We start from the raw sequence: 144,179 nt of genomic DNA, 5'->3' as shown, positions 1-144,179 counted from the left end.
GTGGTTGAAGTCCCCCGTGGGGACCAGGGCTTGTGAACGAGAGGCTTCTATCTGTCTATAGAGGGCCTCATCTGCTTGGTCTTCTTGATCAGGTGGCCTGTAACAGAGCCCCAGTCTAACGTCCCCTGTCCCTGCCCTCTCTTTAATTCTGACCCATAAACTCTCTGTCAGCTCCTCACCCATCCCCAGGCAGGGCTCCATGCATGCACTCCAGCTGCTCATTGACATAGAGGGTGATGCCCCTTCCTCATCTCCCCTGCCTGTCCTTCCTAAAGAGCCTGTATCCTTCCATTCCAATCTCTAGTCATGAGAGCCATCCCACCACATCTCTGTAATGCCAAAACATTTTTGCTTTATATGACAAAACATAAATTATTCACATTCAGAGTCTTTCAAAGCAGGCACTGAAACACCTGACTTTGAAAGCATTCTGGATTTCAATTAATTCATGTTTCATCATCAAATTTATATATATTTTTCCAATTTAGGCAGTCATTCATTTTACTGAATTACAAGTTGATCTTTCAAATTCAGTGAAATGTATGTGTTTTATTGTACACTGAATTCAGGGAAACAACTCTATGGTGAAATATTTAATCAATGATTAAATATTGCTTTTTATACCTCCCACCCACTTGGGACTTACATATATAAACTGTAACTTACATCCCCATTCGCTTCTGTAGCACTGGAAATCAGATATTTCTCAGGAGACATAACAGGAACAGTTCCTCTCTCATCGTGCAGTAACCCAGACAGGTGCTTATCATTTCATGGGGTGTTACTACCCAGCAAAGTCCCTCTCTCCTCCTTCCCCTTCGTGTTTCAGCCTTACCTTACCCTTCTCCTCCCACTACATTTGTTCCAGCAATAATAATTAACCCCAACTGTAGGATTAAGTCCTGTCTCTGAAACCGTGACACCAAAGCAGGACCTGTTTGGAAAGTTCATTCCACTCCCTAGCTCTAAAATGTTGATAGTCATTGTTCACTCGCAAAGTGTTACGTGGAAAGCCTTGCCTAAAGTATACCATGTTAAATTAAAATTTGATGTTTATCTTTCCTGAAAATACAACATTACTGAAATAATATTCAGCATGATTCTCCTTGGAGATTGGAAAGAGGTACAAGTACCAAAGGAAAGATTCATTCTTCAGCCTGAAAGCTTTTCAATATGTCATGTTATTTCTACAGTAATAGCTTTTCATCATACAACTGCCAAACTTCTTCCTTCCACCATAACTGAATCCAAATATCTCACTCACCTTAAGTGAAGTTAGCAAGTTTTCTGGTTTGGACTGCTCTGACCCTATAGGCAGCAGCAAAGCTAATTTCTTCTTATTCTTATCCTGCTTCTTATTTTCTTCACTCCTATTCAAAAAGCAAACTAAATATTTTTGAATTTCAATGGCAAAGAAGAGACAAATCGTGAAGAAGCTAAGCTGGTTTTGCTGCTCCAGACCCTGCTTTCTTATCCAGAGGCAACTGTATTGTGACCACTGCACTGAGGAGCCTCTTCCAGTACCTGACCACCCCCTTGGTGAAAAACCTTTTCCTGGTTCTCTGATCAGCTGCTCGTTGTCTCTCGTCATACAAGAACCAGGGCCCATCTCAGAAGAAGCAGGCAGGAGCCAGGGGCAACCCAAACAAAAGGAAAGGGTTCCTCCTGCAATGGACAGAAATACTTCCCAAAGGATAACGGGAATATGAGAAGGCGTTTTACCAAACTGGCAGAAAACAGCAGAATCAAAATGCTTCCTAAATTGAAAATAGTTGGAACAAAAAAGACTACTAAGGGGAGGTATCATATTAACATATATCCCTGTTCTTCCTTGTCCTAAGACCACTCCTGGAGACTGGATTCTGGGGTAGACGGACCTTTGGTCTGAACCGGTACAAAAATTTTTATATTCTGCATGCGTCCTTATTCACTTAGTAAACTGAGTATTATACAGGTATACTGCTAGCCCACTGGACAACACTGCTCAGTATTGGACTCAGCAAGTCCACCAGACCCAAAATGCTGTCTCCAACCTGCATTGGCCAACAGTGACTGTTATGACTGTTTCCCTCCAAAGGAATGCATGAGCATAATAACAGGGAGAGCCCAACATCATTCCTCCCTAAAATACTCTCCAGAAATTTGTAATTCACTGTCTTCCCATTCCCTGTTAGTATTTAGCCATATTAAGTAGTAGTAGTAGTAGTAGTAATAATAATAATAATAATAATAATTAATAATAAAAACTACACTTAGGAGCTATTATTTCATTCTATTTTAAATATTTAATTCTTCTCAGGAAGTAATGCACTCATCACTCAGTCAGTTCAATACCAGTGCCTGAATGACTAGGCTGTCTTTTAAAATAATACTCTTTCATAAAATGGCTGTCTTCTATTCTTATGACCTTGTAGCAACTATAAGAATTCTAATACCTACAGTAACTATTTAGAAAAATATTGATTTGCATGTGATATTAAATGCCAAGCACTCTTTAAAGTAAAAGCCACAGTAAAAGTGATAAGCTTACTTAATGTCATCCAGTATTTAAAAAAATTCAAGCTGTTTAAAATCAAATTAATTTTGTCAAAAGTTAGATTATCTAACCTGTAAGGAAAAAAAAAAAAAAAAAAGATAGAAAAAGAAGTTGTCCAAATTGTTACGCTTAATGATTAGGCACAGAAGAAATGATCAACTTCTCTAATTTAAAAATATTTGAAAGTGGCTGATTTATTAGTTGGGTGCTTCATATGGTAGAGGAATACCATGTGGAGGTGACAAAGCATATATGTTGAAGTTATCAATGGTCACACCCGCAGAGATAACATACAAATCAGTAAGAACATTTTATTTCACATGGGGGGGGGGGGGGGGGGGAGAATTTCTATGTTCCTGTGACATTTGTTTCAACTAAATGCTGGAACAATCACATTTTATTTGCACAGGTGTGGGCAGAAAGCACATTTTACACTTGTTTTTGCAGGCCTTCACAGTGGCATATCACAGGCTTCACAGTTCTTGCTCTGTCAGGTGATTCTCTGCGCCTGGCTAAGCAGGAAACAGAAATATTTCCTCTCAGCTTGTGACCAGCCACAAACACACCAGACTATTTAGTGGACTCAGTTTTGAATGGTCACTGCAAGATGTTTTCCACCCTAACGTAACAGAAACTAATGCTCACAAAGGCACATGCAGTGGCTTTGCCTGGCAGAAGCCGGCAGCTGCCTGACATCCCGTGCTCAGCGGCGGCGGCTGACTTTGTCATGTGCATTACTCACTGTGAGCTGCTACCAGCTTATTTGGTTATGTCTTCAGGGATTAGGTTCTGCCACCAGACACACTTTAAACAAGGTTTTCTTTGAAACAGTTCCCCTTGCAATTGGATTGGGAGGAACACCTGATAGATAGGAGTAGAGCAGCTGCCAGAAGCAGTTAAGGCAGCGGCCCGCCTAGGTCAGTGTCCTGACAGCAGCTGTTGCCCAGGGCAGAGATGTCTCTCCATCATCATGAATTACTTTGGTTTCAGTTACAGAGTTTACATGTCTGAGGCAGTGAGACTTCTGGTCACCCTAAGAGCGTGAATCAGCTCTGTGCAGAGGTAACCTGGTGAGGCTGCACACCTGGCATCTCTAATGTGATATCCCCAAGGGCTGTAAGCTGTAACAGTGCTTTTTCATAGCATTATTATTAGTAATGCAGTAACTCCAGCAGACCTCATGTAGGACAGGAATCTTATTGTCCTAATGGTGTTTAACATTTTTTGAAAGGTACTGTACACCCAGAAGCACTTATGCCATAAATCAGGTAGAAACACAAGACAGAGGAAGGTGGCATAACTCCAGCTCCTTGTCTGGAAGCTCTGAAGATTGCACTAAAAACAATCACGGTAAAATAAAAATCATAACCGCTGCTGCTCAGCACAGTGTCTGAGAATGACTTCCCAACAATGTTTTTCTGTATCCCAGCATACACACTAATATTTTATACTACATGTGATTTATTTTCTTAGATAATTTGTTCCTTAAGATTCTATCATTGAAATAAAAAAATTCCCCCTGTATCTTTAATATGCATAGACCAGATACCGTCTAATAATATCACTGCTTTAACAGGATGAACTGGATTAGTAAACACAGATCACCTTTAAATTTACTAAGTAAAATGAAAGGAAGACCTTTTTCCAATATATATTACCAGAATAATTTTTCATTTCTAACAATTTTCCCAACCATAAATGGTTCAAAACTGAATAAACACTTTTGCCTTCACACAAGACTATTGAATGATGGTAAATTATGGCAACAGAAAAGGAGCAATTCATCCTAACACCCTCCTTGATGCAAAGAGAATGTGTGGAAGAAAAAATTTTAAATGTCTACCATGGTGACCAACACCAACTTACGAAGATTCTGGAGATATAAATGTACATCAGGGTGAGTATCAAAGAACATTTATAGCATTTATAGAGAAGACTTGAGCTTCAGAGAAGTGGTGATAAAAGCCAGCAAATTGCAATGCGAAGAGTTTCAATTAAAAAAAAAAAAAAAAAGTTGGACATAGACTGCCCCCCTTCACCTTTTGAATGGTAATCAGCACAGAATATTTGTCTCAATTTCATAGTAATGGTCAACAGTTAAAAAATGGAGACAGAACAACAAACTTTTTTTACCAAGATTTCCAAGTTATCATGTTTACCATACATGTAGAAGGTTTTTATGAGGGGTAATATTCCTCCAGGATTAAAAAACTGTGATTTTTTTCAGAGTATTTCATGCTAAATTCACAAATCTGTCTTCCTCCTGTGAACACTCCCATGCTTGAAAGCTCCCATAACTATCTATATACTATATCCATCTACCATAGACTATCTTGGGTTTAAAAATAAATAAATAACCTTTTGAAGGCATCTTTTTCCACTGCTATGAAAGGAGCCTGGATGACCAAGATTAAATATGTAATTTCTAGATTGCTAAAGTCAAAGTAAAAGCAATCCCATCTTAATGAGCTGCTCTGAAGTCCCTCTGTTACAAGAGAAGAGTGAGGCCTCTCAGGACCTGTGCTTCTGCTGCTGATCACCAGCGTCCCTCAGGCAAGTGCAAGGCACCAAAGTAGTAAGATGCTGCACTGTATGGGAGCATCACATGGAAATTTGTGGGCTCCAGGGAGGCAGCATCTCAGAAATAGCCTTCTCTGGGGAAGCCTGGGTAAAGCATGTGTACCTTTTCTTCACTCCCACTCATATGCACATATGTGCAGGTGCAATAAACATATCTCCCAGTACCTCCCCAAAATAATGCAACACATTTCTCATCAGAAGGAAATGGCAATTTTTTGCTACATTTGTTCAGGTTCACATCCTTTGCATCTGTATGGCTAAAAGAGGCAGAAATGCAGTATAGCTAAACGTTGTTTTATTGCCACCCTTGTAATTTTACCAGCTCAATAAAGCATCCAGAAAATGAGAGTGGCTGAATATAAAATTATTATTGATAATAAAACAGCGTCCAAAAATGCATTCTCCCCATGGTATCCCTCTATGAGAGTCCCATACACTAAAAATGCTATTAAACATAACTTAATGTTTGTTTGACTTTGACAAAGAATTATCACACTTATCCATCCATGAATTTTGTTACCATTTTTTTCCAGGGATAGGCAGCAACACAGAAATAGCTGATGTGCAAAGCAATCCAGGAAGCACCCTATGTCTCATCACAGGATACTCCATGAGGTTAAAAATTCAGTCAGTTAACTGTGAAGGAATTTCTGTCCTAATTTTTAAAATCCTGAAAACAAGAAACAGATGTTGAATATGTACGTGCCAATGCAAGAAACCTAATGAAGTACAAATAAAAGGAAGGATGTGAAAAAGAACTGTAGCAGCACAATGCTGAGGAAAATTAGAGAGGCAACACTACCTATAGAAGGGATCCTCTGACAAATCCTCTACATTTTGTGTAGTGTATAGGTACTATCTTATGTATTCTTGACCCAGGTAACAAAACGACAGAGCTGTGACATCTGCTGAATAAAGTCCATACCCTACTTACTACTTCCTCTCCCTCCACCTGACCTAGTCAGTACTTTTTAAGCATTCAGACTGACTGGCACTTGTGAGGTCCCACCTCAATTTATTCAAATATATCTAGGGGTAGGGCAGATGCTTAAACAAGTATGTTGTGCACACTTAAAGAATGCCACTGAAGATGGCACTCGGTTTTCTCAGTCTTTTTAACGTGAGTTATGCAGTGATGAAAATAACTGAACCAGCTTAAAAATGCTGGAGATAAAATGCTCAAAAATAATGATTCAGTTCACACACAAATGTTACAATAGTTCCAGATTTGCCATTTCAAGAGAAAGAGTGAAATTTCCTTTCTTGTTTTGCCACAGTAAGACATTAGTGACATTTAGAAAAAATGATCATTCCTGAACTAGGCAGTTATGTTACAATACAGTTTACAACATGGAGATTTATTTTGGCTCGAGGCGAAGTTAAGATTAAAGAGATGGTGCCGCTAAGACTACAAAGGCTCATAAAACACTAAGCCATTATCATGACCTTAATATAGAACTTAGGATTCAAGACATCAGTGGTTATAATAGTCTTATATTCATTTAAAATTCAGCTACAGTTTGTCACAGTCCCCTTTTAGTTTCCATCTAAACTACCCTGAACTTTAGCTGCACAAAGTATTTATTATTTCTTTATTAGCTGCAAAACTCACAAGGTCCAAAGGTGGGAAGCATGAAGTTCCTGAGAAATCCAAGAAGCAAATGCAATATTATCCAAACCGTCCTCTTGTGCTGCCTTTTTATTGCAGAAGGTCAATTTACAACATAATAGAAAACAGAATTACTACAATTTCAGGCTTGCCATGCAGGAATACATTTGCAGAGCATCGAAGACTGAGACAAATTTTCACACCACAACCTTGCAGTCATTAATAAAGAAGATTGTGGTCTCTGTTTGTCAATATGTGTTGTTCTTACAAAATATCAAATCAGCTTTTCCTTGAGGATGAAGGGAGAGAAATGAGTTTGCCTGCAGAGGCTCTACATTTCGAGTCTATAAAAACTATTATGCTAGAAAAGATAAACTTTTGCATCTTCTGTTTGAAGGTCACCCTCAGTGTAGCAACTATTAGACTGTGATGATTTGAATGTTCCAGTCTGACCCCTGAATTCACCTATACTCCTGCAAAAGTAAGGATTGTTTTTGTGGGGCAAAACTTCTCAAGGAAAACAAAGGCCAGTCTTCTGAAAGCAAAAATTGTGCAGTTTCAGTAATGCACATACAATCAACAACAAATGCACTGTGAGAGAGAAACTCTCACTGGCCACTGGGAAATTATTTTACTGGACGGAAGGCACCAGCCTGGAACACCTGAGGTGTCAGGACCAACAGATACTTACTCTTACCACTTTCCTTCTGGCAGGCAAACAGTGGAAGCATTAAAATATATCTGAATTGTTGACCATAGGTGGTACGCAAGAAGACTGCATGACAACCCTCATGTCATAAGTTCAGTTTCTAACCACAGTTATGAGTAACAGGAATTATGTAAGAGGGTTTTTGCTTATACAAAAGAAATAATGAAACCATGAAAGCTACTAAAAGGATCCCAAAGACTACAGAAATACATTCATATTTATACCTCTAATCTAATACATGCAAAGCAGATGTTTCCAATAGCAATATGTAGACATTATAGTAAAGGTTTCCAGAAGTGTGCTGCTAGTAAAAAAAAAAAAAAAAAAACCTCCTGAATCCACTGTCTCTCAACAGTTTGTCTCCCTGCTTGGGATTTCCTGGTAATACCACTCATTTTCTTGCCTTTCTTCCTTGTCAGACTGCTAGTATGAATTTGTTTTCATGTGGTTCAGTAACGTGTTACCCCTCAAAAATAATGTCTCTCCAGGGTAATGCAGTGGATCTTCACCATAAGGGTAATTTCTCCATCCTAAAATCTGATTAGGCAACCAAACCTTCTCAGATTATAGACAGCATATGTCTATGGGCCCCAGCAGTGAAAGACTCACCCAGAGCCACAACTTCTACCTTGGGGAGCAAAACACTAAGTTTACGCATGGTAAGGAGCTCCCATGAAAATTAGATTTGGACCATAATTTTTTTATTCAGCTTCAAAAAGAGCAAGTTCTCAAAAGTAGGAGGAGGTAGCTGAGCCAAGTGCCTGTTCCTCAACAGATGCGTTTGCCAAATATGAGGTACAGCAAAAATGTGTTTCTTCACTCATCCCCAAGCCCAGTTGTACCTCTTTCTGGTTTTCCCTTTTCGCTCATGCCAATTTTTATTCCTCTCATCTCCTCTCCCACTCTGTTGAAATCCATACTTTCGTACAGGAATTAATAATGGAGCAATCAAATGGTCATCCAAAGATCAAAAACTTAAGCTGTTGTTTTCAAGCTTTATTTATGTTTATTAAATATTTCTAGCTCATTTCATTATTTTTCTGCTTACCCACCCTGCCAAACACCTCTTTGGTGGATAATAAAATAATCCAAATAACAGAAAAACAGACATCTGATCCAATTTCTCTTGGCAGGCAAGAAGGAATGGGATATACCAGATAATTATGAAAAAAAAAAAAAAAGAGAGTATCACACATCCACAAGTATTTTGTAAATATAAAGACCTCACTATCTGATTATCTCTATTTCCTTTTAGGTGTTCCAAGTCTTCAGAAAATGACATGATATATATGTATCAGGACATAAAATCTTAGCCTCTGTGTGCCTCTGAGTACCTGTCCATGTCAGCCACTGCAGCTGATCAAAAACTTAAAAGTCTTCGTTTTAAAACAACCTTTAAAGAACAATGATGGAAAGCATCAAAACTGATATCAGTAAATATTATTCCCAAAGGAAGCGAGGGCAGTAGGAGAGAAAGTCGCTGTGCCTGGTCACGATGCTATTAATAAAAGCTGGAGAGTTTAATTTCAGTATCTTTTCACAGTTTATTAGCAGGCTGATAACTAGGACAGTGTTCATTCATAGTTGCTTCACTTCTTCATGCAAACAAAGATCAGTTTTAATAAAATGGAGTCTGCCTGATCTCCTTCAACCACTTTGTGTTATTAATACTATGTAATTTTCCACCTTAGCCTCACAGTGCTGTTGCTGTCCCTTGGCTACAAAAGGTGTTGTCTTAATAAGCAGCATAAGAGCATGTTTGAAGCACTGGGCTTGGGTCACTGAGAGAAGCCAAGCATTTTGTAAACCCACGGACAGCCCTGGGCTGAGGCTTTCACCTCCTGACCCAGGCTGTGCTCTGTAGATCACGATCCAGCTAATGAGGTTGCATGTACCATTTAATTTCCATCACTTTTCCATAATGCATGGTGGAGGACGGGGGATATCAGGCTGTGCAGCTCCAGCCTGCAAATCTGTGACTAGATAGGTTAATTTCCATTCAAAAGGCACCTGGAAAAAGGGACTCCCTATTTCCCCCCAGAACACCACAGCACTACTGGTACTCGGCAGAGCACTGCCCACAGCTCCCCAAACCAACACGTGTGCAGGTGCAGCAGCCCCCGGCCATGGTCCCTTGCAGCAGTAATACTTTGCACCCTGCAGAAGGGAGCAATGCTGCCAGCATCTCCCGAGCACATCTGCTAGCCCTCCTGGCCTCCAACTAATATCTCCATCGCTATTCACCTGAATTGCTGTTATAAGCAAATTAAGAAACATATTGGGGGAAAATGTATTCTCCTGCTTGGATAGGTCATGATCAGTCAAATACTGTAAAAAATCCTGCCACTCTTATCTGCCTCTCTCAGTAGAACAGTTACTACAGAATCTGAGAGAGAACAGCAATTTTTTCTGTCTTTCAGTGACTCTTTCAGCAACCAAGTCAGATACAATTCTGAGCTGACTGTATTATGTTTCATTTAAGAAGGGCTGTCTTTTCAGTGCATTGTATTAGGCTTGGGGGTTGGTGCAAAAAATATAAAGGCTACATAACAGGGTTGAATTTGTTATACTCTTCTAACCCCCAAAGTACACTTCTGGCATTGTCCTGCGTTTCACTGATTAAAACATTAGACTTAAGCTATATGTTTCCAGTTTATCTCCTGTGTTTCAACCACCATTAAAATTAGCTGTGCAAAAAGCATGGGCACATTAGCATTTCCAAATGTTTTACAGTCATTCTGTAGGCTGAAACTGGGGTAAACATTGTCTTTGGAGTTTTTGAGCATGCCAGCTGCCCTCCGTTCAGACTGTGAAAGAGACAAACATCACTTTAGCTTCAGCTGAAACAACAAAAAACTGCCGGTGGGTCAGATCACAAGCACACCCAGACCACACAGATTTTGTAAAAAATACAAGGGCAGGGGATTCGAGCAAGTGCAAATCTTCACTCACAGATAAAGCAGCTTGTTTTTTATCTCCACTAGGCCAAAAAGAAAGCGGCTGGCATGAGCATCAGCCTTCAAACCACTGCAAGAGGTGTCATGACTTGCCGGTGTGATGACACTGGCTGTACAACCCCGGGGATGCTGAACAGAGTGTCATGAGGCAAAGGACCAGCAGGAGGCTGGACTGCAGGTAGAGGATCTTCTGCTGTTTGTAAACAGGGAAACTGAACCTTCACCAAAAGGGGCTGTAAGGATATGGAGTTGTCCCTGACTTGTCATCACCTCTGGATCTCAACTCCTAAAGCAGTCAACCTTTAAACCTCTGGAAGAAAAAAAAAAAAAAAAAAAAAAAAAAGAAGAATAAAAGGAGTAATGATATAATACTGTTCAGCATTCAGTATCACAAGGAGATGAATGGGATTCTACTGATCTTACCAAAGCTCATATTTCCACTATCACTAAATAAATAAGAATTCTTTAAAAAAATATATGTGCTTACACCATCACATTTCTCTCTCTTCCTCCCCTCTGTCCCCCCCCTCTTCTTCCAAGCACTGACAGGTGGGAGGCAAAAGAAAGAGGTAAAAGAGAGAAATAATCTAACCTTGGTTATTTTAGAAGGAGTTCTTAACCACTGTAAATCACACAGCCAATTTTCTCCCATTTAGAAATCCCCAATCCCAAATAACATTTACTAAAATTTCAGAAATTATGGTAAAGTTGCACTGTTATTAAAGTCACTGAGTGAACGAAATAAAGCAATGTAGTTGTGTGCAGCTCTAAAATAGAAAATATCAGTGTTTTTGAGTTTGAAGTTATCCCAGAAAATGTGTCATGTGCCATTAGAATCGATTGATTAATAGAAAGTTCAAGAAATAGAGGACAGCCAAACTAATCATTGCCAAATCTTCTGGATATTCAGCCATCTAATTTAGAAGAAAAAAAAAAAAAAAGTGACAGTGGGAATACAAATTTTGGTGGATGTTTTTCTTGGAAAGGACTATGGGGTTTTTAATGGCATAATCTCGGTCTTTCATCCAGCAATTTCTGAAGTATATCCAAGAACACTGTAATTCCACTCATTGCTAACACTTGAGTTTCTAGAGAATAGATTTTGTAATTTGTAATTACAAGTAATAATTATTCTAGAAATAATCAATTACTTGTTCAAGTGTTCTATCTACACATCGGCAACTATGCTGGGGAGGTGATTCTTAAGTATCTGGTGCAACCTCAAGGAAAACACTACCTGAGAATAAAGCTGCATCACAGACCTCCAGAGCAGTTAGTATCATGACGGGAAACTCAGTAATTCAGCAGCGAACGTCCTGATTATCCACATCCATATGTCTATGGAAAGTGGTAACTTTAGCAAAGCAAATCATGAAGACACTTTTGGAAAATCTAATCACTCTCAAAATTCACCATCATTTGGACTTCGGGCTGCTGATTTTTATGTATTCATATGTTTCAAAAATATTAACAAGCTTCACAGCTTTCTGATCAAACACATTCAGTCTATAATATTAATGTTTTTAATATTAATGATAGATCCTGGGCTGCATGACTGAAAGAGCACTGATTTTCCATTTGTGACCACTGAAATTGTAAGGGCTCATCAGTGTTCCAGAGGCATTTGAATAATGCCTTTAAGAATAGGCTTTAACTTTTTATTAGCCCTGAAATGGTCAGGCAGTTGGACTTGATCTTTGTAGGTCCCTTCCAACTGAACTATTCTACAATATTTTATTCTATAAATCAGTCATAATAAAATTCCTACACAACTGCATCTCTTAGTATGCCAAATTTCTCAACAGTTATTAACAGTAAGAGTAAATAACACAATATTGAGTGTAGTTCTAAATATGCTAAAATCTTGCAATCCAGCTGTAAGACCTGCTGTCATTTCATACTAATACCCAAATTTCAGAAACAAAGTTATTCAACAGGATTTACAGATAGACAAGCATGTTTGGCGAAGTGATATATCACGCCAGTGAAACCACCTTTGAAACAGTCCATCCTCTAACACAGGAGTTTTATTCAAACCATGTATGTAAAACTAAGATTTTTAATCTGTATTAACAAGATCTCACCAATCTTTTGGCCAGATATGTGGGCACTCTTGGAAACATGAAGATAGTACAAGTAAGAAATCCATGTAGATACAGCTTCCTTACATGAAAAATGATCGCAGGGTATTTGATGATGTTACTTTTTGCAGTATCCAGGTCTCCGTATCGGGTAACACCTCCACTTACCTCAGCAGTTGCTTTTTCTACTTCAGCTGTGACATCTTTCCTTTATCTTCCCAAGGACAGTTTCATTGGCTTCCTTTATCTCCTTCTGTTCTACTTAGGGAGTTTTAAATCACACAGTGGCAGCTATTCTTCCCATTACTTTTTATGGTTCGGTCATTGGTTACTCATGCAAATGTGCTGCCAGCTACAGACTGCTTGGCCTAAAACCCTGTCTCTGATGGCCCTCTTAGGAAGAAGGTGGCGACCATCCAAATCAAGGTCTGACATGGTATGTGCCTCCACCCCTCAGCACCTCCAGGGATGTAGTCAGTACCAGAGCTAAAAGTTATTTCTGGTTTATGCCCTTGATCAGCACAAGAAGCACCTACCCAGTCTTAGCTCTGGCTCTGGGCAAGTTGTCAGTTTGGTACTTCTCATCACTCAGCCAGTAATGACGCTATAAGTCACTGACATAAAGTTTCCCACATTTGCATTAACTATCACTGGCCGTTTGCCACTACCCAGGTGGACATTTCACTAGGGATTGCTGGATGGGCAGCACAACTTGCTGGAAATCCACAATGTAAGCTGCTTTCAGAGGCTTCGGCTACCCGGATCGTCATAGAGGAAAGCCAGAAGCCTTTTGCAGCTTTAATGAATAGATGCTTTAGGATCTTTTTGTTTCAATAGGTAAAGCTTTTTGTAATAAACCCTGAGAATAATCAGTTCTGACAGTACTTGTCCCACTTCAGCCTATTTACACAGTTATCCAAATTATGAATCAATGCTTATTCTTTCTCATTCATTCTCTTGAGGAATGAAAAAGAAATATTAGTATACATCACTCATGAAAATGCCTTAAACTACTGGAAACAGTCTGAGAGCAAGTGCTGTTGTGTAAACACTACAGTCATTTTTCTGTCTCCTATACAATAGCTGGCATGAACAATAAAAATAAATGTTCCTATTGATTTCCTATCTGTTATTCCTTTTCACTCCCAAGGCATATTATTGAAAATATATCAGCACACATTCTATATGAAGAAAGAGACAAGTACATACATCTTAACATTATAGTCACTAATGGAAAGACTGCATTAAAAAAGCAGGATTTAACTTTATGAAATCATGTCATCATATTTTTCTTCATTCATTGCTTCAACATGGCTGACTTTTGGTTCTCTCCAAAAATCTGCCAGTGTATTTATTACTGGCTTATTGTGTCAGGTACTGAGCCTTTCTTAGATAGTTTAAGCATCCATAAGGCTCTGCCTAAAACAAGAGTTAAATGTCCCGTTGAGTAACATAGCCCTCTTCCTATACATCAGAGAATACATTTTCCTTAAACATTCAATGAAAAATGTTTTTCCAGTAAGCAAACTGCATGTTGCCTGATTTTGCGATGCAACTCAGTGTGTGCATGTAGTTCCTCCTGTATCTTCCCTTTCTGCTGTCTCCTGCCTCCCAGGAAGAGGTGCAGAGAAGCACCAGGGGAGCAGACTGGAGTGAGGAGCTCCCAGGGGACTGTGGTCATAGCAGAAGTGAACCAACAACAACCACGGGTCCAGTTCTGCCTTACATCTTCCTGAGTGACAAGCAAAAAGTGAAAGGGGGTCAATATATGATGAAATTATAACTAATGTCTGCAGACTGAAGGAATAAAAGTTAAAAGGCAAATGTCAAAGGCAGATGTCTAAAATTTTGCATCCAGATCTATTTTTGGAGGTACTCAGATGAAGAGCTCAAGGTGCAGTACACCAAAGATTTACCATCTTCCCCTCCCTGCTGAAATATATCACTTAACTCAGGATGTTTCCATTTCCTTTGGAACCATACTGGTTGCATCCAGATCTAAAAGGCTTTATGCTCCAAAATTAGAGCAGCTTCGCATGCTGCTCAGCTCCAGTGACCCAGCACTGTGTTACTCAGTCTGCAGCTTCTTTCATTTCCTTGAGAACTACCTCAGTGCCAAACTATACAGTTTTTACTAACTGCATGGTTCCCCTGTGCCTATGGACAAGACCAGCAGAAGAGGCAAAGTAACTTAATGTTTCACATTTGGGTGCTTTGCTATAATTAAAATGAGTCTTGTACATGAAATCTAACTATTAGCCATGATTTCTGCTCTGTATCTGTAGAGCATTCTGTAAAAACCCTAAAACCTTCCTCAGTCTCTTTCTCTCTTTCTCTTTCTCTCTCTCATTACCTTATGTTAATTTTAGGCTTGTTTCCTTTACAGAAAAGGCATTATATTGCTGTCATTACAGATAAGAGTGCAAAGTACTTCCTATTGTCATCACTAGAAAATTAACCTTAGAATCGTTTAAACCTAATTGAGGAATTTTCTCTGAATAGGTGCTTTCATACTACCATCATGGCACAGCAATTCTGGCTATCATAAAAATATCTTTTGATGGCACATCTTTCCTCTTTCAAGAATAATCACAAAATTATTCTAATTGTATATACAAAATTCAGCACTGCCATGGCTCCAGGTTTCACAATGGTTTCTCTATCCACTTGCAAAAATGAGTACTAATGGTCCTGCCACCACTCCAAGTGCATGTACAAATATTAAATGCACTCATTTAAGAAGCTGACAACAGCAATCCGGGAGAGTAGCTAATTCCCTATGCAAGATGATATATACATTTAGGACCAGAATGATTATTTTAACTTTTTGCACCTAACCTAAGGTGCACCAATACTTAACTCTCTGACAAGTGAATAAAGATGTGTAATTCCAGACAATGAGGTCGGCCTTGGACAGCTGAAATTAGACACCTTTCACCCATGAGGGTGCCTGTACAGCACTGCCAGTTTTAAAGGGATTGTGGAGGACTATGATCATATAATAAGAACTTTGCCTAATCACCTTGAAAAGCTGGGCTAAGTCCAAAACTTCATGGCAAATTGTAGAATACCTGTGTCAATTGAGAAACATGTTTCTCGTTGAGACCTACTGAAATCAAATAGAGACTTCAGCTGACAATGGCCTTCTTAAAGGAAACAGTTACCCTGTGAATAATTGCACCCAATTTCATTGAACTCAACTTTACTGAAGTTTTTTTATATGCATTAGTATTGATGGCATCAAAGCCTAAATAACACTTAATAGTGGCTTGGTTACCACACTCCAGTTCTTTATGCAGCAAAAGAAATAGCCTTCTCCACTAGTTATCTAAGATTTAAAAATAGTATTTAAAAATACTTGTGTCACATTAAAAAGAATTTTAGGATAGTCTATCCACAAAGTTAATTTGACTTCTAGCTACAACCATCACTGAAAGCTAAAATTAATATACCTAATATCTGATTACAAAACTTTAAACAAACATCAAAATAATGTTTGATTCAGTTGAAATTAACGCGGTCTTTCTTGTCCATTTAATTTTTACAAGTATCTGTTAGTTAAATAAAAGATATTACCTCTCCCTAGAAACCTTGCCTTTTTTTCTACCCTTCAACCATAACAGCTACACCATATCATAACCTGTTCCCTCCCCCAGGACACTCCAGCCCCTCAGCTGTGCAGCAGGGATAACCAGAATTGAATCTGTTTCTATCCAGCATCTCAAGATCCCCGAACTGATATGATAGGTGTCATGCCAAGGAGTCCTCTCATTCCCTAATCCTCAGGTGCATTTATGTGTTCTCTTCCCCCAGTCCACATCAGGCTCCAGAATTTTATTTCTAAAGACTTGGATGCTGCTCCCACTAAAGTGGTGAACTTGCACCCCAAGCTAGCAAGGGCTTTAAAAAGTGCTTTATTACCAGTGCATGTACATAAGTGTGGGATTTCTCTGCACAGGCTAATTTTTAAAAACCCAGTTTCTGACAGATGGAAGTCTTAAGCAGCTACATTCTTCTTATTTATGTGCAAAGATCCTCAAAAAAAAAAAAAGTCTTCTAAGTAATGAGTGGGAATGTAATGCATGCATTCAACCCCTCTCAAGTTTAATTCATTTACTCATTATCTCAAAGATCTTCTCAAGCTGTCGACACAGAAAGGCAGAGCACTTTAGTTTACTACCACTTCATTTTCAAGAAGCATTATATGAATATTACCTGTGCAATAAACTGGTGAGTTAAGTATGTCAGCTACTTTTTTGAGTTTGCCCTGAATTTCCAAAAACACCCAAGTGATTTAAGGTGTCCTGATTTTATATTCCCAAAAGCAACAAACTGTAGGTTACTAGGGATCCTTAACCTTGACAGCACTCACCTGATATTGTTTTGTGTGACAGAAACCTCTCTACATCAGCTGCATGCATGGGTGTCCATCACTTTGAACCTCTCTCCCTGGTGGAGGTTGGGTACACAAACCCATAGGCTCCCAGATGTAGTGAGTTGTTCTGTAAACATGAACTCAGAGACTTGCTTAGGCACAGGCAGTGAGATTCAGAGCAGGAGGGAGATTACAACTGAAGGAGTCCGTGCTTAAATCTGTAGGCCACAAAGCCAATGATCACTTTAACCAATTCTGTAAGTCCTACTGGGGTTAAAATGCATGTGCCGAGATAAGACGTACCTAAAAATAATTACTATGAATAAACTACAGAAGTTAATGTGTGCTACAAAAACATGACCAGCTGCCTGGAAGAAAAGCTGAAATGTTAATGAGTTGTAAAAGCACCTATTTAGTGAGAGAATCTGTTAACTTCATTTATTAGAACCTTTTTTTCTTTTTTTTTTTTTTTTCGGCTTGAGCAAGTTTAGCAATAAAATTCCTTTTCATTTTTGCCATCTACCTTTCCATCAACTATATCGTCTGCTTTCAAGCTTCATTGTTAATCTTATTCTGAAGGCAATTTAAAAACCACTAGATCTCAGTTCTTTCCAGCCACAGTTGCTATGGTTACATATATGCCAATATATATCTGGATGAAAGGACGAAGAACATCTGACCGTTTGCCTTTTTAAAGGGAGAGCATTATAAGCCACAGTTAAAAGTACAGCTGAAGATCATTTCCCCAGCTCTACTTCAAGTCAGTGGAGGCAGAGCTGGACTCTATCCCACCCCATCTCCTGCAGACAAACAGTGTGCAGATTGGCCATGCTGCCCTCAAAAAGCACCTCTGCATGAGCCACCCTGCCTGGCAGGATGCCTGCATTTGCCAGGTACATAGGATGGACTTCCTGCCTCAGAGTGGTGGTCAGCACCTTTACACAAAGCACCTCAACCTTTATTCTCCTTCCTGCTCCCTATCACACTTCCACCACTTCGACTTCTAATCTATTAAGACTTACACTCTGTGTCATGTCCAGTTTTGCTTTATTTTGCTGGTTATTTCCACTCCTTTCCTCACACTACACTACCTTTGGCAACTGCTTGACCTTATGGTTATTGACTCAGACAAGATTCAGTTTTCAGAAGCAGACAAGGCACATCTAGCAAGCTATTATTTTGCCTCAGCGTCACCAGTGAATAGCACTTACTGCCAAAATTGGGCCAGTCAGGCTGGCCATACTCAGGAGCAAGCAAGAAAAAAAAAATCTAAAGGAATTTTGTGTCAGTGCTTTTCACAACACTCTGCTTCTTTCTTATACCTAAATATAACAGTTATTCAGGTCATTAGTCGCTATTTGAAGATTCATATTTTTGTTAGTGTGGAGAAAAAGTTGTTGCCTCTCAATTACATATAGCTTGGAAGATCAAATTCTGTAGCTTTAGCTCAAGACATTGATCCGTGCACAGAGAACTTAAGTCCATGTGAATTTACTTCAAGTCTTCCAAGAGAAAATGTGACTGTTTCCTTTGCTTGTCTTGCAAAATTATAAGACATCTTTTCTTAAGAGAGCATAGCTCTTACCATAGCACAGATCCATCATAAGTAGGCTCTACCTTGATTTTTTTCAGAGAAAAACTTTATTATTAACCAATACAGTACTTTGTCCATCAAAATTATTGAAGTGGCTCCCTACTCCATACACAAGATGCAGCCCTGTACGAGCTTCAGAGAAGAGAAACTCGACAAATAAACTATTTCTCCCCATGAGCCAGGACCCATGGCAAAAAATGCAACAGAGTCTTATGAGCTGATCAGAACAGACTGAGCAAGAAAAATGTCTTCTTACTATCAAATATAATGATCAGGCTAATGATGAATATGCACGTGCTATTTCTTTCTTACTATCAACTACAGTGAGGCAATAAGAGGAACCAAATATTGAAAATCCCTCTCCCTCGGGAAACCTCCACTCTACTTATGTTTATGCTCTATTCCAGTGCCATGAAAATTAACATTAAATTTACAGCGTATTAACACATTTGCACAAAGCCTAAGCAGGGATGAGATAGTCATTACTGATACTAAGCTACTGATATTTAAATAATTGCTTTCCTTTATCAACCTTATTATCAAATGATCTTGTTACAGCTAAAGAATTACCTATAATCATTTGCACAGAGAGGATGTTAAGTCTGATCAGAAAAGAATCATTAAACAGTAATTAAAATACCGCATGTGCTCTCTGTATTTGGCTCGAAAGCTTGCAAGAGCAGCCTGTTAAACAATTCCTGCTAAGTGCAGAGATAAAGCAAGGTGTGTCTGTACTGAGTGCACAACTGGGAGCTGGAAACATGACTTTAGTCCATTTATAAAGTTTTCTCATTAGGTTTCGATTCAGGAGTAATGCCAAAATGGTATTTAAAGGATATTCAATCACTCATGACAGAAAAGCTAGACTGACATCGCACAAATAGTGTTTGATTATTACCAATCTATCATGTCAGTAAGCAGGAGGAAAAGATACATTTCAATTGATTTCAAAAGATCACCATGACAAATGGGTTCCAGGAAGCTGGACAACAACAGATTTCTGATCCTGATTAATTTTGTATAAACAAAACTGCATACTCTGGCCTTTCTTAAGAATACAGCACAATCCTCAACACAAAATTCAAGAGGTTATATGACCAAACACTGGGTTATTTTCTTACCAGTCTTTTATTTGATTCTTGTGTTTGTAGGCTAAAGCCCCATAGTGCATCAGTCTGTTCAGCTCTCCAAGAGGTAGTGGTTACAACAGTCATCAAAAATCTAGACTTCTACTCGTTTGTAACATTGTCACTGTAAGTAAGAAGTGAAATAGTGTCTTTGAGAAAATGACCCCAAATATTTGGGGGACCGTAAGAGTTGGTCAAATTACATAGGAGGAAGTAATACAATCAGGAATGCTATGCTCCAAACATGATAGAAAATAAATGTTACCCATTGGCACTGCACTGCACAATCTGCTACCCACAGCCACTCTGAAGGGGTACCAGGTATCTCCACCAATAAGCAGACCTGTTGGTTGAAGCAACATTCTCCACTGAGTTATTTTTGACTTGCTATGGACACTGGTGGTGAAATTTGATGTGTACTGTTCTCCAGAAACAACACAGTGGTTTTCCCATATTTTCCATGATCCCAGATTTGTTTGCCAGGCAAGGATGGAAGAAATATTGGCCTGCCAAACATAAGGAAAAAGGGAAGTAAAAATAGTAATCACAAATTAAGAATAGTGATCACAAAAAAATCACAGTCCAACAATGCCCAGGCACCGAGTGCTTACAGAAAGGTTACCAGCATATATGATCCCCCATAAAGGGTTCCATTAAAAAAAAAAAAAAAAAAAATGGAAGTAGATGAGATATATTTGTTAGATTATCTGGTGATTAAGACAAAAAATTATCCTTGCAGAAACTCCCATTTTTTCCAGCTTTTCCATGTAAGGTATCTAGATCTTTTTCCAGGGCTTCTCCACTCAGTATACCACAGAATGGTATTAAGTTTTAAAAGTCCCTTAAAGATGCCTTTCCAGTGGTGGAGAAAAGAGAGGACAAGGGAGAATTTCTTCTGTGCAGGCTATTGCCTGTATAGCTAGAACGACATAACTAGGAGATGGCTTTGAATATTACTGCATGTCATAGAAGACTAAGTGCAAGAAGTCATAAAAAACACAAGCTCCTTCATCACGCTCCTTTCACATTAACTCTGGTGGTCAGGGCAAACAACATGAACAGAAGAAGTGTTACTCCTTTCCCTAACGTGAATAATGATTAACTAAGACTGTCTAGCAATGAGGGAAATATTCCAGCAATTAATGGGGAAAGTGTGAAATGCAATCTGCTGGTTTATTCATCAGCTGAGGAACTTAAGAAAAGAATTAAGTTGAACAATAATTGATATGGGTTGTGGTAGTGAAAAAAAAAAAAAGAAAAAAGAAAAAAGAATTAAGCCTGTGGTTCAGTCTTCTTCTCTGGTGCACTGGCAATTGCAATTGTAATAAATAAATAAATAAATAAATAAATAAATAAATAAATAAATTGCCTTTGCAGTGGTTAAATGAACCAGAATATGAATCAGTGAGAGGCAGTTTTTCATTGGAATGACTGTATGTAGAGACCATTTTTTGGCACTTCTACCATGCTTCCTTCTTCTGGCAACTGGCAAGAAGCACAGTACATTTGGGTGACACCCAACAGACAGATACATTACAAAGGCTTTGGGAAATTCCCTGAATTTCAGATAGTGATCCTGAATTCTGCATTGTAAAGCAAAGAGGAGAGCAGAAAAGCAGTTTGCTTCCATATTTGTCCATAGTTGTACCTTTTTCACTGAGGTTACAACCATGGCTGAATGCTTGAAAGTCTGATTTCAGATTTCTCTTAAGATCAGTTTCTCAGTACAAACATCTTTATTTCTAGTTGCAATGGCAACAGCTTCCAGAAAGAACATCCCTAGTTTGTCTCACAGTGATTCTGAGCTACAAGGTTTAATCACGATTAGCTAACAGCATGCTAAACATAATTTCTCCTGGTCTAGTAAGGCTATAAAACTCAGTCAGGAGCACAGCAGACATTTATTCTTCAGAACAAATTTTGCACTGTGATAAGCTTTTACTCATGTTTTCAGTGACACTGTTCATAAAGTGAGGGGCTACTCAGTGAGAGTAAGAGAAGCAGAAATGAGATTTGTGATTGGCATCAATCCTTGTAAAGTTATACGAACCACGAAAAAAGGCATCTCTCTGGTCAGCTCCTATAGGACGTTCTGAGCGCATGTAAAAACAGACCTGCTGACCTAATTATTTCACATTTCTCATAAGAACGTTAAAAAAAAAAAATCTGCTCTCAGATCTGAAGCCTTGTGTGACAAGTTCCAGTCCATTTACTAAAAGCCCTTGACATATGGAATTCATAGTCACTTTGACGGCCTTAGTTAGAAGCATGCCATTATAATCTGTCGCTCAATGTAACTATTACCCCAAAATGATGTTCCTGCATATTCAGCCTGTGAAACATGGGCAGGCAGGAAAGAGAGAGGGAGCTGGGATAGAACAGCCTAGCACCTGAATGGGCTTCACTGCCTCACACTGATGGCTGAAAAATGCACTTTGAAGTTAATCACATAGCTTTCACCTCAATAACCAGTGTAGACCTTGAATGTTTAATTATGCTACTGGTTTTATACCTAATCAATCTTTTTCATTAAAATCCAGTGAAGCAGACAACTGAGATAATTACTGAAGAATCATCTTAATTAAAAATTTTAGCTTCTAATTAAGAGTCATTGTTTACCTCATCAGAAAGCCATTAGGATTCAGGACAAGGTTGCCCTGTTCATTATGTTTCCACTCTTTTTTCTTTTCTTTTTTTTTTTTTAAGCTTTGAGCAAAGAGAATGATACAGGTTTTTATGTTAAAAAAAGAATTATTATAGTTGTCCCAAGAAAATGAAGAACATGCACTAGCCAGTGTCACCATTTGTTAGAAGCCCCATAGCATATTTACATCCAGAGTAATTACTGAATATCTTTGCATATAAATTGAGGCTGCATCAGTCCTTGAAGATAAAGCTATTTCTACACTTAGAATGGACATGACCTCCTAAAAGATTTTTTTATTCCTTTCCAGCTAAAATAAATATAATTTTAAACTTCCTCAACACTTCTATCCTTCAATCAGAAACTTCTCTCCACTTTTTACTGCTGTTTTCACAAATGCTCATCAGACTGAGGTCCGCTTCAACTTCAGGAGAGCACAATCAGTCATTTCAACTAGGGAACTAGAAATGCATAGCAGTCAAATGCTGTCACTGAAGATGTGCAGCTTCACCACACCGATACTCACTGCAAGGTATCAGCACCAGCTATACAGGTGCAACAATGCTTGAACTGGCAGAATTGATCAGGGAAAAGAATTATCCACTCCTAACCCTTGCAGTTTTCCCCTCTCTGTACATTTACAGGCAGAAAGCAAAAAACAAAGACATCTCCATATGGAAGTTTTTTCCACCTGCACCTCTAGCATGCAAATTTTTAAAAATCATGATGATGTCAGACTAAAATGCTGAGTTTAGGCATTTGAAATGCAAAGGTAAACACCTCTAGCTAAAATGGTTGCTTGTAAGCACTGACCATCTGCTATAGAAAAAGCAAACTATGTTAGGATCAGCAGTAAAAGAAAACAAAGCCTATTTTATAGAAGTATCTTGTGCCATGTATTTTTATTTTTAGTGGAATCCTGAAGGATATGGTGTAAAGAACAATTCAAATATTCAGTTACACTTCTCAGTATACCAGTATTTCTGACCCAGGGAGTTCACACTGAAAACAACAAAAATTATCATTAAACTACACATTCATCACACAATCTGCACAAACTTCACATACATCAACAACAACAACAAAAATTCCCACACCACTGACCAAAAAAAAAAGAAAATCACAACACTGACAAACATGGACAAATACAGACACCACCTCTCATCCCTTCACCACATTATAACAACACAAATTCTTCCCAAATATTATGTACTCTAACAACACCCAGTCTATGAGGAACTGAAAAGACAGTAGGTATTAAGAATACAGAGAATTTCTTTTTCATTAAAGCTCTGTAACCATTTAAGTAGGTAAAGGTCGAAAGAATGGCTGCCAGAGAATTCATATAAAACTTTCAGGTACCACCTGGATATTACTAATTTAAGTAATAATTGTCTCTATCTGTAAGAATGACAATTGTCAATAATACAAGATAGCAAACTATGGTGCGGAAGAAAGTACTGGATTATAGGTTTAGAGTGTTTTTTGTTTGTTTGTTTGCTTTTTGTTTTTAATGGGTGAGAGAGACAGAAGAAACAGAAGACAATTAAAAAGCAACTACACAAAAGAGCAAATAACAGCAGCTCCTATCTGTTTTCAGACAAAGAACTCAGTTGTGCTAGCCAGTGACAGCACTCCTTAGTCAGCCATCCTTGCTCTAACCTGTAATAAAATCTGATTGCAGGAGTCTGAAGCAGTTCTTGCTCCACTCAACAGGTAATTTGAGAATACACAATGGAGCGGTAGGCAACCAGCTACAGTATAACAATACCCTGGATGGCACACCAAGACAGATATTTTAGGGGGGTCTGAAATCCTAATAGGTGCATGTTTGCCTAGGACACTAACTCAGTGGAAAGGCAAGATGAGAGATTATGTCTACTGATGCACCTGGGTGATCTTACTGAAGTTTCAGGTGACTTACCCTAATTTAACATTTAGATCTTCAATTTATTGTCAAATACTGGCTGTACAATTTCTAAGGCACAAATGTTCCTATTACACCATCATTGAACTGACCAGAGTCTCTTCTCCAGCAAGAGCCTCAGGCCCTCATGGGAAGCCACATCCCATAAGAGCATTCAGATGTCGGAGACCAAGTTGGACTCCTCAAGCTTTCTGACTTGGATGAGTTAGTCCTGTGTACATTCCCACCACTGTACCAGAAAGACTTTTTTTAAAAGATTGAGAGACAGAAAGGCAGATATTTTATTTTGACAGAAGAGAGGCAGAGGAAGACCCACACCACAGCCTCACCATTAGAGAGTTCACACATATCATACCTTTGCACATTTCATCTCCCTAGTGAAAATGGCCTCTCATCACTGGGATCTTGGATTTAGAGGAAGGAGGACTGAGAACAAGAACAAATCGATCACTTTAAGACACAATTGAGTTCTCTAAATTCCAGGTTTATGACTGCTATCCAAAAAAAGAGTGAAACATTTATTCCAGTAAGGCGTTCAAAAGAGAGATTTTCAGTACTGTGTCTGTGGGAGTTCAGGAACCTCTGCACTCAGCTGTCTTGATTCTCAGTTGTCAGCACCTCTGCCTCCCCATGCAGTACAAGGGAGCCTATGTAGTTTGATTTAGGACAGATGCCTTCCAGTTACAAGATGCCTTCTAGGGTAACAAGAAGCCTAGTCCTTGTAAAGCTAAGCCCTAGCCACCATTACAGAGTTGGCTGTGAGTCATTTACTGGTCAAGAATGTGCCCATATAAAGACTTTATTGTAGACACTAATGGAAAACACATGCCAAACTAGTTACTTATTACAGCTGTAGGAAAGCTAATGACATGAAACAGCCACAGTGCCTCTCCACTTACCCCCCATAAAAGTTCAGGTCTGTCTCTTTAATTGGCAGAACTAAATCAATTTATCACTTAATTATGTGTCAATTTATGAAAAGTGACATCTGATTTGCTTGCAATCCTACTTATCAGACCTGGAGTGGCTAGAAAATCAGAGATTTAAACATAAAAACTCCTGCCTTAACCACATGCACTCAGCTTAGCAGCTGCTTTAACAAAATACATTATCTGCTTAGCTGAGTAACCAAATTTCAGAGGTTCTGAAATGCAACAGTAGTGAGGAGTAAGAAGTCATAAGGTAAATGTAAAGATTTTGTAGGCTATTTCTACATGTTTCCAACTTGGGTAGATGAGCAAAGCTTTGTCTTCCCATTCTTTTGCTATGCAGAAAACCCCGAGATGAACACCAGAAGAAAAGATTCAACCTTTTAAGCGCAGGATGTAAATAGCTCACAATCCTCATGTCTACCTATTTAATCTAAATTTACAGAGGGATTTTATGAAGTCTGAGTAACACTTAAAATTATATCTACCTGAGGCCCTGGGACAGAAAACGTCCATGTTTGCCCTGCTGCTAGGGCTGCTTTGCTCACATGGTTGTAGGTCCTTGTCTCTGGACAGCAATAGCAGCGGCCCCTGCACAAACAGGTATTTTAACATATTGCGATGCAAGGCTTACCAGAGTAAGAAGAACTGGGAATTGCCAGCCAGCAGCAGGTTCTTCCGCTAAGTCAATAAAAAGTTAGTAATAAAGAAACCTCTCCTCAAAGGAGACCTAGTACAAGATAAGCTGCGTTTGAGTCCTTTGCAAGAGATGTGCTCATTTGGGTCAGCTTGAGGATGGAGAAGTACAGAGAGGCCTCTGACTGCAGTTATCCTTTCTGGGGAAAGCTAATCAGCTTACCCTCACCTGCCTGCAACACTGGAGGCAGCACTGCAACTTCCACTGCAACACAGGCAGCCTGGGGATAGGGAAAGTGCATCAAAACCAGTCCATGCGTGCCCACACTCGCCTTCAAAGCAGAGTGGTTAAAAGGTATGAAACAGAGTGAGAGAAGAGATAATAAGAAGAATCTATAGATAAACAGGTGAGATCCAGGAAAGGTGCTAGCATTACTCAAAACTTACAGAAAGTTTAGTAACTGTAGCCTAGACAGAGCATAAAAGAAGAGCCGAGTCAATAACCAAACCCAAGTACTGCATGATGTGAATGACACCAGCAGGATACAGGAGACATTTGCTACATGTAGCAGTGAGGTACAATGTTAAAGGAAAACTGTCAAAAGTCTAGATTTCAGCCTGATAATCACAACAGAGTGGAAAAAAAGTAAGAAGAAAAAAAAATGCTTAGCATTGGGACCGAGAGCTGCAAAAATCATTAATCTTGGTAACACACAATGGAATCCACATAAGCTCAAGGCAGACGAGGATACTGAGAGATTTCCTGACATGTTGGAGGGCATAGGACATCTGCTAGGACATTGGAGAACTCAAGCTGTCACTGAAGGCAGTGTCAGTGGTGCATGCAGAGCAATGAGTGCTATTAGTATTAAGGCCAAAGTTGGGGAGGATCTCCAACATACGGTATAATTAAGCGTAATGGGAAAGGTGGAGGAGTCCTCAGAATGGGTTAGTCTGATTGCTGCAAGTAATAAAACACCAAGCACATGCTGAGTCAGTCTGAATGTGCACAGGCCCTTGAGTCCCACGCACAGCTAAAACAGGGAAAATTGTACCACAGCTACCCTCCCAAATGTAACTTGTAAGGATTCCACAGAGACAGGATCGGTGTGAAGGAACAGGCACAGTCTACTTTTATCTGCTGGGGAAGCAGAGAGGGTGTTACTTTCATTACTCTGCTAGGGGAAAATCTCTTCTATACATTAGAAAGACAGGCTGGAGCTGAAGTGCAATCTAGGCTGTTGCAGCACCAGAGAGGAGCAAAACAAAATGACTTTATGCTAATTGCAAAGGGTAGGACATGCAATCAAAAACCTGAGTTACAAAAAGCACTGCAAGCACTTCATACCTCAGAAAAGGTGATGAGATTAGGAGAGTGGAAGTGATATGACCTAATCTTCAAAGAACAAAACTTGCAAACCTCTAACCAAAAAAAAAAAAAAAAGGCTGTGGACTCCCTGTTAATAGTTATACAAAGATTATAAGAAATCTCAGCACCGATATGAGGCCTGAGGGCCTGAGGGATAGGAGAAAGCAACTGGTAGTGAAAGAGAGGGACAATGGCATCCAAAACGTAAATGATAATATCACAGTCTAATGGCAAAACTCAGGATACTTCACTGAAAACAGGAAGGTGCTTCCCATCCAGCAGCTGCAGCAGTAGCATGTCAGAAAGACAAATCAACAGCGTCGCTGGTGGCAGAGAAGCAGACATGCTGAGATAGACAACTACTTGTCATTGCATGTCAGAAACACTGGCACTTATCTGACTGTCACACACCTGACAGAAGCTGAAGACAAGCCTAGAGAACATCCTGGACAGGTCTGTACAATTAAGGTTTCACCATGCTATCCAAAGCCATCAAGTAAAAAACTAAAGTTAAAAAAAAATAGAAAATCCTGTAGCAGCTCTTTACTCATGCAACATGAAAATGGCATGTGAAAGAGAAGGGATAGATGTTCACTCACACCTGTGACTCTGCCAACAGAAATGGGGAAGTGCAGGAAGAAGCACAGTGTGTTGATACCACTGATTTCTTTTTAATGTAGATAATGAGGCCTGGATGCCAGACACACAGCATCAACTTCCCTTGACCACTACAGATGTTTGGATTTTTTAAAAATCAGGCTCTCTATGTGGGATATGAACTAGTCCAGAAGAAGTTTAGAGGGAAAAACAAAAAAAAAAAAACGAAAAACAAAACAAAACAAAAAAACAGGGATTCCACAGCATATTTCCTTCAAGCATTTGGAAGAAAGCCCATGAGGGATACTGACACATGGACTTGTACAAAAGGCAAGCAAGAGCACAGGAATTCTCCAGAAAAAGGCTTCGCAAGCAAAGTATATTCTCTTAGAGTGTTTTATTTATGTAAAGTATCAGAAAATAAATAAATAAATAAAAAACAGCAAGGAAGCAATGATAGTTCATGATGCACCTAATAGAGGCTTGACAGCAATTGGTACCTGATTTATATGAACATAGCCAAAACCACTACCTGCTGATACTTGATTATTACAGTCGTTTTGTCAAAGTAACTCAACTTAGAAACACATTATACAGCTCTGCAATGAGTCAGACCACAGTAATATTCACCCAGCAATGTATTTACAGCAAGCTAATTTGGAATAATGGCTTGCAATGCATACGCAAGGAATTCTGCAGATTTGCAAAGGACAGTATTTCATACACACAACAAGTAGTTTGTATTAGCTACAGTCCAACGGAAATGCTGAAAACACACATTTGAGTAACTAAGTAGATGTTACTTGAGACAAATGAAGAGGGATTGAAATCCTTACCTCAGTTTATTACATTACCCAAACCAAGTTGTGGAGCTTTATCAGCACTGAGTCTAAAAGTGCAAAAAGCAGCCTATCTCAGAACAGGTGTAACACCCAGAGGCACAAATCACTGGTCAGAATACAGCATGATGGAAAAAAAATAATGGAAATTTCTGTATAAAATGTCAGTTTGATAAAGCTTTTCATGAGAAACATCATTAACAGTAACAATAGGAGAACAATATATCACATTCTTCTGTACTATAGAATATTGTAATACAGGTATGTATAGAGTACCATAACATACTACCTCACCTACAGTAAACACAACAGATGACCCCAGAAAGAATCTGCTGAACCTACCAACATGGCTAATCTGTGAGAAGTTGTCACTCTTATTAATGCTCCTGTACCGTTTCCTCAGGTTACATGTTTCCTTCTTGTGGCTGATGGGCCTTCTGTTATCTGACCAGAAGATCTGCTCTGCAAAGCACCCAAGCAAATTCTGCAACCACACATAGGAAAATGAGATTAATAGAAAATTAAATATAAAATATCACAGGAGTGAACATTAAGAGCATTAAGCACATTAAGACTCAAGCATTCAAGTAGTTAGAGAATACCAAGATGACATTAATTCATGCATGCCTCATTCTGTCCCAGCAGGCGTAAGCACCATGAAAAATTTAAGTGTTTCTTTTCTCCCATAACCCCTCCTTCATTCCCTGATAGATGCAAAGAAAGTGGCAAAACCAGGGCTGCAGAAAGGATTGAACCCAGAGGTGCTGTAGAAACCACCCAGCTGTGAGTTATTTCCCACTTTCAATGGTTTACAATTTAATGCTACTAAACAAATAAGAACAGAAGGTAAAACACAGGGAGAAGAAACTTATCTGGGGTGGTGCACCATGACAGAATTCAAACTGTGACCAACACCAGTCTTCCTGAACTCCAGTTCAAAGTTTATTCTTTAGTTGTGGCATCACATGAAAAGTCAACCACTGGCCAATAATTTGGGTACACCACAGGATGCCATGAAGCAATCAGTGTGGTTCAGTTTGACTTTGAGAATACCAGAGTATTCACAGAGAAAGAATGCTTCCTCCCAGGCTCACAAGTCTTGCAGACTCTGCTAAAGCAAACTAGACCTGCTCTGAGTAAACAGTCCTTGGGTTCATAGATATGTAACAGAAATTCAGATTTTACTCAAATCTTTAAAATGAGGAGGACTTATTTTTAATAATCCAAAGAAGCAGACTAGAGGATGATGCCTCCCTCTGGACAATTATAAGCAATGACATATTTCCAGTAATAACAGCAGCCTGAATATGTAATGGATTAAAAGTACACTGGAATAGATGATTAACAGACAGTCCATTATGGGCTCCCTAAAGTAACATTTTCTAATATATTAATATTTAATTATGGAGGTGGCAGCAGATTGCAGGGTTTCCCTTCTTTCTTATTCTTGTCCTCCTTATCTAGCACTAAAATATTAGAGATAATGAGAAATCATGTACCTGTGTAAACTCTAATAGCAGTAATATGGCAAAGCAGAACAGTAAAAGAAAAAAGAAAGATAAAAATAAAAAAGGATAGGCCTCAAGCAGTGCATAGGGTCTCTGGTAATTGGAAGAGTCAATGGCTATATGATTCAAGAAAATACCTTCCCTAGAGAAGGAGACTGACTGTCCCGCTTTTATACAGCATCTAACCAACACTAAGCAGGCTTTCCTTTGCATATTATTGGTGCCAGCCCAATGAGGCAGAAAATTGCATCGTGTCAGTTAATTTCCCAATCTTTGTTTTCATTGTATTAATCTTTTGGCTTTGCTTCACTTTATAATTTGAAGGCTCAGCAAGAAGCAAACCAAATGGAAATTCAGCTTACTTTCATGTCTAACTGAATGTGGTCGTTGCAGTTTTGGAAAGTTTAATTCTGCGTAATCTCACCCATGAATAATAATCATCTGGTTTTGTATGCAGACATATTAGTGGTTATTAAAGACTGCCTTAAAAATTCTTGGGATTGTGCCCAAAAGCCAGTCACCAAAACATGATTAACAAATAGGTTACAGGAAGATAGTTTTTTTAAAGCAGAATTGTGTGCCCTGTTGCTATTGAAGAAAAGTAAAGAAAGCTGCCAACTTCCTGAACTTCACTAATAATTTTAAAGTTTACAGTTCCCAAACTGGAAATTCAGATGCTGAGGATGTTGAAACAGAGTGGTTACCTTGGAAAAAGCACAGGAAATAAATATGGAGTTTGCACTCCATATGAAATATGAGAAATATGAGAGAAATACGAGAAATATGGAGAAATACGAAAAGGGAACGATGATGATGACAAACGATTTTCTACTTGTGCTTAGAGTTCGTTGGCTTACCAAGGGCTCTGTTGCACTAGGTACCACTCCAACAGGAGGGCCTTGCAGATATCTTCTGTTCTGAAACAGGAACATGTTAGCAGATTAGCCCTCTACTCTCCTTCTGCAAGACCCCACATGGAGTACTGCATCCAGCTCTGGGGCCCCCAGCACAAGAGAGGCAGGGACCTGTTGGAGTAAGTGAAAAGGAAGGCCACAAAGATGATCAGAGCACTGGAGCACCTCTCCTATGGAGAGAGACCAAGAGAGCTGGGGATGTTCAGCCTGGAGAATAGAAGGTTTTTGGCAGACCTTAGGGCAGTTTTTCTATATAAAGGGAGCTTATAAGAAAGATAAAGAATTTTTGCTGGGTCCTGTAGTGACAGGACAAGGGGCAACAGTTTTAAACTGAAAGAGGGTAGATTTGGACTTAATATAAGGGAGACATTTTTCATGATGAGGTGAGACCTTGGAATATGTTGCCCAAAGAAGTTGTGGACACCCCATCCCTAGAATTGTTCATAACCAGACTGGTCAGGGCTTTGAGCAATATGCTGTAGTGAAAGGTGTTTCCGTCCTTGTCAGGGAGGGTGGACCGAATGATCCTTCCAAACCAAACCAATCTGTGATCTCATAGAAACGTGCCTTGTCCCTGCCTGGTACACCACACCAGGGCAAATTGAGGACCAACTCTCAAGCCTGGGTCTCCAATTCACCATCTTCCCTCCACAGTACACTGACTTCTTGTATGAGGTCTGAAGGCTCGCTCAGTCACTCTTTGGTGCCATATGAGCATTTTTCCTGTTTTCATTTATTGAACTATCATGAAGACACACTGCAAATTTATACAGCAAATCTGATATGTATTTCATGCTGTGGTTATATGATTCCCAGTTCATCCAAATAGGATTCATGAGCCGTATCTGATGAATAAAGCTATTTAAAAAATGAGATGTCTTTTTCATGATTCTGTCTGGTTTTTGTTTTTTGTTTTTTTTTTTGTTTATTTTGTTTTGTTTTGTTTTGTTTTCTAAATATAAAAAACAATACTTTTAACCAGTATCTCTTGTAACCACAATGAAGAGTTTAAAGCTTCCCTTTCTCAGATCTCCAAGGACATGTCTTACCCAGAAAAGTCTTGTGGGGTTGTATATTATCTTCCACTTGTGGGACGTTTCTGCACATGTGATACACCTTAGTCACATGAAAAGAGCACATATGAAATACCGCTTAAAAAAAGAGGGAGTGTCCTTATAGCTTTCATTATCTGGGAGACAAAGGAAGAGCATCATGAGAGAAACACCGCACCTCTGTGCAGTTCTACACTTCTCAGTAAGAGACAGAAAACAACCTCTGACCTACTGCTAAGTAACTGATGGCAAACAGAATGAGAAAGGTGTTATTAAGGACTGAAAAGAAACCACTACCTGACGTGAGACTCATGAAAGCCAAGTTTCATTAAAGAAGTTTAGCCAATGTATTTCATCCTTGTCAGGGTGAGCAGCACTATTGAGTCACTTTTCTCTGTTTCCCCCCAAAAGTGTCCATGAAGCACTCCAGAAAGCTGCTTGTAAACTGTGAGAAACAAAGTTGTGTTTTTGCAGTGGAAAATTCCACTAACCTTGCATATTCAGAAGTGATTGTGCAGGCATGACAGTGGCATAGCAGTGGGGAGCATGATAAGCAGATAAAAGGAAAGTCCCATTGTCCCAAAATAAGGAGAATAGTTAAGAAAAACAGGACGAGCAGTGTGAAATTGGTAAAAACAAAAAATCATGGGCCCTCTAGTCATGAGAGAAGAGGGGGGAAAAAAGAAAAAGGAGAAATTAACAGTTGGTCAAATAAAAATTTTACATATATGGTATAGTAATAAGTGTTGAGTAATTTGTGAACCTGTAGTACTCCGCCAATGAGGAAACAGGAGAGGAATCAAGTGTCAGGTAACAGGGAATATAAGGTTATGATATGATTTTGCTGGGCACTCCTGCTTGCAATCGCAAATAAAATAGCTTCACAGAAGACTCTGTCTGAGAAAATTATTGAGGTATTTCTCACAAAACTGACTCCAAACTTGCTCTGCTGCTGTCAGTTGCTTTACTGGTGTCCCCTGAATACACAGATCATATAGCGATGCCATTGCAACTGGGGCCTGTTGTTGGTTTCTACAGTTAAACATGTGGTAAAGCACCTGTTTATCATCAGGAAGTAGATAAGATGTATTTCTGCCTCTTGTAAAGTGTTCATTGCTCATGGAGATGAGTTTTACAGTCTAAAATTATAGTCTTAAACTTCAGATTTTGAAAGAGACTTTAGAAAAGTTTAGGAAAACTTTGTTAGTCCCTCACACCCTGATAACACCAGAAGTTATTGGACTTGAGCATAAAACATCAGGAAATTATGTACCTATAGTAATCCAGATGCTTATCACATAGTCATAATGTTCCCTGTAGCTCCTGAACTTCACAGGAAAAGATGAGCAGCAACTCAGAGCTGTATTAGCCTTACTAAATCCTAGAAATACAGTCCCCTTTCACTTGAGTTAATGTAGCCTCGAACATACTCAGAGCATACATGGCTGCTTCAGTTTGTACATTGAAATAATTGTTCTTCTCCCATTCTGGGCTCTACATCAGCTCATTTAAAACAAGCCAGAGATACGTAAAATGGTTTCATAGACCTCAACACTCCTGACATAAATTCAAACATTCCATGGATTCAGTTCAATGAAGTTCTCAAAGTACATTAGCACCAAGAATTGGATTTAATTCCACATATTCAAAATAAAACAAGCTCCAGTAACAAGAGGAATCGATTGTGGTTTTTTTTTTTTTTTACATTCTGACTTACAAGTGTAAAAAAAACACAACCTGCTTCACCAAACTGTAATTGAGGAAGTAGATGGACAATTGTCAAATACTATTATATGGTATAGATTTAAAGGGTCTTCTTTCATAAGAGTTGATGTGTTTCTGAAAGTTAATTACTAGTATTTTGTGCAAACTGTCAAGCAGGTTTCATAGCTAGGAGCTGATATGAATAGATTGCTGATATTTAATCACAGAACTAAGAAAAGAAGGAACGCACATCAAGACAACCAAATTATAAATGACAGTTATGAGTCCTGAAGTTAGTAATTTAAATTTTTTTCTACATTTGACATGACTTTTCAGTGGACTACATGCTTTCTGTAAGAATGCTTTTCTTTTTAACTTATCTAAAAAGTTGTTTTCCTTTGTTGCTGTGATTTGATGCAGAAAGGACAAACCTTTTCCTTTGGAAATCTTGGCTGCAGAAGCAGCATGGGTATTTTGGGGCTGCATTGCTGGGGGAGAAATAATGCACACCTGCCCCTCTTTTTTCCAGTCCACTTGAGAACACCCCAGGATGAATCCATCAATCTCTAAACACCTCTATTCCCACCCTCCTCATAAAACATGGGTAAATTACCTCTTTTCAGATCCTTTCTCCAGCTTGCCCTGTTGACAAACCTGCCAGGAAACAAGGATTTTAAATACTGGCCTTTTCCAGCACCAGGATATGCCTGGTGGGTCTCCACTTCGGGTGCTAGCAGAGGACAGGGCAGATGAGCCCGTGCCCTACCAGCAGCCAAGGAGATAGACACAGATCAAGAACAGCAGCACCATGTGTGGAGGATGCAAGAAGGATGTGGGATAACTCTGGCACAAAAGGTTTTCCGCTATGGCTCAGCATAGATATTAATGGGAAAAATGCAAGAAATGAAGAACTATCCTTTCCACAGAAGCCTTTCCCAAAGACCTCACCTGAAAGTTAATTTATATCTTCATGAAGATTTGAATGTGTGTAGACATATTCATCAATAAACCTTAAGGCAACCATGAATTCACTGCTATAACTGTTGCAATTAACTGTTCAAGGAATAATAATGAAGTAAACAGAAATAAAACATTAGGATGGTTGTGGGCATCTTCAGTAAAAGAATAAAAGGATGACGCAAAATGTTAAATAAACCGAATACACTATCAGACATTGACATGTACAGTACATTAATCCCTATGACAAATTACATGTATATCAAAATACTGTGGACTAGCTTAATAAGCAGGTTTATTATAATGAAATAATAATAATAATAATGATAAAAAATGAAAGTTGTTGGCAAAAAAAAAAGGAACATGAGAAATTTCATTAACGTTATAATTATGTAGGATTTTTTTTCTTCGTTATACAAATTATTCTTAGTATCCAGATTGCATTAACTGAAAAAATGAGAGCAGATTTTGTCAGCCAGTTTTCTAATCTAAACAAATTAGCACAGACTTGTTTGGTTCCAGAATTAAGGGGTGCCATCTTTTTTTTTCCAAACCCATTTCCCTGAAACGTTAGCAAATCATTTAACAGCCATTTAAGTCCTAATCAGTTAACAGATGGTCTTCTTAATGCACCACAAGTCGCAGAACATTGCTAACAAACTTAACAGCTCATATCACCAAAACAATAACAACAACAACAACACAAACCATAAACTACAATGTACCAAAGCAAGAGAAGAGTGCAGGCATCACCAGTTTTTCAGGTCCCCATGATACCAGGATATCCATTAAGAGGTAAATTCTTATGGAGCCTGGAAAACGAGAAAGCCCAATTGAAGTGCACTGGTAGAGAAAGTTCAAAAGATGTGGCATTGGGAAAATATTTACATATAAAATTATTGTAGTTTTTAAATTCTCTTAGTTTACGGAGTTTAAATTTGGTCTCTAACACTCACTAACGTATGCTTTAACACACATAAACACATATTTTGTTGCTTGCCAGAGATAAAGGTTCGAAATACCTGATATTAAAGACAAAATTCACAGTTTCACACAGTAGCTTTCAAAACGTTTGCAATGGAAATTGCAGCACTGTTTCCAGACTGTATCTAATTCTTCTTCTATAGCCAAAACTCTCATACTTTCCCACATCCATCTTCTGGATGGACTATAATTTTCTTTTACAATTAAAAGCAAACAGAAAAACACTATAAGTCTTTTATTTTATTTTATGTGGGGTGTTTTGGTGTTTTGTTTTTGTTTGTTTGATTGCTTGTTTGTGGGTTTTTGTGGGTTTTTTGTACCTTCTGTGTGAGCCACGAGAAGCAGATGTTATAGCTAACAGCAATGAAAACAGTATTTTATGGTTCTTGTGTTTTCACAGTTTTGTATGGGGACATCAGGGACAGTAGGCTCCTTCATTTGTTTTTAAATTTCCACAAACTGCAGAGTACTTTTACACTTTCCTACCACTGTAACACACTGCCTTAAATAGCTCACGTGGTAAAATACCTTCAAGCTTTAAAATACTGAAGAAACTTGAAGAACAGTTTTAGATTGCTCAGTGCTGTGCCCTTGAGAGCACTGTAGCCTTGTAATGCCAATAGAAACGATCTTTTGACTTTTCTGGACTTTCAATCAGGCCCTAAAACTATAGTTTCAGTCCCAATTAATTGGCTCACATGAAAGAAACCGGTGATAACCATTGCCCGAAGTGTTGCGCCCAGATGCACTTCCACAAGGCCTGGATATTAGCGCTGAAGCCCTGTACCCCCTATGGCTCTGGCCTTTGCCACCTCACTTTAGGAAGCCTGTCACGTTCAACAGCACCAGCAAGCTCAAAACAGTAAGGGATTTCTGATGAGAATGAGGACAGATACTGAAGTTGTGGCTACAGGCAAGTGCTATTTCATTACTCCATAAATACCCAGATTTTGGCACCTCCATCTGGAGCCAGTCCCCTCCCAGAGAACCCATTCCTGTCCACAGCCTGTAGGTGGATGCTGCACTGGTGTGCATGGCAGTCCCACTGCGTCCCATGACCGTCCTGGGACTTGCAGATTCTTAGTTCTGCTCTATTTGGGAACAACACATCTCCTAAAATGTGTGAAAAGGCCAACAACAGCAACAAAAGAGGAGTTCTGGTGATAAGCATTAAATTTTGCATTGCGCTCAAGGGGAACAAGGACAGATAGTTATTTGCCTGAAATCATGGGAACCTGTGCCAGAATCACAAACTGCAACCAGGTAGGTTACCCACATACTGGCTGGTGCCTTCAGTCACTAACCAAATTCCCTCTGAAAACAGAGAAAAATATGAGGAACAATGATGGCATGATGTGAAAATCCTCAACCCAGCCCACTCAGGGTGTTTTTTCCCTTCTCCAGAAGGTATATATCACCCCCTGGCAGTGCTGGAGCATGAATGCACAGACAACGCTCTCACCCTGACATGTGAGAAGGACGAGGTGGGCACTTTCAGGGACAAGAGCGAGTGCGCTGGTAGGAACAAGCAGCAGCTGTACCCTGCCAGGCACCCCGAGAGAGGTCCACATCCACCAGGCAGGAGGGAAAGGAGAAAGAGCTTGGAGCCACCTGGAGCCAAACAAAGATTAACAGAAGAAGTACAGTTGAAAAACATAACCTCTCAGCCAGAAAGTCTGGTAGCTGGGAAATAGGAAGAGATCTGCACTCAATTTTTTATGCAAAGAATTTGGACAACCATTTGGAACAACCATTTGGAGTTTGCATTTAAAGTTAAATTGGGAGAGACAGCAAATAATAAGAAACAATGCAGACAGATAAAGAAGGTCTTAGAGCAGATATTTTAAATACCAACACAGCTAATAAATGCAAATGAAGTTCAGTGCAGATAAGCACAGAATTATGAGTCTGAAAGCAAAGAATAAAAAGCAGGAACTATCTGCTTAGTGGCAATCAGCTGCACTGTAATGACCAAGAATGAGATCTGGGGAATTATTGTGAAAGAAATCCCTAAAGCTTTCAGCCCAGTGAGGAAATGATTGAAACAAACAAGATGATAGGCGTTATTAAACCGCCCGAGTATAATGCTCAGTTTCCACACCCTGTGAAGGGTACGAATGAAATGCACCAAAGCAAAAGGATTAAAACCAAAAAAGCAGCATTAACCTCATAGAGTAAGACGGATTTTTGCCCTTGGCTTTTGTCTGGAATCTGAATCTTCTTGATTGCTCTGCTCCTTTGTTACTATAATGTCCTCTTTTATTATTTCATTTCCTTTTATTATTTTTTAATCTGTCATATAAAACTTTATGAGAACTTAGCCAAGAAAGGACAACATCTCCTTCACAATCACTGTAATCTATTGTTCAGGTCAGGCAGATTTTTAAAACATAAATCCAAATTCTACCTTGGACGCCTGCCTGGATTACCAGATGACCTCAGAATTAAGTGCAGGAACAAATTTAAAAGCAGTATTACTGCAATATAGCAATGTTCAGAGGTGGTGTCAGCAGAGCCTGGGATGTGGCAAAGAGGAATCAAGCTGGACTAAGAGAGAGAAAGACTTGCACTGACAACTATCTGGTGTGGAAATAATCCAAGGGCTTTGTACAGAACAAAACTGTAGCTTCAGCAAGTCAGTTTGCCTGGCCATCTTTTCACCAGTACTGCCTGAGCAACTCCTGACAGCCGCTAGTATCTTCTGGTACAACCTTATGGATCTTCATTCTCATCCCTCATCCTCATCACTGACCCAAAGAACATGCAGAACATAAGCATGGCCACAATGTGGAAGCCTGAAAGTTGATTTATCTCAAACCTGCCAAGGGGTTAAGAACACAGCAAACACATAAAAGTATTTTCTCAGGACTTTTTCATGCCCCTAAATAAAAAATAAAATAAATAAAATAAAATAAAATAAAATAAAATAAAATAAAATAAAATAAAATAAAATAAAATAAAATAAAATAAAATAAAATAAAATAAAATAAAAAAAATAAAATAATAAAATAAAAAATAAAAAATATAAGATAAAAGGTAAAAAATAAATAATAAATAATAAATAAAAGTTCAAGAAGACCTAAAGCCAGAATATAGTTGTCTTTGTACCTTGCTTCCACTCAGTTTGTCAGGTTAGCTTTTAAACTCATGGAAACTTTTAGCATCTATGCAATCTTGTGGCAAGAAATTCCACCCAAAATAAGACCATTATTCTAGCTGAGGCCTTTCCAGTGATGAGCTGAACAGGACACAAGTTTTCCTGCTTTTTTACGGTTCCATAACCCGACTCAGGAGAGTTCAGCTTGTGGTCCCCAGCAGCACTTTGATTTTTTCAGCAGAATTGGTTCCCAGCCAATTGTTCTTAATCATGGTTTTGGCAGCAGAGAACAACTGCATTGAGCATGGACTCCTGCCTTTGCCATTATCATTTTTGCGTTCAGACTGTTTCCACAGGTTGCCAACACCATTTAACCTGTCCTTCACATAGCTGCTTTCCCCTCCTCATTTAGTTTCAACTGTAATAGGATATTTCCCATCCATCAGCTAGGACTTGTATCTGCAGTCCTACAGATACGCTTCCATTCTGTCAGCAAAATATTGTCTGAGTATTTCTCTAATGTGCTTTGCATCTACCTTGCAATAATTTCACCCAGTCCATAGCTCCCTGCATGCTTCCCAGAACGCTGCAACAATATGCTCAGAAGCCTCACAGACTTCAAGGCGGGGGGGGGGGGGGGGGGGGGGTGGTGTTGTTTTGTTTTGCTTTGCTTTGTGCTTTTTGCAGCAGGTACTAGCAGGTAGTTCATTTGCTCCACTATTTTTCTACAGCTAAATTCAAGTAGACTGGCCCTCAGCAGCTCTTCCACCCCTTTTACCTTTTATGAAAAGAGACACTACCTGGCCTTCTCCCAGAACCTCACCCACACTCCCAGAGCTTTCAGAGATAACTCCTATGGCTCCAGGTTCGTTTCAGGCTATTCTCTGAATATCCTAGTGCTATCCAACCTACCGTCCAACAAGAGCAATGAATTCAAAAGTTTGAACTTCAAATAACTATTCTCCACCTCCCAAAACTTAATTAGACTGTACCTGAAACAACAATGAAAATGAAAAAGTAAAAAAGCTTTAGACACTGTTTTAGTGACATTTGCGGTCCACAGCTTTCCCGCTCCGATGAGCAACAGATCAGCCCTTTCCTTGGGCATCATCTCCTTCAGCAAGTGTGCTTGAAGAATGATTAGTGGCTGGTCCTAATGCCTCCTGCTAGTCAAGTCAATTCTTTTCATGCAGAAGAATAATAAGCACCTAAAACGACAGTGACACGGTGCTGATGTGATCAGGGTTCAAACTGCTGGGCTACAGGTGCAGCTCTCCCATTGCCAACCGAGGTATTAAAAACGCCTCCTCTTGCCTATTCCTGCAGATAGCTGTTTTCAGATGGATTCCCGCATAATTGTACGTTCCAGGGAATATTGCTTCTCATTCCGTTCTAATCCTTCTATTTTGGTCAGTTCAGTGTACAAGAGCTTAAATCGAACATTTTCAGGCTGTCACTGAGGTTAAAAAACCTATTTACCACAAAATGAGACTCTCACTTGCCGGAGATGCCAAGCTCCTCCAGACACAGCAGGGCTCCAGTGTTTATTAGGAGCTCTGAAAACAGCCACACTCCTGAGCACGGCGCTCTCAAGGCGAGTATACTGCGCTGCTCTACTGGCACGATGGAGCCCAAAACCTGGGGGGACAGCTGCTTGGGCATTTCTACAGGGCACAGAGCCTCCATAAACAACTCTAGCACTTTGCCTGGGCTTTCCAACACAACAGTGTGGAGTTGCTTGCTTTATCCCTTCAAGTCCTTGTGTATTTAGAGGCAGCTCCCAAAGGGCAGAGAGGTGCCATAGTAATTTCACATCACCACTGAACCACCCAAAGATCTGCAAAACGTGCCTGCCTTGCAGCCAGTTGCAGCTCAGCAGCCCCAGGGTGCTGCACACCATGGCAGACCCAGAGGTGGGAGGTGAGTGCTGGGGGGGCAGGGAGGGTTTGACATCCCACCCTTAGCACCTCTCAAGCACAGGTCTGCCTTTGGGCCATTGACTTTGTGACTTTCTCCCCATGGAAAAAAAAAAAAAAAAGAGAGAAAAGGAGATGGTGAAACATAAGCAATTGAAAAATGCACCTTTAATAGCCTCTTATGGGCAGAATCAGCTGAACTGAGATGCAAAACTGCTTTTTGCCAAACTGCATGAAAGCATCATAAGATCTCATTTTATCTCTGTTCTCTAGATTTATTGTAGTGATGCCCTCTCATACTTCCACTCCAAAAAGCATTCCCATTATAAAATCCCTCCCTTTTTCAAAGATTTTAACTCATCTCCGTTTGTGCATGATGCTGTAGCTCGGCATACAAAGTCCTTAGTCCAGAAGTGATTTTTTTTTTTTTAAGAGGCAAAAATGAGTTCTGCAGTTTTTGATTTACAGACACATAAAAACTAAAAACTACACTTTAAAGAGCTAGGAAAAGTATCTGAAAAACAGAAATGATTGAAATTGGGGGGGGGTGGGGGGGTGGGGGGTGGAACTACCCTGAATTTTAATACTGGAATCATTTGTTTGCAAGGCAAAATATTTTTTCTCAGACCTCATTTTCTGGACATCTACTCTTTTTAAATATAGCAAAGGCTAAATTGATTCTACCTGCAATAAAGGTGCTGTGGAGTAATATACTAGGAACAGACAATTTTGCCTGTGATACGTGGTATGATGGAACAATTCTGGTATTTGCAGTTATGACTCAAGGAGTTACAAGGCATGGCCCAAAGAACCAATATCACATCACCAGATAGAGACGACAGCAAAATGGGATGATAACAAAGCTGGCATTTTCTGAGAAGTAAAGACTTCTGTGGGATGAAATGGTGGCTGATCCCTTAGAAATACATCTGCTAACAAGCTGTCCACATGCCCATGCAAGCAGTTTTCTGTCTGTGGGCTGAGCCCAATGCAGTGTCCCAGGTAGCCCCAGTAAAGCCAACTCAATCTATCAGTGAAAAACAAAATCTGCTACACTGCAGTGCTCAAGCCACTCCAAAGAGTGCTGTATGTGCCACCAAGCAAAGAAAGATCCACCTCCGCTGTCTGTTATTATTGCCTGAGTCCACCCCTAACTGTTTAAACCAGCAGGCATGTTAAGATTTGTAATGGATTAGATTAGAGCAAAAAAGGAATAAGGCTTTTTAAGTACACCAACACATCTGATAAAGGATACCCCTGAAAAGCAGTGCTCCTAAGTTCGCTGTTGAAAACATCTCGCATAACGTTATGCACCACTTGGTACTTTCTGTATTCGGAAAATGAAAGAACCAATGGCAGCATTTTTCTACCATGCTGCTGACAAGGAAAAGTGGGTGGGTAACACAGGAGACTGCTGATCAGATGTTCAAGACCACAACAGACCACTGGTCTCATGTGCTCTGTCACAAAGTCACAGAAGGGGTGAGGTTGGAAGTGACCTCTGGAAGTCATCTGGTCCAACCCTGCTGCTCAAGCCAGGCCACCTAGAGCCAGTTGCTCCCCCTTGCAAAGCTAAGTATAAACGCTGTACTCTGTGTTTAGTGCCCCAGCTTGGCACAAGCTAACAGAGCCTAAACACTCCCATGGGCCAAGCACATATTTTGTTTGCTGGTCCATGCCTTTTTAGGTCTGCTGCTGCAACTCAGTCTTGCTGCAGCATTGCTAGTGCATTAACCCATGTTCTCTTTGGCATGGCAGACACACTGTTAGGAGACCAAGCCAACAGTTTTAAAAGTTGCACGAGCTCCTTGGCAGATACATCGCTGGACTTTCCAACCAGAAAACCTGACTAGTTTTTCTGCTGCGTTGCAACAGTGGGAGCTCCTTTGCATGCATTTAGTTTCCACGTAATTTGAAAGACACCCTAAACACTGAGCTACAAGGTGAACCTGAGGCTTTTCTCTTTTCTGAGTCTCTCACTATAATACACAGAGAAACTTTCTTCCAGCTATCTCAAGAGCCATGCCAAAACTGGGTATCTTACTAAAGCTACGTGCTGTAAAATTGCTGCTATAGACTTTGCCTCACACTCAGAAGTTATCCAAACATGACAAAGTAGGACCTTCACTCTTAGACAAGTTCTAAAGTCAGATTACTGAAGGTATTTCAATAGCAAACCAAAATGGGTCAGGACACCATTTATGGTCTTATTAATGGTTTCTTGTAAGTTGAGTAATAGAAGAGAGAAAATAATGACTGCTTCATTGTTGGGGTTTTCTGATACATTGCCTGAAAGACCTGACATATTTTAAAAGGAGTCTGTAACTGAACAGTTTAGATTTCCCTGGCATTATTTTAGTATAGATCCTAGAAAACATTTCGTATATTGAGACATAAAAGAAGTGTACAAGGAGATGGAAAAATTGAGTGACATCACGGTTTTCTTTTTAAGGGGATTCATAAACCAACAGTTTGATAACTGTTGACTAAGATATTTTAGCATGAGCTTCAAAGTATTCAATATGAAACTTCCCCGATCTGTTTTGCAATGAGGAAGGAACATGGGAACAGGACATTAACAAAGGTGAAACTTCTTGATAATCCATGAAGACAATAACTAATACTGCATTAAAAATTACAGACTGCATTTGCTTTTATGTCTGGTTACATTTTCTCTTTAAATTTAGATGTAAATGCTTTTTAGATTAAGTATTCGCAATACGTGTCTCCTGCAGCTATGAAGGTTTTGTTTTTCTCACTTGATAGTGATTAAAATGATCCCTGAATATATGCCTGAATGGTAGAAAATGAGACTTAAGTGGGTTTTGTTTAAGACAATTCTAGAAAGGAAAGTGGAAGGCAAAACAGTAGGCTATTTTGCAACTTCACTTTTCAAAAAAAAAAAAAAAATCAAACCACTTGAAAACAGAATCATTTAAAATTAAGTTAGGGAGCACAGCATTTTCTGCTGTGCTTGTTTCACTGAGCCAGCTCAGTTGTGAGCAGGGTCTTTTCCTCCAGAGCAACAAATCCTGCAATAACATATGAGTCTAGAGCACTTACTCTCCCTCATAAACTGTCACTGTTGAAAACATCCAAAAATATTTCTATATTCTCTTTCATCAAAATCAGTTCTGTAAAAGCAGAATACAGGTTTAAAGAAGCCCTCAAATAATACATTACCATGACTCTATAAAGCACTGTCTGCATGAGGTATGCTACACTGACGTTGCCACTGAGCTGAAGAGACCTGCAATGCAGTAAATGTTTGATACGAAATGAAAGGCTAGGAAGGTTTTCATTTCCCTTGCATGTACTCAAAGCATTTCATATTTCAACATACTTATAAACATGCCCTTGTTTCAGGCTTTTAGAAAAAACAAGCAAAGTTTACTACTAAATGACTACTATCTGCAAGTGGCAATTCCAGCTAGCAGCCTGTAATTTGTCAGGGACAGATAACAGAGCACTGTTATATTGCACCTGCTTAATCCAAGCTCCGTTTATCTTGTGTGCATGTCAGCGTAGCCCAGAGATGTAAGCAGTAACAAATCTCACAGCGTATGCACACATGCTGTTGTCTTGTTCATCAGATTGTATTGTTGTGTGTTTTTTTTAAGGGCCATATACAATGTTCTTCCAAGGTTTGCTGACAACAGGATGTACCTTTGAACTCCAGGACAGCTGAAATTTAATGGAAACTTCAACTCTCATTCAGCTGTTTTGAGAGAGGTAATGAGAGAGGGAGAGACATTTTTCTAAACAAATGAGTTTTCATATTGGAAATAGTCTACTTTATGTTTTAATGCGTCATGGCAGAACATTAAAGTGTGCTGTGCAGGCTTTTAAAAGAGAGAATATTGCCATTTGTGGTTAGTCACCATCCACAGCCCATTATTTGAAGAAAAATATTATCCACTAATGGCAGCACATAGGAAATTGCTCCCTTGATAGAAATGGTTTACAGCAAGTAGGAAACAACTTTGGAATGGAGATTGGCTAATAGCTTTACCTTGTCTTTGCAACTTTTTATATTCTTTGCCTTTACTGCAAAGTTGACTCCTTAATAGGAAAGAGCCTTTATCAGAGAGTATTAGTTATTCATATAGCTTCTGTGAGCAGCGGAAATAAATCATTATGAGTTGAGAATATTTCTCAAAGCCCATAAAAAGCACCCTTTTAAAATTGCTACATTAGGTATGATTATTTTATTTTCAGCTTTAGCTTTCTCGGTTTGTATCTTGTTCACTTGTCCTAAAGACCTAACTTGTAATTTGTCTTATTGAAATCACCCAGCCTATTCTAAGGTTAAATTATGGGAAAACAACTGTTAATGATAAAATTCATTTTTAGTAAATATGAGGTAAGTGGAGAGTGCCCAGACTTTTACAGTAATAGGAAAATACTACATATAATAGCATGGATTTTACATTAAATCTGGATGGTGCATCTTCCATCAGCAGACTTTGCAAAATGTGGAGGTTTAAGTAAAGCTATTTTTCAAAGTAAGATTTAATGGTGTAACTCTTGCACACTACAGAATGTGCATTAATACCTTTTTTCCATATTGTCTTTCATCTAACCAGCTCAAGTGGCTTTTGAGGTATTAAGGTATTAAACCAAAAATGGTTAACATGCTACAAAATGAGATTTCTTTCTCTGTTCTTGATCCATTTGAGGTTCTGTTCTCTATATGGCCGGAATCCAACAGTGTGGGTTTTTTTGTTTATTATTATTATTTATGTATTTATTTATTATTATTGTTTTGTTTTTTTGTGTGTGTGTGAATGTGTGTGGCTTTTGTTTGTTTTGTTTCGTTTTGTTTTTCCCATGCCAGCCATAGGAGCCTGTCCAAAGGAGTACTGAATCTGACTTGCTTCAAATGGCTAACACACATAATGACCTTCACAATGTGTTGATATTTGCAGAAAGTGAAGCCCTTTTTGATTTCCAGCCCCAATCCTTTTCCTCAGGAGCTTGGAGGAGCTGCAGAACAACTCATAGTAAAAGTACCTGATAGCTGGTAAGATTGCAAGTCTCTGTCATCTGTCTGCAGGAGAGCAAATAGCATTGGAAGCAGAGGTCAAGGGAGACATGTCCATACCAGCAGAACTCACGGGATCTGGTGTGCAAATCTGAGCACTTAGATCAAAATATCCAATAGTTTGGGCAGAGATATATTGTCCTTGGGGGACTGAGTTGCCAGTTTATGTTCCAGCTGAGTACCCTCTAGCTTGCCTACACAGAAGAAAAGTTTGCATGTTCAAGCCTTATAAATTCCAGACCGTGATCGTCTTCATACATAAATAAATTGTCATATAAGTTGTCAATAAATTGCCAACTCTCTGCTTAGCTGCCTCATATGTTATCCAACAGCACAAACAATATCACAGCTTGTCTTTTTTAGCTTGGGATAGTGAAAAAACATGCTAACTCATTTAACTATCCCTTATGGTCAGGTGCAGGTGCAACCCTCTTCCCACATCACAAGCTCATCCTCCAAAGGGCAGTACTTGTAATCAGCTAAAGGCTGAACCCAAATGGATCAGCTCTGCAGCAGGAGGGACAAGCTGCTATCCCACCAGTGACAGGAGCAGCAAGATGCTGAGCCCTTCCAATAAATTCTCCCCACCTAGTAGGAACAGGCTGTTAGCTGTCTGCATAAGTTATCCCCACAATCTGTAAAATAAGGAGATTCTACCTGTCCAGCCTTCCTACCCTGAATATATTGTAACAGTAGGACATAACTCAGTTGCTGGAGATTAAAACCGTAATTCAGATGCCCAAGTACTTTATAGGTGAATTAAACCTGTGTTTGAATTTTGTCTGTTAAGCATTTCAGCTGAAAGGGAAGGAGAAAGTTGCATAATTTATCATGTAATGTTTTCAATAGACTTAACTATCATACACAAAAGCAAATAGTTTACATGAGATACGTATGTGGGCAGGAGTTATAAAAAAGCTGTGCCATATGGTTTTAAGGGGATGCAAATGCAACACGAAGACTGCTTTATAAATCTGCTTTCTGTGTGGTAGCTCATTTAAATACTGAAGAATTCTTTGTTAAGTCTTTGTTACCACAAACATGTACAGGACAAATTCAGGTCTCTTAATGACTGTGGAGAGCATGTCTCACTCAGGCTTCCAAATTCTGGTCCTACCTTTTCCTTACCTCTCCTCACAATATGACATTTGCCTGTTTCCTAAATAAATGTTATTTTCTTTAATATCCCTCAGAAAAGATGTAACAAAGCAGCACACTCCTTCATGCTTTTCATTGGAACTTCTTCCTTGTGAGGCACCTGTCCTGTCAGTTCCCATTTTCTATTAGCTGGTTTAATTGCTTACTAGCACCACATGGGTTTCCACCAGGGGGTTTGCAATATAATAAAATCTTCTCAATTTTTCTTTTGAGATGATGTTTAAAATTACTAAAATCACAGGACCCAGATACTGTTACCACCCAAAACACACACAGTCACTTTAGCCATTCAAAGTCAGGTATTAAACACCAGTGTGGCAACCCAGAGCATTTCCACCTACTTTTTGCAGAGTTACAGGTACCATTCCCTGCTCAGATGTGATCACTCTCTCATACTGCCAAGCCCTGTAAGGAGACAGAACCATTATAGGTGCCAGCTCAATGCACCGTGCTAATAGAAAATCAAGCACATATGTGGCTTCACAATGCCATGCAACAATAATAGTGGTTATTTTCTGTTATTTGACCTAGACATTCTTAGCTCCAAACATTCAAATTTATAACCCAAGACCATGAGAAAGTCTCTGATTCCAGGGACAAAAGGCAGAAGCTGATATCATCACAGCTGAATTATTGGGTTGCTTCAACACTTTCTCCATCATCAAGCATGTAACATTACACATCAGATGCTGCCAGCAGGCTTGTAGGAGGTTAACTTGCTCAATGTCTAGAGACAACAGCAATGACATGGCAGCTGTTGGAGAGGAAAGGAAAGCAGCAATCCTAACCTCGTGGGCCTACTTCTGTACAGGAGCATTAGATGACTGGGAAGCAGCAGGGAACCAGCTATAAAATTCTGTAGACTCAAGTTCAATCGAGGGACCCTGTGGGATACCAGTGGTTTGTGACAGAAGTGATCATCAAATGGGATGGGTAAAATGCAGAGATAATTGATTGAAGCAACATTTATGCTCAGATAACCTTCCAATTCTCAACTAATACTTAAAGGAGATGTCAAAGGAGCAATAGAGCCACCAATAATGATTATATCACTTTTCATCCCATAAGAACTTTGGATGCTTTTCAGACTGCAGGATTGCACACCCACCGCTGAATTACAGCTAGCTACAACAGCCATTTTGTAGCACTATACAATAGCTATTATGAAGGAAATGAAGAATAAACTTCTCCTATTGATCCAGCAATGGGAATCTTCAATAGACAGAATGTAATTGCCTGGGCTAATTCAAAGGAAGGTTGCAAAATGGCAGTAACTGTGAGTATTAAAACACCAACAAAGTTAGCCTTGAAACAGCCAAAAAATCTCCAGGAAAAGTTACAGAGGACACAGGGGCAATCAACAGTGAAGCTTTACCATCAGGGAGCAAGGAAAAGAGGAAACTAAGCTCTGCTTGACCATCCAACCCTCCTTTCCCCAGAGATATCGCATCCTTTGCAGCCAAAACCTTTGGTTCCTACGGTCTTGTCACAGGAGTAAGTGGTGACTGTCCATGAAAATATAATTAACTTGGCCTGAAGAAACAGAGTGAAAGAGGAAGATAAGGAAACCACCTTTCCAAAACAGAATCTCCTTCACACTGCATATGAGGAATTACACTCTTTAGGGCCTTTTTGGGTGAGAGTTCTTCCTCATTCTCTGGCTCCAAAAATAGCCCTGGCAGAACAAAAAGGCATGCTGGTAACACCCAAGTCTGGCATCTCACAGAGTGTGCTTCCAAATGACACAGAGTGTCATTCCAAAACAGAACAAAGGATCCAAAAGTAGCTTCTAGAGACTTGCACACTGCAGCTGGGGGTCAACAAAAACACCAGCACTGCCTACTCAGCTATTTCTTGCTCAGGTTCTGCTGTACACCTCTTCTGCCACTAGCTACTGGCTCCTGCAGAGGACAATTGCTTTCTTCCAGATGAAAGCTTTTATTTTTTTCCCACAAAATGTCTGCTTCAGAGCACTAAGGGAAAGGGGATCAGCAAATCTCACCACCACCACCACCCAAAAAACAAAAACAAAAAACATAATTTTCTGAATTTGCATATTACCCCTGCAAAATTCCTTTTTTTTCTGTATCAAAGGTAGCACCAGAAACTAGCAAGGGTGGATCTAAAATTTATCTGTAGAATTACTGAACTCAATAGTCTGCCTTATTTGAGAAAAACTCTCTTCTCCCTAGGTCACCTCAGAGCTTCCCGTCCTCACCTGTCTTCCTACCCCGTCAGCAACCCCCTCAAGGATTGTTTTTGCAGCAATGTGCTGAATTTTTACATTAACTATGAACATAAACACAAAGGGCATGGGACTTAAGGAGTTGTTTCCTTTTGTTTTCCTTTGCTTTTAAGATTATCCAAAATGTCTTTGGCTTCATACAAGTAAGGAATGTACCACTTCACCCCATAGTCCTGTACCTGCAGAATAAATGAAGGCACACAATATCAAGTAAGGGTACTTAGGACCTTGCTTTGATTTGGTCCTTAGTCATCTGAAAGCAGCTTATTCATTTGAACTGCAAAATTATAAGAAATGAGAAAAGAAATATAATATCATTACAAATGACTAGAACTCAGAAAAAGCATAAAAGTCACTTAGTGACAAGGTGCAACATTTTACAGACCATTCAGGGATAGGCAGTAACAAGAACGGGAATGTATAGACTTTGTAATATTCTGCAAACATCCTACTGAACATTAGTAGTTGTGCTGTGGCATGATGCATTTAAACGACCTGATGACTTCATTGATTTAAATAGCCTTTGGATAAGACCCAGGCTTGCATAGTTGCCTAGTCTCATACTTGCCAAAACCCAATTTAAAAACCATTAAATCCTGTAAGGAGGAGATTATCATTAAGAGATTATTTTAATTCAATACCATTTAAGCTTAAAGTAATAGCTAATAACAGCAGTCAATGTTTAAAAAAACGTATGTAGTGCTTTGAAGACAGGAAGTATTCTTTAATATTTATACAGAAAAGAGAGCTGACTGAATAATCAGTACCTCTTTTTTTTTTTTTTGGGGGGGGGGAGATTGAATAAAGCAAGCTACTACATGCTAGTCTGTAAATAAATAGCTTTTGTGTCACTTGAAAAGGCTCAGACAGATAACAATATTGACATCTGAACCAGAAGATTTCAAGTGTTTTGGTGTTATTAGGTAGCAATGCATTTCTCTGAATGCTTTCATAAAAATGGCTTCATCAGACAAGTAAAGTGGTAAAAATCAGGTCTCAGCAAGACAGCTTTTCAAAAGCTTGCCAAATTACAGAAAAGGATACACAATTAATTATGATTTTGATTTAATTAGCTTAGGTAAGCAATAACTAGCTGTTCCAGCTTCATTTTTTCCTCATAATTGTACTTGGAGTTCCTGGGCTTCAGTGATCAGAGGCTGACGAATCTCACAGGTGAACAGTTCTCCCATGCACCAGCTGTTGTAAATGTGTTGATTCACTTCTACCCTAAAGAGGGGATGTTGGGAGCTCAGAAGGATAGAAGCAAACCAGCCTGAGTTACATCACTAGTGTGAGGCTGTTGCACCTAAAACATATGTTATTTCAGCACATAACAACAAGGGTTTAAATTTCACTATAGCAAATGGGTTTTTCAAGACAGCCTGAGACTGCAGCCTTCATGAAGCAAACGTCCAGGACCCTTGCTTCAGCACTTTGCCTTCAACACACAGCAAGACTGAGTGGCAAGACCAGAGTATGTCCAGCTGTATCCGTAAGAGGAGAGACAACTTGGGCAAGCAATCCTCATTTGGGATGTGGGGCTTAACTTCTGTAGCATTAATGATATGGGTGCTGAAATATCCCAGGACAAAAAAGGGATAGCCCGTTAACATCGCCAAGAAAGCACTGATTAGTTTTACACTGAACTCTACCATTCTTTGTGTGGTCTCTGAGTGCCAGTTCTGTGATCAGCCTCGATTTGACTTACTGTTATCAAGCGTATGCATTCAGATAATGTTGCGTTCAGAAAACGTCTCTGAGGCCCCCCTTTTGGTTTTGCTGTTTGGCAAGGACATGAATGCAGAGCCGCTTCCCTATCCAGGTTGAAGGTGGGTGGGTGTGAGGCTGAGGCAGAGCAAAGATGCCACATGACTCAATGTGTGAAATGCTCCACTGCTGTTCATGCCTCGAGTTGTTCTCTGGCAGCACTTTAAAGTTCAAAACCACAGACTGAAGTTAATTCTGGTTAGTGTCGAATAGTTAACTTCTTCCAAACTCAGCTATGCCAGACAAAGGGTAACCTTCACAGCTGCTGAACACCCTTTCCTCTTGTTGGAGGCTACTGTCCCTGCCAATCTCTAAGTAGAACAATCTGCTCAAGCACTCTCACTTTGCTTCAATTCATGACATCCAAATTAGCTCACAAAAACACCAAAAGTGTTTTCCCCGAATCAAATAAAGGAGCTAGCTCACACAAATGTCTCCATACTTTGATCAACCTGGAAAGTAACTTCTTCCACCAGCTCAGCTAGAAGATGCCTATACACAGTCTACACTGCTAGTTTCTCATACTACTGACTTTTTGTTACAGTAGGTTGTCCAGGTCTCAAGCACATGATGCCACAGGGCATTTTGTACAAACAGGTCTCCACATAATCTGGCCAGTTGTCAAGTTTCACTGCATTTCAGGAGTGTGGTAGAAAAGTCAACCAAAGAGGAGGAAGAAGAGAAACATCAACAAGCTGATGCCTCTCCGTCGGAGTATTCCTGAAGCCAGCATAAATAGGCCAACACAGAGGGACCTCAGGACACCAGCAAACAGCCTCAGAACTTAGATGCTGTTGCATAGCTTTCAGTTCTGCTGAGAAGTGTTTGCTCCACGTTGGGAAGGAAGCCGATCCCCCGTGTCATGCACCAGCCCCTGTTTTGTGGGCTGCATTAATCTGCTTCAGATCCACTCTTCTCTCCATGAGCACCTGGCTGCCTACACCAAATGCTGTTTGAAGGCATGTTTGCTTTCAGGTGTGTGTTTGCTCAGGGTGACTTTCAGCACATAAGTGCCGTGAAAAATCCTCTTCCCTGTGCTAATAGCAAATGCCTTTCTGGATCATGAAATGAAATCAGGGTAAGTAAAATGATACAGAAATTGTACAGAAAATGATAGTAATGAATCAGCAGGAAGACAAACAGTACTTCTGCAATTACACATGCTTTACAGAAAGCTCTCTGTCAACAACAACTGACCTCTTCATGTTGTCATGCATATCCCATTGTACAATTCACCATCCATAGCAGTGAAGGGAGACAGTTGTCAAGCATCATTTCTTTATTATTATCATTTTCCATAGATTCAAATGCTTTTCAAAGTGATCAGAGATTAATAAATAGAAACAATTGCCTGTCCCATCACTCTGCAAAGATTAACACAACAGTGTCCTTGGCAAAACCTTGCCATGAGATATTAATGTGAGTGCAGCAGTACAGAAGGTGTTGACAAGACTTCCAGACCTCGGAGCAATCTACAGTTGCATCCTCTGGGTGCTAAAACAGGAGCACAAGTTGAAGTCTTGTCTCATAAAAGTTGAGTCTGTTTCAATTTATCTCAGGAATAGATATGAAACCAACAAAAATTGATGATGTATTTAACAAAAATTAGAAGCAAAAACACTAGAACAGGATCCAGTTTTTCTTTTGATACCTTTCTGCTGTTACCACTGATTATTTCAGTGACCATATCCACAACACTTCCGTGAGCTGGGAAGTAAGGTTAAATAACATGCCCAAATTTGTTTGAAGTCTGCTGCAGAGAAGAGAGAAAAAAAAAAAAAAAGGAAAAAGAAAAATTCTCAACTTGATCATCCAAATCCCAGGCTAGCCGCCCAAGCACTGGCGCATCTTTCTTTACTCTGCCAAGTATTTATCAGACCACTTCATGATTCATTGCCTTTCCAAATAGCTTTTCACTCAGGAACACTGAGTTGCAAAAGGCTTTGTAGATTGAGCTAGAAAGGTCTTCAGAAGGTGAGCCAGGAATGATTTCAGATACAGAAAGCAAAATGCTGTCTTGAAAGAGGTCAGAGAAGCAGGTCCACCTCACTTCAGTGATGCTGCAAAACTGATATGCTGAACATTTAGCCTCAAACATGAACTGAGGAGCCTACATCCCCCCTCCCTGATCCTGCAGCCTATTCCTTAAGTCCCATTTGAGATTTTTTTTAGCTTTTTCATCTCTCAACAGCTTCTCAGAGCTCTTCTACCCTACACCAGGGCAGACTCTGCTGTAAAAACAGAATCATGCCAATTACAGATGTGACTTTTGGTAAGTTATCAGCGTAACCCTTTATGTAGACACCAACTGCATCATGATAGTATCACATATCAACATTATTTCTTTTTCTGCCTGTCCAATAAGCCTTCCTTTCTGGTCCTGTGAGTGGTGTACAAAACTCCTACGACCAAAAGCCATAAAAAACAGGTATGTCAGAAAGCCAAGGAGAAAGGATAGGGCCGGAGACATGAATTACAGAATCACAGAAAGGTTGAGGTTGGAAGGGACCTCCGGAGGCCATCTGGTCATTCTTCAAGAAGAGGCAGCCTTCTTGAGCAGGGACACCCAGAGCACGTGTCCCAGTACCACATCCAGGTGACAACCTCTCTGGGCAACCTATTCCAGTGCTCCATCACCTGCACTGTAAAGTGCTTCCTGATGTTTAGATGTGTTCCAGTTTGTGCCCATTGCCTCTGGTCCTGGCACTGCGCACCACTGAAAAGAGCCTGGCTCTGTCCTCTTTGCACCCTCCCTTCAGTTATTTCTACAAGTTGATGAGATCCCCCGGAGCCTCCTCTTCTCCAGGCTGAACAGTCCCAGATCTCTCACCCTCTCCTCACAGAAGAGGTGCTCCAGGCCCTTTATCATCTCTGCTGGACTCTTTCCAGTATGTCCATGTTTCTCTTGTACTGGGGGGGTCCAGAACCGGACACAGCACTCCAGGTTCAGCCTCACTGATGATGTGCAAAGTGGAAAGGAAAGCCTAGCAGATAACAGCTGCCCAGACCCTACTGCTCCACTGCAGGCAGGCACTTGGCAAAATACCGTGCTGGACCCAACGGCACCCCAGCAGTGTTCAGCCAAACTAGTGATGTGCTCCTGCAGTGAGGACTCGCATTGCCCAGCAGCCCGCTCTAACACAGTCCTGCTGATGCTGTCTTCATAGAGGTATCTCATGTGTTGGTCCTATTGGAGGAAGGAAGTTTGTGTCTCTACCGTTATTCTGGCAGTAAGAGCAGAACAACTTTTGCTTTCTGGCTAAATTTCCTTTCACTTATCTGACAAAAAAAAAAAAAAAAAAAGAAAAAAAAAAAGAAAAAAAACTTCCAGGGCAAAACCTTCTCAAGTGGATTTGACAAAAAGCTACTTACAGCTCAGCTGCTAAGGACAACTATCCTCTCTCTGTCTGAAACTGTCGGAGGTCCCCTGGTTGGCAGAACATCAACTCCAGCACTGCAGGGTTTGGGGCTGCGGGGAGGAGGAAGGCAGATTTAACAAGTCCCATCAATAACGTCTTAGTGTGCAAAGTGCAAGAGGTTATTAGGCCCAGGACCTTCCAACTAGACTTTCAGGTTTCTTCTGAAAACCTGCAGACTGTGAGATTTCAGATTCACTGAATGTTTTCTCCAGTCTGATCATATAAAATATGACTGAGGGATAAACAGAGACCTGGACACTTCACCAGAATATCTGTTTTCAAACAGCATATCCAGTGGTGTTCAGAAGGCAATGCCACATGAAGTGCTCCTCCACATTTTGCTTCAAGCTCTCAATAGCCAACCAGCATTTTTCAAAAACAAGACAGTGTGTCTGTGAAGAGACAGAAACTAAAAAGTCCTGCCAGTTTAGGGTCTTGAAGTCTAGTCACTGTTGTGCCAGAGGAAGAAGACCACAAGCTAGGGGTCTACCAGCAAAGAATAAGTTCAAACAGCTACAGAGGTGCTTTTCTTCATCCAGTCCAGTCATTTCAGCTTGCCCTGGGGAGGGAAGGAGGATGCCTGGCACAGGGGATGAGCCATATTGTTCAGTTGTTCTGAAAAGACACTGCACAGACCAAAAGTTTAAAGTTCTCCTAGTTTGGAGAAACTATTACTGACCTCTTTCACGTAGTTGATAAGGGCTCGAGGGGGTTGTTTTTTCTCTTAAACTCTGAGATACCACTTCCCAGAATAAACTCCAGTCTCTGACAGAAAATAGCTGCTAAGATTCAAGCCACTTCTTTGACTTACCATCAGCTTTAGAAGCAGTTTAATTACAAAAAACAATTGAGAGAAAAGTACTTTTAGTTTCAATGTCAAAATATTTTAATCTAGGTTTTTCTCTAAAGTGATCAGCTTGAGTTCTTAAAACCAAGAGAATGAAACTCAACATAATTAAGCATTTGGTTTCTAACTACCTTTTGTATAACACTTACATGAATTACATTTTATCTTCAAAGCATGCCAGGGTTAGGGAAGCATCAAGACATATCTGATGACTGTCGTGGGACTGGCTGAGAGGTGAAAGCAGTAGAAACTGGGCTGCCAGCAAAGTGAGGGGTGCCACTGTCACCCCTCTGTCATGGGTCCACTGCCATGTCCCCCCAGCACACACATGTTGAGAGCCAGTTTTCTCCCAAGAGCACGAATTCATTTAGGGAACTGACAGAAAAAGATATAAGCTTCTGTGAAAATAGCAAGTGTAAGGAAGATGTTTACTGAGTGTGCCTGGATACCAAATACTGAAGGTGTTATAACCTGTTATAAAATAATTTAATAAAAAATAAAAAGCACAGAGATAAGAGACACCAGCTTCTAAATACAATGCCTCTTCACACAATCTCTTAGAAGCTGGGGAGGTATTCATAGTTCATTTCTTGATAAGAATACCCATTTGGAAACTCTCAGCCACTTTAAGGGGCATCGTAATTTGATGGTGTTTTCTTCTAATCAGGATTTTTAGAGAGAATTTTAGGGTTTGTAAATTTACTTGCACCATAATCCTGCAATCTTCCTCATATTTCTTCTCTATCTCATGATTGGTTTTAGGAATTTATTCTGACAAAAAAACAAATACATTCATGCTCAGAGGTTAAACATACACACACACACAGAATTTCAATCTTGCTTATCACAAATGCATCTTTCATTTCTGCTTTTTCTATTCCACAGTGGTTACCAGACAAGCCTTTGCTTATTCATTTGCATCCAACCTTGTCTCCCTTTCAGAAAGCTCAAAAATATACTGCCACTTACGTACACTATATTTAATTATTACCTGACAGCTCTTACAGTTCCCTTTCACTTTTGGAACTATATGGATAATGTTTTTGCTTTACACCATCAGCAAACAGCAAAGTTGGGCAGCTCTTTCTTCTGATCCCCACCCACCTATTTCACCTGGATCTCTAAGCACTTCTGCAGACCAAGGTATTGTTATTTCCAGTAATCATCTGTACCTTATTTTCATAGACAGGATGACTTGATGTGCAGCGTCAAAGCAGTTCTGCATTCAGATCAGCAATGAATTAAGTACGGCACCAAAGGACAGTGGAAGATTTCTCATATAAAGAATTAAGGTGGTGTGCAATCACTGTAGAAAGTGCATTAAACCAAAATGAATAGTGGAAAAAAAAAAAGTGTACTGGCTATTGAGTTGCACAGTCTGTTTTTTCTTACATGTGCCTTTCAGTTTGTCAAAGCAATGTGTAATTTGGAGTTAAACTCTGGAAAATGTAAAGGGGAGTCCCGTATGATGCTAAGGAGGCATTTATCTGTGCATTTACCTTGCCTAAAACCAGGGTCTAGGAAAAAGTTTTGTGCATAGGAAGGCATTTCAGTTAAAAACACAAACGCTAAGAGAGCTGCATTTCCAAATCAAACATTTAGGACTTTCTTTTGTTCAGATGGGATATATCTCATGTAACTTTCTTAACTTGTAAGAAAAGATTGCTGAAACAACCATTTCCAGTTCTTCCTCATGGGATTAATAGTTAGACCTTTCCTAGAGCATTTCCATACACTTTAAGATGTTGCTGGGTGTGTTGTTAAGCCCTCCATGGCCACTATATAATTGAAAATAATATTAGAACTACATAAGGATTTTATCCACTTCTGTAAGCCCATTCAAAAATGGCGTGGCCTACTGGTCTACAGATAACTTTCTGATAAAGCCTCGCTGTTGTAGAGCTGACAAATAGGGAGATCTTGTTCAACAGCATTTTAACGTTAAAAAACGTCTCTTCAAATGTTACAGAAATACTACAAGATCCTGCCATAACCCCAGTGAACCATAACATTGTCTGAGTTTCCTTGAGTTGCTCTGAGGAAAAAAAAAAATAATCTTTATTAAATATAAATCAGAACAGAACGAAAAACAAAATGAAGTAGCTTTTGGAAGACAGGTGATGTTCTTCATCAGAAACCACCTATGACTGGCAGTCCACCAGACAAATATAAAAATCACAGATCCCAGCAAGGACTAAAATCATGTTACCTTTATTTGCCCATCCCTTAAGTGTACTTGAACATGTATTTTCCCTTTTATTCTAGAATTTGTTTAATCACTTGCAACAGAGCATCATTTAGAAGTCAGAGTAGCATGTTTTCTAACTTGCTGAGTTGTAAGGGGTCATTGCTAGAGGTTCATTTTTGCATTCATAGCACCATAAATAAGAGCTTTCATTTACGGCCTTATTATCTTTCATGTTTTAGTATCTCTCAAAGTGACATTTTGCTGGGTGCTGAGATGCAGTAACGGTACTCACACTTACTGATTCACATTTATTAGAGAAACATTCCCTGAGTTATTGACTTATCCTCTAATGGGATTCTGCTGTACGTTTTCCTTGCAAATTTTAGAACTAATTATTTTGCAGGTGGTTTCAAAGCAGAGCAGCACAGCTTCTCATATACTTTTTTTCTTCTTTGAGGCATGCACTTGCATTAGCAAGTTATTCTCATGTTTTACTGCTCATAGATTGAATTACATTTATCACTCTGCAAACGGAAGCAGCGCAACTGCCCTTCTACATGTGAAACATGCAATTCATTGATTTCTGGAGCTGTAACCACAGCTTTACATTTATCATATGTCAGTTCTGGTTTACTTAGCAGTCCCCTGTGCAGGAGAAAGTAGTTTAAAACACTGCTATTAAAGAGAAAAAAAGAAACATTTCACATACAATGGTAACATTCATCAACTGTTCCTTGCAGAGTGATGTAGCACTATTTATCAACTACCAGTTTCCAATCTCTCTAGAAATAACTTTCTTATTCTTATAGACTGCTCAAAGATCTAAGTACAAAATGACAAAAAGAATAGTTCAAACATGACCCATATGGACCTGCTACTTGTGGTGAACTAAAACCCCTTTTTTACCGTAGGAAGAAGCAATTTTTGATCTCTGAACTTTGTGACTGAAGGTTCAGATCAGCCTCATGACCCCTGAGGAAATTACTTTGCCCCCAAAATTAAGAACTTCACTCCCAATTCTGAATATCTCCATTTGAGTGAACAACTCCTTATTGACACCTCCTATTTCAGAAGCCCCTGAATCCCTCAAGCACTTGGGTTTGTGTTGGCAGGCCCTGTTCAAGGGGACAGTCTGCTGACCTCAAGGAGGTATTATACACCCGAACAAGCCTTGGCATCTGGCATTTGGTTTACAGATTAAATACAAGTGAGGATAAGTGCCAAGAACCTCAGCCCTATCTTGACTATTTAGCTTCATATCTGACAATATGCAAGAGCCTTGCATCATTCTGAAGCTTTTCCACTTGCCCCTTTCTTAATAATGTGGCTGTAATCAGCATGATGGCTCTGACAACTGGCTAAGTATGCAGGGCCAGTGTCTCTGGCTCCTGCTGAAGTAAGCCTAGGCTATTGTCCGGGAAGTCAGGAGAAGATTTATTTTTCCTTCCTTCTCTTCTGGAGTGAGATTGATTGTGTCCTTGGGGGATTAAATTAATTAATTAATTAATTAAATTAAAAAGGTGAAAAAACAAAAATAAAAAATATAAGAATGGGTTGTATATCCCTCCCAAATCCTGGAAGGACAGTGGGAGAGAGACTGCACAAACACCCACGGTTATCCACAAAACCTTCACTGGGAACACTTCACTTCCCTTCAACATCTTGGAGCTTGTCATGTCTCTCTAGATATAAGGGAACTAAGTATATTTCAACAGGAAGAGCAACAGAAGTAATGGTTTTGCCTGCTTCCAGACCTGGAGGCAGAGTAGCTGCCTGCCTGACACCGTGACAGATGAAGCGATGCAGTCACCCACTCATTTCTGCTCTAGGACCTTCCCTTAGTCCTTTGCACTAGGAAGGACTCTCCTGCCAGAAAACAGCTTGTCTTGGGGTAGGAGGGATGTGCGGGAGAGGGTGGCAACTGTCAATGCACCTTCTTCCTCTAACTGAAAGACATTTTCAGTTGGTTGAGTGGAAAAGCAGAATTTGTTCTGTTAGATGATTGCAGGGACACGTCAACACAGCAAGAACCAGCAGACTTAAAACTCTTATTGAAAATATATTCTCCAAGGCAAATCAAAGCAAAGTTTCTTAAGCAAAATGATCTCCTTATGACACTTAACCTTGCAGATTGTTTCTTTCTACCAGAGATACTTTCATGTGGTTTGCTACATAAATAGAAAAATCACAGTCTCAATTACAAATGAAGTCAGTCTTATTTATTTGTTGCCATGTGTGTGTGAAAATTGCATTTTTGGTTAGTGTCAAAGATGCCTGAAAAAAAAGGCTGTAAAAATATTCCCAATAAGTACTGGTTTCCAGCACTGTACAAAAATGTGTTAGTAAAGAATAAATCATGTAATGATCTATTTTATCTGATCGAGAATAAACTATTTTATGTGAAACTGGGCATAGGAATAAATAACCCTTAGGAACTTCCTTTTTCACCTCCTGCAGAATGGGCTAGTATGAAAACAAAGTAAGCTCTTTCCAATATATCTCATTAAGAAAAAGTCACCATCTCCACCCAGCAATTAGGACAGTCACTTGAAAAGGGGGAGACCCACATTTGAGCTTTTACTGTCAGTTAGGCAAAGCTTCAGTTTGTCATCCCCAAATTCCAGGTCTGGAAAGGACCTCAAGAGTTCATGTGATCTGACCTTTTCAAAACAGACCTGCTAGGTTAGATTATTCATAGCCATATCGAGTAGAGCTTTGAACACCTCCAAGAATGTAGGCACCACAACGTCTCTGAGCAGCCTGTAACAGTGGTTGACCACCCTTGGGTTGGAGGCTACGGGGGGGGGGGGGGGGGGGGGGGGGGGTTAGCTGGGGAAAGATCTTACAGTTTACTTGGAATTTCTCTTGTTGCAACTAGTGTCTATTCCCTCTCATTCTTTCCCTGTGCACCTCAGGGAACAGCATTAGTGTAAACTTGACCCATTGCACTTCTTTCATACACTCTCCACAGAACGTGGTCAGGCGGATTAGGCACAATCTGACCATGGTAAATCCATGCTGGCTATTCCCAGTAATCCTCCTGCCCTTCATGTGCTCGCACACAGCTTCCAGGAAGGTAGGCTCCATAACCTTTCTGGGGACTGAGGTGAGGCTGATGGAACAGTAGTTCCCCAGATCCTCCTCCTTGCCCATCTTGAAAACAAGCATGGCATTTGCCTCTCCCCTGACTGCCATCACCTTGCAAAGACAACAGAGAAGGGTCTTGCAACTGCTTCAGCCAACCCTCAGCACCCTTGGACACAGCCCAGGTGGTTCCACAGTCTCGTGTATGCCCTGTTGGCCTTGGTGGTCCCTAACTCAGTCCACCTTTCCTGTAAGTAAAGGTTCACTCTCCCAGTCTCTGCCACTAGATTCACTGACCTGGGACACCTCAGGACAAACTTTGCAAGTAAACACTGAGGCAAAAAAAACAGTATGGAGTATCTCAGCCTTTTCCATCTGCTTTCTGCCTAGGTCCTGTGTCTCACTGAGCCACGGCCTCACAGTTTCCCTGGTCTTCCTTTTGCTGCTTGTGTGTTTGTAGTAGCCCTTCTTGTTGCCCTTTACCAGATCCAAGTCCAGCTGAGCTTTGGCTCTCCCAGTTCCATCCCTGCATGCACTCCATCTATGCACTCTACAATTATCAACACGGGCAAAACAGACTCAGCATAGGGAGATTAATTTATTGCCTATCACTAGCAGACTGGAGCAGTGAGAAACTGAAAGCAAACCAAAAACACCTTCCCTCCATTCACCCTCTTCCACGTCCTCCCCCCAAGTGGCACAGGGGAACAGGGGCTGCAGTCAGCCCTTAAAGCTTTCTCTCCGCCGCTCCTTCTCGCTCACTCTCTGCCCCTGCTCCACGCGGGGTCCCTCCCACGGGATGCCGTCCTTCCCGAACTGAGCCTGAGGGGGCTGCCCACGGGCAGCAGCTCTTCAAGAACTGCTCCCACATGGCTCCGTACCACAGTCCAGCAAACTGCTCCAGCACGGGTCCCCCACGGGCGGCAGCTCCCCCCAGACCCCCTGCTCCTGCGTGGGCTCCTCTCCACGGGCTGCAGCTCCGGCCCGGAGCCTGCTCCTGCGGGGGCTCTCCATGGGCCGCAGCCTCCTCCAGGCCACATCCACCTGCTCCACCGGGGGCTCCTCCACGGGCTGCAGCGTGGAGATCTGCTCCGTGTGGGACCCCTGGGCTGCAGGGGGACAGCCTGCTCCACCAGGGGCCTCTCCACAGGCCGCAGGGGAACTGCTGCTGCCTGCCTGGAGCACCTCCTGCCCTCCTGCTGCACTGACCTGGGGGTCTGCAGGGCTGGGTCTCACTCCTCTTTCCCTTATGCTGTTGCGCAGCAGTTTTTTTCCCCTTTCTTAAATCTGCTCTCACAGAGGCATAAACAATGTTGCTTATTGGCTCTGAGCAGTGCCGGGTTCCTTTTGGAGTTGGCTGGAGCTGGCTCTGATCTGACATGGGGCAGCTGCTGGGCTCTGCTCACAGAAGCCACCCCTGCAGCCCACCACTACCAAAACCTTGCCACATAAACCCAATACACTCCCAAGCAGCTCATCCCTGCTTTTATGACGTGTGCGCGTTTGAGTTCTGTCAGGACTTCTCTGTTCTATGCCAGCCTTCTGCCACGCCTGCTTGACTTTCTGCACATTGGAATGGACTGTCCTTGGGCTTAGAGGAAGGTGTCCTTGAAGACCAACCAGCTGTCCATGGGTCCCTTTGCTCTTGTGGGCTATGACCCCAGGGTTTCTGCGAAGTAGATCCCTGAGCAAGCCACAGTACACTGTCCTCAAGCCCAGAGTTGTAACTCTTCTATTTGTCTTGCACGCTTCTCTCAGTACTTAAATTCCATCAGTCCCTGGACACTACAGCCAAGGTTACCATCAGCCTTCGCCTCCCTGATGAGTTCTTCCTTGTTCATCAGTGATAAGTCAAGCAGAGCACCTCCCCTAGTCAGCTCGTCGACTGCTCGTGTGAAGAAATTGTCCTCTACAGTCTCCAGAAACCTCCTGGACTGCTTGCGCCCAGCCCTGTTACCACCAAGTGGTTGGAGCTCCCCAGGAGTACCCAGGCCTGCCGTCATGAGGCTTCATCCATCTGTCTAAAGAAGGCTTCCAACTACCTGCTCTTCTTGATCAGGCAGCCTGTACCAGATGCTCACCACAGCATCACTCACAGCTGGCTGTCCTCTTAATCTTACCCCAAAATTTTGACCGGCTCATCACTTCTTCCAAAGCAATTCTCTGACCCAAGACACCCCTCTGGGTAGGGCACAATCCTTTCACCTCACCTTCCAGGCCTGTCCTTACTAAAGGGCCCGTAGCAGTTCATTGCTGCATTCCAGTCATGCAGATTACCCCAGCACATTTCTGTAATCCCTATGATATCATAGGTCTACGACTGCACACAGACTTCCAAGTTCCTTCTGTTAGTTTCCTACATTGCATATGTTTCTGCACAAACACTTGACAGATTAATTAAAAGTCTGTCTTTATAGAAAATAAGTGTGCTAACTCTTGCTCTTTAGTACTACTTATAAGAAGTTCTGTTTATGTACATATACACAATGTTATCACAGTTCTTGGAGAGCTAAAAAAAATGGAATAAGATGATAGGAAAAAACTTGCTTTTTCCCTATACATGGCTTTTGCAACATCAATAGTCAAACCCTATAACTCCCATGTCCACAGTCTGAAAATAAAATGAAAAAAGCAAGTAGTTGGCTCCTGAAAGAACATATGTTGCTTTTAAGCAAAATCTCTTTAGTAAAAGATCAGATGAGAACATACCCATAATCTCAAATGTTCATAGACTAAAATCAGTATAAAGCGTATTGGTTCTGCCTAAAGAGCAAACAAAAACCTCAGCAAGCACCATAGCAAGTCAGAAGTGTCCTTAAGAATGCCAAATTCAATGTAGCTGGCATTTTCTGCCCAGAAAGATTAATTTTTTTTTTACTTGCATTAATGAACTCGAAGTGTTAGGCATACCAGTGTGAATGCACCAGTAACACAGTAGAGCATCAGCCTGTTTATATTCTTGTAGAATGACATTTATCGCAACGATGAACTTTAGAAATAGTTTTGGCCAGATGGTGATTGGTCTCCTTGATGGCACACAGGGGAAGAAGAACCCCTAAGGACCTAGTACAAAGGAAATCTTGGCAGTTCACAAAGTAACAAGGTTTCCTGCCTTTTCTACCTGAATCAGACCCTTTTAAACAGCTTGCTGTCCTGACCCCTCGGCTGCTTGATTTTCACAAATCAGCATTCAATTGCTCGCACAAAAACGTTACTCTTCTGTCCACAAATGCAAGCCTCTGTCTGCATACTGCAGATATACTCTTTTGGTTTTATGAAGTGCAACTATTCACATCAGCAAAATCTACACGCCTTACCAGGCTCTTTACTGTTAATTCTCATTTATACCAATGAAACAGGATGTTCTTTGAAATACCTAAGAAAGGTACTCTTCAAGCACTTGTCATTGCTATTAGTGCATTCAGAATGACACTATTTGTGCATCCCTCTGCAGTGCAGCATTTAAGAATGTACCTTTTCATATTACCATACTGCAGCCAACAAATACAAGTTTAGTGTAGCAAGGTAGAAGTTTTCACAGACATCCAATATATATATATATATATTAAAAGGTCAACTCTGTAGACTCATCTGCATAGACAACATGGCAAAAAATGTTTAAAAGGAAGAGATTTAGAAACAAAACTCTTACGATTCAGGGAGCAATAAAAGCTAAAAGCTACAAATTCATACAGACTTCATCTTGGACTAGTTGCAGTTACTAGTTGCTTCACACATTTTCCCAAGCAAATTGAAGGCTGATGAAGGAAAAAGCATTTGTGTACACACACACATATCTTCTGCATACACAGAGACATATGCATTATATTGACACATGCTTATGTTGTGATTTCTCTTTTACACTGCATAAAGCATACAGCATCCTAAGAACTGCCAGTTAATTTGGTGGCTGTATCTTCAGATATAAAGCACATCTGCCAAATGACAGAAATGGATTGATCACCACAGATTTTTTTCTTATTTGATGTTGATATAATTTATATCAGGAGCGGAGCTGGAATGCCAACTTGGAGCAAAGGCCGGCTGCAGCCCCAACACATTAGCTCCCAGTTCCCGCTGTTAGTTGTGTACATCTGTAGATCTATCAACCTGTCAGGCCCAACTGCTGGACTGCTTTAATGTGCTCCAGAGATAAACACTCCTATATTTGGAAAAGGAAATGAAAGCCTTCTTTTGCTGATAAAAATATGATTTACAACAGGTGTTAGAATAACACCGTTCCAATTAAAAGCAACACTTAAGCATTTTTTGTCCTCAATATCAATGAAATCAGAATGTCAGTGTAATTCTGTTTGTTCATTTTAATTTGATTTACTAGGAATAATCCCCTTGAGCCAGTAGCTGACCTCCAAAACATTCCAGCTTCCTGTGGGATAACAAGGAATAATAAGAAACACATTACTGTAAAATAAGCGTGGCTGGTGTGGTGTGGTGTGAAGTTTGTTCCTGTGTTGTCAGATATACTTGTCTATAGCAAGTACTCAGCAATAATCAAATAAATGTCCAGAGACCTTTTTCTAACAGACGACTCAGCAACTTCAAACAGATTTCTTGCACTAATTTACTCAGTGGAATGGGCCGATAAAGCAGTATTAATCTCCTGCTTTAAATCAAGTTTCTGTCATAAGGCTCCACTAATCTCTCCTACGTTATCAAGTGTCTTAGTGGTAGGAAATTATATTTCTAAATTGAATTTTGTTCTCTTTCAGTGTACCAAGACGTATTTTCCAAAATTCTAATAGGGGGCTTAAAAACTATGATGCTGACGGTATCTTTGAAAATTTAAAAGCTATAAATTAAAGCTACTTTCTATGAAGCCCCAATGTTATATCAAAATAAGAACACTGGTTACCTAGAAAGAAGCAGTCAAATACAAGATTTTAAATGAAAGTAAGGTTAACTTTCTTTATTTACCTTTTTATAGCAACTGCATTAAAAAAAAAAAAAAACTTTATAGTGAAAAAATCTCCCGGCACTTATAAAACACTTATTGATTCTTAGCGTATATACTTACTCTACAAGATGTCGTAACCCACAGCCTCTGCTATATTTAATGGAAACAGATACCCTTTACACAAGTCCGCAACGTTAGCGTCCCTTTTTTTCATTGGAGACAAATTTACAGTAAGTAAATGTCTCTGCATTAAATTTACTATGCTAAGGTTAAATGAATAGCCACAGGCGACAAAACAACTTAATTTTATGGCCAGCAATAGAGCTGCAGGGTGGATTGGGGTAGAAGGCTGTAGAATCTACTGCAGCACTGACAAATTTTTATGGCCTTCACTTTTCAAGAACAATACCGCAGTCTCAGTAACGTTTAGACAGACATGTCCCGCAGACTTCTTTGAATCTTATCTACTGCTGACCATTACCATTTCAGCAAGTGTAATAAACAGCACCTGTCAGGGGCTCAGATCAGGGATACCTCCTGCACGAATGCACAGAAGTAAATAAGAAGAACTCTTATATATCAACACATTTGGATCCCACTCCTACTGCTGCATTAGACAGAGCATTCAAAGCCGTATGCCTGGGCACCACCACTCCATCCACATCAGCTTTGCAGCCAAACCCAGAGCCAGCTGGTACAAAAGGAATTCATCAACTTAGTTTATCAGGCTTTGGATGGGTGAGACAGGTTAAATTTCACTCAGATGCAATATACATTAAAAGAAAAAACAATAAAACAAAAACCACGCACCTTGTATCCATAAGATTTAATTACTCTCTAGAGGAAGCAGTGTTTCCTCACAAAGCGAGGGTCAGAACCCCAGAAGCCTCGCCACAAAACCTTCACTTTTTGTGGGGGGTACTACCTTTTAAAGTTCAGCTGGGAAGCCTGATGTAATGACTAAACAACCAAGAACACAGCAAGAGGCATTGTAAGTGACTGCTGCCTCAGTTTGATTTTCACTGAGTGTTCAGAACCACCTTGCCTCAGGCAGTCCTGCTTTCCCTCCTGTGACAATGGTCTCAGAGAGTGCCCTCCAGCACCTCCACAATTTCCACCTCTGCGTTATCTAACATGTCACAACCTTTAAGTTATCTATCCCCATAACTAGAGCTGATTATGAAAACAGGAAATAGTTGTGAGAGCTTCATCTGTAAGGAAAAATCATTACAAACATTCCCCAGGCTAATATGGGCAGATGCATGACATGTTTGCAAGTAGAGCAGTCACGTGCACACAAAATAACCAGCTGCAGCGAGCTGAGGAGACCTGCAGCGAAAACTGTCTCTCAGGGAGAAGGGTGGCTGCAGCCGTGAGGGTGGGCAGAAAGGTGGAAGGCAGCCAAGAGCTGGCAGGCCTCGGGTCAGCGCTGCAGCAGCTGTGCTGCAGCCTCTGCAAACTGTTGGCAATCAAAGGAGCCTGTGCCTTTCTAGGCATCTGAAGAGGCCTCAACAGTTTTATAGTCTTGTTGTTTGCCCATCAGGCTACTCCCTCACTGCATTAATTTTATCCTCTTCCAAGTAAAGACGTTTTAGTGCACGCATTTCAGAGGCATTTGCAGCCCATTTCTGAAGGAAATGGGTGGCGTGTATTGCCTCCTCCAGCAAGCTGCACACATCACATCTCCAGTTTGCCCTGCTTTTCAGAAGCGATGTCCTTCCAAAACACTGACAGTCCGCCTGAAGACTGCTGATCAGAGTGCTTTCCTACCATAACAGAGCCAGCAATAAAGAGGAAATAGGGTCTTAAAACAATGCAGACAGAACCACAGGACCCTCTGAAATTCCAGATTTTAAGAACTTCTCAGTAGATGTAAAAATAGTACAGATGTTAACTCCCATATTTCAAGGTGCTCTTTGACATGGAGAAGGAGAATCTAACAAGAGTAAAAGACTCTTAAGATAAGTGTCTTTATTTGCATTACCTGAATAGAGATTTCTATAAATCTCTGCCCAGAACATAAACACAACAGTATGAGGAAAAAAAAAAAAAAAAAGACAGTAAACAGAAACAGAAAGAAGTGACAAAGCAAGTTATTCAAAGGACAGTTAGTCCCATAGCTGTTTTTTTTGGTGATGGTGGTGGTCATGGTTTGTGTTTTGTTTTGTTTTTTGTTTGTTTTGCTTTGCTTTTCGTTTTGTTTTGCTTGGGTTTTTTGTTTGGTTGGGCTTTTTCTTGTTTTTATAGACTGTTATCTAACATGCAAACATTAAGTTCATTAGGGGAAAGATGATTCTTTCACCTTTTTTGCACCAGGGAGCACACAGGTTCTGGCACACTAAGATTGGTCAGGGCCCCTTTGTTCTACTATAATAATTTATAACTTAGCAAAACTCTGTCCTGTATGTATATACACCAACATATATTATATGATCCTCTTGTTCCATTTCTCATACTAATTTACAAGCAAGAGACCATTTGCTTAAACAGGCCATTGGTACAAATGATGTCTTTTCTCAGAAGTTAAAGACAAAGCATCACTGGAAGCTCAGTGAAAATCACTGAATGGAGACCTCCCTTTATCCACCAAGTTAAAATAGCCTGTTGTACAGGATGACCAGCGTTTAGTCCTGCCTTTGACAGGTTTAAGGCCTAGCATCCTGCAAAGACAGAAATCAGAGCATTCTACCACTGGCAAGGGAGAGCTAGCAGCAAATAATTCAAGATAATTACACTTAAATGCATTCCCTTTGTTTGATGATACTGATTCATTCGTTGCATGAAGTGTGCAGCAAAACAAAAAACAGATGTTCACCTTCTGATGTAATGTTATATGACAGAAAAACAGCTTAAAGCCTTATAATATTTAATGGAATGACTGACAAGATCTTTTCACTTGTAAGGCCACACGACACCAGTCTCACCTCTCCTGCAGTCAAAAATTAAATATAAGTGTCAACAGAAGTGGATGTACTGCAAGTAGCCCTCTACACTTTGAGATTGGCCCTTTGAGATCATAATCTGAATGTCATGAGCTATAATCAGAGATAGAGGTTATGCCACTTACATATATGGCTCCTCCCTCTCATCATGAAATATTTTGTAATGTGTCATTTCCTGCTTCTCATGATGTTCATCTGTCCAGGGAAATAAAATATCATAAAAATCTCAAATAATTAAGTTCCCTTACTTAAGCAGGTTCAGACATACTGAGCTAGCATATCTGTGTGGTGCAGGATCAGAGTAGATAGTTATCCTAAGGCAGTAAATGCAATGGAAATATTTTAGATAGATTTATTCCTGACACTTTTTTTTTTTTTTTTTAAGGGCTGGTAGTAGCTGATGTTTGGTATATATCACCTCCTGGCGATTTATCACCTTTAGAATTAGAGACCTTCAGATCTTGCAGCTTCTTTGCTGGTTTACTGCTTTCCATCGCTGCCTTCATCAAGACATGCTCAGAAGCATTCATGATGCTGTGAAGTTTGATTTGTCTGAAGGGAAGTATAGCATGAAATTTAAAGATAAGATATTCCACAGTCACAGAAAAGTAAGGTATGTTTTTAAAAAGCAGAATCTCTGTAGAGCTCCAGAATGGCACCCTGGATGATAAGACTGGCATATTTTTGGTAAACCAAGACTCCCCACCCATGCTCCCCACCTTCCTTTTTTCTTGGTCTTAAAGAGCTGCCTGCTTTGAATAGCGACTTATGTTTTTTCATGTACGTAACCGTTCATCTTACAGAGATACTGAGAAGGTGCAGAGCAAAACAGAGCATTCAAAAGTGACTTATCTTTACACTGTCCAAAAATCACTTACTGCTTTGTATAAAACACTGACAAGGCAGGGTTGGGGTTTTTTGTTTATTTTACAGAAGCAGGAAGCATCTACCTACACCATTCATATTAACAGTAGGCTTTAAGGCACAATGCCAACACAATACTGGGGAAAGATACCTCAGGAGTTTGAGACAGACAAACCTGTTAAAATACAGGTAATGTGCTTTACTGAACTAAAATATATATATATTCGTTTGTAGCAAATATATATTGAACTCATTTAAGCAAAGCCATTTCAGGATGTTTGGCATAGAGATGGTTTTTGTTTGGTTGTTTTAAAGTGAGGAGGAGGAGGAGGACTACAAGGAACTTCGGCACATATTAATTTTCACAGTCTCTACCTAACAGAGAAAAAAATGCAGACCTTCATAAGAAGAGATTGTACTTATGGGAGCTTGTATATAGTAAAGAGGCAGGATCAACGTAAGATAGACTGTGAATTTAACGTTAGGTTGTTAGCCTTGGTACAGAAGTTGCCAGGTGATGCTGTATGGACACAGAGAGAAAAACACCCAAACAAAAAAAGTGACATTAGCCACTTGATGCCTAGTCCTCTGAAAATGCTTTTCATTTCTCTTGAGAGTAGAAAGTAAGATTTCCCATTAAATAATATCTACTGCTCAAAAGCAACTCCATCAGAAGATGGAGAGCAATAACTATCAACATTTATCTGAAAGTCTGGGAATCAGCATTAAACCATGGGGATTTCAAAGCTTTATCAAACACCTCTCTGACCTGGAGATAGCTTCTGGCCCAAAAGACCTCCAGTAACAAAGCAATGAAAGCTCGAGAGGATGATTTCTTTATAACAGGTTAAAGCATCCAAGTCACGTCCTTATGGAGCATCCCCACCAGTTCTTGAACATGATCATTTTTCAGACAGATGACAGGAATGAATCTGTCACCCCATACTTTATCAAGTGTACAGTCAAGATGATAGGGGAAGACCAAAGGCACTGAAGCCTTTGAGGACATTTTGTTGATCCTGAGTCTCTCTGAATAATTTCGTTACCATTTTCAACAATTTTAACCAGCAAGCACTGCACAGCACTTTCAAGACGGAGTTTCCTGATTGTTGACAGCTGGCTGCTCTGGTTTGTTCCAGCTGCCAGAGGGACTCGGCAGGATGGCAAGACAGGACAAGAGCAAGTAGACTCCCAACCCCCTAGTTGAGGGCTGTCTCCAAGGAACAGTTACCAAAATTAACCCCTGAGTAAAAATCTGGTCGTACCCAGATGTAGCATCTGTATGTCCCTACCAAACTCGCCAGTTCTGTGAGGCACCACACGGATATACAAAGGGCGTCTCCTTCCCTCAGAAGCTTATAGTCTACCTATAATAGCACAGGCCTACGTACAGATACGTGGAATGATTTACTAAGGTTACACAGGAGGTCAGCGGCGGAGGTAGACATCAAATGTGAGCCTCAGCAGCGTCTGTGTAATCTGTCTACCCACTGAACTTTGCTGGCTGTTAAGCACAAAGATACACAACAGAGCAAAGGCCCTCAGTGAACTCACATCAAACCAGTCAAGACTGAGTATCAGAAAAGCTGGGTACTGGAGACAAGACAGACACAGAAGCAGAAACAAGATCTACAGTCCAGCAGTGCAAGACATGGCCAAAGTTTTTTTTCCCCGTGAAAGACAATAAGGAAAAGTTTTTTTTCAGGCTTTTCCCCACCCAAAAGTAAAGTTCTCATAGCTATGAGCTGTAATTAACGCAACGCTTGAACTGTTGTAATCAAAGCATTAGGACAGCTTACAGAAAGCATAGCTGTATGTTAAAGGTTATCAGAGTTACTCATATGTTTCTATTATTTCAAGTCCATTTCTCTGGTAACACTATTAGCAGAAATGCAGAAAATCATCACCAAATACAGAGAAAGAAACTTTAATGAAGAGCAAAGACTAAGTATGTTTGTCTGGTCTTTCTAATACAGTTCTTAAATTACCACAAGGAGATGAAGATTCTAATTAAGATAAAAACACTTCCACAAGAACACCGAACCTAAATAAAGAAAGCAACAGCTACTTGAATTTCATCCAACTGCATTTTCAAACTCTGTATGTGAATTTCTTCAGTATAAAATCAGGAGAACCTTTGCTGGCAAGGAAGGCAATATTAGTGTTAGGATTTTTTTTTTTTTTTTTCAAAAAAGCGCGCACAGACTATTTCCAAGACACATGCAGAGAACATAAATAATGTGCATCTGAAAAATATGTCAAAAAGCTAAAGACAAAAAGCACAGATATGATAATTAACCCCGATGTGTACTACCCACAGATTTTAAATTTGGAATTTTCTTTATTTAGACACACGTTTTAGCAAAGTTAAGATGCTCCCCATTAACCACAACAGCATGCATGTCTTTACAGAAGGAAGTCCTTTCTCATGTACAATCTGAAACAGTACCCTTTCAGAAGAAACTTAACTTGCTTTAGTAAATACTGCCCAGAAAATCTACCCTAAGGCACAAGGCAAAAATTATCAAAATGAAGAGCTGGCAGAAATCTCATTCTGGACTAGCACCAAATGTGAAAGAGAAAATTCATCACATCCACCAACCCTTCCCTCTAGACCCATCAAGCCCCGTTAGTTTTCCCAGTCTTGTGGCAACAGACTACAGCCCTCAGATCAGGTGGGGAAGGAAAAAGCGTCACATCTCAAGGGGGCCCGGGCTCTTTTCCTACCTGCTTGCAAAAGGGCATGCCTGTTGTTGGAAACACCCCTGTTATTCCACATCTACACTCAGGACACTATGCACCTCTTTCCCGAAGGTAATCTTAACTTTCAGAAGTGTGCTTCTACCACTTATTTCCTCTTTTCTCTTCCTTATGTCTTACACCTGGAGTATTACCAATGGGTGCCACAAATCAGGGGTAAGTGCAGGAATCATCTCTACATCAGCCCCCCAGGCCCAATCTGTCGAGGAATTTAGATTCCCTATAGTGCAATCCCTTCCTGGTGACACACACCTAAAAACCATGGTGCAGTAACATAACACAGGAGTCTAAATCCTAACCAATAGCTGCATCACTCTATATCCACAAAGAGTGCATTAGAAGAATTAGTCTAAAATAATGGTTATACATAGACTCACCTAAATGCGTCGGAATAAACTAACTAGCACAGACAAACCATCTAGTACACACCTGTGAAATCTTCACCCATGTGCTTGTATACTAGTATCACTCTTCAAGTATTTGTTTTTCTTTCCAATCCATGTAATTTGTAGACAAAGGTGTTTTTATATACTGGACAGCACTAAGGTTCAGTTTCCTTTTACCAGAGCTCTTAAATTTGACTAGACAGCAACAATTGCTTTTTAATCTAAGCAAACTGATCTGTCAGAGGCAATCAGTACGGTGAAGCTATCCCAAAAGAATCCTAATAATCCCGATGAATCACTCGGCACTGTATGAAACTCAATAGTTGAACTCTTGGCATAGATTGTCACAAGTACTTACTGCAGCAAGTACACACAGCTGCAAACAGCAGGCCTGGTTATGCATGCCTTAACAGCATTTGCACTCCTGCTGAAATTCTACACCTTTTTGGCATTAATCAGTTTCTACTTATGTTAGCATAACTTTTTTTTTTTTTTTAAGCACAATTTCTCAGGAAAAAACCTGACGTGCATTTAGAAACATCATTTGATATTCCTATCAACAGGTACCTGTTGCATTCAGAGAAAAAGGTCCAGAAAAGTCTCAGTGAGAAAGTCAAACAGGCTGTAGGAGAAAATTTTGAAATTTAGTTGATGAAACGAGACCAGAATGGAAGAAACATTTTTCCTATGAAACCAGTTTTGATGGACCACTGCAGACCTTCTCGCCGGTAGTTTGAGCCTGCAATGCTTGCCTGTCTATATCATTTATCACAGAACCATAGAATCATCTAGGTTGGAAAAGGCCTTCAAGACCACCAAGTCCAACCATCAATGTGACCTAATGAATCCCACCACTAAACTATGTCCTTTGGTGCCACGTTCATACACCTCTTAAATACTCCATCACTTCCCTGGGCAGCCTTGTGCTTGACCCAGTGCTTGACCAACCCCCACCCCCCACCCCCCTTCCTAATATCCAATCTAATCCTCACCCAGCACACCCTGAAACAGTTTCCTCACATCCTATCACTTGTCACCAGAGGAAGGAAACCAACATCCTCTTTGCTGCAACCTCCTTCCAGGTAGTTTTAGAGAGCAATGAGGTCTCCTCTCATCCTCCTCTTCTCCAGACTAAACAACCATTCCTCATAACTCTTGTTTTCTAGTCAAAACCAAACAGAATATTGGAGGTGTAGTCTCACCAGTGCTACGTACAAGGGGACAACCATTTGCTGGCCACACTATTTCTGACACTGGCCATGATGCTGTTGGCCTTCTTGTCCACACTGCTGGCTCACATTTAGCCAACTGTCAACGAGCACCCCCCGAGGTCCGTTTTAGCTTTCAGGCCACTCTTCCCCAAGCCTGTCCTGCTGCACGGGGTTGCTGTGACCCAAGTGCAGGACCACTGAACGCCACTGACCCTTGCTGAATGCCACGTGACTGGACTCGGCCCATCGATCTAGCCTACCCAGCTCCCTCTGCAAAGCCTTCCTACCCTCGAGTGGATTCAGTCCCACATCACTTGGTGTTGTCTACAAACTTTCTGAGGGTGCACTTGATCCCCTCATTCAGATCGCTGAGAAAAGCGTTAAAAACAAAACTGGCCCCAATACTCAGTCCCGGGGAATGCCACTGGTGACTAGCCTCCAGCTGGATTAAACTCGTGTCACTTTGCACCCAGCCACTCAGTCAGTTCTTCACATAGCAAAATACACCCGTCCAAGCCATGAGCTGGCAGTTTCTCCTTCTGTGTGCCTTTTAAAATCATGTGCTTTAAATTTTATGTCATGTATAGTAAGACAGGCAATAATGCCTTTTTTTTTTTTTTAAAATACAAACTAAAGTTGCATAGGAAGCCCATTCTATTTTAATTCAAATACTGTTAGTCACAGAATCAGATAATGGTTTAGATTGGAAGGGACCTTAAAGATGACCATTAATTCATTATATTAACTCAAATTACATGCTAATTTTTATAACTGTAACTGAAACATTTCTACTTGCATTTATAAAGCAAGATTTCTAATCTACTTAATGGTATAGAGCTACTTTCAAATGAAACTGAATATGAGAATAACCCAGTAACCTTATACTAGGTTTCCTTATGTGGCTTGATTCCTACTGCCTCTAAGCTACATCTAGTCCCACAGAAGTACATTAACTCTGGTATTGTCCTTAGAATAAAAAATTTGTTGAAGTGACAAGTGTCTATAAAACATATCACAGCCTCTAGTCTATCAGCTATGCGATTACCTACAGTAAGTCTGGGTGTAACAGATGTTCTGGACGGAGAAATACTTATCTTTACAACTCAAGGATCCCTGAGGAAGTTTAATCCAGTTGATTTAAAGCTCTGCTTCTTCGCATCAGTTTAGTACTTGGCTAATTTTATTTCTTAACTGGAAAAGTACTCACATATGGACATGCTAAAGATTCTTTGAAACAACTCTTGCATGTACCAACTACTGATTTGCCAGTGATTTCAACAACCCAACTGAAAACCCATCCACTATTTGAAAATTAAGGTAAGGAAAATGCAAAGATGTATGCAAAATCCACACAGGTGAAATGGAAAGCCTCCATTAATTAATCTATTACAAAATAGCCCAGTTAGCAGCAGTAATAGAGGAAAACAAAATTTCTATAGCCTAAAAAACTCTGGGATGTAGCATTCTACTGTAGTAGTACCAATAACATATATAGTTTTATATATATAATTAAAATGCTTTATCTAAAGCACGTATTTGAAGTAAATACTGACTATTGTTATAATACACTATTTGTTATATAGTACATATAACAGGGAAACTATAGAGAAATAGAAACTAGCCTTAGAATCTGAAAAGCTCTTCTATCTTGGGAAAATGCCTTCTTGTTCTCCCACTCTTCAACATCTGCATCATGTTTCAAAAGCCTGTGGTGGAAATGAAAAGGTGCTAAACACAGCACCACTATGCCTGCCTGCTGCGAATTAAGACAGGGTCATCCACTTCCTCTTAGTTCGTGTTTATCAGTCTATTAATTAATCAGCTGGCTTTCTTCAAGCAGTCCTTCTAATTTGCAAGGAAAATTTGCATAGAGCACCACTTTTGTTTTCTTTTCTGATTTAGAATCATAAAATCATTAAGGTTGGAAGAGACCTTCAAGATCACCTGGTCCAACCATCACCCTACTACCAATGTCACCCACTAACCATGTCCCTAAGCGCCACGTCCAACCTTTCCTTGAACACCCCCAGGGACGGTGACTCCACCACCTCCCTGGGCAACCCATTCTAATGTCTGACTACTCTTTCTGAGAAGAAATGCCTCCTCATTTCCAACATAAACCTCCCCTGGCACAACCTGAGGCCATTCCCTCTAGTCCTATCACTACTTATCTGCAAGAAGAGGCCAACCCCCAGCACTCCACACCTTCCGTTCAGGTAGTTGTAGAGAGCAATAAGGTATCCCCTGCGCCTCCTCTTCTCCAGACTCAACAACCCCAGTTCCCTCAGCTGCTCCTCACAGGACATGTGTTCTAGGCCCTTCACCAGCTTCGTAGCCCTTCTCTGGACACATTTCAGGGCCTTGATGTCTTTCCTGTAGTGAGGGGCCCAAAGCTGAACACAGTACTCGAGTACACCAGAGGGGGACGATCACCTCCCGGGTCCTGCTGGCTACACTATTCCTGACACAAGCCAGGATGCCATTGGCCTTCTTGGCCACCTGGGCACACTGCTGGCTCATGTTCAGGCGAGCATCAATCAGCACCCCCAGATCCTTTTCTTCTGCACATCTTTCCAGCCCCTCTGCCCCAAGCCTGTAGCGCTGCATGAGGTTGTTGTGGTAAAAGTGCAGGACTCGGCGCTTTGCCATGTTGAACCTCATCCCATTGGCCTCTGCCCATCGATACTACCTGTCCAGGTCCCTCTGCAGGGCCTTCTTACCCTCTGGCAGATCGACACTGCCCCCAACTTGGTGTCATCTGCAAACTTTTTGCAAAGGGAATTCATTACTTCTTACCTGGAAAAGAAGATACTGCTTATTGACTGCTGTTCTAGTATGTTCAATTTAACACTGAACATATTTGGCTTCCTGAAGTACCCACTCCAGAAAGATTTTCTGTAAAAAAGCATCTCCTAAAAAATAATCTTGTATTGTAGGAGTTCATACGGATTGACTAGTGTAAAGAATCCTGGGCAAACAGCTGTTCCAGTGCATTATATACTGACACCATTTCAGACTTCTAGAAGATACAATCTCCTCTTCTCCCCTCCCCCCCCCGACATCTCTGTTGACTAATCAAGGAACTTGAGATTGACATCAATCATAAACCAACAACTTCCGTTTAATATGTATAAAAGGAGAAGTATGTAATATGGGGAAACCTTGAAGGAGTCCTTCTTTCCACCCTGGCTTTCCAAGCATTAGACAGATACCCGACGTGCCTTGTGGAAGATGCCTTCCTTCTGAAACAAGCACCATTACTGAATTTGATCATCTTTCTTATCTGCTTCCCCCACCACTAGGCCAAGAAGCACTCCTTTCCCTTTTATTAGGCATTATTGAGTTGTACCTGCAGAGCTGAAACGGCTCATTAGATTTCAAGAACAGTCCAACTACACTAAAACCACAATTTTGAATTTAGTCTTTTCAATAGAGAGTTCACAAGCTTCCAAAGCAGATGTGGTCTTAATATTGTTTTTTACTGTACGCATGGAAGTCTCCAAGTCTCTGGAAAATTTAGGCCAACAACCTTCTCTCTCTCATTCCATTTTCAATCTTATGGACTATAGTAATTCATATGGAACATACAGTAGTAGTCATTAAACTACATTTCACAGTTTACGGTTTTAATGGTTTTGTAACATTAGATGCATAACACATTTTCAAGCATCAAAAACTAGGCTTTGCTATATAACATTTTATAAAGATAATAAAAGTTAATGAGCGCTCATGATCTATGATGTGACAAGACATCTGTTCTTTTCTTTCCTAGATAAAACACTCACCCTGCCTTCTTCTGGCACTATCGGAAAAAACAAATATAAACCAATTAATCATTCTAAACTATAAGCTATATTAAGTTATATTTTCTTAACATGCTTGTCATATCCTGTTACTAATAGGGCGCAGGTGTCCTAAAAACAGTCTTTCAATGCAATAATTAAATCCTGGTAACTTCACGTGGTCAACTGCCGCAGACAGTAACGTTTAAGTGTTCCAGAAGAAAAAAAAAAACTGCTCAAAATTAGCAATAACAAAGATATGAACTCCTGGTGCAGAGGAGACCAACAAGCAGAAAATGGAAATACAGCTCTTATTTACATCATGCTTTCTCATTACATAAGTATTTAAAAAGAATTTCATCCTATCAAGAAGTATTTTGCACAAGTACTAAAAGATACTTCATAAGGAATATGAGTAGTATTAGTAGGAAGAAGTAGTCTGTTTCTGTACCATTTGTGATGCTCTAACAGGGAGATATGTCAACAGAAAACTGTTTGGAAGATTAAAACTTTGCACTACATTACATGTCAAAATCAGTTGCCGAGCATTTTCAGAGTACTACTTGAGACCAAATTCAACTTGCTGATACTTCTGCATTTGGACACTACACAAGACTATGCAAGGTTCCAGTTTCCTGTAAACTACTGGATACCACCACAAAACACAACAGGTGAAATGAAAAAGGAAAAAAATGCAGATTGCAGTTAATTGATACAGTTAATGAACAACTGTATTTACAGTAAAACACATGCATAAAGACTAAAATCCCAGTTCACATAAAGAAAACAAACACATAACCCCTGGGAAATATATTGTATTGCTCAAAACACTTTCCTGGTATCAATCTACCTTGCAAAGGCACACAAAGAAATCGGATACACAGTCAGGGAATCAAGTACTACCCAACCGTGCAGAAAAGTGAAGTACTTCTGCTAAACTGATGAATCCAAGATAACTGGGATTTAGCACTAAAACCCTACATATATCCTCCAACATCTAACCCATCTAAGTAAGCTCCTTAAGCTGTCCTATAGGATGCTACAGAGGTACAGCATGTGCTTCTGCTGACTAAACCAACAGTCTGGCCAGGATTCACTAGACTACCATGCTGGCAGAGCCTGCCTCTTTCTACTAACTAAAAGCACAATTCTCCTTAAATTGCAGTCTTTAAGATGTCAGATGCAAGTTCGCAAACACTGCAGAAGAATTTAAAGCAATACTTATGCATACCAGGGCACAAATGGACAGGGCAAGAGAGGAGGGGGCAGGGACTCTATGTTTAAAGCTTAGCCTGCAGGAAAATTACTGTAGCACCACCAAATCAGACAGTCCATGAATTTCTCTCTCTCACCCCCAAGAGAGGTTATACGTGCTTTAGATTAAAATAAATACATACTTAAAGAACAAACAAACAAACCAAGAAAGCAGCCCATACAGATAAATTAGCAAACTTAGGCTACAACTGTATTAGCACTCAGTGAGTGTACGAGAACATCAGTAGTGAATTGTTTGTGCTGAGGACATGAACCCTAAATTTATCACTTCTGAGTGTTCACTAAGCCTAGACTCATTTACTTCAGATCACCTCTTCAGATCAACACAGTACTGCAGACATAACTAGATGTTCATCTGTTAGTATCTGGTACATTTCTGGATGCTGCTTAGTTTCACCTGGAAAGAATCCAGACTGCATTCTCTGACGCGAAAGCATGACAAGCAGGGATGATCAGATTCATTAAAACAAACAAACAAGCCACAGAGCAAACAAAAATAATCTTAGCCTGATCCAAAGCAATAATGTAGACATATTCTAGGGTCCCTAAAAACGTTTTGCAAATACATCATCTACCCCCACTTATCAAAAGCGCATGCTGGTGAGACACAGTTGTGCGTTTTTACATGTTACTTGAGTAACATACCCTAATTCTATAAAAATTTTGATGTGAGATTCTAATTATTATAGTCTTGACAGTTAACCTCTCAATAAGCTCAGTTTCCTTCCTTGTGCATTTGCTTATGACCATTCATATACTTTGACAATGCCTTCGCAAATACTGCTTCAACGGCAATTTAAATTACGAGCAAGATTAACAAAGTCCTAGAAAAACAAACACGCAAAACAACACAAACTTGTCACATTCAGATTCTCATAAAAATATTAAAACTTTATAATAACTTTTGAGCATACAATTATGTCAAGGAAACAGTAAAGGCATTCAAACAAACAAATGGATATAGAACTTAAATAATATTTACAAATTCTAATCTGCAAGTTGACTATAAAGTCACAAATACTTTAAATATTTAGTAGAATATAGTGTAAATTCTAATATAAATTAGATAGTAATTTCATCTGATAGCCTTTCCAGTTGTAAGTCTAATCTTTACATATTATATACATTAAAATACTAAAAAGTTATAAAATTTTATTTGTTGCTATGCAAAGAAATGGAAAATACATCAGATCCGTCTTACTGTACAATATCCAAATTGAACTTTCTATAGTGTTCTCTGAAAAAATAAATGGCACTTTTACATGCAACAAGGCAAAAAGTACACGTCTGTCCATTACTAGTATGCCATCTGAATGTAAAATAAACTATGACACAAACGTCATTCAACCATCTAGTTGAAAATCAAAAATAAGACTGTAGAAAGAGATTCTGACAAACTTCCTGATTCAGACTGAAGTAATAATGAAAAGTATGTAAACTGATTTCCATACAGACCTGTCATTTAAATAAATGAAAATACAGAATACTGAGAAATTTAAGTTCTTTGACAGTATCAAAGTTACTTTGACAACATATAATGGAGAGAGACACCTAATGATCCTGTGTGAATTCTGAAAACCAGCCCTGCCAATGGGCTGCAGCACCTAAGCTGCTTTTCTATTGACAGTTTCCAAAATTACTTCTGCCACTCTGAATTGCACATCAGTAGACAGATGAGTTTTCTAGACTTCATTATGCCATTGTGTAACCATAACTTCCACAGTGTAATGCCACAAGAAGCCTGTCCTTTAGGATTTCTTTACTTGGGTATTCAGGTAACTTGAGCATATTGATACTGAAAAGAAAGGAAAAAAAAAATCACAGGAAGAAACAGTAAAGTTTTCTGATTGAGAATCGTGAAGATGTCACATTTATGTAACAAACAGCAAACAAATAAATCCAGTGCTCCATTACAATCCTGTTAAGTATTCACATACATTGCAGAAAAGTAAGTTTTTTCATTTTAGTAAAATTTAATGCAATAATTTAACTTGAAGATTCCCTTATTGATCCCATTTCTTTTGGTTAAGCAAATGAGCAAAACCAATGCAACTACCTCCAAGTAAAGAACCACCACTTTGTTGGCCAGGGAATACTATATGGACTGTCTATAGAGTTTTTTGAGCTTTTAATGTAAACATTCAAACAGATTGTATTTTTGACTGACAATGATTTGAAATAATAATAAAAAAATTAGAATATTTTAATAAGACCTAGTTAACATACCATGTGCTTGATGTTGGTAAAAGATTTGCAGTATATGGCACAGCAGCAATTGTAAAATTTTGCAATCCACTTCCACCCATTATATGGGCAAAGCCACCATGAGGCACCCTGGAACTGAGAATACTCACAGAAGTTAGATCATTGTAAGGACAGTTAAACCAAAAATATATCATTGACCCTGCAAATACTTTTTACTGTTACATGTGACCAGCTCATAATACTTTTATCAAGGTTCTCCCTTTCTCACCAGGATCAAAATTCTCATTGTCTAAATACTTCTAATTACAAATAAACAAATGCATTATTCAATATTATGTTAGACATCAAATTCTTTGAACATTAAGAGAATTCTGTCTGCCAAAAGAACTCATTTCTTTGACAAGTTTTTAGAATAGAACATCATCTCAGTATAATACTTTAATTATACCTTGTTACATTTATTTACATTTACAGTTTAAGAAATAACGCATTATTAAAAAGTTCATTCTCTGATTACTACCTGTGGGACAACTGACTATAGTGTTTTGATGCATCTTTTTATTTAGGTTTTCAGTTTACTAGTAAAACGAAAATATCAGTTACATCCTCAAATAGTGACATTCTATAGCAAAGCCATACACACACACACAAAATCACTAACATATTTAGGAATGCATTCTCACTTAATCATATTATTCAGAATTTTTTCCTTTTATCAATGTATAATTCAATGATTACTTTAAGTGTAAATGGATAATAGACTTGCAATCTTCTGCATCCCTCACAAACTTTAAACAGAGACAGAGTAAAATTCAGATATAACATCAATATAAGTTAGTATGCATTGCAACGTAATACCTGTTGTTACTACAGCCCTCATAAAAAGAAAAAGACAGTCAAGAAACTATTAGAAGGACTAAAGAAGTTGAATGTGAACCAGTAATGTATCCTTGCAAAGAACAGCTACCTCCTTGGTTGCATCAGGAAGAACACTGGCAGGAGGTGGAGGGAGGTGATCCTTCCCCTGTACAAGAAGAACTGGCTCCAAGCTCTCCAGTACAAGAGAGAGAAAAGGACATAATGCAGCAAGATGTGCAAAGGGCCACAAAGGGACTGGAGCACCTGACGTGTGGAGATGGGTTGTTTGGCCTGGAAAATGGAAGACTCAGGGGAATGTGATCAATGAGTTTAAATGCCTGAAGGGGGAAATGATTAAGATGGAGCCCAAGTCTTCTCAGTGGCGCCCAGTGAGAAGACAGGAGACAATGGGCTCAAAACGAAGCCCTGGAAATTCCATTTAAACTTGAGATTTTTTTATTTTTTTTTTTCCCCTGTGAGGGCAGTCAGATGCTGGGACAAGTTGCCCAGAGAAGTCATGGGGTCACCATCCTTGGAGACTGGAAAGGACCATGGTCATCCAGCTTTAGCTGATACTGCTTTGAGCATGGGGTTGGATTAGGCAGTCCCCATAGGTCCCCTCCAACCTTGTCTATTTTATGATTCTGTATCTATTTTATGTATCTGTATCTAGAAAGAAACAGATAAAACAAAATAAACCTTCCCGAAAATATGAAAAAGCTGTTAGCATTCCAGATTTCAGGTACTTACATTAAAGACAATGAAAAAACAAAATGACCGCAAAAAGCAGGAGCAAGGGAAAAGAATGAAGTAATGCTTCCACTCACAGTAAAATTACTCGATGAAAATGCAGAAGAGCAAAGGTTGCTATTGCCAGATATTAAGGAGCTATGACAGAGGTTGCAACAATACTTTTTAATAATACCTGTAAGAGCTAGCTATAGTGTCCAAGAAAAAGCTATACCACCTGTCTTAACGACAGCACTATTCAGCAGGCAGTTCTAGCACTGATGTATAAGGCAACCATCAAGAAGAGAACTACTGATTATTTGCAGCATACTATTTCTGACATACAAATGTGATTGTGTTCACAGCCACAGTTCAAAACAGTTGTAAAGATTTTACAATGGTACCCTCTTTTATATGATGTTTTTGGCTTGCATTTCTACTACAGTGCTGCCTCCCCTGCAGTGATCTTTTGTTCTGTGAGCCAGGAGAATTCCACATTCATATAAGCAATAAAATACAGACTTCACTCTGTTGAATATTTCTTATTCAGCCCACTATTAACTAACATTTTTACAATTTAACTTATTGAAATGCTTTTCATACAATAGTTTAAAATCATATGGAATGGTCGTGGATTTCAAAGCTTGAAAGTAACAGATGGCTGCAGCGTGAGTACGAGGCTCTGAGTATGAGTTTTTATTTCAAAACAAAACACTGCCAATAATGGAAAGAGGGCCTTTTAAATATGTGTAAATAAGATCACAAGATCCTACCTTCCACACTACATGTACAAATAGCCTTAAGCAAGGGCAACAATACAATTTCATAGCTTTGGAAACTTCAATGCTATTAAAATGTTTAAACTTGCATCTGAATCATGTCTACCTATTTTTCTATAGGCTATATTTAGACTTTCAGAGTGCTAAGACCTCCAAACACATAGCATCTGCTACTCAAACTTTGCGATATAGAAAGTGTGCTGTTAAAAAAAGATGTCTCAGAATTAGTATTACTGCTGAACACAATGCTGTATGCTCTGAACTACCAAAGTAAGACTTTATTACATGGAAGAAAAAAATCTTTAAGACTGGGGGAAGATGAAAGGTAACACTTGAGAAATATTTAGTGATGTCAGAGAAACACTGAAGACATCGCCATAAATGTAATTAATGTTATTCGACTCACTAAATTAATTTTATAGCCTTTAATTGGAAAGAAAGAATAGTACTACTTCATAAAAAAAAATCAATTAAGTGGATATGTAGAAGAGACTAAAGGAAAAAAATAATGAAAAATTTGAATGCAAACTCCCAAGCAGCACACACAGAACCTTAAAAGAAATTCCTCATTAAATAAACATGGAGTATTCAGTTAGAAAAAGATTCAAGTTTGAAATCAGGTATACTTTTGGTGTAAAGTTTGACTTGAAATACTGGTCTGTACTAGACATAAACTGCAATTTTAGCTCATAGACAACTCAGCATCTAAATCTTCCATGCCCAGAAACTAGGACTTTCTGGGGCATCGCTGGATTTATGTGCAAAAATGCTAGGTGCGCACCACTATTAGAGGTAACTTCTCAAATCTAAATGTTTGCAGAGAAATATCTGTTGTGTTTACATCACTGGAGAAAAAACACAACAGGTTCTTACTAGGTGATAGAAGAAAAAAATAATAGCAATTTGTTTCTAAATTCCAGCCCAGATTTCTTAAAAAAAAAAAAAAATGTATTTTCTAATTTCCTACTAACAAGAAATGGCACGTGATTTGTGAGCAAAATGAATAGTGCTCAAGCATGTATTAATCAGACCACGTAACTGTTTACTTGATAGAAAGCATCCCTGAGAATCCAGATTATCCCAAATGCCATGCACATAGTGAATGTCACATCAGCATCACTTGGAATGTTTTAAGCAGTATTTGAAAAATGACTTTATATCTTAAGTATCCTTGTTTGCCATCTAGATTTAGAAATGGATTAGTCCATTAAAAGATGGAAGACCAGCAGCTGACACACAACAGATGTGCAGTCAGAGTTACAGACTCGTTTCTGTAGAGGACAGAAAGAAAAAGATGGATGTGCACACAGAATTAGCTTCTTAAATTGTCTGCGATCCCTAAAAACAATGAAATTTGTAATAAATCAAGTGAAACTAACAGAATATGAAGACTGTGCCATTTGATGATACATCCATGACTGTGAAATTCCTTCCTATAAAAGACAAGGTTTGATGATCTAAATTTGCATTTTACCACTGCTTAATCACAAAACCTATAAACAAAGGAAAGGTCAACTGCTCTACTGATCCAGACTATGAAAGAAACACCAAATTAAGAAGATGGCGTGATCTCTATCTGCTACCAGGAAAAAAAAAAAAGACTACAAAATCCAGACAGCCCATGTGTGTCACTCTACAAAATATCTGTATACAGATATCTGGCAACTCACCCAGCTCAAAGTGGCATTTACTGCTCAACCTGTCCCGTCCCTGCCCTGCACTGCCACCAAACCATAAAGGAAATAGAAGTGGCTTTCCCTGAAGAACAGCTTGAATTTAGGGCAGAAATACTACATAAGACAAACGGTCTTGCATAAGGTTACACTTTCATTTGATCTTGACATGCTGCACTAACGTTAAATCCAAATGAGCTTTAGTAGAAGGATACTCTATTTACACTGACTAAAATGATACCTAGTTCTATCTCATGTATTAAAGCCTTTATTGATTCCACCTTACAGTGGAATGTGTCCCTGCCCACAGCAGGAGGGCTGGAACTAGATGACCTTTAAAGTTCCTTCCAAACCAAACGATGATTCCTGGAGGAGCTAAGAGCCACATAAATATGCAATAGAAAGAAGAATATAAAGTGCAGTTAAATTCACTACTTCCTTGTTTAAAAACTGCCTGAAACAGCAACTTGTTTCTAGGTAGGTGGTTTGTATGGCAGTCTGAAGTCTGTCAACTTATTTCAGAGTATCCAAACAACACATTTGTTATTACACGAGTTTTCTCACCTGCCAGTAACAAACTGTAATAGTAGTACTCTTTCTTCCTGAGTTAGTTCTTCCACAACATCCCAGAACCACTAAACGAAATAAGAAAAAAGAAATAAGTTAGTTTTCATTTTTCATTACCTACTGTACTTGAAAGGATAATGGCAAAACAGTAAATTTGTGTTTGTATCTTAAATTATGGATATTTTCACACCAAATTCATACAAAACCAAATCATTTAATATACAAAAAGTCATTTAATATAGGAATATAGTATTAAAAAGCTCCACAAATTTTAGTCAGTCAGCTTCCATGAAAAGACAGAAAAGGACAACAAAAAAAACCTTTTTGTGCAATAATCTACATTATTCAAAAAAAGAATTTTACCTGAATAACTTGGTCTCCTCTCTCATAGCCACTGGTATATTCTGTATTTTTTAACCAATCATTCACATCAATCTCTGGCATGCCAGACAACAAAAGCTCCTTCAGAAAAAGCACACAGCTTTTGATTAGTGCTGACTAACCATTAATTTCAAGTGTTTATGCTATTTTAAAAAGTTATTGCTTTAAAAAAAGGCAGTGCATTGTCTGTTTAGTTTCAACCTTACAGTCTTGCATTATTACCATGACTAACTTTTAATACAAAAACAAATCTTGAATTTGAATAATGTTACATGATCTATCCAATTTAAACACAGAGTATCAAGAAGTAGAAATTATGATGAAAGAAATTAGGGAAAAAAAAAAAAAGCAGCTGAGTTTTACCATGGCTAGAGACAAAACTTGAGATATCTTAGTTACAGAAGATCAAACTACTCCAGAAACTTTTTCCAATTTGATTCTCAAACTCAAAAGTGTGTCTCGAAGACAGTAGACAGCATCTCCTGACTTTTAAAGATTTTTTTTAAAGAAACGCCAGAAAGATGGCTATTCTAAATAAGTAGGATAAGCAGGAACTCTCGTATTGAGAACACCACTGACAGATGCACAAAGAAAAACTGAAATCAAAGATACACAATTAATATTTTGTGGGTACTGAACTTTACTTCTACATCATTACATTACTGATGAAGGGTGCTGAACAAAGTACAGGCGTCTCTGCTTACCAGCTCGTATTCATCAAACAGCTGAATCAACGACGGTGGAATGAACATATGGAAACCTTGTAAAAAGGCATTTATCTGAGGTTGAATGGCTCTTGTCATTCTAAGTTCAGTGACAAGCTGGACATATTCAGCCTGTAATCAAGAAAATGACATTAAGACATACGACAGCAAAAATACGTAGTGCTCACACATACACAAATACGCATAAATGCAGTCCTCCATATATCACAAATATTATCTACTGTAAGGTGTTAAGATTCCCCTGTGCACTTTCCACTCGCTGAAGCAACCTGAGATAATTCAGAAGACCCTTCAGAATCCAGAGCCCTTTCTGAATTTCCCTTTCCTTCCTTCCACCAAAGACAACTGCCAAATAGCAGGGTTCAAATCATAGCAGAAGCCACTCAAAAAGGACCTGGATCAAGCCCAAGGAAGTGAATAAACTTGGTTTGTCATGCCTGCATCTGATACTGCCACCACTGGCATTTGTTGTTGCACGGTTAAGCCGACTGACATAACTCAGAAAAAGGTACAATTCTGAAGCAACATTTGTGAGCCAAAAAAGCTTGCTTGCTTTCCCACTGTCTTTGGAAGCCTAACAGAATATATTGACTACCCCTGCAAAATTTGTTGACATAAACCCCTCACACCCTTTTTTCTTTTTTTTTTTTTTAATAAGGTCTTGAAAGTCTTCTCAATTTTTAAAAAAGGAGAAAAAAACAAAAGGATTTATACTGTAAACATGCAAACAGACAAAATAGTTTGCATGCTTGAGATATTTGGGTACTCTGTCCCCTTTAAAGGACTCCAGTTTGAAAAGGAATCCACTAGAACTCTGCTGTTGAAAACACAAAAGCCTAGGAGGCAGTTAAAGGAAGGCTTTTAGAAAAAGACAGACTTAAAAGCGCCTGCATTAAAGCTGTACAAACACATCTCATTTAACCTGACAGAACTTTGCAAGTCTAATAAAGTTTCTTTACTCAAGAAAAGAAAATTTGTCCTCAAATAGAAATCTATTCCTGGACTATTTAAAGTATACAGTTTCAAAGTAATGCTTTTACTTCCTAATTGTGATTTCTAATAATGAAATCATAAAATATACCTCCCAATTAAACCATCTTAACCATCATCATGCTTCAAGACAACAACCTTATAAAAACACCATGTGGATTTGTAAATTAAAAAAGCATTCATTAACATCTGGGCTTTGAACCTGCACAAAAGCAGGTAAGTATTCTTTCTCTCCTCCCTTTCTGAATAATAATAAAAAAAAAAACAGCATCAAAGGCAGTTCCTTACATTTCCAGAAGTATACAGGGGTTAGTCAACTGCCTCACAGTTGGAAGATACTTTTAAATGCATTAATACCATTTTATTAGAGTGAGAGGACAATTAATTTGTGAAGACATACCTAAGCATGTCTTCAACTGCCAAGCTGTTCCCAAATATCTAGTTTCAATCTAGTAATCTCCCTAGGTTGCTTTTAGTGTCAGTGGAACTGAAGACACCTCCCTTTTCTAATGAATTAGATGAGCAGCCAAAGGAGATTAACTGCACTAGACAAAAGTCAGCCTCTGCATCTACATTTTATGAGCTCTGGGAAGAAATAAGAAACATTAGCTAGGATTAAAAGCAGTGTTAAGAGTGGTATTCAACAATCAGATCAGAAATATTTGTTTTTACGTCTCTGTTAAGTTAGGCTATTGAGAAAACAGGGTTGTAGAGAGAAAATTTCACAATCTTATTTCGAAAAATCCATTAGAAAAAATTATTACGCACCTAAGTACCTATTTTCTGCACTACAAATATATTTACATTAAACACTTCCATTATGAAAAACGGTTGCTATGCTTTAGGTATAGCAAGAAATCTTTAAACAGCCTGGTACAGCAGAGCGTATTGACTATCAGAACTGGTGCATGCTGAGAGACCTTTCCTACAAAATTTACGTAATGTATGCCAGCAAAATACTGGTCAATTTGTTTTTCCCTCTGTTCACTTCATTTGCATTTTATTCCCTCTCAGAAGCCTTAGGAGCACATTAAAAAAAAACAAATACCTCCAGAATTTCATACACAGTCCTCCACAGTGCATAAAAGGTACGACTCATTCTGCATTCAGCGAGATGCACATCACAAATCTGACAACAACGTCTAGCTTGGGTAAGGGCTCGTTTTGTACTTTCCTTTGAGGTGAAGCAAGCAAAGATCACACCTCCCTGATTTCACAACCCCACACACTGGGGTGAGGCTACGATCAATGTCCGTTATGATGTTCAGGTTTAGGGGCCAGCCACATTCTAATGCTGTTTGAAAAAGTTGTGGTTTTTTTTTTTTTTGTTGTTGCCTAACAGCACAGCCAGGTCACAGACAGACAAGTCATGAAGCCATATGACTGTGGAGTTTTGGACTACTTTTTTAAAACAGCATATGGTCAAACTTTCTCTCTCTCATTTTTCCTAAAAAGTAAGTAGAAAGCTGCAGGAACATATACAGCAAAGAACAAAGAAAAACATATAGCAAGGAAACCAGAAAAAGCAAGACTTCTGTTTGAAGTCTCCCCATTACCATGATAAAAAGCAGTTGAACCACTACTATAATGGATACTTCAGCTGGAACTACACAGACAGTCCAATTGTAAGATTGGAACATTTACATTGCACGAACCCACAACCATTCACCTATTACACAGCTGATGTAAAAAGAGAAAATTTGTTCGCTCAAAGAAAACAGCTTTTTACAAACAGCTATTAGTACCACTTCTCAATGGGGCTGGTGGTTTTCTTTTGTTTGTTTGATTTTTGCTTTTCAGAGAGAGGGAAATGGATTGTTTGGATGGTTTCTGTTGCTTTGGGTTTGGTTTGTTTTTTTATTGGATTTTTTATTTGTTTTTCTTTTTAATTTATTTTTAAGGAATAAAGATTTGTTCAATTTCCTTTAAAAATATGCTATCTTCAAACAGGTAATCTGCTGGTGTGCATACACAGCAAATTCTTTTAGGAGCTATATTTCCTTCTCCCAGAGGTATTGCGAATACAATGAGTTTTAAACAGAAGTCTTTTATTCCTCAGGTAAAGGCAGAAAAAAGATATCTGCTGCAGAAAAAAAGAGATGCTGCATAAATTACAGGATACTCTTTTCTGTTTAACCTACTAGAGCTGCAGGTTAGAGAAATCCAAAAAATCTCCCAACAGCACTAAAACCCACTAAAACACAGATCTATGATTTTCAACAACTCAGTTCGTTGTGTCAAAATCAGCAGTAAAAAGACAGTGTCATCTTACAGACGTCTGTTGACTTTACATTTTGCAGCCTGCAAATTCAAAAATCAATGAATATTAACAGTTTAAAAGCTACCCTAACAGTCAGCTGTTTTTTACCACCCTTCAAATAAAAGCTACACAAACTCTAATCCCCTCCTGTCACCCCAGAGGAAGGCTGATGAGCTAGCATGGGTGCATCTGTTCTACACAGTGTTGCCCAGCCAGAAGTTAAGGGAACAACGTGAGCTATTAATGACTGAGGATATCCTCGCGTAGGCAAACTTCTAATTTCATGCTAACTGATAGCTGCCAACTGCTTTTTAAATGGTTGTTACGAAACCACAATTTATTTCAAGTACATCTGTTTTAGATACTGAAATTAAGACCAGAAACAAGAATCAACATCTTTGCTTTCTCTGATAGGTAATAAAGAAATTAATCATCCACTCCCTTCACAATTAGACTTGTTTTATCGTCTTTATTCTTTCATGAATGATTATATTGCAGGAGACAGTGCAGAATCAGGCTAATAATATGTATTTCAGTTATTGCAATGGCACTCTGCCTTAATGAAAATGAGGATTAAGCACACAAGAAGTCAGTGCCAATTGCACCAAAAGAAACTAAAATTTTGTTACAACAAATGCTGACACCAAGTGGTCATTTGCCATTACGACAGCTGTCTATGCTAGCGATGAAGCTGCACGAATACTGCATACACAAAGCAAGTTAGACTAGACCCACACTTACGAAAACCAACACACGAAGCAGACAAGGAACAGAAGAATTAATGATACAAAAAAAAAATACAGGTTTACGCATGACACTGCTTTGGTTACTCCAAAATGTCGGGTTACGAACTGCAGATTTCAATTAATGTCCATCTACATTTTCTGCATGAGTCAAAATCTGGCTGTGTTTTCCCATTTTTGTTTCTGAGTTAAAGCTGCAGAGAACTCAAGGACTTTCCAAGCTGTTACTATTAAAGTATATTAAAAAAGTAGATACATACTACTGATATAGATATATCCCAAGAAAATTGCAAATGGCTGAAAAGCTTCCTGCAGCTTTTTACTCTGCCAGTTATTCTGCACATAACTGCACAGCAATCTAGGGCCATAGACAGCCTTAGCAGGCACGATGCTTTGTGACATTACCTAAGATTTTATTTTTTTTATGCAATTGTTATCGTTTTACTCTGCTGGTGTTTACCCATGACTTTATTTTAAAAACTACAGATACTCATAAAGTTAACACTAAGTGTTTTTTGTTTTAAAGTTAACTCTCCTTCCGAGAGTTCTGACAGAAAGAAGAATATCAAAGCTGAACGCTTAATGGAGATTACTACTTCAATAAAACATTAAGCTAGAAAAAGGGGGGCTAAAATGTGTTGGCAACTTTTTTATGTACTTCCTTCATAAGTGGCATATCATTTATGTTTCCAGTTATTCAGAAAGTCAGTCCAATTATTTTTCTTATACTGTCAGCTTCTGACTAAACCTGCATACTCACCTTGTTTTCCTGTGTAACAAGTATACTTGCACCCCCTGGCTTTAATGGCACTTCTTCCATTGCTCCAAACACATCAGTTTCAACAGAGAAGGTCAGCTCTAAACCCAGATCACTGATATCGTTATCTAAAATCCACTGCAAGTTCTTTGCATACTCTGGATCAATAGATGCTACATCTTGATAATTTACAGGTATACCTAGAAAAAAAAATAAAGACAAAACCCCCCAAATAAATAGGATAAAGTGAAAAGTACTCTAACTTAATTTATGGTAGAAGATTGCCCTCTAGAGAGGAACCAGAATAATGCACTAATAGAAAAAGGGAAAAGGGGATTCACCATTAACTACAGCAGAACTGAACTTACTACATTTTAAAAGCATTAAAGTTTCCTCTGTATGTTTTTCTTTCCAGTGAAGCAAATGGCATACCATTCAAGCAACAACAATTTGCACTATTTTACATGACTAATGGACTTCAGTAGAAACATCTAAATATACAGAACATACAAGGTTAAATATATTACCTAAATAAACTCAAGTTTTCTACGCAACTTCTAGAAAATCAAACATAATGTTTTGCTATATAATATCTTTTCCTTCCAGAAAAGGATCTGGAAAAAAGACAATCTTTCCCTACTTTGAAAATTCTTTCACTCTTCAGCTTTCTTTTTAATCCTTTGATATGAGATCTACTATTCAGTTGAAAAAGAAAACAATAAGAGATTTACAGAAATTTCACATTTTCAAACTGAACTTGCAAGTCACTGAGAAGCACTGAGATAAATTCAGAGCTGCTAGAAGTTTGGTTTCCAACCAAATATGGAAACTGCCTATTTATATGCCCTTCACAAACACGGCACTCAAGAACGAATTTGAGCAAACACGTCCAGAACAACAAGTCGCCTAAGTTTGCACAAAAGAACTGCCTCTTCACTACACAAGAAAGCAAATCCAAATGCCTTTATGAAGGCAGATAGTTTAGATAACTCTATCAAGATAGATAAATACTTGGAAAGCGGTTAGGGGGTGCAGGTGTTAGTAGGTTTAGAGAAAAGCAAGTTACTCGGAAGTACTCCCTTTGCTTCACCACGTTCCATGCATTTGTGAAGTGTTACACAAATGTTCTATGAGTAGAGGTCTTAACATGCTATGGACTGCAGAAGCAGCACCCGTGACAGTAACACAAAAGTCAAAGGTTAACAGCTGGTGCAAACATGTAAATGCAAAAACCATGTTACAGCATTTCACTGGAAGTTGTGACTTGTGCTGTAATGTTGCACACAAGAACTGTAAGGCATTGTTTTTCTGATAAAACTTAGCAACATTCCAATTTAAGAGACAGGCAGATAATTTACTAATGGATTTTCACTGTTATCTCTCCAAAAAGTTTAATACCTGTCTAGTAGCTTCTAAATGGCTGTCTAGCAGTTTCTAGAGGACTTTCACTTTTCCCTACTATTATACATATGTGCATTTCACATATGAAATGTGGAAATAATGCCACCTCTGGGGAACATAACCAAACCATGGGTAACAAAACAGAATGAAAAGCAGGAATCACGACTCCTTTAGACAAAAAAATTAAGTACAGTGTCAAGAGGAAACTACACTCGTAGTCAGCAAGCTGTGATACCAAAGCACTAAGCTCCCTCAACTGCTTGACAGGTATTTTACCAATCAATAAAGACTCAAGCCAGACAGCTATAAAGAAACTCCATCAATTTCATCAGAACAAGATGCTAGTCCCCCTGAGATAAGTGCAGTAAGTATTCAAGGATGTATAAGGCCCCCAGCTCAAAATCCACTGACCCAGAAAATAATTTTCACTTTTGCTTGTAATATTTCACAGGGTATTTCTTAATATACTTGATTCTACCAGGAGATAGCACAGTTAGGAATTTACCAGTTAGGTTGCTAGGTGTCTTGGTAGGTCGGAGATGGAAGTTTCCCTTGCCAAACAGAAAAGTAACTAGCTCCTTAGAAAAACAAAGTAACTGGATAACAGCACTAGTGAAACTATCTTCTCTTCCCATTTAAGTAGGGTGCATATAGACACAGAAAAGGAAACCTCAGAGGCCTTGTTAATTTCTGCCTATATTTCTGCCTTAGTTCTAGACCTGTAGTAGAGCTCAATCCTTACAAGCAAAAGAAACTATAAAGCAATGTTTAAGTTCAAAAACAGAAATCACACTGACTACACATCTAACCTTATAAATCACATTAGCTGGGTTATCACTGAAGCTGGAGATCTCTCCTTGCCTACAAGCTATTGTAGAAAGATCTCATCTCATCAGGGTGAAAAAAGGTGCTAAGTCTCAAAAAGCATCCACATTTGTTCATGTTAGTTTCAGCTTCTACTTATGGCAATTCCACTTCACATCTTCTCTAGACATACAGAGAAGAGTTCCTCTGAAAGTTCGCAGGCCTCCTTGGGTAGAGGAGGTCTTACCACAAAACAAGTGGATTCAGTGTCATCATCAGGAAAGGCAAGTGAAAAATCAAGGATCTCAGTGCAAGGTGAGAAACCAAAGGAAGGAACTGGTCTCAGGCTTCAAGAGGAGATTTAATATTCCATTACTTAGGGCATCAAAGACAGTTGATGGGAACTTCTACTATGTCTGTAACCTGGTAACTTATATTTGGCATGAACAACAGTGAGTATAATCCATAGCTGAACCTGAACCAAAAAAATAAAACAGAAGATAAACCAACCCTCAGGAGTATCTGCTGGTGTGCAACTCAAATTCCTTATGCAAGAAGATAGGAGGTGCATGAAGCTGAGGGAAGAAGCCTTGGAGAAGTTTATATAAACCACTCTAGAGCAGGAAAAGAAACTACTTTGGGAAGCAGAGGTATAATTTTTCCAGTTCACTGTGTGGTAAGTAACAAGAAGTGATAAAAACCTGTGAACCTTTTGAGCTCCTAAAGGAGCTGAATGTACACAAACCTCTGGAGAATTCCAGGACGTCTGCTCAACAGAACAGCAAGACCTTATTCAGAGGGACTGGTGAGATCTTATTAATAGAGACTACTCACTGCTGTCTGGTTTGGCATAGTGATATGCTCTGTTAGAAGACACACCCTCTTTCCTCTCAGCTGCCAACTGCTGATTTACATATTGTGCTGATTTCTCACTTCAGCAAAAATATCATTCTGTGACGTGAGTAAGAAGCAAAAGAACATATCTGGTAACCAGAGGTGACAGCCTTAAATTTCAGAAGTGGCAGACATCTTTAAATGGGGACTATAAGAACAAGTTATTTTAGCAAAATGAAAAAGAAAAAAAAAAGAGAGGAAACAATGCATCATCTTTTTAATTCAGATACCAAGAAACCTAGTATGTAATGAGAGTTCAAACTACACAAGAACCAAAATTAATTAGCAGTCATCTCCAAAAGAGGTCACAAGAGCACCACTTGACTATTCTCAAAGCGTGTAAGTAAACAGCAAAAAAATACTTTCGTTTGTGAATACATCACATGGAGATTAGCCTGTGAGCATCATTCTTCTGCTCGTACAGAGAAATCTCTTGATGAGAGGCCAACTCTTAAGTCAGTGCCAAGTTGTGTCATACAAAGAAATGTCTGCTTTGGAACCCTTCTCCTACGTGAAGGATCAATGACTACGGGATCCTGAGTAGCGCTGCTTCATACTGGTGTCTTCCATCTCTTCTTGCCCAGTACAAGAGTCACTGTCCCACAGCAGAAAGCAGTACTGAGGGAGGCAAGTAAAAGGTATCCCTAGTTTCATGCAAGATCTTGACAAAGATGATTGCAGCTGCATCATGAGACTGCAACACTGTTACCTGAACTCTTTCACAGAAGAGAAACAGTAAATCTGAAACTCCTTGATCTGTTCCAGACTCAGCAAACATCAAAAAAAGATTGCAGATAAACAGACTGGTTATTTAAAAAAAAAAAAAATCAGACTGAGATCCAATCCCTTGAAAGCCTTGCTAAGGCTTAAAGAGTGGCTCTTGAGGAAAAGCAAGACTCTTTATCCATGTTCTTCAGGAAAAGTAAAACACCACGCTATCTTACACCTCCAAAGAAGATTAAGGAATAGCACTTAAAGAGAAAGGAAATTCTGCATGCTGTGGCAGTTCATGAGAGGCTCAGACTGAAATAGCAATCACTGCCATATCATGCTGTAACTCTGATGTTCATAAAAGATTAGCAGGACTTTTATTTATTTCCAAGACTTTTTCCACTTTCAAGCACGCACACACAAGTTCAAAAGGAAGTTTACTGCTCAGACGATTGTTATGACTAATAAACAGATTAAAATAAAACCATACCAAGAATGTGTTTGTAGAATGACCTTGTGAAGTAAATGTTCACCAACTGCCTGTGATTCAGAGCTAGTCCCAGGATCTGGCCTGCAAAACGGAAGTAGTTCAAATGATCTGGATTTACAGAAGAGTTGCTGTTTGGCTGGAAAGTTGTTCCTGTAAAATAAAAACATAACTGGTTTCTTCTTCATCATCATCGTTATTATTAAACTGAAGTTTATATTTGTTAAATAAGCTAACTATCTAAAAACACAAAGTTTTATCTTGGAGTTCTGGAAAATTGGTTGTTTTTTTTTTTGTCAAAAAGACATCAGAAGGAAATGTATTAGAATGCAATGCCATCATACTGTAACAGTGACACTGCTTAGCCACTCTCCAAGGCAACACTCTGATTAATTATCATCAACACAAGGGTAACAGCCACGATCTGCTAAACTTGGTCTTCCATCTTGCTGTATTTTTACATGCATTTTTTGCTTACTCTAATGGTCCACGCTTTTACCAATTTGTACACGTACTCAAATGAAGGATCAGACTATATTCACTTTCTTTCACCTGGTTGCAGCCAGATGCAGACAGGAGATCATCCTGTCCTGTTCTCCTTGGAAGAGACCATCTCCAAGAGACATCCCTGAACTTTTAACTTTCAGAAACTGATCTATGCTTCTGCTGTTGACTGAAATCCTTGCCACTTTTTAAGACTTTGTAAGGTAGAGAACAAAACATTTATCACTGCTGCTGATGTGAAATCTTTTATCGATAACGATTTGCTGTGCATGAAGCACCCAAAAGTCAAATAAAAGGCAGACGCATGGAGATCAACATCTGGTTTTACCACAAAAGTGAACTGTTTGACTTTGTGGTTTTCTAAAAAGAAATAAAGGAGTATCTCCACAGTTCCCTTACAACTGCAAGAGAAAGGAAAACATTTTCTATACTGCTGTCAAAGTGTTATGTCCTTCTAATACCAGGCAGAAATAGAATGGAATCATTAAATAGCATGGGCTCATTAAAACTCACTGTCCTCTCACAAAAGAACAAAATTATGAAAACTTCAAATTAAAAAAAAAATCATTCATATTTATAAAAACTTATGTTGAACAGATTACTTCTCTACATATGAAAACAATTCTGTCAGTCTTTCCTATTTAAAAATAGCGATCTTACATTCTACAATTAAGTGACTCTCAGATTATTAAAACGCTTTTATGAAAGATGCTCTAAAATCAGAGAAAAAAACAGAGACATACCATCAGCTGACTGGGTAAATAAGGCATAATCTGGGTTAACTATTTCACTGGATAAAATATCAAACCACTCACGCACCACACCCTGCCCCTGCATGTCAAAAAAATAAAATATATTAGTACCTAGAACTTCCACTGGGTAGTTAAGCTAGGTTACCACATTTCTTAGTAAAGCATAGAAGTTATTTTAAATTTGGATTTAATTCAAAACAATACTCATGAAAAACATAATTAGTATTTCCATATATAGTGATAAAGGAAAACCACGACATTTTACCTACCATGCCTTCTTCTCCATGAAATCGCACAGCAATCCCTTGCTTTAGTTTTGCACAATTTGCTTTAGAGACAACTTCACAGCTACTCCTAAAAATAGAATCTGAATACAAAGAACCAATTAATTTTGTCTTAATTCATTTTATTTCAGTATATTTCTGTATTTTCTAAGAGACACTATTCTGTTTCTAGCACAATACCTCTGTGAACCAGAAGGATGTCATTTTCATTGACAGGCCTGTGCACCATGTCTGAATCTGGTTGCCCCGAATGCAGATGTTCATAAAACCATTCACAGCGATCTTTAAATGGCTACAAAAGAAGAGGTAAACCACATCACACAGATGCATTCAACTACGTAATTCCTACCTCCTAAGCACAGCTAGGAAACACCGTTCCATCTACACATCAGGAAGCACTTTTTACTGTCTGAGTGACAGAGCACTGGTACAGGTTGCCCAGAGAGGCTGTGGAGATGCTCAGAAACCACCTAGACACGGTCCTGGGCAAGCAGCTCTGGGTGTCCCTGCTTGAGCAGGGGGCTGGACCAGATGGCCTCCAGAGGTCCCTTTCCACATCAGCCCTTCTGTGATTCTGTGAAAATGGTTATACACACCACTGATGCTTTTTGAGATGTGCAGAGAGTTACTCAGTACTACCTTAATAAGCCATACAGTATTTTGGGAAGTGGAAAGTACTAGACTCGCTGAAGAAAGGACAAGTGCTTGCTGAAATCTGGGATGCAGAAAGACTGGACCATCAGCTATACCGAAGTGGCTGTCAGACTACATAATCCCTAAGAAAAAGACCACAAAACTTTCCCACATTAAACCAAAAAGTGAATTTAGGTTATCAATACATCAATATTTTACTTTCAAAAAAAAACCACACCCACCCACAATTAACCAATGAAACAGTACGAAGTGCAACATTACAAAATGATGTTTCACTGAAGGAGCTTCCACTAATTAATTATGGCATAATCAACTAATAATGGTGTATTCGTCCTGTGGTTTGTCTCAAAATTTAAGTCACTTAAAGTAAAGCGGAGTGTTTTAAAGCTCAATTTATTAGATGTAATTAAGTGAAGTTAACTTTCTATTATGAAATTTATGTATAAATTGGACTTTTGAGACACATTTAACAGTGGTAATCTAAAATGAACTTACACATGAATTATACAGAATTTAAAGTAGAGACGCCTGGATGCCCCATGTCTGTTTAATCTGATCTTTCAGCATCCCAGATTCAGAAGCACTGGAGGCCACATTTTGTTCTTCCGTCCTCCCCAAATGGATGTATTTATTTGTTTTTAAACCAAACTACTTTCTTTATATTCATAGAAATTGTAACTAAACATCTCTTGACATTTACCTGAGCCTTTATGATGTGCATAAATCTGGACATTAGTTCAGGACACTCAAGAAGGAAATGAAAGTGATCAAAAATTATTTTGGGATTTCTGAAAGAAAAATACCTTAGGTTAGAAGCCTATTAGTCAGAGATCTAATAATAATGCTTCATGATACATTACGCCTACATAAAGAGATAATGCAACTAGTCCTATAGAACAGTTCCAACAGACTCTCTATCTTGTAATGTCTTCTTGTTTCCAAATGACTTGTACTACCTCCTCCTTTGCACGTGCAGGATACAAGCAGCTCTCCAAACAGAAGACACTGTTATAAACTGGGTAGTCCCTGAGAAACTGAGAATAGCCAAGTGTGCTAAGATAGCGACTCCTCTAAGAAGTCATGATGTGTAACACATGAGGAAGAATCAAAGTTATTATCTGCCTTGAAAGAGAAGACTTTATTTGGAACAAAGAGGAGGAAATAATTCGATTATGAAGTTTGAACTACTTTGGACACACAAAAAAAGAAACTCCCCATTCCTTGAAACTTACCGGTTAACAAAACACTTAAGGACATCATCGTGCTTACAAACAAATTCTATAAAGCGAGGCGATGTCATCCTGTTCAAAGAAAATCATAAGATACTTCAGTTTAGTGAAATTGAAAAGAATTTGAATTACATACACTGTTGCATTCTCTTTTCTAATAAAATGCTATGCAAATAAAAACTGATGGTTTTTAACTAGTCAATCATTAAATGAAATACTCAGCAGCATTAAGATTTCATAACAAACCAATGGAAAAGGCAAAAATGCAAATGATCAAGACAATCAAGCAACCTGCCAAATACCTTTGTTACTAAACACATGACCAAAAAAAGTTCAAAGTAATGGAGATGCACAGTTTTGCATTGAATCATTCCAGCTTTCAATATGGAAATGTTGTACTGAAATATATATACGGAAGGACTAATATTATATGCACAATACACATTATACATTGTTCTATATTCTTGTTCATTGGGTAAAACTCCCACCACACACCTTGAAATTGTAGTAAGTGAGGAAAAGAGCCAGGAAGAAATAAAATTACAGTGAACTCATTAACAATGGGGGGCAAGGTGAAGCTTGATGGTTTCTTAAAGGAATAAAACTATAAAACTGCTTGCCATGTAAGCATCTTGTACACTAGTATGGGAGTTTATTTTTTCCTCCTATTTTTGGAGAACTTGGTTGCAAACTTTACACCATTTGTTTACACCTGTGTTCTGTGCTTTTCAGAAAGAAAGAAATACTTAATTGGGTCCTTTAGTGTGTGAATGAGCTAACGAATACTTGCAAACAAGGCTAAAACCCTCTCATCCATCCAGTGCCTAGAAAGGTTGTGAAAAATGGCGCTTTAAAAAGTACAAGATAACAATGCTAGAAAACCTCTGAAAAATTATTATAGCTCCACAAGTTATTAAAAAAATTGACTACTACACCAAGAAGTCTGAAAATAACTCTGTTCCCCACATAAATTAAGATAAAACGAGCAACTCTTTTGTATTAAAAAAAAAAAAAAAGAGCTATTTTCCTTTTCTCCCTTATTCTGTTTTGAAAAACCAAAACTCAGCACATCTCTCCCCTAACTCAAAAAAAAACAAACAAGTAAAGAAAATCTTCCAGGCAGAGCCAGAGTACGAACATTTTAAAGACACCATTTCTGGTCTGAGAGATGGTCTGAAAGTATTGAACAACTAAGAGAGGGGTCTTCCCTGAAAGGAGATGAACTCTCTTTACAGCTTGTATGGAGATTTATGGTTGGGATGCAATTTACAAAGAGGAAAAACTTTGCATGCATTCTTAGGGTTTGATGCTGAAAACATTGCTTTTCAGTATACTGACAAAGAATGTCTAGATTCAATAGCACCAGCAAAGCAATCATAACAAGAAAATAACCTTAATGTTTCTAATGCTTTCAAAGCTCAAGTGCTAACCCTCTATTTACACTCACTAACTCGTCAGCCAGCTAATTTTCCATTTAAGCATGAAATGTCTTCTTTATTGTATGAATATTAAGAACAATGGAAAACTATGGGCTCTGTTTATTCTCCTCCATTAAAACAAGACTCTCAAACTTAAAAATAGAGCCATTTTCTATCTGAAAACATCGTTTGTTGGAATTTCAAGTTATTTGAAGCTGACAGCAGGAACGGCTTGCAGTGTCGTGCCATTTAGTTCTATTACTATCAAAACTTTAGTAAAGCAGAATAATTCTCACTCTTCTACACTTCTCTACAAAGTTCTGAAAAGCCCTAAAGAAACCCAGAATTTTGGTGTGCTCTACCTTACTTTTCTGCACCCCAAGGAGTCCTCCCAGTTATCAATCAGTCACTGAAGTAGTTTTTAGTCTTCTGGCTTCTATGATAACAACTCTCAATTAAGCCTACAATTAAGCCTACATAGTATTCATGTTTGGTTTTTTTCTCTAATCTGAGTGTAAAGCACACAGAGGGACAGAACCAGTGGGCAAGGCCTGTTAGCAGTCAGCAGGGTACAGGAAGAGAGCCTCAAATTTAATCTTGGTATAAACAGATAAATCAAGGGGGAAAAATGTACTTATTCACTTCTATAAACATTTCTCCTTTTCATTTGGCTGTCATAATTAAGCCTTTATTGGCATTTTATCTTAGTAAGGTTTGATAGAGATGTCAACAGAATAGCTTACAAGCAGTTTCTTATTTAAGGTGGAGTAAAATTAGAAGTCAAGGTACTGCGCTGCCCGTTGAATGTGCTGACTCCCATAGCATCTTCCAGAACGCCCACAGAAGAGCATACACCAGACAGACAGCACTGGCTGATTTGAAAACTTTTTTCACTACATGTGGCAGAGAAAGAAAAATCCTTTCAGTGGCAGGCAATAACCAGGAGTTGTCATGTAGCAGGAACCTCACTTCAAGATTCCTCAGATAGCTGATCACACCTCCATACTTTTCTAATCCTCCACTCAAGAGGGTCAAAGGATGTTTTCATTCACTTGACAAACATAATCCCTAACTAACCTGGACAGACTAAGACCTCAGCTACAGTAGACACTACTTTTTTTTTTTCCTTTTAAACCAGACGCTGATGGTATCAAACTTACATAAGCTGTAATGTTTGCTCCACACAATGTAATGTTTGCCAACGTGATGCAGAATTCCAAGCCAGTGTTACTTTGAGATGAAAGGCTGCTTATTATAAACTTCTGCAATATAGCCAAATGAGTCCTGCCTCAGCTGTCATTTTCATATACAATGATAATCTGCATTTTTTCTGAGCTCAATGATAGCTGTTGTTGGATAATCACATTAAACTTAGGGATATTTTCATGTTAAGAACCAATAGCAGAAACAGCTCAATTTCAAGTGACCAAAATTACATTTCCTGCATGTATCCCACATGATTAAAAAGAGCTATTAAACATCCAATACGTATCCTGCTCCAACGCAGTTACTTTCATAAGTAGCAGCACTATGCAAAATTTGCTGTGCTGTTTGGTACCATTAAAGCAGAAGGAAAAAAAAAGTAATAGAGCTAGTGAATGCATTAGGAAGTACATCCTTAAGTGCCATTAATATAATCTGGTCAGCACGAATGTTCTTCCAAGAAAGTATATTTGATTCTAAAATTGTAACAGTTTAGTTAACAAACAGGATCTTCCTTACCCCTGAGGCATCTGACAGGAGCAGCACATATAAAATGCTTGAATGACAGCACTTAGCCTGTTTGCTGTCATAGAGATAACATCCTGGCAATCAGCGCAAGCTTCCTGCTTCCCGGCAACTTCATATGTTTTCGAGTCCCCTGTGTCAGTGGATATCTCTTTTGTGCTCTCAGTTCCTGCAGTGGCAAAGGAAGGAGTAGGAGTAGCATCCTGGTGATCTGGTCCTTTTTGCTTCAGCAAAATAGAAGTAATGTTGGCAGAGTCCCTTTTGTTTTTCATCAGCTCTGTGGCTATAAGAACTAGCCATTCATCCAAAGAGTGCCAGAGCAGTTCCAATGGCTGCAATAAATACATGCAAAAGAAGACAAAAAGGAGCATATTCGCATTAGTTAAGACAATTATGACATCATTAATATTAAGGCAAACAAATATCATGTACATTTTAAATGATCAGCTTAAAATGATCCTTCGGAAGTCAAGTTAGAGATAAGACTCAAATATTCATTAAAAAATCTGTACATGTAGCCACAGGGCACAAAGAGAAAATTACATATATACTGAAAACAAGGTAGAGATGTACTAAAGGTAAAATAATTTAGGAAGGGTGAAACACTGAACTGGTTAACGCAGTTTGGCCTCGCTGTTGTTACACAGCACACTACTGCCTGAGAGTTGCATTCAAGCAGAGATAGTAATACACACCTTTAGTTTTAAGAATAAGAGCTTATCAATTTGTTTTTTTTTAAGGTCCTGGTCAAAGAAGCTCCCCCTACAAGGTGGATGGAGCTAACCCTATACAACGCCACTGAGATTCAGACTCACGCACACGTCTACTAAATTGTGCTTTATGCATAGTGTTAGATCATACAGCTCATTTTGATAGCATCCCAGATGTCTCAGATTGGGGGGGGTCACTAATACCTAGCTTTATGAAATAGAAAGAATTATTAGTAAAATCTCAGAGCCATTTTTAAAGTTATGCCTTTCATTTGAACAGAGTCACTCCTTACTCACTACCACCATCTTATAACCAATATAATGGAAACCTAGCACAATTGCATTGTTACACATTTGCTCTCAGGTGCAGACCTACTACAGACAAAGGGAAGGACTGCAAGACCTGTGGCTTTCTTATGAGCATTTCAAAAACCATGAGGACTGACCGCGCTGCTCCTTAACACTGCTTAAGGGGACATTTCACAAGCATACATTTTGAGTACAGGGAGACTTCTGACTAAAGTCTTCAATAGCATTTCAAAAGCAAAAGTGAACATTAACACATTCCCTTTTTCATATATTACTGCTGCTTCAACATTTTTCACCAATGAAAGAATTTAAGGACTTATCAGGTATTGAGAAACACCTTCTCATCTTCTAAACCTGCTTTTAAAAGTAAGGCCTACTGACAGCATAGAGAAATGTAAGTATACAGTATTTGGAGCATTATCAGTATACCTAGTAACCAACCATATGTTTTCAGTACACAATAAATAACTTCCCATAAAAGCTGTGTTGAAATTTACTGTTAAAAAATTCTAATGCTTCCATTTTCTCCAGTAAGAAATTTGAGGAAAGAAAGCCAGCCTGATCTCCAAGACTAGTAGGTTTTGCTCTAAATACTATAACAGACTAACTTCTCCTTGTACTCCTAGTGACCTCCTGTTAATCTAGGTGATGACTTGAACAACTCCAGCATAGTTACCACTTTCTACATAAACATCTGCCATACAAGATCAAGTTGGCTTCTATCTTAGACCTATCTGGCAGACCTTCACCGCAAGACATAACACTGAAGAATTTCCCTTATTTTCCAAGGGAAAATAAGATTCACTGAATATATGGAAGAATGAAAATACAGCTGTTCTTAATGAATGACAACCAGGTAGAGAAACTATGTAGTTTTCTACTAGAATATTCCACTTCTCAAAAATGTATTTTCTTCTTCCAACCCTGTCACTGTTTTGCTGCTGCTATCCCAGCTTTTATTGCTAACTTTCCTACAGACTCAGTATGCCTTTCAGAACTTGCAACTCATTTTTTTTCAAAGCTAGTTTTTCACTGATTCTGATCACAAACTCATTCAACGGTTTAGTCAAGCATAGCAACTTCAACATTTTTTCTCTAGTCTAACTTCAAGACATAAAGCATTCCTGTCTAAGTACTGCCCACCACCTTCATATCCCTGACTGTCACCATTTTACATTAGCATCTATGATCAAAACTTAACAAGCATAATATAGAGACATTCAAACCATTGGCAACATTTTTTTCAAAACTACGAGTCAGCATTTTTCAGCTGATTCTTACCATGAAGTGCATATTAAACACAACCTCCAGTCAACCTTTCAACCTCTTCAACCTTTCATATTTCATTCTTCAGAAAAATTTATCTGGAACTACACACCTGAGTCTGTCTAATCAAGCACCAACCTTTTGTAGCTGCACACCTCACACCTCAAATTCAAGGATTTAGCTATGCAATGCCTTCCTTCCTTGTTTCCCATCTAGAAAGCAAGCAAGACGCTAGAAATCAAGTCCATATTCCATCTGCTACCCTGGAGCAAAATCTCTGGCCAGGTGACAATTAGACTTGTAAGATACAGGAAGCAGGAGATCACTAATCCAAAAAGTGACTGTGTCACTGCAGAGACGTAAATTCAATTCTACAAATGAATAGTATCTGAAATGAGGGGAAAATGTTATAGGCTTTACAATTTTGTTCAACTAGAGAGATTTTCCAGTAATCCTCCCTAATATATCATACTGAAAAGCAATTAGAAGAGTGGCACATGAAAAAGTGACAAATGCAAGCCTTGTCAAAATTACTGTTCATAAAGTTTCTCGCTGGTAGAATTTCACCTAAGTTAGCAGTAGCTTGTTTCAAGATTGGGCATCTAACTTCAAAGACTATTTTGCTTCTTGCAAGATCAGTACGGTACTGTGTCTTAAGCATTTCCACTTTAAAGCATTTGGATAGGCCTGAATTGACCAGGTACACAGTGAGTTACACGTGGGGGACTTCAGTAAAGCAAAGAGTCCCTATGATTTTCTTGTTCTTGTCAAGTGATAACATTCCTCAGTAGCCTCAGATCAAGATATATTCACTTTTTCAATCCATCGTACTCTAGATTATAGTGACAATTCTCCCCAAAAAGGAATCATATAAAATTAGTAAGACAGGTGGCAAAATTACTAGGAATTTCTGACATGCTGCAAAGTATGGTCAAACAGTACACTAATAAAGAAAACATAGCATTAAAAAAGAGCGAGAAAAAGTTTTCTTCATTTCTAATCCCAGATAAATTATATTTTTGCTCTTTAAAAGGAGTTCAGAAGGACATCTTTAAAAGTCATCAGGTACAGATCTGTTTGGACCTAAACAGAGTATGTTCAGAAGAAAAAACGCCAGTAAGGCCTGACTGATGTTCCTCTGGTATCTCACAAGGGTACCAGAAGAGAGAACTCCCAGCACTGCTACCCCAACAACCCCTCCAAATAAAAGTTTCTCAATCACTCTTGAAAGGAGGCAGTATTGAGCAACAGATTAGCATCCTATACAATAAAGCAAACCAATATTTGCAGGTCTTTACTTGTTCAAATAAACAGCAGTCAAAGAAAGGCGGTGGTGACCTGTCTCACTTTCTTGTGCTCTGGAAAGTACTGACGGAAAACCTTACATAAGACATGAACCAGCAGTCTGAAAGACTATCAAAATTGAGATTGTCTAGGACATAGACATACATCCCACAACTGAATCCTAAGATTAACAGTAAATTCCAATTTAAAACTGCTTCCCTTTACAATTTTCAATAGAGATCTTAAGTTTAAATCTTTAAGTTCTGCACTGACTTTTGCTTAAATTTAAGTTTTAACTTCTGGTTTGGGTCAGCAACCTCTATGGTTTATTTAGGAGTCCGTACTTAGCAGTTACACAGCCTAGATTCAAGCAAAAACAACCACACGCACACAGAAAAGTATCTGTTTCACTGATCTGCTTGTCACACACACAAATACTAGCACCAATGAAGGCATACAACTGCCAGGTCTTCAAGTACCATTGTAATATTTACCAACATAATAATCCAGAGATACAGTGGGGAGTTTTCCCTTCTCCCAAAAAGGAAAAAGGAATCACCACTACCACATTTTCTTCCTTCTTTCCAAGGAAAGAAGTTTAAACAAAAATTGAGCTACTTAAACTAAACTCAGCTGGAATTAGAGCTTCATCTCTCATGAACTTATCAATACAGCTCTGTTTTAAAAGTCATTAGAAATAATCTAATAAATGCATCAGACCACCAAATAACTGCAGTATTTTCAAAATACCCTGTTTTCAGAACACCCTGAAAGAAATGTGAAGGTTAAGGAAAATTGTTATCATGTAAGCTAAGAATCACAGAATCATTAGAGAATCATTTAGGTTGGAAGAGACCTCCGAGATCACCTAGTCCAACCTATATGAACTATATAAGAACTTGCATCTAAATTTTAAAAACAACCTTCAGAAATTAAATGTCTAAATGACTAAAGCCTAAAGCACATGTTTGAAAGCAGCTACAAAACAAGAATCTTGTGAGGGTAATAGTAAGCTGGCACATTTTAAAGCATATAGTAATAAAATCAAGAATAACTTGCGGGAAAAAATCACTATCAGTGAGAAAAACAGATTAAGAATTCAATTATTTCAATCTATTTTGTGAAGCTGGATAAAACTGTATGATGAGAACTATCAATAAATAGCATTTTGAAGTTAAAATAATACAATATTTTATATTGCTTAATATTATCACATTCTGAGATTACTACATTCTTAAATAAAATACTACAACTTTTAAAAAGCTTACCAAAATCAGCTGAGCAACTAAACCTTTAACATCTAATAAAAAATACATGAAAATTAAACAAGAAATAAAAAGAAATCATAAGATGAAATGTGCATCAACAGTTAAATGAATCCAATGGAAAATATAACTAAAGAGAAGGAAAGAGGTAGGCTTAACTTAAGAAGGGGTAGGGACATCAACCAAACTTACTTCCTGTTCATGAGATGTCTGATTAATGAATGCATGCTTTGTGAAATTCATCTCTTTAACGTCTATCTTCCTAACAACATCATATACTTTTCTGACCTTGAACACCTGACTTCTTGGAGTTTTATTTCCATTGTAGCCCATGTCATTTCCATTACTGGGAGAAGATGGGCCAATGCGAAAGACATGGCAAAATATCCTCACGATCCTTAAGAGACTCTTCATTTGAGCTTCATAATTACTTGACAAGCTGGGGGAAAAAATGGAATATTTAAGTTTCTTTTCCTAGATGAAACAATGTAGTATATTAAGGAGTAAGCAATCTAATGTTAGGGTCTGATACACATGCTGAAAAAAAAAACTGTTCTTTAAACCCCGTTAAATTTGAACTTTTACCTGAACCAGCCCCCAAAATCAAATACAAGCACTACAATTTTATGAACATCTACTCAAAATTTGAACTCAAATTTAAATAAGACCACCAAATTCCAGATCTTGCAAAATATTTTATTTGTTTTTATGCATATGTACACTGCTTATGAGCCACTGTTAAGAAATTCATCTTACTACAGTAAGGATCTCAATATATGAAACAAATTGGGATATAGTTGAAATCATTCTTCAATTCAGAAAAGACCACATGCAATGATAAATTGTACTGATTAATCAGATACGCTGCCACAGCCCATCCTGATCTAACTACTATCCTAAACGCCCATTAACTACCTTAATCAGATAAGGGGTCAGGATGATAAAGATGTCGCTGCTTTACTCAAGGAAAAACAAATGACCTAGAAGATATTACTTAAGAGTATCTTATATTTCTAATTTAATAAATACATTATAAGTTTTATGCCTTATTAACTGAACTGGCCAACAATGAAATCTGTAAGAATTCCTTTACCACAAATACAACGTAGAATCAGAGATATTCATGAGTTCATGCACAAGCAAAACATTCTCAAATTCATCTCAGTTTTCTTTCTTTAAATCCCAAGAGGTAAGAATTCTTCAATCCTGAACACATAATAAAACCTGCAAGAAATTAAAACTTTTTCTACCCAACTCTACACAGTGTTGAGAGCAGCTCTGAGGCAAAGGACTTGGAGTGTTGGTTGATGAAAAACTTGACATGAGCCAGCAAGGTGCACTTGCAGCCCGGAAAGCATGCTATGTCCTGGGCTGCATCAAAAGCTTTGGGCAACCTGGTCTGGTGGGAGGTGTCCCTGCCCATGGCAGGGGGGTTGGAGGTGGATGGTCTTTAAGGTCCTTTCCAACACAAACTATTCTGTGATTCTATTATACACATACATGATATTCATAAGGGTGTATATATTCAATTCTATCCTTAAAGTACTTATGATTTAAATGCATTCTTTCTAACTATAAGATCACTACAAACCAGAAGACAGACACCTTAGAGGATGCTTTACAACTCTGATGCAATTACCAGTGTGGTAATTAACAAATGTGAAATACAGCTGGTTTCAATCTACCTAAAGTCAATCAATTAATTATACTTCTGAGTAAAGCTCTTTCCTCAGTGCTCTACAGGCACATTTGCATAAGCAACTATAACCCCCCCCCCCCCCCCCCCAAAAAAAAAAAACACAACAGAAACACCTAATGTGGTGACCTTAAATTTAGATGGCATTATAGATTTTTAACATTAGATTAGTTATGCATAGTGTTGCTAAACAGTCCCTAGGACAACTGTAACATCACAGTATCTTTATTGTGACTTCACCCTCCCTATGGCATGGGAAAAAAAAAAGACTTGTTTACAGCACCACATTTTAAATGACTGCCAGAGAGGTATTAAAATAAAAAAAATAGACCCACACAGCTACTAATATACAAACCCAACTAATATATAAAAGAATTTGTTTATTCATTACGGAACTAATAGGGAGCTATAGGAAAGTTTAATTTTTAGTTAGGTAATGTAAATTCTCTGATGAGTGGGCCTTAATTATATTACCAGAAGCTGTGCTCACAACTTCAAGTTAGTGTTTGGAAAATCTTTGCTTACAGTCCAAAAGAATCTATGAATACAGGAAGTTAACTCAAGAAACTAAGTATTGGGAAAAAAAATAATAAACATTTGAATTCAGGTTTATCATCAGCAACAGTGTTTTCTTGGTGAAAATTTCCCTATTCTCTGGGAAGAGGACTCATAAAAGAAAAAAAAAAAAGTGCTTTTAATAGTTTACTGAAGTGTTTACTAGCATATTAGCAAACATTTCACTAAGCCCAGCCTTCACCAGCAAGACCAAATCATGTCACATTACAATTATTTCTTGGAAAGAGGAAATAGGCTATGTCGGTAAAGGCTTAAGGCTCACTGCTGGTGTTCAAGGCAGAAGTCCTCAGACAGAAGCTTGTCACTCCAGGCTTCCTGCTAGAAGCATTACAAAAATTTACTTTAGACACTTCCAAACTAAACAATGAACAAATCCGACAGCAATGGGCTGCAGGTTAACAACCAGGAAATTAACACTCCAATGATACTAGCTCAGCCATACTAGAGTAACATTGTCAGAGGCTTAAATGTAGGGAGTGCATTTTACATACTATTTGCTGGACAGGAGAGAGAGGAAAGAGGTCCAGGCTCAGAGGTGTCTATGTACCACGTACTACCTTCATCCTCATTCTGATGATGATCTTTAAGGTCCCGTCCAACCCAAGCCATTCTATGATTTTATGTAAATGCTAATAACAACTGAGAAGTACTTAGCTGGAGCAGAGATTGAAGCCTCTGACACACAACAGAATTAGAACAACCAGAGGTGCAGTTTTCAAAAACACATCTTGTAACAGAAAAAGAAAGTAATTCCATATCCCTTATGACAATGTACCAAACAGAATTGGGCCAGAAAGAGCCCTCAGCACACCCTAAGTAGAGGCATCTCCAATCCAATGCCCATCCAATGCAATGCAAAGCTTCTAATTTGTCTTCTGTCTGAGCGAGACAATCCACACTCAGCGAGTACAGGTGTACGTATCAGGTCACATTGAGACAGTACAGGCTGTTCCTACAGTCTGATTCTACAGCCATACTGAGAGAGCATTGCTCAATATAAAGGAGCAGTAACAGTCATAAATTAAACAGAAACGCAAAATAATCAGTTTATTTATCTTTGAAGATACTAAAATAGAAACAAACATTGCCTCATATGACCTAATACAGCTCTTACGACTTCTGCTAACATCCACGTACAAAGCAAGTCTGAAACCCTTTCCTGCACAATGGTTTTGCACTTTATCATAGTTTATGTATTGGAGATCAGATTTCATTAGAGCCAATAGAAGACACAAGGAATGTGTTACAGTAAGTTAAGCTGATTACACCCTGAAGCCCAACAACAGCTAAAGTTCTTTAAAAGTTATCTTTGTAGCAACAAAATGGGATTCACATTTTCATGCTCTTGAGCTCTTTCAGAAAATAATTCCTTGGCTTCTTGTAAAGCATAAAGGTTAGAGTCAATTCTGCTGGCTATTGAAAATGGTAAAACGTGACTGGAGTTCCAACACATTACAGATGATGTGTTTTGAACAAACTCCCTCAAGCAGATACTATAAGAAAGGAAAGCACACTATGAAAATATTCTTTCCTATTTTATGTGCTTTTCCAAGTAACTGGTGATTGCACTGCTGAGACAGCACAGTTAGACACAGTTTTTGGTCTAGTGCAATACAGATGCTCCTACACATATATCAGTAACCACAGAAGACAATTAGAGATAGCAAACATGATATAAATGTCTGGAAAAAAAGTCTTCTCAGATGTATTAGGAAAGCATGGAGAATTTAAAGATGTGGAAGAAAAAAGGAGGGGAGCTAGGAAGTAATGACTGACAGATGGCTAAAAAGCTTCCCTTCCTAGAGCTGACATACCCATGTCAAACTAATCAAAAACACTTCTCTGCAACTCAATCTTCTAAGTGCTAGCAGCTATATAAGGAGGACACCAATTTTCTCTCCTGAAATCCTTGTGAAGGCAGTGATCTAATCGGATCCTGTCATACAGGATCAGATTTGAGATCCATTTATTCCAGCATGTGCTCATCATCAGATGGTTTAGATTATTAAAACTATTAAGTGGCACTAACTACCTGGAAGCTTATCAGTCAATTTATGATCCTCTCATACTTACCTAAGCAATTTATGACCATTTGTTGTAGCGACTTCAGCAAGACTTGTCAGGATTTTAAGATACTGGCTCTCGCTCTGCTGAGACAAATGTTCCAGAACTTGCCGCAACTGGGTCATTAAAAAAAAAAAAAAATCACACAGTCATGGAGTGTCAGACCAAACTTTAATTTAGTTTATTATCATGCGAGCTAGCTGTAATTTCTAGAAGTGATAACGTATGTGCCTCTGCACTGCCCAATGTCTAATCTAACCGCAGTTAACGTTTCTTTACAACTTACAAAGTTTACTGAAAACGTATACATTCTAGTGTCTATTTATGCACTACAGGATATATAATATTATGAGCACTATGAATGCAGATTGCTTAACCATATACTATTAATTCTTAAGAACAACTTATTTGCATCTGAAAAACAAAGAGGATGCAATTGCAACTTCTGAAAGCTAATTCATAATTTACCTCTCTCTTCAGTTCATTCCTCTTCTAGTTTATGAAAGTGTAAATGAACCCTGGATCCCAGAGTTTGCTCTCACTACTATATTTCTGCTCAAGACACCAGATATCCTCCTTCTGGGAAGAAGTCATAACCTGAGAATCAATACTTATTTACCCTCTCTTCACAAAATTGCCCTTTTTTCTTGCTAGTACCATCATCACCTGGCTCACAAAGCCCAGGTGTTGCAAATACTGTCCTGTCTTCAACTCCTTTGTAATATGCTCTTCTCTCTCCTGGATATTTTTTTGTGGAGGAATTAACTCTTCAGTGACACTGTTCATCATGCTTTCCTACTGTCTCCTCATCTGCTTCCCTTTTGTCACTCTCACTTTCAGAAAGTTCAGTAACCCCTCTCACAGAATTGTAGAAGGGTAAAATGAAAAGGAACCTCACATAGAGGTGATCTAAACCAACACTCTGCCCCAAAACAGGAGCTACTAATTACATCTGTGATCCAAAATAGTTTGTCCAATTTGCCTGGTTGGTTTTTAAACTCCTTTAAGTCTGGAGTCCCTGCAGCTTCAGCAAGTTTTCTTATACAACTTCTCTATCGTTAACTATGTGAAAGTTTTTCTCAGGGTTAAGCTGCATCGCTAGCTACAAGTGTCTAAGGCAAAAACATTTGTATTGTTTACTGTAAAACATTATTGAGCAATTATTATAATGCAAGGAATGCATGCTGTGAAAAGATCGGAGGAATTACAGTTACGTAGCTTAAAGAACTTTGGGATAGGAAGAAGCTTGCCGACCATCTAAAATATGTCAAAGGCCGCTCAACAGCATGAACTACTTATTATCCAAGTCTCTAGACAGAACAACTCAGACTTGGCCACAGAAAGCCATACTTAAAATATGCTTTCATTTTTTACAATAAAGTATAACTGTTCCATGAGTTACCGAATATATTTTGCATGCACTTTCTTTCAGAACTGACTTTTGCACACACTGACACCATTACTCAGACAAAACATCCATTTTCCTTGCTCACTGTCTTCACTTCTGCGATATATGAGCGTGCTTTGTCATTTACCTTTCTGCAGAGTCGTTTTTGTTCCATAGCTGTAATCCTTTAACCTCCTCCTTTATTTGAAATCATCTACACCATCTACCCACGCTTCTAATATATGCTTTGAGAATTTCATCTCTGAATCATTTTTCTCAATCCTCTCTAAGAAATTTAAACACAGTTTCTGTATGGGCTTACAGGTCCTCAATCTTGTATTGGAAGTAATGGGATTACTGAGAACAATAAAAACTTCAAAAATCTAGCAAACCAAGTTCAGTGAAGCAGCAGCCAATACCTTACTAAATATTTCTTATTTTTTTTTTTAAGCTTACAGTCTGTAAGATTGTTTGCAGCTATTTTCAAGCAAACAGTATATTAAAAAAGCTAGCTAGATTAGAAGTGAAAAAGTCATCTCATGCTTCCTTCCCTCTATATAATCAAGAAAAAAAGTTTGCTTGCTTTTTCCTTGCTTTAGATTGCACTACCCCACAGCAATAATAAAAGAAACAAGGTATAGAAAAAAACACTGAAAAAGGAACAGCTTAGAAATAATTTCATCTATAGCAATAGCAACCAAATGAAATTGTGGCTGCAGTCTTTTTACGCTCTAATTGTATGTGGCAACTTCATATGACTGAGCACTCACATTCTTAATGTTCAGTTAATCCTAGACTATTCAAGCCTTGAGACATATCCTAGAACAGGTATGCGCCGGTAACTACTAAAGGAAGTAAAATAGGCATCAACGCACTAAGAAATTGCATATATGCTCTACCAGCACCACTCTAACAAAGCTTGCAACAATTCTGCTTTTTTTATTTCTCACACTTTCTAGACTAATTTTCCAAATACACAAAGTTAGGAGACTAAATTAAAATGGATTCTACATTTAAACCCAAATTCTTTTGTTTAAAACTACGTGAAGACAGTAAATTCTCCACAGGGTGGAAAAAAATTACATAGCAGTCAATTACTATATCAATAGTCAACTGCTGATAAGTTTTTTCTAATCAGGATACTCCTATTAAGCAATAATACCTCCACAACACAGATAGTTTGGTAGCTATACAACACATAATACTGTATTACCATGTTTTCCCGTAGATCTTCGTTCTGCGTCATTTGAATTATTGTCTGGAAAAGTCGAGGATGGTACTGGATTAAGACTTCACAGGTCTCTCCATACCCACCCTAAAAAGCAATTGTTCAAAAAACATTTTTAATTAAAAATAAATATTAAAATTGAGGTTTATAGTATTATAGGCATTAAAACCTATTAAGGATTGCAAACATTTAAAGGAAAACTGAATGCAGAAATCCAGTCCTAAAATAAACTGAAAGTCAATACTGCATCAACATTAGACATCACAAAGAGTTTGGGAGAAGACAGAATCAAGTTCTGTCAGTACATCTACTCAAACATACCTACACCCTTTCTTATGTTTTTGTAACACTTTCCTACCTGAAAAGCCAAACTTAGCACACACTTGAGCAACACTTCCCCAGCAACTTACCAGAGTACTTAAACACATTTAGCTTCTCTTCCTACTACTGATGGATGACACCAGCCCACCTAATTACATCCAGAAACCAGTCCTTCAAAACAAATCTTTCCCCAAAGGTTTCATAAGACACAAATCTGATTTGTTAAAGGAAAAAGAGGATAAATAGATGAAAAGGTTATTTAACTTCAAAATTAATACATAAGTTTGATTCCACATGTGCCCTAAATCAACAGCTCAAATTAACTTAAACTAAAACCTTTTGAGAAAAACATTATTTGGAAAGAACAGAACTTGAATTTGTGGTTTCTTTGTATCAAATTTTACTTAACACAGCTGCATTTTTAAGCCGGCACATAGCAGCTGACTACACATCAAATTTTACAGTGGAAAGATGCAATTTATTAAATGCTGTAACTCCAGAGGATCCTTCGCTTTGCATGACAGCCTGTAACTCCCTTCAGTGATAACAGATTCATTAAATTGCTCCTGTTGCCAAGAACTTAAATATTAAAATTGAAACCATCCATAATCCTCAAGAATTAATGAATTTCAGCTCTTCAAATGAAAAGTTACATCACATCGGCAAGAAATATATGAATCTATAATCTCAATCTTCCACAAGCACACATCTACTCTGAAAAGCAAACCCATAAACAAATAATAAGATAATTGATATAAAAGAAAACATTTTCTCCTTTTTTACTCAGTATCACAAGCTTGTCTTGACGAGATGATCTCGAACGCACTATAATCATCACTACAAAACAGCAAACACCAGGTGTCACTACTCACAGCTTAAAAAAAAAAACAGAATCCTGATGTATGAAGTGGTTCCCATCTCTCTAGTTCCCTAGGGATCATAAAACTAGAGACTAAAGAAGACATTTGAAACTCTGATCACTAAAAAAAAAAAAAATAAGAATAGTACCATTATGTACATACTGTTATACTTTATTCCAGGTCTGTCGCTGCAGGAAGCCTCAAAATTGAGCAGACTTCATGTGGTTTTATGGTAATGGTAAGTCATTACAGCATAATGAAGCAAAAAACTAACTCTGAGCTTCATAGCAGAGACAGTAGTGAGAGAGTGTAGTGACCTGGTACTTCTGAACAATTTTCAGACAAAAAAATAGACCTCATTTATTTTTGATGCCTTACATTGCTTTTAAAGCTTTGGGTTACAGAAGGCAGGAGCAAGGGATCTCCTCAAATAAACCTCACAATTTTCTAGAGATCTCCTCTTTAGAAAATGATCACTTTAAGTGCAATTGGATCTACTGCCCAGTTGTTCTTACACACTACAGGATAATCAAGACTTGAAATAAATTCAAAACTGTTACTTTAACAAAGGTGCATTATCCTTATTTTTCATTAAGTGTAGTGTGTTTTTTAATTTTCCAGTTTATAGTTCTCTAGTCTTCTGATTATTAGCAAAGGGTTCAAAACTTTCCTTCCCTTCATTACATACTATTTATGCAGTAACCTCAATTTGATTCTACAGAAAACTGTAAGTATTCACACAAAAAAAAAGACAGTAGTAAGCAGTATAAACGATACTTTGTACCAAGCCAAAAGTGTACAGCAGTGGAAAATGCATCGTATTTTACAGCTTTGTTCTTTTTCATCATTTAGATATAGCATTCGGAATACCTTTGAAAATTAAGAGAAGCAGCACCATGTAAGTTTTGTTTACGTTTTATAGATAGTATCTCTTTGAGAGAAAAGAAAATACATTAGTTGAGGTAATAAAAATTACTGCTTTCTGAATGCCTTTACCTCTTGTTAAGATTTAAACATGCAAACACCTAAACAGAGTCTATTACCACTAGACCAAGGATTCCAAACTTTCTAGTCAAATGGATTTCCACAAACTCTTTGTTTCTTGTCATCTCCAATCCTGCAAAGTCTTCAAAGATGTTAATGATATCCTGCTAAAGACTTTTGCATACAGTACCAACTGGGAACCTTCAAAAACATTTGCAATTTAATTGCAAAAAAAATATTTTGCAATTCTGTTTTGCCAAAGGACTACCATCTTTCTTCAGCCTTAAACTAAAAAGATAACGTTTATCAGTTTATATTGGAGTAACTGATAGAAGTTCACAGGAAAAAAAAGTATTGGTATCAATACCTGTACACAAAGATCTAGTGGAGTAATGCCATTTTTGTCTGGTAAATATTTGGCTCCTCTCATCAGAAGAATTTGTGCAGTGTCCCTCTGACCATGGCTATCCAAAAGAAGAAAGTGAGTTAATACAGCACTTTTGTTCTATTACAAGCGATAAGTTCTGTTTTATTGCATTTAACAAATACAACCAACATAAACTAGGAGGAAACAAATAGCTACATTGCACAAAAGTAAGCAGAAACACAAGACAGAAAATAATGCTGCTCACATTCCTGCTACTACCCTTCCAGGCCAGTGCAGAAGCACAGTGCAAAATTAGATATGGTCCATTTATGCAACCAGAGTCATCCTCATCATTCAGAAGTGAATAATCTTTGCCTAGCCTCATAAATATCTATGAGCTGCACTTCCTGCACAAAAAGAATGCTTTCTCAATTCAAAACCTTGGTTTACTTCAGAGGAAGTTTTCTTTGCTAAATGAGATCTTTGCTCACCCCTACCAGATTGGAAGGAGGAGGGGAAAATGAGAAAGGCTAATTATTAATCCATTATCTGGTTGTGCTTTAATGAACAAATCTTACTAATGTTTTACTGATATTGATAAACCATGTTTTGCACAAGAGAGAGAACCAAGAGTGATCTATTGAACTTACTTCTTTTTCTAACCAATGTGAATGTTTTGCCTAGCCTTTAAAAGTGAAGAGTGATGATTTTTACTTTTCTATTCAGAGTCTATTTCATAGTGTTACTGGTCTCTGTATATGGTATATAGACCAGTTATGTCTCCTCAAGTCAAGGATTTCATAAACACCTATCATAAACATCACTGGCTACAAAAAATTAATGCCAAAGATTATTTATATCCCTCAACACTTTGTGTATTACTTCCCATAACCTTTTTTTTTTTTCCATTTTCTTCAGGGAAAGAAAGAAGTACCAGTGATTAGATTTTGACTTAAAAACATACTGAAAGTCTAGTTAACTGTTGCCTTCAACAACATTTAGCGCACTTACTAACAAAATGTAATACAGAAGTATCTAATGAGTAAAAGACCAGTACAAGAGACAGCAATTAAAGCTACAGATAGAAGTTTTTCAATGAAGTTTTATGTCATGAACTAGTTTGCTACTTGCCTCTTACAGAAATTTGTATTTATGTTTGCTGTAATGGAATACACTAAGACTTGGGTAGCAGTTGAGGAAAGGCAGAAGAAAAGCAACAATTAACAGCTGATGAGGAAGGGATAACTTTATTGGCCACTCAACAGCCCCCAGCTGAGCTCTCCTCTTCCATGTCTTTGCAGATCAGGGAGCCAACAGGTTATTCTAATGTACTGCTTTGCCACAGTGCTACTGCTCAAGAGTCAGCTACCAGATCTCACCTAGGAGCTAAGACTAATTGCCTTATGAAGCAACTCTTCACTGTAAGTCTCTTTAGACACAGCCCATCCACTTAACACCTCAAAAAAGTGTTAGAGTCAGACTCTGAGCACCGATACCCTTTCTCATGCCTTAAAGAACCACTGCTATCACTGTCTGCTCACCCTGTTACCAGGGTCCTTTCTTCCTGGGTGGCAGCACCATCAACTGGCACTTCTGACAATGAGGCATGTCTACTTCTACAATGCACCCCATTCACTCCACCCTTCCAGCTGCTCCTGTTGTTCATTTCTACAAGAATATCACCACTGGACTAGCAATGTATTTGCTTCTCATGGAAAAGCTCCAAGCAAGGTTGCTTACTTCTTTTAAAGTGGGTGCCAATACCAGTCCCTGAAGGAAATACCAAGGCATTCAATTAGCTAGCAGCTATTTATTGTCTGCTTTCCTCCTTCTCAACTGCCAGGAGTCAGCATATTCTAACTCCAGAGACCAAGGCTCCCATAACATAACTCTTGGCAGGCCACCAGGTCCATCCATTTCTCCTTTTGTTTATATTAACATTTAATCATAAGTGAACTATTTAACCTATAACCAAAGCACAGGGATTACAGAACTGCAAATATTCTAACAAACAGCAGAAATGCTCCAACTAGAACATGAAGTCATTTATCATATGCAATTAGTTTTGAAATAAAACTGAACAGTGAACAAAGCAGAATCGATCAAAGCGACAATATAATTTTAATCCAACATTATAATCTTATGGTATATACGAACATTTCATGTACACCATAATATCATAATAAACATCAAATAGTCAAACAACAACCTCCATGTCTGGAAAGTAATGAATGTAGCTATCATTAGCTTAATTACTCCTACGTCTCAACCTATGGGGTCTTCCCGTGAAAAAAAATATATATATAATTTAGATGACGTCTTTAAAATGTCACGAAAGTAATCTGCCTGGCAGACGGGTATCTGCAATGGCCTGGGAAGGTTATCGGTGCTCAGCCACCCACAAGAACTGCATGCAAATATTGACCCAGTAGAGAGAGCTACTCAAATTACTACCATAAAATACACTGATTTTAAAAAGCTACTGAAAAGAGAAAAATATTCCTCAAAATAACTTAAGCTGGTAGATCTCATTTTTTCAGAATAAAGTTCAGTAGTCATTGATTTATCACTTGGGCTATAACATGCACAGCTACGTGTTTAAAAAGTCTGTTAGAAAGAGGTATATAAGCCTGCAGTCCTAAGATAAGCATTTAGATATAGCTCCAAACTACATTCAAACACAAGGCAAGATTAAATACAAGTCAGCTTTTCTGTTTCCTAATTTCTGTGCCTCCTCATCACTGTTATTGAAGGGGAAAAAAAAACACACACTCCACAATTTCACTTCTAGCATAATATTCAAATGTTGAGAATACATACCTGCAAGCAAAATACAGTGGAGTTGCCCCTGACACGTTGGGCCTGTTTATATCTGCACCGCTGTCCAGCAAACACTGCACTGTCTGTAACAGAAGAAAATACCAGCATTAGAAAGGCAGCAGTGGAGAAGTCTAATGGCTTGCAACTAGTTAGTGTCATGCGTGCCTCATTACATTGAAGTATTTAATTTCCAGTAATGTATACCAGCACTTCAAAACAAAACAAAAATCAAAAAAATACTTTTTGAACAGAAGTAAATAAGAGTATAATGACAGACATGAACAGGCTTATCACAACCTTAAGCTTTAAACACATAGAAGTAAAAAGGAAGTATGCATAATTTAAAATATGAAAATATTGAGCAAACTATCAAACAACTTTTGCTGTATTCTGTTCACATTTCTACAGATATCAACTTTTCAGAATTTGGTCTTCCAAAGTCAAGACCTGCAACAGAAAGGAGCTGAGTAGAAAAAAAGATAATTTTGCAAACTGTAAGTAGTCCCAGAGACAATAATTCAAGATCAAGACTCTACATGGCTGTAATGCAGTTCAAGTACAGCATCCAGACCTCTAGTCTAAGACTACATACTCAGCCCTAATGCAAGGCTGAGGCTAAAACTTAGATTTCATTTATTGATCTATGTGAATATATGTGAACTTGTTTACTTCTCATTTTAAATAGTTATCAGATTCAACTCTGTGAATTTCTTATTCAGAGTATATTAAGATAATTTCAGAGTTCAAAAGCTCAGAATAGCTAGTACAATTCTGAATCATTACAAAGAACAAGAAAAATTTTGAAGTTTTTAACATTGTATCAAAAACTGCAGTCAACAAGGCAATAATACTACTACAAGAACATCTGAGCCATACATAGCAAGTCACTTAAACTCTCACAAACAGTAACAATAATCATCGCTATAAGAATAAATGGGTTATTCCTATGGATGGGTACACAGTCAATACTAAGAGAAACAATAGAATTCTTCACATTTCTGACTGAAAAAAAAAATAACACAGCAACACTGTAGCACTATCCAATTCTTTGTGCCTTTAATGAGTTAATAAAGTTCAGAAACTTACTGTCTTGTGACCATTTTGACAAGCTACGTGAAGGGCTGTCTGTCCCATTGCATCTTCAACATCTACGTTACTGACATGCTGCACAAGATCATGAAGCAATTCTGTTCGTCCATTGACAGCCAACCAATGAATCTAAGTTCAAAATGATGATATATTTGCTTAAGCACTGATGCAAGTATTTCAGAAATAAGATTTTAAATTGGACTGCATTATTGTCAAGATATTCACAAATAGAAGTTTTGTATATCATACACTTTGACCACCTTTTGATTCTCAGGAGCACTGGGCACAGCAGCTTTATTTAGTTACATGTGAGATGGCAAAAGCCTAAGAAATCACAACCTTCAAATTCTGCTTTCATTTCAAGATCACCATGAGAATTAATAGTACTTACTGCAGTCAAGCCTTCATTATTACAAATGTTGACATCTGCACTGTATTCCAGCAGCTTGCTCATACATTTCTTCTGGCTATAAACAAAATAAAACATTACAATTGAGCCATGCAAAATCATTTAAAGACCAAATTCTTCCTAAGGTCCGCTCACTCAATCTCATTCATCACTGTAAAAACCACAGCAGGTAGTTTTACTTTACGAAGACTATGGTACTGAGCATCTGAAAGAGAGAAGTGATTATCAATAGCACTAGAGATTCACACAGTAAGTGTGACATATGACAGCAAGGGACAAAAAACCTGTGCAGCTGAATGTTTTTGTGGAAAGTGTAGAAGTACTCAACTACCACTCTAACAGCTTCAGTTCAGCATGAACCACACTCTCGAGACAAGACACTGGAGTCCAGCTAATGGAAATCCATAAAGTTCATCATCATCTGTACACTTCAGTGAACACATTTACAGTATACCACTAAATCATTATTTAATGAGATGCTCATTGTAACACTATGTAAATCTTTGGCAAGTACACAAACTGCCTTAATGAAAGTAGGAGTGTTTTTCCTACTTCATGTTTTGCTGGTCTTTTACTGCTCTCTAATGTTCTAAGTGCTTAACCCTTAATAGCTTATTCTCACTCCTTTTTATTTAGTACCTCTCACAACTATGTTTCTCTTCCACATAACTGTTTCCCGTGTCTATTTCTGCATTTCATTATGTGCCCCTTGGCCATTTCTCCTTTCTCCTACAGATACTCCTCCTGTGTACTAAACACTACCTCCTCCTCATTTGCAGTACCAGTTATGCTACAATTCAGTTACTCATAACATACAGGTACTCTAAAAAGAAAAAAAAAAAACTTTTACTATATGTGTGATTCCACATACTACAGGTTGAGAATTAAGATATTAAAAGATTTAGAAAAAAAAGGCTTAGTAATTTTGACAGGTTTTACTGCAAAGGAATTTCACGTTACCAAAAATACACTTTCAGAAATTTTGGTAAAAATTGGAGGGAGAAAGCCATCACTGGCCTCAGAGATGGAACCTGGTTTACTTCCAGCACTGCAAAACTTTAATTTCAAAATAAAAATTACATAATTGTGAGACAGTTTATTCAGGGTAATGTTATTTTCTCACAAGAAATGAGAAAAGAATCTTTAACACGGCAAAACAAGAAGTTGACATTTTTCACAAAAAGCAATTAGAGATAACAGTTAAGGCACGTTCTAACATCACATTAAAAACACTCTCCCCAGTAAACAGCGGATTACCTCCCCTGAAAAACTTTTTATTAAACATTGACTGTTTTCATATGTGATCTCTTATACAACTAACCTATACCAAACAACATCAGTAGTTGCTCCAGCTGACAAGCTGCTTGAAGTCAGATACTTTGTTCTGAAACTGGTTTGCAGCAGAGGTATACTCTAAATATGAGCTAAGGGACTCAAGCTAGACTATGCCAAATTCAGTATACTTCTAGAAAGAGTTTACAGTTTCTGTGCAACAATTTGTCAACAGTAATAATCTCTCAGTGACTTTTTTTCCCTTAAATTATGTATGCAACTAACATTTTGAGAAAGGCTGAATACTTTACTTCCATCTCTGTTCTATTTCACTTACATTCACCGAGTCATCTGAAAAATTGCAATGTAATAGGACTATTTGTGGAAAGTCCTTGCAAGTGAGAAGCAGTATCCTAGATGTGAGATAAAGGTATAGGTAACACTCCAAATCACAAATAACTTACAAAGGAAGAAAATAGATGGTGGGTGGTTAAGAGTGCTGAACTGTACATGCCACTATAAATCTAAAGTCGCTAAATATTAAAATTATTTTCAAAAGGAACACAAATCAAGTCCTAGAACTATCTGCTGTACTGAAGATAATATTGAAGACCACCTTCCACCACCATCTTCTGTAATGATGTTTTCCTGCACTTCTAATTATTTTATACTGGGCTTCATGTGTAAATTGTATTCCACTCCTTTGCCAATGATCAGGTCGACTGCTTGTCATATACACTAACAACTTGCACATACTACCCTGATTCATAAGAAGTGTTGTTTTCCTATAACACTGTAGATGTCTCTCAGGAGTCTTTACAACTTGGACCAAAGGCACAACAATTAAAAAAGAGAAAGTAAATCATTTTTACTCTAAAACCCTATTTTTTTTTTAGACACAGCAGTGTAACCTAAGCTCGTAACCAAATACAAAAAGGTGTTTGCTTACTTCACCCTGCTTAATATTGTTTGTGCAAACTTTGTATTCCTTTCCTTGCAGTAAAACTTACCTTGAAGACATTAGCTGAGCAAAAACTTGAAATCTCTGAACCTTTCAAACCCCTTACAGTACCATCTTTGAAATCTCACCTTATTTAGCTAAGAGGACCATAAATGCACTCTTTATTTGATGACTGTTGTAAGGATCACAGAGATGTTAAGTAACTAAGAACCTGCTTAAAAGAAAGCAATAAAATGCCTGACACTGAAACTGGCACTTATGACATAATTTCTTGAATATTAAAGTAAGAATTTTAACCTTCGAGTGCCCTGTTTGCCATCTCTATTTTCAAGAGTGAAAGCCAAAGTATTTTATTGAACCACGCAAAAATATTACAGAACATGGCAGCTCAAGTGCATTATGTACAACACCTATTTAAGTTTTAAAGATTTTCTTACCCATTCCTTGCTGCTAAATGGAGAGGTGTGCATCCTGAAATGTCCTGATAGTTTGGATTTGCTCCTTTTTTTAAGAGTAGAACAAGGCATTCAACTGATCCACAGCTAAGAACAAGATAACAAGGATATTTACAAAGCAAATTTTTATCAATATAAAAACAGTAGTACTATGTACAGATTGTAATCAGCCAAAACTCTTAATACTAAATGTTTTTTACACCTTCATACTTCAAGTTACACAAGGCTAAAGGCAAGATGCTTAAATATAGTGAGAACTGACTGATCATAACTTGTATAAATTAATTCATGATAGCCTTTAGTGACTTTAAAATCCAACAGTCCGATCTTTAAGGCTATCAATTGTTTAAAATGTAAATCAAAATGTGCTTTATCCCTTCAATGTTTTGTTTACAATTTCCTCTCATCTCCTTCATCTTTCATCTATTCACAGCACTGAACTTGCCATTAAATAATAATTCCAATATTATTTTTTTCTGACACTTCAGCATCTGGAAGTTGCAATTAGAAGTTTAAATATCAGAAAACGTTTAAATATTAGAAAAATTCTAAAACTCATACAAATGCTTCTTTGCTATTTGATTTGAATCTGTAACTCTTTTTTATTTTTCATAATAGGACAGCTCCTCTGGATAATCAGTGTCACCAAGAACACAGAAAATTTGGAATATATGTTTATTTCACTTCTGAACAAGAAGGGCGGAGAAGGAGGATAAACGTATAATATTTTTGTATTTGTCCTGACCAGTTTATCTACTGTTACTGGTCTCCTCAATGACAGCACCACTGAACACCAACACAAAGAAACTGTAGCCTAACTGTACAATAAGTTGCAAAAATGGCACCTTGATGACCTCTCAGTGATCCAATAAACAGGCAAGATAAAGGAGAATCCACAAACAGCATAACATGATTTGTTGCGTTTTGTGATCAACAGATCTAGCATTTCAAAGAAACTTTTAAGTTAAGTCATTTTGCAAAAATTTGCCTGCATTTTTAAGCTCTTCTTTAAGTAAATTTTATAAAAGAAGCACGTCATTCAGAAATGTAAAGCTTGGAGAAAATAGTTCTTAAACAGTCTGCTTAGAAAGCCAGAACTTCTAACTTTATTGTGCCCAAATACCTGCTATTTATATGCAATACCACTATTTCTTTTTTTTTTTTTTTTTTTGAACATTTAAAGCAGGATCTAATGCAATGCATATTTTTCATTACAGTTTAGTTTTTGCAATGGCCTTTCAGGAAACTATCTGGTTCATTTCTGTTAAGGATGTTAATCTAGCTGTTTCTTGGCAATGAATATTTATCACATAGAAAAGCTACATAAATAATAAATCCAGGTCACACATTTAAAACTTGCATGCAAGTCCTTTATCCAGAATAAATATTATTTAAAAATACATTAAAAGAGAATGACCAATTTATCTCCCCTTCTGTTACAGTCACATGAAGAAATTTGGAACAGCTGCTTCCCAGTGAGAAAGGAAAAAAGTATCCACCAAGGTGCTAGAATTCACTAGAATTTGGAAAGCCATTTGATATCACGTGTAAAAGCTGTCTCTCAATAGAGAGACTTTTTTCTTGGTAAAAAGAACAAAAAAAAAAAATCAAAAGTAGTGCAAAAACAAATGTTAACTGATACTACAGAGTTTTCCAGCTTACATTGGTGCCTTAGATTTGTGGTATTACTTTCATTGTTAACTTCTGGTCTGGACTCTAATAAGTCTTACTTTGCTGCAATATGAAGCAAACTTCTCTTCACACGTCCAAATGCATAATTCACATCAAATTTTGAATTTGATAGCAGCTCTGAGACAGACCTTCAAAAAGAGATATAAAATGTAAATAAAAAGTAGCTCACAACATCCGAAGTATTTACTGCAACTTGCACACAAGTACTCTATTTCTTACTTGATCACAATTTGTTTCTCCTTCAACTGATTTCTGAAGAAGAGTTCCAAATGCCTGTAAGCATCTGCACATTAACACTTTTACTCTTCCACTTCTGACTTGTACATAAAAAAAATGAACTGTGACACTGGGCACAAGCTTCAAATGTAAACTACTTACCATTACACTGGATGGCCAAATCACGTCTTTGCAGACAGAAAACAAATGTAACACTAGCTCTGGTTTGAAAATCTACGAACTCACATCTTCCTTCTTAACTCAGCACAGGCATCCTATCCAGATATCTAGCAGATTTCCTAAACATAAAGTTCAGAAGGAAGACTTGTACACGAGATCACTATAATCATGTAGGAAGACACATGATATGGTAATAGGATAAGAAATAAACAAATAAAACCCTTCAAGCCCTAACAATTAGTTAAGATAAAATATCTCAAAATAAGTCAGACTACAAGTGAACCAGTCATTCCAACCTCCAGCAATGAGCTGATCACATAATTTAAAAACCTATGCACACGATATCAACACGATATTATGTAGAACAAATGTTTATCCTGATTAGATAAGCAATTTACTTTTTCAGCAGGAGGCACACTACCTGCTTGCCTACAAACCAGTGGCAGCACTACTTCGCTGGCACTGCACGGCACCCAAGTTCCAAACACACTGAGGACAGCTGAGTAAGAGAAACACCTGCTCATCTGAGGAATCCCAGAAGTATCAACCTCATTGTCTACATGAGATTAACAGCTTTTACATCAAAAAATACACACTTGAAGCTACAACCTAGTTACAAAACAATGTTTTTCTTATCCTAGCACAAACTCCTCTTTATGCATCAATAGAACAAATCCCAGTTCCAGTCTAAGGTATAAAATAAAACAGGTTTCTCAGGTAAAAATACATGGGGAAGCACACAGAAGATAACTCAATTCAGCAGCAGATCTCCTGAGAGAACTCTAGCAGCTGCAGCAAACACGCTGTTTTCTATGACCTTAAAACAAAAAACTAGGAAATGTAAAGAAGTTCTCACCTGTGCTGGTCAGCCATCACCATTGGCATTAGCGTATAGACAGCAGTTTCATTATCTGCAAAGAAATTAAATTATTCCGTTAACATAAAGAAATCTTTAATGCAAAATAAGTTCATTTAGCAACAATAATTCACTTTTCAAAGTGTCCATTGTTCAATAGCTCATTCTTACTACATAGGTTAAAGGTACCTAAAGTTATGATATAAAGAAAAATACGCCATACTTAGAAGAGGTAATGAACATGACTGAAATACATGAAATTTTAACATGCTTCTCTCTTTTACAAAGTAATAATTACAGAATTTTCAATACAGTATGCTTTCCATCTATTCATTTAACTGTTAATTCTGTTAATTAAGTTAAAGTATTTAAAAAATGTGCATTAACCAAAATAGAACACAATTATTTTAAAAAGAAGGAAATTTCCTGTGTTCCAAGGTGACTAACAAACTCACAGGAATAATGACAGCGGAAAAGTAACTTCTTTAATCTAGGTTAGTCCACAACCATTCATATTTTTTGTCTCTCATCTTGAATACCTGAATATAATACATTTCATTTTCACTTGTAATCTGTTTCATATTCCATGTCTGAATGCAATGAAAAAAGGCCAGGACACAATCATGCAGATCAGTGACAGAAATAGACTGAAATGAACGATACAGAATGATATTAGAAATAGAACGATACTGTCTCTATCAGTATGACCACTTTATAAAGTGTACATTCTGTACAATTTCTGTACAGAGCTAATTAAAAGGGTTTCAGACTAAGGAGCTTTTGTGTCTATTTTTGGTAAATATTATCCCTATTCATAAGCAAACTCTTATGGACTCAAAGTAAAGTACATCATACAAGGGAGAGAAAAAGCACTCATGAACTTAGAGAGTTCGTTATTTAAGTTGTTTGCATCTCAAGTGACGAATACCTAATGGCCTAAGACTTGCAACTTCAGGTGGCAAGGCCTAGGTTTCAGGCACTGAGCCTTGAGAGCAGAATCCAGAAATCTGTGTCGAGCTCTTAAGTGCCCAGAGAACGTCTGCTGAAGGATACTTCAGAAAAATGATGAAAAAACAAATGCTATGTCATGTTGGCAAGGTTAGCTCAGTGTATTCACTAACATCGGACTCCGGAGATGCTTCTTTGGAAAAAAAAAAAAAAATCACTTGAAATTTCATCATCCAGAATCCCGCCCTGACAAGATGCACATATTATTTCGTAACAGGCGGTGGCTTGAATTTGGCAGAGATCACAATCTCAAAGAAGTGTCTGCACCAACCATATAACAAACTCCCTAATGGCTAGAGCACATGCAAAGGAAGCTAAATAACTGCATTTAGCACCTTCAACACAAGGAAGTTCAAAGATACCTCTTCACTTCCTAAGAGAGCACTATAACTCAGCTTTAGGATGGAGAGCAGAAGTGAACATTCTCATCTTTCCAATTAAAGTTATTCAAAAAATCGTAATTGAAGAGGCCAGACACGGCACACAAGAAGCCACCAAACTGCATGCCGTAACAGACCAGGGGTGACATTTACTAAGCTGATCCTGTCAGTACAGATTCGGAGCAAAACACTACATCCCAAACCCACTTTTTGCAAGAGCTGTTTTTCAAGAACCGTTTGGGCAGGCCTGCACGAACCCAGGGAACAGCCAGGTCAAAAGAGAAGAGATCTACTAAGGTGTACTCAGAGCCAGATGACACTGAACAGAGGTTTACTTGGAATGTAATTTGGACCTTTAATGCCTAAAATCCATCTGTCTTCTTACTTCAGTCCATCCATGGTTTGTTTCATGCAGTTCCTAGGGAATAAGTAGGGCTGAAGTTCCTTCTGCACTGCAAGGCAAGGGAGTTATCTGTTTTGAAGGTCACAGGGCTTGCATTTGCACTGCCACAGACGTAATTACCTCTGAAGAGTAAGATAATAATGCCCAAGATAGGAAAAAAACCTCTGAACCCAAATTCAGCATGAATTTGTCTGCACTAGTACAGAAGTAAATTTATAGTAGTTCTAACAGGCACAGGTTGTGCTAAGTATTATTTGTATCTCCATCATCAATTAGTTGAGCGGGTGCTACCATGTTATCCCTGGAAGTCTGAACTTATGTTAACAATTTTCACTGCTGCTATTCAAGGGTTTATGAGAAGCAGTAAAATCCATCCAAAACGTGTCTGTCATTCTGGGTCACGCATGAGTAACCGCACAGCAGGCATCAAACCCGTCCCCAGGGGACAACGAGGGCAGGGCACAGCAGCCAGGCCAGGAAGTCCGAACGGGGAAAGCACAGAGAAAACCGTGAATTATTCCTTCCCCTCCAACGCTGGAAACGAAAGCCGGCAGAGTCATCTGCAGGAACAAGTCCCTGAAGGAAGTAGAGCGTCGGGACATGACTCACGAGATCAGAACCTCTGCATTTCCAAAAGCTTTCACAGGGGTAGCCTACAGCCGGACGCAGCTGGAAGACTGAACTATTTGTCCCAAGAGCCTGCAGCTGTTTTTCCAAGTCCACCCTGGTACGGGGCCGCATGAGAAGTTTGGAGCCACACCAGCGAGGCTGTTACTGGTGGCAGCGACTTGGGGCACCTTTTCAGACGAAACTCAGCGTAAGACAAAGAAGAAGAGAAGAGGTTTGCCATCGCCAGCGAGCCAGCACCTAACCCAGGACCTAAATCCCGGCTGGAAGCGGAGGCCCGGTGCCACCGAGCAGCGGCTGCCCGGGACCCTGCGCCGGGACCCACGGCACTGGGGGGCACCGCCGGCCTCGGCGGGCAGCGGGGATCGTGAAAGGAGAGGGAAACGGGGAAATGGCTCCGGTTAGTTCAAAGCGAGAAATCCCCAGAGGGAGCCGGCTCCCGTCCTCCCGAGCCACGTCTCCGGGCTCAGCCCCACGGGGCGCCCAGCCGCCCCCCGCCACAGCCGCCGGGCTCCAGGCTCCGGTGCCCGGGCTGCGGGCAGCGAGAGGCGGCCGCTCCCTTCCCCTTCCTCCTCCTCCTCCTACCGTCCGGCAGCTCCACGGTGCGGGCGCGGCGCAGGGACCTGGTGAGGCGGTTGAGCTGCTCCATGGCTCTCTCCATCCTCGGAGCCGCCGCCGACAGCCCCCCGCCGCCGCCGCCGCCGCCGCCCCCCGCCGCCCTCAGCCCATGGCGGCGGTGCCGGTGCCGGCGCCCAGGCTGCCCGGGCCGCTGCCGGCCCCCGACCCTCTGCGCATGCGGGGCGGGCCGGGGCACGCAGGGAAATGGCGGCGTGGGGAGGGCCGCGGGGCCGAGGGGAGCTGAGGGGAGGGTGACAGCGTGGTTGGCTTCATTATCCCTTCTGAAGTAAACACGGAAAAGGTCTTATCTAGGAGCTGCAACTTTAAAAACAACAACAATAACCAGCATTTAGTGCTATCAATAATACAGACCAAGACATAAGAAGCAATAAACAAGTGTGCATATGTTACTGTGTCTTCCTTTTTAATTTCAGTTGTCACTGCCAGCTGCAACGACAGATAAACACCGGGTAAAACAATTCCATGTAACTTCGGTCCCTGCAGAAGTGCCAGAACAAACTGCTTGTGGGCACCAGAGCCTCCACAGGGAAACACCTGCAGCATGAGTCCGTCGGTAACAGGCGGTGGCACTTCACCACTGTACTTTATTTCTGGCAGTACAATACCTGTTATCAAATGTGTAGAAGCATTAAAAGTTAAGTATTTTGCCCTTAATAATGCTTCAGGTGTTACTTAATGGCACCTTGACAAACAAAGGAACTACGTGTTACGTGAAAATGCCATGACCTAACATACATTATATTCAAAGGTGGGGTAATCATACCCCAGCAAGTTGTTATTAATGACTAACTTCCATATGCAAGGAAGTGTATGGGAATCCACAAGGATCTATCATCTGATTCTGTGTAATTTTTTATTGTTTCATTCTGTACCATGTTTCATTAAGATAATGGAGCAAAATACCTTTGTTACATGTTCCAATGACTCCACCATGATAAGTTGGAGAAAACAATCTCTAGGAAATGAAAAAGGTTCAGAAGGGGTAGTAAAAACAGTCAGACATGGATTGGCTTCCATGTAATGATCTCTGAATTAATACTCTGCCTTGTGCAGAGAAAAAAAAAAAAAAGGAAAATGATGAGTAGCAGAAAGGAAATTGGGATCTATTGTTTATTCTCTCCATGCAGTTGGACAAAAGGGGACACTGAACAAAACTTGAAGGAACTGGTTTCAAAAGCAAAGAAAAATAGTACAGTTGCAGTTCTTGCCAAATGTTGTGCTAACTGCTGAAAACTGGTGTAAGTGACACTGGAGAAGGTCATGAAAGGAGAATTCATAAAAGACAGTGAAACACGTAAAAGTCATACCTGCCTCAGGAGGCCATAACTGTCCCCAGGCAGTTTGGAGCTTAGATCTAGCTTTGATGTTAGAGTATTTCATAATATCTGTAGTGGTAAAATAGCCTTCTACTGGTTAGCATTACCTGAAATATTGTAGTAGCGTAGAAATGATTGGGTATACTGTGATATCTAGTTCTGTGTGCCAAATTTAAATACATAACTGTTTAAGGTTTACTTCTTTGTTCTGTTTATAAAAAAAAAAAAAAAAAAAAAAAAAAAAAGCTATGTACTGCATCAATAAGACCCCATCTCAAACTAATTCATACTAGGCTTGTGGTGGTTCAACTCCAGTCTACTCTAAGAAATTATCAGTTTATCAGTCCCTTTATCAGATTTATTTTTCACAGATTTTTAAAAGGTAATCGGGATGTTGATTGTGCAGACAAGACTTATGAATTGAATACACCCTGATGATGAATGAAAGTTTGTACTTCATCGAAATCAGTCTTAGTTTACAGATAGCAGATGAAAACAGGGTGGTTGTTTAAATTCTGAAGACAGCTTTCAACAAGAGAAAAAAAAAAAAAGAAAAAAAGAACAGAAATCAAATGAAAGTTCAGATTTACAACCCGTAAATCTTTGGCTAATTTGCCAAATTATCTTTAAAATAAATGAATAAATACAATGACACTGTCTGGTCTTCAAAAAGCTTCTAGCTACCCAGATAACAGCCTGAACTCCTCTGGCAGGTGATAGCAGCTGAGGTATTCCATCTAAAAGTGAGAAAGTTAAAATTCTTGAGGGCATTTAGATGAAAAGACCTTAATCATTGGCATTCGTTGGCTGCATTGGTCTCATAGTTTGAATATCGACCTTCAAGAGTCTTGCAAAGTCCATCTGCTTCTCAAGCCTTTGTTTTATTGGTGATGGAAAGAGTATTTTTTAGTTTTAATTAGGAATTACAGTATTTGAATCTGTTGGTTTTACAGCTCTGTAACATAAAAAATGTTATTTCCACATAATAAGAATGCTGACACATTGTAATTGTTCATGGTTTGAGATGATTTCTTTCTTTAGCCGTGAGTTGTACAAATATTTACATGTTTACTTTATTTTTGGCTTCTGGGGGGTTGTCATTTTGCAGGTAACTTACTGGGTATCTCTACTTCAGTGGCAGTTGCTTATTAGAAGTGTTTCATCTTATCTCAGAAAAAAAATGCTTGTGGGCTTTCTGCAGGGTTATTTACACCAAGTGCCAGTTTCTTGGCAAGTGACACTGCCAGTTTTCTCAGAACACTTGAGAGATGAAACTTGGGAGATGAAAACTGATTCAGTGGTGTAGGTACTAACCTGAGGTTGATTCCTTTCACTTGCAAGACCTCCTGATTCAATTCATCTATGTTTACAAAATACAAAGGTAATGCTTACTTAAATGAAAAACAGTAAAACTCCAGCGCTCAGGATTGTGAAAGTGGAAGATACAAGATGCAGATCAGAGGTAGGTGAGACAGGTTATGAGGTATGTGACAGAGATTATGAGATAGTAAAAAAGTGAGCTAATGAAAAACAAATCCACCTCTGATGGAAGTGTCTCTGGATCTAAGACTTTAAGAACTTAGAAAAGAAAAAAAGTATAGTTCTATATTAAAGTAACATGTGAATTATACACAATATTAGCAGCGACTGCATAAGGAAAGTACAAGTAACAGTAGTGCAAATCTCTCTAGAATGTAATAACAGGACTATCTGCTCTAGGAACACCAACTCTTATTTCAGAATTAAATATAAACTATATATGAAGATTAAACTTATGTTGTATTCTCCAATTAGGTCGATTACAGGCATTCATGACGCAGGATGCAGAGACTAAAAGGAGTATCAGTTTTAATTGTTAAGTGCAATGGGCATCTCTTGAAAGCCTGAGTATTTGAAGGAGAAAAGAGAGCCAAAGTTAATTGCTCCATATACTGTTGTTTAATGTTTACTCAAATGTAATTAATAAATTAAGGTCAGACTTTTGTAAAAAGGATTCTCTAATGCAGTGGAAAACTACGAGTTTTGGCTGGAAGCATTATTGGATGGTCTGGTAATCAAGCCAAAACATCCTGGAGATGCTTCAGCTAGGGAATGTCACAACCACAACAGTTCTCAGTTATTGCTGTAAAATCAGTACAGTGTCAGTTCTTTGAGAAGTGCTTACAGTGGGGCGCAGGCAGCGCTCAGGATGCTGCTGTGCTGCCCTGTTCTGGAATATGCAATCTATAATCTATACCTCAGGGCTCACACTGACACCAGCTGACACAGCAATTTCCCCAGTACAATTAGTTGTCATTAAGCACCCTGCGAACACAAAGGTGGCACTCCAGTTCCCATTACTTAAATACCTGGAAGATATCTGCTAGAGATCTTTCATACATACACAGAGGCTCAAGAATTTTATTTATTTATTTTTTTTCACCAACTCTACTTGATTTTCTAAAATATGTTTTCTGCAAACTTCTTGGTATATTACCAGGATTCATACACACACAGAGAGGAAAAAAAAATCAAAACCAGGGACTGAAAACTGTGACGTAACGTCCTGTGATTTAAGCAGAATCTCAGAAGCCAGGCATATCAGCATTGTTTTCTAGACAGTTTGAGAGGTACATCAATATGTAAACATCCAGGAGAAAAATGTAAAATACAGGAAGGAAGAAAGGAAAAGATGACTGCTCTAGAGATTACTGGGAAAGGAATTAAGAGCAGAAAAATGATACATATATTGAATACTGTGGACACTTCTGGTTCAGCCCAACCTGGCTCTACAGAAAGATTTTATTCCCTCTGAGAAGTTACAAAGAAGCAAGAAGAATGGTCAGTTATGTGAAATGGCCTGTCTGTGAGAAACAGCAAACAAATTTAGGACACTTTCACGTGAAAAGAGTAGCCTCAAGTGGATGTGATAAAGATATCGTATACAGCATGGAGAAGGTGACTAGGAAATGAAGTTAACAGGCAACAAGCTTAAAACAAATGAACTGTGGAGGCCAGTGTGTCAAGTGGATTCCAATGAAGATTAAGCAGTTCACGGAGTGCTGGGCCATCAGCAGATTTTTTGCACGATGGGTTTTGGTGCAGTCTGACTCAGTCACTGAACTGCAGGCTTCCACAAATGGGAGTCGAAACCAGGTAAAGAATCACACTGCACACATATCATTCCATAAAATCCATCCGAGTATGCGAGGGTCGGTAGGAGAACATATTCATCCATCACTCATCATGGTCAGACACAAGAAGTCAGACAGAACCATGGTCTTACATGGCACGAAGGTTCCCACCTGGAATACTGTTTGCTCTCACCTGGCATTTTTAAATCCACGTCGGTGCTTTTCCTGTCCTCCACAGATGAGCAAATGTGCCTATTGTTGTGTTCTAGAAACAATGCTTTGCTCCTCCCTTGTTCATAGGGTTCAGGCACTTGGGTCTTTCTGCGCTTTCCTCCTTCTTCCCTTCCATGCCTGCATGACATCGTTGCCAGGACAATATTCACCTGCGACACTTGTACAGAGCAGTTTCTCTAAGTGTGGAGACTTAGGTATAAGATGAAAAATGAGTCCTATGCACAAAAACTAAATGCTTTTTAAAAATATTATGAGAGAAATGTGTTTTGTTTTGCTGCAATACTTCATGGAGTAGAGGAGCCCTTTCAACAAGTATGTTACCCCAGCTTGATTTTATCAAGTTTCTTCTGGTCAAGGAGAGAGAGAGATGAAGGAACAAGCAATAGGATATAAAAGAGGTGTCATCACATTATTTATGGAATTGAAATCCATCCTATGTCACAATCTACCTCTGCTGGTCCAGAACATGTCGTAATTGTCCTTTTCTTTTTCTTATTTAATTGGTATTTAAAAAAGGAAAAAGGACCAACTACAGAATGTCTTCATGCTTAAGTGTTGCTTAGAAAAAGAATCACATGGGTGAATCACATGGCTGCTGATGGTGCTAACAGAAACAAACAATATTAGCGTGCCATTAAACAGTGATGATGTGTGAGTATGTCCAAAGCTTTTTCCTTTCATTCCGAGTTTCAAAGAACTTCAGGGCTAAGGTCATTCAGGGCTAAGTCTAGAGCTTACTCCAATTCCTAGGTGAAGGATGAATTAAATGACCTCTTGAAGACCCTTTCCTTGTGTGTGTGAAACTTGAAAATATATATCCTTTCTAAATAAATATCTTTTGAGATCCTCAGTGGGTGCAGTGACTTAAATACAGGGTCTTTTGCTACCTATCTAATGAGACCTGCTATCCAGATAGATGATGTGAACCTCATCAGGGTAGGAAAAACCTACCTCTTCCCTGACTCATCAGGAAAAATCACAAGCCAAGCTACCCTGACTTTAATTTTGCTCCTGCATTTTTTGTTTCTGTTTCAGGTTTTCTTACACAAACTCATTCTACTTGCCAAGACACTCCCAAACTGATAGGACACATTGATGGGCATTTGCAGCTTTTAAGCCTTGCTCTTTCCACCACAGCAGGAAGAAGTATATAAGGAAAAGCATCTCCTGAAGTCTAACATCTCCTTTGGCTGCTGACTATAAAAACTCAAGGAAGGAAAATCCAGAGCAAACCAGACAGTGGTAATTTAATCTCCGTGCATTCAGCATCAGTGATCACAAATTTCAGTATCACTTTTAGAGGCTGCCTTAGACTCTAGATCCACCCAGCTGTTTTGAAGGGTGCATAAATGGCCTCAGGGTCCTTTTTTTATTTATTTTTTCTGTGAACTACTTCAGTAGACCTCATCCCCTAAAAAAGACTCATCTCAGCCCTACAAGCTATTAGTGTGTCCTGAGAAATAGCTAATTGAACAGTGCGCTTTGCCAGTGGTACTGCTACTGTCCAGCCTATATTGACTGCCACAGAAAGGTCAATTAGGCACCTCCAGGTGGTAATTAATTCCATCTGGTGTAGAAATTGGTATTGCACAGGGAGGAAGCACCTTCTGGGGGTGTCTGATTCTTTCTATAGTAAGCCTAGGTCTCAAAACCAGAACTATTAAGTGGTTGAAATTACTTGAAAGTAGTAAAATTAGCTAAAAATAGTTACACCATGACAGCTGTCATCAATAATGCTTCTGTATTTTATTAATCAAGCAAGATACACCATTCCAAGGAAATTTTAAGGTTCCCAGCTTACTGAAAGCCTTCGAGTCATTTATTCACCGAATGCAGTCAGCGGACTTCCCGTCAATGCTGAGATAAGCAGGCACGAGCGTATCTATCCAATGCACTCGCATATCTACAGATGCCACGTTCAGTCCTAAAAGCAGTTGGTGAAATTTGTCTTTCACAGCAAATGAAATCAAATCAATTATTACTCCCGTGAGAGAAGCAGTGTCCCTGAATTTTACAGGAAACTGACTGCCAATAGCCTTCAGCATTCCCTGGGGAGAGCAGAGCTGGGCTATGTTTCTTTCCCAAAAGATAATAGCATCATAACAATTAAAGCTGTGGAGCTCATGGCATTTATTTTGCCAGGCTTTTCTTCAGAGATTTATTTTTTTCTTTTCAGGATTTGGAGGATTACAAATTGTTGTCAGAAAGGGAATGCAAAGCTAAATAAAAATAAAAACCTTCTGCTCTTTTGGTCTGTTTTTCCTCTGCACATTCTTGACACAGACATACCAAATTATTAAATCTCTAAGCTAGCTGGTCTACAGCATAGAAGAAAGAGAGAAATTGATATTTCTGTTTCTAAATCCCCAGATAAATCTGTGGCACTATGATTTCAGTGTGGCTTCAGTGAACCTTGCATCTCATTTTTATTGTATCTTGAATGTCACTGGATTGTTAGGTTCTCACAAAGAGGCTTCTCTGGACAGTGCTAAGCCCTAACGTCCAATCCTAAATAGGACCTTTCTGGCATCTACTAGATGCTAAAATTTTAAGTGTGGGTAAATGCATTTCAACTATATTCTCTTTTCTCCTTTTACCAAAAAATATTAAAAAAATAAAAATAAAAATAAAAATAAAAATATAAAAATAAAAATAGAATCTTCTAAAGTTCAGGTTCACTTCACCCTCTTTACTTACTGACAAACTATAAGACAGGACTACTTGAGAGAAATATCAGATCTCTTGAAGGGAAAAATATTATAAAATCTTTAAAAATAAGTAAAATACTAGGATTTTTTTTTTAGTCTGCCACTCATACTGAAGGAGCAGATAGTGTGATTTGTCACATTTCATCAAGGAATAAACCAAAGGAATATGATATTTTTATGGGATACTCCGGATACAGAGGCATGATTGGATATGCTTCCCCCGTGCAGTTCCACTGGCCTCGATTCACTTTGAGCTCTGCCAGCAGAGATGTTCTTCCCTGCTGCATCGCCGTGTTGGGAGCCAGCACATCATCCGAATGTGGCTTGGAGCCACTTTCCCCAACAGCCACGTGCTCCCTGCAGGCTGTGCCGCAGCCCGAGGTTGGAAACTGCCTGTGTCTTCTGCTAAAGACGAAGGGCTCACAGAATGATAGCTGAGGGCAGCTTAACTCACAGAGACCTGATCCAGCTACCTTCCTCGTTCCTACAGTGCTGCCAGGGAATATAAGACACTCATGGAAGCAAGTCCATATGGGAACGAGGAAACCATCTCGGACCGCTCCAGACACAGGACCGCACCTAACCCCAGTGGTGGAGGTGGCGATGAACCCACATGGACCTCTGGGAGTTCCACTGCTGCATGTCTGTACGATACACGAATTTGTGCCATCACATTGTAGTACAGCTGGCTGTGTAAAACACTGCTTTGGTTAGACTTACAGCAACCTTACCGGGATCTAATAGCTGTGTATCATGGGGTAGGTAGGCTTTATACATATATACATGAATCATTGCTTTTCCAGATGCTTTTCTATCACAAAAAATCTATCTTTAGCTTTGTTGCCAATAGTATTGAGAATAAGAAAATGGAGCATTGAGTAGTTTCGCTTTTGTCTGTTACCTTGACTGGAAATCAATTGTTTCATTTGCATATCCATCTTAAAAACAATCAATGCAGCCTTACTTTTTTGTCAATGGGATTTATAAGAAAATAGTAAGAATATGGATTTTGTCTACATTTTAATGTCTACTGCCAAATGAAGTGTGAATTTGGCTCTGTTCAGATTTGAGTTCTGAGCCTCACTGTCTGTGTTATAGGTGAAAAAGTGATAATAATAAAGGTTGTAGTAATAGCAATAATAATGTGTAGCATATCTTACAAAATAAGATATTATTTCTATATCTTGTCTTATTTTTGAGGAATATTGTCCTATGAAAAAAAAATGGTTTTATATTTCACTTAATGAGATTTCTTAAACCCATTTTAATATTCTTTTTTAATGGATAAACTAAGTTCCCCAACAATACTGAAAGCCAAGTTCTAGAAAATTACAAATTTTGTATATTTTGACTGTGTTTCTTTTCATTTTACTGTAAAGAGATTCATTGAGGAGGGAAATTTTCTCTGAGAAGGCTCTGAAAGCACTGCAGTTGTTGTGGTTCTGCCACGTGGCAAATGAGTAGCCGTGGGTCAGGACAGCAGAGAAAACCCCACTCATTTTTTTCTGTATTTATTTTATCTATCTGCATTCTTTTGCTATCGAATTCTTTCTTTCTATTTTTCTCTGCTATGCTATACAAACTTTACTAACCCCTGGTTTCTCTTTCTGTGCAAAATACACCAGAAACAGACCTTTCTTAATTTGTTTTAATTCTTATTAGAACTATTTCTGTAATAACATGAGGTTAAAATGTTATTATATATTTTCAATACCTACATTATTTATGCTGACTGTCAACAATGTCTCTAAACTAAAAGACCATCGATTACAGTTTGCTCAGCATCCATTTCTATTCTCTGTGGAGCAGTTATTTCTACTTGACTCCTACCTGCATTTCCTTAAGGCTGAGTTGCTGGAATTTCTCAGTAATAAAGTGTCCAGACTTAGAGATATGTTTTTAGCTCTCTCTCTTTGTCTAATACATCCATGCTCCTGGTCTGAAGCAACTCTGACAGTTCTGTTATATTTCTCCCTATTAATTTTTCAAAAGGAAGTTTTACTCTGCCTTGGAAAAAAAAAATCAACAGCGCTCAAGGATCAAAGTGAACATACTTTGAACTATTTTTGTAATGCCATAGACCCTAACTTTGCAAGATCTTCACTGGGGATTGAAAAGCTTACAACTATCTCTCATATTAAAAAACAGAATCATGCTTATTTTGGTTAAACACATCTTCTGCGCAAAGCATTTCTGAGCAGAAGATACCATGGGGTGAATAAGACATCGGCACAACCCTTTGTTCTGCTAATCCTTGTGCTCCTCTCTCTTTCAGCCTATGCGGAATCAGCAAAGAGCATATTTAAACATCTGCTTGGGCAATAAGTCTATAATCATTCTGTCCTTGTCTGTCAAACTTTGTTGATACTGTCCGTGTGACAGTCTTGCTGTCTGTCATGTCAAGCGATCTGTTTTCCCTGCCACATCTTTGGTTAGTTGTGTTCTCATCTTTATTCTGTGCAGCTGCATCTGTCTACAGATGTGAGGTTTTCTTCCTCCAGATAATTATAGCAATTTCTTTATATTCTCTCATGTTTCTAGAACATGCATATTTGAAGCTCTGCAATAGCAATCATGACTTGAGGTCCTGCAATTAATTCTCTATACTCAGCAGAGGTCACAATAAGGAAACCTGCAAGGTGAACAAGGAAATGCTATATTGCATCCTGAACAACAACCTGAATATTTCAAATGAACAGGAAACTAATTGTATGGTTGATTTTGCTACAAATTTAGAGCTTACAATATACTGAGATTTTCATTATCTATCCCTGTTTCAGGTCTTCGTTAACTGTAAAAAAAATGCTTTCAGATTGACAGTATTTGCTGTCATTCTAGAATTAATTTTATTTTGAAGGACAGCAAAAGCTATTCACTTTTTCTCCTGAACAACTAATTTCCATCTTGGAAATATATTAAAACTGGACTGACTGTAGTTGTTGTCATTCAATTCTGTCATGCAGAAAAGTTCAAAGAAAGGCAATCTTTTTTTTTTTTTTTTTCTCAAGCAAATAAATAAATGAATGAAATATATACTCATCAGAAAACACTGGGTTGATCTTACTTAACACAGAAATAAATGAAGACAACTGATCTGTTTTGTCTCTGATACTTGCTGCTTGTGCTATGCAGGTGGACTCCCCTTGGTATCCCAAGCCTCCTGTAAGGTGTTGCTGCAGAAGCTGATGGTGCCTGCGAATAAAGTACAAATGGAAGATCAAAAAGCTTTAGATAAATGCCCAAATTTCTTTCCAGCTTTGTGTCTACATAGTGAAAGTTGCAAATGTCTGTCCAAAAAAAATTTACCTTTAAATTCAGTAGAGTATGAACATTTAGCCTTATATTACTAAGCCATCCCACAGATTCAAAAAGTTCCAGCAACTACTACACTGTCTGGACTGAAAATAATAGTATTTTCTGCTCTGAAATGGATTCTATTTTGCAGACATTGGCAGTGCATCTTTTACTCTGACACCACAATAAAATACACAACGAAACCTTAGGGAGTACTTCTGTGTCCCAGTAACTATCTTGACTAAATGTATAGGAAAGGCAGGACTAACTACATGCATTCTGCTGCTCCAGCTGGGCTCTGGTAGCTTTTAATTCCCAAAAGACAGAGAACATCACTCAAGAGATTTCCAGACTAAAGCCTGCTCCCTTGTTACCCTAGCCATTGGCCTTTAAGTTTGTTTGGTGTACAAGGTGTACAAGATTTCTAACAGTTTTAAAAATACTTGAGCTGTTAAATATCCACACGTTCAGAGATACATGTTAAGGTGGGCAGTGACAGCAGTGATAGGAATGCTCTGGTACATTGGCAAACCAAAACCATAGAGCAATGAAGGGAAATTAAAGTAAATTTTGATACTAGCACTGCTTCTTTTCTCAGCTCGCTGTTGGGGATACTGAATAATTCTCAGAACCGCGTAGCTAATGCACAACCAGTGGCAGAGAGCTGTTTAAGTCAAGGGAGAAATTCTGTCTTTTGTAAGAAACTCAGAAGGCTGCATACCAAAAGCAACCACAAGATGTCAGCCTTAACGAATTACAGTAGGTTATCCTGATTGGCTCTGTCCTGATAAGTAACTAGATATGGAAAAACTGCATTTATCATGTTGGAGATTTTGTGGAGGAAATAATCTAAGAATAATATTCCTAGTCATACACGCATTCAGAAAAAGATTGATCAACTCCAAATACAGTCCCTATGCACATTTGTTTCTACCATAAAAATGCTGAGGATTTAACCCTTCTGCTCAGAGGGAGGACAGAGCAGGGGCTTGTCACTCCACACTTGCCCTGTTTTCACACTCTTTCCCTAAGCATCTGTTGTCAGAGTTGTCAGAGGTATCAAACTAGATTGACTTCTGGCTTCATCCTCTGCAGTTATTTTTATTCTCCTAATATTCTTGGCCACGTTCCCATCCTACAGTTCTGAATGCTCGTGAGACAACGAGAAAGTCACAGTGTCCCATTTCCAGTCCAGGTCTGGAGATGTTCAAGCGACAGATCCATCGATCGCTGTTCCTGGAAGGCTTCGCAATCTGCTCCCCCTCGCTTTGCCTCTGTAAAGCTGCCTAAGGAGTTGTGCTCTCCCGTGCTTTTTATGATGGATGCTCTACTTGCCTTTAGCTACTCACACGAGCGGTGTTCTTGTGTTTGCTACCAGTTGTTCACATTAGCCCGGTTTAGCATTAGCCATTGCCATCAGTTACAACCTCCTGCTGTTGTTCCTGCCGGCTGTTCGTGCTGTGCTGCTTTGCTCAGCTCTGTTCAGCCAGCAAAACTGCTGACTGCTTCAGTGTCTGCCCAGCCCTTTCTTTCTGCATCCCGTACAGTCTTTCAATTGTGCTTAAGAAGTTCAGGTGATACCCAGGGTCTGCAACAGGCAAATTTCCCAGAAGGATCTCACCCATGCTTTGAAACACACAAACAAACAAACAAAACCAGACAAAACACCAAAAGATGCTTTGCCCCGGATCTGCTTTTGGTTCCTTTATTGTGAGATGCAGCAACCAGCTGCAGCACTGCTCCCTCAGCCGCCACAAATAGGTTGCCCAGGACACAATTAAAACTGTTCACGTCAACGTCAGAGCTTAGCTGGAACACGCCAAGGCACCACAAAACTCACCAGGAGTTTAAGCCCTGAGCTTTAGCTCCATCACTGGCTCTCAGCAGGCTGCAGGCAGGCGGGCTGCAGGCTCACATCTTGCAGGCTCCTCGCACGCACTGTTGTCCTCCCCTGCACCTCCCACCACCAACCTGATCAACCACGGTGCTGAGCCTGGCTGACTCTCATCATTCAGCTCGTTCACTAAAGTTACTTTGGCCTTAAAATTTAATTCTCCTGCTGGGTCTTCAGGTTTCATAACACATCGTTTGACAGTTGCTGGTTTCCCTTAGGGCATTTGCTTATGCTTTCTTAGGAGAACAAGCATCCTAAGATGCAGATAAATGGTGCTGTGGCCTCGGTTCTGGGCTTTCTAAGGGTATGGAGCCCACAAAGAGCAGAGACAGCACCCTGCAATGGCTTGATACTGCCCACACCAGGGACAGCCAAACACAGAACATGTTCTGGGGTATTCAGGTTTGTTGTAACAATACCTTTTACTAATCCCTTGCAAATAGCAAAAATAAAAAGGTAAATCAAAGAATCACGGAATATCCTGAGTTGGAAGGGACCCCCAAGGATCATTGAGTCCAAACCCCTGGCTCCACACATGACTACTCAAATTATCCTTGTAATTTGTCTGGAAGCTGTCTCCTTTTTGTTAGAAAATCGGTTCCCTTTTGTGTACTTCCTTCTCTGAAAAGCAACTAGACATATTGACCACTGCTGCTGTCACCAGGGATATAGAATCATAGACTCAGGAGTTAGCATACATCGATTTAGTACTCATCAATTATTTTGTAATGGGTACCACTGGAGAAATACAAAATGTCAGCAAGACAATGAAATAGCAGAACTTATCTAAAAATATATCTGACGCGGGTACTTTCTGCAGAAAATCCAATGCTTCCAACATAAAGATTCAAATGATCAGACCAGTCAGTTCATTGTATTTAGATTTTTCAACATTTCTAAAGGCATTCTATTAGAATTTGCCCTTTAAAGAGCTTGTTTGCAGCACAGAATTGCTTACTGTAGCTAACCTGGTTCTCACGCCAGAAGCTCCTCGAGCGCTTGCTTTCATGGGTACCTTTACATTAGTCAGTACAATACGAGCTCAAGTTTCATGGAAGACAGCTAATAGTTACTGGATTCCATTAAGAAGAGTTTTCTTTCCTTGTCTGCTGCTTAAGTAGCTTCAGCGTTACTCACTTGTTCACCTGTTCTCAGCATGCGATTTTCTAGCCTTAACATTTTAAGACAAAATTATAGATCGATGTTTCTCTCAACATCAGTTTTAACCATTGACAGTGACGATGACGGATGGTGTATACCTTCCCCCCATTGTCAAGACACTAATTCACAGTCCATTTCCTGCCCTGCATTCCTAAGCGTACCCATCGCATTCCTTATCTTCCTACTTGACTATTTTTATTTTAAAAACATGCTTTCTCGCATCCACTGCCCTCATTCTTCTCCTCCGCATCATTGTCCAGTATCACTTGAGATCTCAGAATAAGCACTTACAGGCAGAAAACAAACAAACCCAAGTCCAGTAAGACACGCACACTTACCAGTTTTCTGTTGCTGACTCATTTTCTTCCATGCACTAGAGTGTTTCCCAGAGATCTGGATGTGGCCTGTTAGTGTGCTGTCGAGAGCTTGTCAAGGGACCTGGGGAGATGTATACTTAAGATATGAGCACTCTTTACCGAGGCCACAGAAGGATAGGAATCCTGGCGTGAACCTGGCTTCAGCCCTCAAACAATTGTGAAATGCTGTTTTTCCAGAATTCTTTCTTTGTTCTCCTGTACTGCATGAAATCCAATTTTGGATTTTGAAACTTTCAGACCTCTCGCCATCTTCATCACCTACTGCTTTGTCCCTGAACCTGGACATGCGACGAAGTTCCTGTGGCCCATTGCCTCCTTGAAGTAGTGGATCAGGGGACAAGGGACCCGCTGGGATGCAGAGCTGCAGTGGGGCAGTCCCCTTGCCAGTGTGTCCTGCTGGCTGTTCCTCAGCCTTGGGGCCTCCCTTGTCCTCCTGGCCAGACACAGCTGGTCAAGGGGCCTTGCAGCTGCACCTGGGGCATGGGATCCTAGAGCCAGAATAAAGGTGCTGGTTAGCTTGGGGATGTCCTGGATATGTGATCATTTGGTACTACAGCATGGGAACATGGGACAGGAGTAGGCTGGGTGAGCATCATTTTTAAAGGATAATTTGATAGATCTAGATTTGAGAGGAAAGATCATTCATTCTGTGTTACTTTATAAACACCTAACAAACATTGAGCACTAGAACACAAGT

The 144,179-nt window shown here is 38.9% G+C and overlaps 1 protein-coding gene and 1 long non-coding RNA gene across 5 annotated transcripts; one reads left to right on the top strand and one right to left on the bottom strand.

The window, feature by feature from the left end:
• Positions 1-77,076: 77,076 nt before the first annotated feature.
• Positions 77,077-129,528, bottom strand: HACE1 (HECT domain and ankyrin repeat containing E3 ubiquitin protein ligase 1). 4 transcript variants are annotated; one of them, XM_048079195.2, is made up of 24 exons: positions 129,332-129,528; positions 126,329-126,383; positions 125,115-125,204; positions 123,367-123,471; positions 120,679-120,754; positions 120,285-120,416; positions 119,199-119,281; positions 116,379-116,475; positions 113,832-113,933; positions 111,241-111,347; positions 107,184-107,334; positions 102,056-102,393; positions 98,919-98,987; positions 98,387-98,474; positions 97,213-97,324; positions 97,018-97,115; positions 96,740-96,827; positions 95,496-95,645; positions 91,199-91,395; positions 86,425-86,556; positions 85,703-85,801; positions 85,337-85,407; positions 80,755-80,868; positions 77,077-80,323 (listed from the first exon to the last, which is right to left on the bottom strand). In XM_048079195.2, the coding sequence occupies exons 1-24, from the start codon at positions 129,405-129,407 to the stop codon at positions 80,221-80,223; spliced, it is 2,733 nt and encodes a 910-aa protein (XP_047935152.2). In that variant the 5' UTR covers positions 129,408-129,528; the 3' UTR covers positions 77,077-80,220. The 4 variants fall into 4 exon arrangements, with proteins under 4 accessions (XP_047935152.2, XP_047935151.2, XP_013031124.2 ...); XM_048079194.2 differs by having other exon boundaries at positions 107,088-107,334; positions 129,332-129,527; XM_013175670.3 differs by lacking the exon at positions 129,332-129,528 and adding an exon at positions 126,868-126,955 and having other exon boundaries at positions 107,088-107,334.
• On the top strand, positions 128,575-130,899 carry LOC136790469 (uncharacterized). The gene is made up of 2 exons (XR_010830434.1): positions 128,575-129,146; positions 129,799-130,899. It is a non-coding gene; the product is annotated as an uncharacterized lncRNA (long non-coding RNA).
• Positions 130,900-144,179: the final 13,280 nt, after the last annotated feature.

The sequence above is a fragment of the Anser cygnoides genome, chromosome 3 (genome assembly GCF_040182565.1).
Source record: "Anser cygnoides isolate HZ-2024a breed goose chromosome 3, Taihu_goose_T2T_genome, whole genome shotgun sequence".
NCBI lineage: Eukaryota > Metazoa > Chordata > Aves > Anseriformes > Anatidae > Anser > Anser cygnoides.
The sequence above is the reverse complement of the archived record's forward strand: the minus strand, read 5'-3'. Positions and strand labels throughout refer to the sequence as shown.

Bases quoted from the DNA above. Each gene is read 5' to 3' on its own strand.
- HACE1 (XM_048079194.2), bottom strand. From the start codon at position 129,407: ATGGAGAGAGCCATGGAGCAGCTCAACCGCCTCACCAGGTCCCTGCGC. The intron at 97,116-97,212 runs GTATTGTGCTAG...CTTTGTATTCAG, and splicing joins CATCCTTCTGGTTCACAGAG to ATTCTATTTTTAGGAGTAGC. The intron at 80,869-85,336 runs GTGAGAAAACTC...GAGTATTCTCAG, and splicing joins TTACAGTTTGTTACTGGCAG to TTCCAGGGTGCCTCATGGTG.